The sequence below is a fragment of the Microcaecilia unicolor genome, chromosome 6 (assembly GCF_901765095.1).
Source record: "Microcaecilia unicolor chromosome 6, aMicUni1.1, whole genome shotgun sequence".
In the NCBI taxonomy this organism is placed as follows: Eukaryota; Metazoa; Chordata; class Amphibia; order Gymnophiona; family Siphonopidae; genus Microcaecilia; species Microcaecilia unicolor.
This window is the reverse complement of record NC_044036.1, coordinates 47,485,327-47,627,183: the sequence shown is the minus strand read 5'-3', so window position 1 is coordinate 47,627,183 and position 141,857 is coordinate 47,485,327. Positions and strand designations below refer to the sequence as shown.

Sequence of the window (141,857 nt, the reverse complement as noted above, 5' to 3'; positions counted from 1 at the left end):
CCGATTCATTTTAAATTTACTACATTGTAGCTTCATCGCATGCCCCCTAGTCCTAGTCCTAGTATTTTTGGAAAGCGTAAACAGATGCTTCACATCTACCCATTCAACTCCACTCATTATTTTATAGACCTCTATCATATCTCCCCTCAGCCGCCTTTTCTCCAAGCTGAAGAGCTCTAGCTGCTTTAGTCTTTCCTCATAGGAAAGTCATCCCATCCCCTTTATCATTTTTGTCGCCCTTCTCTGCACCTTTTCTAATTCCACTATATCTTTTTCGAGATGCGGCGACCAGAATTGAACACAATATTCGAGGTGCGGTCGTACCATGGAGCGATACAAAGGCATTATAACATCCTCATTTTTGTTTTCCATTCCTTTCCTAATAATACCTAACATTCTATTTGCTTTCTTAGCCGCAGCAGCACACTGAGCAGAAGGTTTCGACGTATCATCAACGATGACACCTAGACCCCTTTCTTGGTCCGTGACTCCTAAAGTGGAACCTTGTATGATGTGGCTATAATTCAGGTTCCTCTTTCCCACATGCATCACTTTGCACTTGCTCACATTAAACATCATCTGCCATTTAGACGCCCTGTCTCGTAAGGTCCTCTTGTAATTTTTCACAATCCTCCCGCAATTTAACGACTAAACAACTTTGTGTCATCAGCGAATTTAATTACCTCACTATTTACTCCCATCTCTAGGTCATTTACAAATATGTTAAAAAGCAGCGGTCCCAGCACAGACCCCTGGGGAACCCCACTAACCCTTCTCCATTGAGAATACTGTCCATTTAACCCTGCTCTCTGTTTTCTATCTTTTAACCAGTTTTTAATCCACAATAGAACACTACCTCCTATCCCATGACTCTCTCTCTCTCTGGAGTCTTTCATGAGGTACTTTGTCAAATGCCTTTTGAAAACCCAATATCAACCGGCTCACCTTTATCCACATGTTTGTTCACTCCTTCAAAGAAATGTAGTAGATTGGTGAGGCAAGATTTCCCTTCACTAAATCCATGTTGACTTTGTCTCATTATTCCATGCTTTTGAATATGCTCTGTAATTTTGTTCTTTATAATAGTCTCTACCATTTTGCCCGGCACCGACGTCAGATTCACCGGTCTATAATTTCCCGGATCTCCTCTGGAACCTTTTTTAAAAATTGGTGTTACATTGGCCACCCTCCAATCTTCCGGTACCACGCTCGATTTTAAGGATAAATTACATATTACTAAAAATAGTTCCGCAAGCTCATTTTTCAGTTCTATCTGTACTCTGGGATGAATACCATCCGGTCCAGGAGATTTGCTACTCTTCAGTTTGTAGAACTGCCCCATTACATCCTTTAGGTTCATTAAGTTTCTCCGACTCGTCAGCTTCGAATACCATTTCTGGCACCGGTATCCCACCCAAATCTTCCTCGGTGAAGACCGAAGCAAAGAATTCATTTAATCTCTCCGCTACGGCTTTGTCTTCCCTGATCGCCCCTTTTACTCCTCGGTCATCTAGCCAGGGGAAACAAATGATATTTTCCCTTTCTTTACCAGGTGACACTAAAACACAATCAGAGCCCACTTCTGCAGCTTGATGAAATAACTCTTATTGTATGTCCTCACTCCTAAGATTAGGCTCCCCCCACCCCCCAACTAAAGGCTCACAGAAATCACCTCAGGATGGGCATTCTTAACCCTGGAGACAGTCAATGCCAATTCTCTCCAGCTCTCAACTGCTCTGCCCCTCAGCTCTAGTGGGATCAAGCTTAAAAGACATTTTTCCTACTGCTTTTCAGTCTCTTTCTGTTCTTGCAGCTGTGTCAGCACTGTAATGATCTCCTCTTTCCATGTGCATCAGTATCTCATTCAGTTCCCGGACACATCAGAGGGGTTCTATGCATGTGAGCTTGTGCCCCACATAATAACAATAATACTACCACAATTTGTTGACTGCTTGTACCTATTCAGTTCTAAGCGGGTAACCATAAAAGATAACCAGAGCAAATCTGGGAATTACCTAATCTGATAAAACAAACATAAAATAAATTTCAGATCATGTAATCGTTATAACAAATGAATGCATCCTAATCGACGTGTTCCTGGGCTGGGTGAGTCACATACTTATAAAATAAAATCATTTTAATCCTTCTCCTAAAATCCATATAATCTATATAACGTGAGTTATAACATAGTAGATGACAGCAGAAAAAGAGCTGCACGGTCCATCCAGTCTGCCCAACAAGATAACTCATATGTGCTACTTTTTGTGTATACCTTACCTTGATTTGTATCTGTCTTTTTCAGGGCACAGACCGTATAAGTCTGCCCAACACTAGCCCCGCCTCCCAACCACCAGCCCCGCCTCCCACCACCGGCTCTGCCATCCAATCTCCGCTAAGCTCCTGAGGATCCCTTCCTTCTGAACAGGATTCCTTTATGTTTATCCCACGCATGTTTGAATTCCGTTACCGTTTTCATCTCCACCACCTCCCGCGGGAGGGCACTCCAAGCGTCAGTCGTTGTCAGACAGAGGGCAGGAAGGAGGTGCGGTCAGAGGCTCTGAGGAAAGGGAGCCAGGCCTGGTCCCTTCCCCAGCTATGCGGAGGGGGCCTGGGGAGAGAGGCCCAGGAAACTCCCAGGCTATGGGGCCTACAAGGCCGAAGGATCTGAAGGCCCGGCGGAGTAGCTCTCAGCCAGTCCCTCCTCCAGCACGAAGGGAGCGTAGTCCCCTGGACCGTAAAGCGCCCAGGGCCAGGGAGGATTGTGGATCTGATGCCTCCTCCATGACCCAGCGGCGTCCAGGTAAGGAGCCTGAAGATCATGGGGGAGGAAGGAGGAAGGTTGAGGCCCTAAAGGTGCAGACCCAGAAGGAGCAAGGACAAGAAGGAATGGAGGTGGGGCAGGAGGCCCAGTTGGGATTTGAGGCAGCCGGCAGTGAAGAAGAGTGGTCAGAAGAAGGGGAGGAGGCCGGTGAGTGGGAGAATATGGACCCAGGACAGTGTGCCAGAGAAACGGTGGAGCGGGTGAGGCACATCAAGTCTCTGGAGAAGGAAATAGAGGAGCTGGGGAAACGGTTGAAAATGACTAAAGCCATGAGTAGGCTGGCCCCAGCAGAGCATGGTCAAAAGTATAAGACTGAAGAAAAGCGCTTAACAAAGTTGCTGAAACAGAAGGAAAAAAGAATTGCTTGTTTAAAAACAGGCTCTGCAAATCCCTTGAGGGAGGTTTATGAGAATCAAGAGAGGATGCAGGCTGGTACATCTAAAACTATGAGCCAGGAGGTTTTTTCCCCAGCACAGGAATCTACCAGTTTAAGCTCAGGAACATTGTTTCACAAAAGGCAGTTGGTAACAGAGATTGTACAAAGTCCAAACAGTCAAAGTACATTGCAAACTATGAAAGCCCTGATGAGCCCAAGGGAAGAGGGAGTACTCAGGTTGGATACAGCTCCAGGAGAAGGGGGAGGGGCGGATTGTTTGGCCTCAGGTATTCCGGTAGAACAGAAAGGAAAAGACACAAAGTTACAACACTTTCATATTATTGAAACGGATGGAGACAGGTTTTCCACCCAGGACACTTTTTCAGTACCCACTAGTGGGGAAGAAGAACAGGGTGTGGAAAAAAGTATTGAACTTACCTGTGTGGAGAGATTGCAAGAGAAGCAAAAACCAGCAGGCTTCCAACTGCAGGAGCACTCCAAAGGTGCTCTGATTGAGGCAGCAGTTTCTGGTGATCAATTATCATCAGCTGTGCAGCTTGGCTCAGAGCAGGTCTGCCCGCGAGGTCAGGACGGACAGGAGGAAGAATCAGGAGAGATCTCTGTTCAATCTGCAGCCAAGTTTGCAGGGGACCTGCTAGGGTATGGTGCCCAGGACATAGAGAATCAGCAGGAGAAAGAGGAACTGGAACAGGAGTTGCATGGAATGGAGCAGGACATTGGACCAATTGCTCAGACCAGAGTAAGCTCTGAAAGTGCACTAATTTTTAAAGCTCCTGATGTCCCAGTTGAAGGTCTGGGTTTGAACTGGTTGAGGGGGGGCTGTGTGCAAGGGGAGGGTGGGGGGCGGGGGGAGGGTCTTGGTCAAGAGAGGGGTATGCTTTCTTGTCGGAAGGTGGGGGAGGGGGATGTGGGGAGTCGGGATTCGGAGGAAGGGAAGAAGGGTAGGGGAGAAGTGAGGGGGGCGGGGGAGGGGCAGGGTGCTCTTTCCTTTGCGGCGGTGGTGAGGGGTGAGGGGGGAGGGGAGATGGGGGGGCGGCCAGTGTCTGTGGAGGGATCAAGGGGGAAAGGGGGGGAAGGGAGAGGGGCGGGGCAAATCCCCAAACGAAGGAATGTGGTGCAGATTAGATGGGTGGGGGAGGGGGCTATGCCTTCTCGGGAGACGGTTTTGAGGATGGTCATGGGCCTGGGGTTTGTGCCGGAGGACTTCTATGCCTGTATTCACCCAGTTAATTTGCCTGAGTACGATGTTAGTTTTCTAACGCAGAGGGGTATGGAAATCTTTTGGGAGAGGTATGAGGGGGTGAAAGGAAGGGGGGATTGGAGCAATTATGTGGTTATTCCTATTAGTAGACCTGACTTGGTGCAAGTCACTGTATTGGTACGAAACGAGTCCATTTCAGGGGCAGACCTGGCCTACTGGTTACAGCGGCATGCGGATTTGAGAACCCCGTTATCCAAACTCCCGGATCCAAGTAGGGTGTGGGCAGGGGGGTGGGGGGCTTGGGTTAAGCTAAGACAGGAAGGGCAAGTGGTCAAGCACATTCCTTCTGCGGCTTTTATTGGCCGGGACAGGATTCTCTGTTTTTACAAGGGACAGCCACGGCAGTGTTTCCGTTGCGGATCCTTTCGCCATTATAGTATGTCTTGCCCAGTACAACAGTGTGTAAAGTGCGGGAGTAAGGAGCACTATACAGAAAATTGTTCCTCTATCCGTTGCAATTTGTGCGGGGGTCTGGGGCATGCCTTTAGAGACTGCCCGAGGGCGCGTCATAATAGGAGGGATGAGGGCAGGGGGAATATGATTCGGGGAGAGGGGCAGGATCTAGGTCAGGGTTCTGGGGGTCTGGGGGTTGGGAGGGCTTGGGAGGAAGGGGGAGGAGAGGGAGGTTTGGGGGTACAGGGGAGGGGTGGTTTGCAGGGGGAAGAGGAGGGTTTACGGTTAGAGGAGGGCGGGGGTCTAGAGACTAGAGGGGGACAGGAGGAGGAGGGAAAGGGAGAGTGGGTTCAAGTGTCAAAATTAAAGAAACGGAAGGTTTCAAAGGGAAAGGGTCTGACATTACAGGGGTTGCCTGGGGTGGGGCAGGGGGGTAATCGATTTCAGATTTTGGAAGAAGAGGATGGGGGGGCAGAGATACAGGGGAAGGGGGATGATGGGGAGAAGGGACCTCAGGAAGAGGGAGGAGGGGAGAGGAGTCGGGGAAAGGTCAAGGGGGAAAGGAGTCAAGGTAGGAAGGGAAGGGGTACCCATGACGAGGAGGGGGGGATGGAAGTGGAAGATGTTGAGGTTGGGGAGGAGGAGGGGGTTCCGGTAGGGAAGGGAGGGGGGGGTAAGAGGAGGATGGGGCAGGGGGTGGTTAGCCAGGAGCAAGCTCAAGGGGACGGTAATGTAGAGGTAGGAAAGGAGGGGGAGGGGTGCAGAGGGGAGAGGTTCAAGAGGGGAAGGTTGCAGGGGGGGATTCCGTAGGGTTTAAAAAGAAGAAAGGGAGGAAGAAAGGTTTGAGGGAGGGGGGAGGGGAAGGCTGGGATCAGGATACAGGGATACGGGACTGGGCGGCAGAGATAGGGGATAATGGAGAGGAGGATTACATTCTGGGTAGCAGGTTGCCACAGAGAGTAGATAGTATGCAAAGGAAGGAGGAGAGTGAGGAGTTGCATGAGTCCTAATGGGGGGTATGGCAGGGCTTCTTCTGACGTTCGCCACCCTAAATGTGGCGAGTGTGGCTTCCCAGAGAGCTCAGTGTTTGGCCTATGAGTGCTTTTCTCAGGTTAAGGCCGATTGTTTTCTGCTTCAGGAAACGCGTTTGCAGAACCTGGAGCAGCTGAGAAGGGCGCGCAGGGATTGGAGATGGGGACCCTCGGTGTGGGGGCTGGCAGGGGAACGATATGGGGGAGTGGGGATTTTATTTAAGACACATAAGGTGGAAATTCAGCGTGTGATGGAACTCGGGGTGGGGAGGTGTTTAGTGGTAGACGTATTATGGCAGGGTATGGCGTTGCGAATTATTAATCTTTATGGGCCGCAGACTAGGAAGGAGCGCAGTTTGTTATTAGGGAAGATCAGGCCTTACTTGTTTACTGCACGCCAGGTAATTTGGGGGGGAGATTTCAATTTAATTATTAGGAAACAGGATAGTGGGGGTACTAAGGTACAGGTGACATATGATGGGGTGCGCTTGCTCGGGATCATGAAAGAGGGGGGGCTGATAGATGTTCACATAGAACATTTCCCAGATGAGGATGGATTCACGTTTAGCAGGGGGAGATGTAGGAGCCGAATTGATCGGTTTTTGGTTCGTAGAGGGGTATGCCAGCGGGGGCCTCGCCTGCTGGACGTGGATTTTTCCGACCATAAACTGCTTCTTATGGAAGTAGGGGGGTCGGCGGCTCATAGGATAGGTAGGGGGTTGTGGAGGATGAATTTAAGATGGGTCCAGGATGAGGAGGCTCAAAAGAAATATTTGAATTTTTTAGAAGACCAGTTATCCTTACGGGGGATCTTTCCCTCCAGAGGAGAATGGTGGGAGGTGGTGAAAAAACGGACGCGTTTCCTTTTCATGGGACAGGCACGGAGGAGGGGAAGGGAAAGGACACGTTTGGGGATGGCCTTGAAGCAAAGGAAGGATTATTTGATTTCCAAGGGAGGGAGGAAAGAGGATATCCAAGAATTACAGTCTCTGTTAGAGAAGACTCAATACGATCGGTATTCCTCTTTAGTTTATGAGAGGGACTTTGGTAAATTGATTAGCCCAGATCCCTTCGTTTGTTGTAGGGAAAGAAGAGAGCATAGGGTGGTGGAGGGTTTTAGGGATACTAGGGGGGTGATGCAGGATTCCAAAGAGGGAATATTGAAGGTGGTGGAAGAGCACTTCAGGGGTTTTTTTTCGGATCAGCACTTGGATGGGGGGAGGATGGATCAGTATGTGGAAGGGACTCCGGGGGTGGGGAATTGGGGGTCTCATCTCCAGGCCCTTTCGTGCCCCTGGACACTGCAGGAGGTTGAGGAGGCTATAGGGGCCCTGAGAAAGAGGACATCTCCGGGGCCGGACGGGCTGCCGGCAGAATTCTATCATACGTTTCGCAGGCGCCTGGCTCCGATTTTATTGGATCTCTGGGAAGAGGCACGTCAGAGGGGGTCTCTTCCAAAATCCTTGTTGGAGTCTGCATTGATTTTGTTAAGTAAGGGCAAAGATCCGCAGCTGTTAACTAACTGGAGGCCTATTGCGCTACTAAACTGTGATCGTAAGATCTTTGCGCAGATGCTCTTCAAGCGTATGCGGCAATTCTCGGGGGACTTGTTGGCAGCCTCACAGGCTTGTGGGGTGCCGGGTAGAGGGGTGCTGGAGGCTGCGGCATGGGTGAGGGAAGGTTTAGAGCGGAGTCGGGAGGAGGGGTCAGGGTGGCTGATGGTGGCGCTTGACCAAGAAAAAGCCTTTGACAGGGTCCAATGGGGATTCCTCTGGCGGGTTTTAGAGTATTACGGGTTCCCTAGGGATTGGGTGGCACAATTACGGTTGTTATATTCTCATGCACATGCATTTCCATTGATCAATGGGTGGAAAGGGGGGGAATTTGAGCTGACGGCAGGGGTTCGGCAAGGGTGCCCTTTAAGCCCTTTGCTGTATGCATTTTCTATAGACCCTTTTATTAGGCGTCTGGAGCAGGGTGGGGTGGGAGGATTGAGGGGGGTGGAGGTAAGCACGGGAGAACAGTTGCGGGTGGTGGCATACGCAGACGATATTACTGTGTGGGTGGCAAACAAAGCAGAAGGGGATAAACTTTTGGAGTTCATCCACGATTTCGCAGGGGATACAGGGTCACGGGTGAATATCCACAAATGCAACAGTTTGTGGTTAGGGCCAGTAGGGGAGCAGTTTGAATTAGGAGGGGGTTTCCCGGGGGTGGTGGATAGAATGAGGGTTTTGGGGATTTACTTTGAGATAGGAGATTATGCTAAATTCAACTGGGACCGTTGTCTTCAGGAAGCAAAGGGGCGGGTGGACAGGTGGAAGAGGTGGAAAATGTCCATGGAAGATCGGGTGAAACTCATCAAGACCCATTTGGTGCCCCTCTTTTTGTTCATCAGCTACATTTGTTTGGTACCTGAAAAGTGCTATGCCTCGTTGTATAGCATTTTCTTCCAGCTGCTGTGGGGCAATCGGTTGAATCCAGTCAAACGAAACACCACATATCTATCTAGGAAGGAGGGGGGGGTAGGGATGATCAATCCGGTTTTGTTTTTTAGTTCTTTGTTTGTGCACTTTAATCTAGGGAGAGCGGTGGGTCAGGCTCCTCCAGGGTGGGCGAGTAGTGTGCTGGGGTGGTGGGAGAGGGTTTGGGTGGGGTGGAGGAGAGGGGAGAGGGTAGGGGTATTGCGGAAAGGGGCTCCGGAAAGGGTAGGGTACTATAAAACGTTAGTAAAATTAGTTCGGGTCTGGGGGATTCTAGTGGGGGAGATTAGGGATGGGAAGAGAGGAATCTGGGTGGAGAGAGTGCGCTCCCAGATGTTCTCGTCCCCTCTGGTACTTAGGGATGCTCCCGGGGAAGTGCTGAGGCAAGGGCTACGGAATATCAATTCGGAGAGGATTCCGGCTAAATATCGGGACATTGCCTGGCTGTCCCTACACGGCAAATTATATGTCAGAGAGAATCTGAGAGATAGGAAGATCCAGGACAGGAATTGTCCAAGGGGGGAATGTGTGGGGAAGTTAGAAACCATGGACCACTTTTTGAAGGACTGTCCCTTTTCCCGGGGGGTGGGTGACAGGGTTTCTGCTCTCCTCCAGATCCCCACGTTCCGTTCCTATACGTATGCGGACTGGGTGTATGGATATCGATTCAAGAGAGGTCAGCTGGATCCGGGGACGGGGTTCTTGATTTCGCTCATTCTCCGGTTCTGTCTTTGGATGGCTCGTTGCCGGGTATCCCTGCACCAAGAAGATCGATCCATTGAACAGGTCAGTTGGGATGTGGTGCGGGCTGTACAGCAAGTGGCGCAATGGGAAAGAGTGGAGAGGGATTCACAGATGGTGTCCTTGTGGTGGAAGCATGTGAGGTTAAAGGCCTTATGATTATAGTTACTGTGATGTTGTGTTGGTTGTAATTTTAGGGGGGGAATAAGGGGGGGAAAAGGGAGGGGGAGGGGTGTATATATGTATAGGGGCAGAAGGGATTGTTTTGGTGATAGAATGGTTTGTGTTAGGCATGTGAATATTGGTATTTATATGATTTCTGTATTTTTGTTATTCGTTGCTGTAAATAAAGAAATCTCCAAGCATCCACCACTCTCTCCGTGAAAAAATACTTCCTGACATTTTTCTTGAGTCTGCCCCCCTTCAATCTCATTTCATGTCCTCTAGTTCTACCACCTTCCCATCTCCGGAAAAGGTTCGTTTGCGGATTAATACCTTTCAAATATTTGAACGTCTGTATCATATCACCCCTGTTTCTCCTTTCCCCCAGGGTATACATGTTCAGGTCCGCAAGTCTCTCCTCATACATCTTGTAACGCAAATCCCATACCATTCTTGTAGCTTTTCTTTGCACCGCTTCAATTCTTTTTACATCCTTAGCAAGATACGGCCTCCAAAACTGAACACAGGTGGGGCCTCACCAACGTCTTATACAGGGGCATTAAAACTTCTTTTCTTCTGCTGGCACACCTCTCTCTATACAGCCTAGCAACCTTCTAGTTATGGCTACCACCTTGTCACACTGTTTCGTTGCCTTCAGATCCTCAGATACTATCACCCCAAGATCCCTCTCCCCGTCCGTACCTATCAGACTCTCACCGCCTAACACATACGTCTCCCGTGGATTTCTACTCCCTAAGTGCATCACTTTGCATTTCTTCACATTGAATTTTAATTGCCAAACCTTAGACCATTCTGCTAGCTTCCTTAGATCCTTTTTCATGTTTTCCACTCCCTCCCGGGTGTCCACTCTGTTACAGATCTTAGTATCATCCGCAAATAGGCAAACTTTACCTTCTAACCCTTCAGCAATGTCAATCACAAATATATTGAACAGAATCGGCCCCAGCACCGATCCCTGCAGAGTTATCTCTGATTTTATTTTCCATTCCATTGCTGCACATGTAACCAAGGATTTCAGTGTATTATCCACAATGACCCCAAGATCATTTTTCTGGCCACTGATATCTAATATGGAACCCAGTATAATATACCTCTAGTTTGAATTATTATTTCTTATATACATCACATTGCATGTATTCACATTAAAGGACCCTTTTACTAAAGGGTTTCCACACAGTAACGGGCTTGCCGCGCAGTAAATCAGAAGTGCCACAGGCCTAATGTAGCCTTTCTGGTGATACCGGAAATTCCAGAAAAATATTACCTGGTGGTAATCAGGCCGCACCGTGGTTAGTGCAGGAGCCCTTACCGCCACCTCAATGGATGGCGGTAAGTGCTCCCCCTCGAAAAGGCTGCATGGTAAGTGCAAAGTAAACTTACCACATGGCAATTTCTGTTTTCGGGCTTTTTACCCGCTGTAGTAAAAAGAGCCTCAGCGCACGGCAACAATGGCCATCACCGCTAGTACATTGAGAAAATGTCCTATGTTGGAAGGGCTCTCGCGCTAACCCAGTGGTAACTGGGCAGCGTGCGGCACTACCCAATTACCGCTGGGTGCACACTGGTGCTACAAAAATAAAAATATTTTTGTAGCACCGAATGTGACATGTGCTAGGGGTGGGAACTATCGCCGGGCTGCTGCGGTACTTCCCTTTTAGTGAGCAGTAAGCCGGCATTGGGCTTACCACCGCTTTGTAAAAGGGGCCCTAGGTGAGGTGATTTTCAAAGGCACAGTAGGTAGACTTCCAGTTAGAAAACTACTCTCCTTGTTGTAGTTCTGTATGACACTGTGCACAGCTAGAATGTGCAATACAAATGTTGATAACTTATCAAGCTGCATCTAAGTATTGATAAGGTGCATTATCCATTATCTTCGTGTAAAAGGCAGGGTATCATACAGAAAATCAGTCAACCAGAATCTTGTTTTATATATGGATTTCTGATGATTCACATACCATTACTTTTTTGGAATGGAAAGGTATTTTCCTGAGTACCAGTGAGTAACCTGTTCACTGTTCCACTGTTCTCTCATTGCCTAAAGTGCTGACGTTAAATTTGTTTTCCTCCTCCTTCAATGTGATATACAGAATGTACTGTGTTGCACAGTGTGACTAACTATGCCAGCTCATATGAAGTTGAAACCAAAGTGCTAGTACTGATTGCAGTATCTGGAACATTTTAAATGGTTGGGGTATTTTTTTTTTAGTACATTGCTGTTATGGTAACTTTGCAGTATACTGAGTATAGGATGTAAAGATATACCAGTTTCTTTTTCTTTTATGTGATATTTTTTTGTCAAAAATATAAAGAATGCGGGGGGGGGGGGGTAGAATACCACATCTACCTATCAATGAAAAGGAACAGCAGAGACAGCAGGAAGAGCAGAACAATGCCCGAGAGCTGTTCTGCTGACAAACAGTGCATCGAATTCCATTCTGCATTCCTTGATTAGCTTTCGAAGGTTGCCCTTCTTCGTCAGATTGGAAATAAGCAAATGAGGTAGCAGATAGTATATATAAGAGAAACATCAAAGCATTACTTTCACAGTCTGACAGAGTGGGAGGGTGGGGGTATGCATGGGGACATCATGTCCCCATTGCATACCCCCACCCTCCCACTCTGTCAGACTGTCAAAGTAATGCTTTGATGTTTCTCTTATATATACTATCTGCTAACACATTTGCTTATTTCCAATCTGACGAAGAAGGGCAACCTTCGAAAGCTAATCAAGAAATGTATTAAGTTATGTCCAATAAAAAAGGTATCATCTTATTTTCTTTTCCATGTTTTATTTTGCTTGATTTCTATTGATAACCTTTAAGAGTGGACTAACACGGCTACCACACCTCTCTACATTGTGCATTCCAAATTCCAGCACTCCTTTCCTTTTAAATTATGACATCGGGAAGCTCAAAGTTGCTCTGGAGAACATTTGGAATAAGATATCTTCAAAGGATACTGGTTTAACAGGGAAGTTAGAATGTCCTGAAAGAGCAGTAGTGATAAAGGCAGAAGTGGCCCAGGTACATTTAAATATTTATTTATATTATTGATTTAGATTTTGCTCACACATTTTTAAGTAGTAGCTCAAGGGGAGTTACATTCAGGTATACTGGATATTTCTTTGTCCCAGGAGGGCACACAATCTAAGTTTGTACCTGAGGCAATGGAGAATTAAGTGACTTGCCCAAGATCACAAGGAGCAGTAGTGGGATTTGAACTGGCCACAGTGGATTTCAAGACCAGTGCTCTAACCACTAGGCCACTCCTCCACTAATAATCAGAAAAAGGAAACAAAATCTTCCACAAAAAAGCACAGCAACAGCACATGAGTGGAAGACACCACACAGTCTCCACTGAAACAAGCCAAAAGTTTATTGTCCAGAAATACAGGAAGAAGCTGGCAAACCGACCCAACATAGGCAGTGTTTCGACAATCCAGCTTTCAGCAGGGGTCTTTATTAATCAGCTGTTAACAACTTATGCTCTGTTCATTTTATCTTGTTGCATCATATGCCTGGAATAGACTTCCTGAGCCGGTACGTCAAGCTCCATCTCTGGCCGTCTTCAAATCTAAGCTAAAAGTCCACCTTTTTGATGCTGCTTTTAACTCCTGACCCTTATTCACTTGTTCAGAACCCTTATTTTATCATCCTCACTTTAATATTCCCTTATCTCTTATTTGTCCTGTTTGTCTGACCTAATTAGATTGTAAACTCTGTCTAGCAGGGACTGTCTCTTTAAGTGTACAGCGCTGCGTACGTCTACTAGCGCTATAGAAATGATAAGTAGTAGTAGTAAAATCAGGATATGGTTTTAAACAAAACCTAAACATAAAAAATAATACTAGCTGTGATCTGAGATCGCGGTTTCTTGCTAGTATTATTTTTTACATTTAAGTTAAAACACATCCTGATTTTACAGTGTAAGTTAACAGCTGACTAATAAGGACCCCCATGAAAGCTGGATTGATGAAATACGGCCTGCTGCGGTAACGGAGGGCTTTGGCTCTGATGCCACCACAGGGGTCCTCTTATTGCAGCTTGATAAAAGGGCCCCATAATGCATATCTTTAAAAAGGACTCCAGATGGGAGCCAGGAAACTATAAACCAATGAGCCCAACATTGGTGCTGTACAAAAATGTAGAAGCTATTCTGAAGAACCAAAATTACTGCCCATGTCGTCATACACAGATTAAGAGGGCAGAGCCAACTTAGATTTAGCAAAGGAAGTTATTTTGCTTACAAATCTTGTAGATTTTCTGAAAGATTAATAAACATTTGAATAAGACTGACTCGATTGATATGGAGGGGCATAATTGAACGAAAACGCCTATCTCCATGGGCGTTTATCTCCGAGAACGGGTCCGTGAAGGGGCGGACCCAACCGTATTTTTGAAAAAAATAGACGCCCATATGTTATTCGCTAATTTGTGAGCTGGGCGTTTTTGTTATTCAGTGATAATGGAAAATGAAAGCGCCCAGCTCAAAAACGAATACATCCAAGGCATTTGTTCGTGGGAGGGGCCATGATTCGTAGTGCACTAGTCCCCCTCACATGCCAGAACACCAACCGGGCACCCTAGGGGGCACTTTTACAAAACAAAAAAAAAAGGTAAAAGAGCTCCCAGGTGCATAGCACCCTTCCCTTGTGTGTTGAGCCTCCCAAATCCCCCTCAAAACCCACTGCCCACAAGTCTACACCATTACTATAGCCCTAAGGGGTGAAGGGGGGCACCTACATGTGGGTACAGTGGGTTTGGGGGGGTTGGACGACTAACGCATTAAGCAGCACAATTGTAACAGGTAGGGGGGGGATGGGCCTGGGTCCACCTGCCTGAAGTCCACTGCACCCCCTAATAAGTGCTCCAGTAACCTGCATACTGCTGCCAGGGAGGTGGGTATGACATTTGAGGGTGAAAATAAAAAGTTGTGAAACGTCATATTTTGTGCTGGGAGGGGGTTTGTGACCACTGGGGAAGTCAGGGGAGGTCATCCCCGATTCCCTCCAGTAGTCATCTGGTCATTTAGGGCACTTTTTGGGGCCTTATTCGTGGAAAAACAGGGTCCAGGAAAAGTGCCCTAAATTCTCGCTGAAATCGCATATTTTTCTTCCATTATCGGCGAAAGGGCGCCCATCTCTGTTCGCCCGATAACCACGCCCCAGTTCCACCTTCGACACGCCTTCGACACGCCCCCGTCAACTTTGTCCGCATCCGCGACGGAGTGCAGTTGAAAGCGTCCAAATTCGGCTTTTGATTATACCGCATTATTCGTTTTTGTGAGATAAACGCCCATCTCCCGATTTAGGTCGGAACTTGGGCGTTTTTCTCGTTCGATTATAAGCAGGATAGTGAATCTGGATTTTCATAAGGCATTGGACAAAATTCCTCATGAGAGATTTATAAGGACATTTTTAAAAAATCAAGGGATATGAGAAAATGTCCTATTGTGAACTGGTAACTGGCAAAAAGATAGCAAAGTGAGAGGAGTGAATGATCAGATGAGGGCGGGACACAGGGAGGGAAGGAGGCCCAAAGGGAGGCGATCTGCTGACCTGCTGCCTGCAGCACTTTCACACGGAGATAAGAGGCGCTGTGATTTCAATGCAGGGGGCCCGGCCCGGTGGCAGACGGTCGACAACGAAGGGCGGGTGGGACTGCAGCGCCGGGACCCCTTGGAGGCCCGGGCCCAGGGAATTTTGTCCCCCCTCTCAGCGGCTATGTTGAGGGGCCCTTTAACTAAGGGTGGGCATGCGGCAACAGGCTTGTCACGCGCCAATCTGAAACTACCGCAGGAGCCCGGCTGTAGTTCCCACCCTCCCCCAGTGCACGCCATTTCCGGCGCTACAAAATATTTCTATTTTTGTTGCATCGGTGCTTACCTGGTGGTAATCAGGAAGCAAAGCGTGCTGCCCAGTTACCTCTAGTTTAGCGCAGTGGGTGGCGGTAAGTGCTCCCCCCCTGAAATGGCTGCGTGGCAAGTGATTCACTTATGGCATAGCCATTTTTTCCAGCAAATAAGACAGCTTTTTACTTGCTGTGCTAAAAGGGGGGCCTCGGCATGCATCAAAAATAGTGGAGTGGAGGAGTGGCCTAATGGTTGGTGAAGCAGGCTTTGATCCTGACAATGTAGGTTTGATTCCCATTGCAATTACTTGTGACCTTGGGCAAGTTATTTAACCCTCCATTGCCCCAGGTACAAAAACTTAGATTGTGAGCCCTCTAGGGACACAGAAAGTACCTGCATATAATGTGTACAGCACTGTATACATCTAGTAGCATTATAGAAATAATCAGTAGAAAAAACACACACTGATGCTAGCAGAAGTCTCCTTTTACCACAGCTTGGTAAAAGGACCCCTGAAGTTTCTGTCATGGAGGGGGGGGGAGAAGAGAAATGACCGAATATATTTCTATGAGAAAAGCAGGTCCAGCAGCTGCAGTATATATACACTGATTCACTGTAACATAGTGATTAAGAATCACATCTTTCAAACTCCCTTCCAGTTTCATCTCCTCTCAGATCACAGACACACAGAAAGCATGCACATACACACAAGCCAACACACAAGTATACATTCACAGACATACACAAACATGCTCTCACACACCCACCAAATCCCACCACCACCACCACACAAACACGCACGCAAAATACGCCCACACACATTTGCATGAACAGAGGTTGGAAATAACTCCATGAACCATGCTCTGCATGCTTTCCCCTCTTGTTTTTCTGAGCTCTCTACCATCTTGGCAGCTCAAGGACCAGGTAACAATTTTTCAGTGGCCTAGGGCTTTGCCACCCTTTTATCTTTTGGCTACACAATTATACAAAGCCTTCAAGATAGAGGACTAGTGACGTACATTTCCCAGAGCAAAGCAGCTGAATTCTCAACACATTAAATTAAGGATCATGAATATAAATGCCAGGAAATGTATATACCCCAACAGCGCCATCACACTGACGCATTGAAATGAAAAGTTTAGACTTTAATTGCCCTGTTTCATTGTGATTTAGCACACTTATGAGATAAATGAGACATCTGCAATACTGTTCCTTCAAGTAAAAATGTTCCCCTTCAGCCAAGATTCCTGTAGCAAGTTTAGAAGGAAGAATCCACAAGGAAAATTCAAGGAGATAATTTCTAGGTGCAATATCCTACAGCACTTATACTTTATGAAATAATGAGAGAACTTCAGGGGCAAAATGTTATCTTCATACTAATATTAAGTTCTTCTTTGTCCCAGAATAACTTTAAAAATCTACTACAAAGAGACCTTGGGGACATAACAACAGGAATCCACATCTCCTTTTGATGAATGAGTATCCTGGGGAAAACTTAAGACTCTAATGAGCAAGTCAAGAAATTACATTGAAATCGCACCAAATTAATTCCTCTTACGTTCATGCCCTTTTCAGCAAGTTGACTTCATCCATCAGTGAATAGAAACAGTACCACAGAGCACAAGTGGAGGTACAGATCCTAGAGAGAACTGAAATTTATGCAGGGTTTAGTAACATGTAGAAGTACATGATCGCATAGGTCCAATCTTCAGATGTGAATAGAGGCAAATATTTTAGGGCCCTGTTTACAAAGGCACGCTAGCATTTTTAGCATGTGCTAACCATGGAGACGAACATCAAAATATTATTGGCATATATACATTTAGCACACACTAAAATAGCTAGCATGCCTTTGTAAATAGGGTCCTTAATGTACAATCAAAGGGCTCTGTTTACAAAGGCGCACTAGCATTTTTAGCATGCACTAATCGTGTAGATGCGTTAGCGCACCTTTGTAAACAGGGCCCAAAATGTCAAAACTGCTATTAAATTTAGTTGCTCAATGCCAGCTTCAAAATTCTGACTAATTTGGTCAAAAAATATCAAACTACAAGGAGGTGAAATTCAAAAATGTATGTCTTGATTTGGAAAAACTCAAAATTAAAAATACAAACTATCGAAGTGAATTTTTTTTTTAATTTTTAAATTAATCCATTAAAAATTGTTATCTATTTCTTTATTAATTCTTTTATCGTCACAATTTCTTAATTATTCAATTTTAAATTTTTTTAAGTTCAATTCAATGTTTATATATCAAAAATAAATGCACCCATTGTCCATCCCAGCACTTTTTTTTCAATCTCAATCAGCAAATGTCCATCTCCAAAATGACCATATTAATTCAAGCATAGAAAGATGAAAACAGCTGCTTACCTGTCCATGAATTAGTCCATTAACTGGATCTGTTTCAATAGGTTAGACTCCAAAGGCTGTGTGCAGTGCCGAATTTAGGCATAAGCTAAACAAGCTACATCTTAAGGCCTCACAAAATTTCTGAATTTTTTTGGCTTTTAGAATTTTATGTGGCTTTTTATGTGCAGAGCCGACATCCACAGTTCAAAAAAAAAATTTCATGAAATTCATTTTACATACCTTGCTATTAAATAATTAAAAGGCAGCAGGTTCACGAAACAAGTGGCCCTCGTCGGGGTTTTGGACTGCTGGAATTTGTTCATGTTCTGCATCACTTGAAGAGAGTTCCTTTATGCACTGGAATAATAGCAATTTGAGGAGCTGATATTGGGAAAATACACCTCTTCAGTCAAGCTAAGTATTTGTGGGACTTTATTTTGATATGTCGTGAACTAGCAGTGGTGTGTGTTGGAACTTTGGGGATTTGATGCCGATACTTTTGTTTTTTGATGACTAAAACAGACTGTGTGGGCTTTGGCTATTTTTCTCTGGTTTTTTAGTTAGCAACTTTTTTCTCTGTTTTTTGAGGTTTCTTGTTGCTCTCTTTTTTTCTGGAGATAGATAATTTAGTGGAGCCAATGATAATGTAACTCTAGTAGCGCTTTAGAAATGTTAAGTAGTAGTAGTAGTAATATCTGGGAACCCCTTTGAGGATAGACTGACACGTCTGGTCAGACCATTGCTCTTTGAGTTTTGAGGCCTCGTTTGTTTAAATTGTGAGATTTTTCATAGTTCCCCACAGTCTGGGTTAGCCATCCTTTTGGCAAACTGTGGGGCCCTTTTACTAAGCCGCATAAGCGTCTACGCACGCCCAACACGTGCCAAAAGGGAGTTACTGCCCAGCTACCACGTGGCTCTTGCGGTAATTTCATTTTTGACGTGCATCCGATACGCGCATCTGAAAAATAATTTTTATTTTCGGATGCACATGTCGGATGCGCCAAGTGGCATTTGACGCACATAGGTCATTACTACCTGGTTACCGTGTGAGACTTTACCACTAGGTCAATGACTGGCGGTAAGGTCTGAGACCCAAAATGGATGCGTGGCAATTTTCATTTTGCTGCACGTTCATTTTCGGCAAAAATCTTAAAAAGGCGTTTTGTGTAGGTGTGCTGAAAAATGATTCTGCGTGCGCCCAAAACACGCGCCTACACTACCACAGGCCATTTTTCAGTGCACCTTAGTAAAAGGACCCCCTGTATGTTTCATGTTCTTTTTGTGCTATCCCTGAAAGACATTTTCTTTACCTTGTCATGTCCCATGAGGAGGGCAATTTTGTTCTAAAGAAAAACAACGTGTTTGACTGAACCGGCTATGGGAGTTAATTACTAAGCTGCAGTAAAATATTGTATTTTCTCACAGCTTAATTTACCAGAGGAATCACTAACCTTTGGTAACTCAGAACTACAGGTTAGTAATTCCAGCGATAAATGATTAATGCAGCTTCTGATCGACCTTGCACGTTGCATTATGTTTATTTATTTATTAGGATTTATTTACCACCTTTATAAAGGAATTCACTCAAACAGTGAACAGCAAGAAAATGAGGGGTCCTTTACCACCAGCTGATTTTTAACGCACGCTAAAAACGCTAGAGTGGCTTTGCAAAAGGCCCCTATAAGAATTTAGGGAGTCTTTTACTAAAGCTTAGCTCGAGGAATAAAATGGGCCCTGCTGCAGATAACTTGAGCTAAACTTTAGTAAAAGACACCCTTAAAAAGGAATACTGACAAGTCCATCTCCATGTTCAACACCTGAAAGGTCACTGTCTGGAACTTTTTTGTTGTTGTTACATTTGTACCCCAGGCTTTCCCACTCACGGCAGGCTCAATGTGGCTTACATATTGTATACAGGTACTTATTTGTACCTGGGGCAATGGAGGGTTAAGTGACTTGCCCAGAGTCACAAGGAGCTGCCTGTGCCTGAAGTGAGAATTGAACTTAGTTGCCCAGGACCAAAGTCCACCACCCTAACCACTAGGCCACTCCTCCACTAGAGTAGCCTCTGTTCTGTCCTTAGTATCTCCTTCTCTTCATGATGTATGTGGAATGGCCAGGACCAAAAAAAATCTATAATCCTCAAATTTATGTCCAGTTTGAATGGTGCGCTCAACAAGTAGTTTCCCCTTAATCTATTTTATGTCCAATAATCCTCAGGTTGAATCTCCTTTTTGTGTTGCCAATATAGATCAGATTGCAAGGACATATTGCAGCATAAACTACTCCTACAGTCTTACAGTTAGAGAAATATCTGAGTTTCAAAATCTTCTCCAGTAGTTGGATGAGTGAATGTTTTAATTTCCATGTTGACTACACATACAATATGTAACATCCATTTACTGGGCACTCCTGGATTTGGGGTCCAAACTGGTTTGAGCCTCCCGAAGGCAGTCTCCGTCTGTCCCTTACTCGCTCGGCACTCGGTGCCTCCACCTGGGGGAAGAAGCGTTAGCGGGTGGGGTTAACCTCTTCAGGAAACCCAAAAGAAATCTAAAGGGAAACCGCTGTGAACAAGGCTGGCCATCAAATCCCACAGGCTGGGCTGGGGTGGTGCTCTGTGAGTTCAGGAGACACTTTCACTCTCTGAACTCCAAAAATCATGCTGGAGTCAGCAGCTTATGAAAATACTCAAAACTGTTTATCCTTCAACTCTGCAAAAGCAGGAACATCCAACCATATCAACTCTCCAGCATGGAATGCAAGTCTTTTAAAATCCCCATCCTTCTGTTATTCCCCAAGGGAACTCCTGTACTCGCCTCCTTTGAATATATTTGTAGCTGTTTTTCAGCGGGACTATGTACACTTTTTACAGAACTCCTGGCCATGCCTATCCCAGAGAATAGTGTCCCAAAGGCTGTACTTCCCTCAGTTTCACAGGTCCAGACCCCCTGTGGCCTGACCTCCCTCCAGCGGTGACCCCCACTTTGGATTCACCCTGATCTTCGGATGGGCACTCCCTGACTCTGATCCCCAGCTCACGGGCTGGGACTCTCCTCTGCCCACCCATAGCTCCACTCCTCTTCAGTTGCTGCTCTGCAAAGCCACAGCTCCCCTTTACAAGCCAATGATCACACTTCTCCCAGTTGGGATCCCCCTTTCTCTGCTCCAGATCAAAAATTGTGTGTGCAGATTTAGATGTGTTCCCAATTTGAGCACGCAATTGGCCTAGTGGTTAGAGCACTGGTCTTGCAATCCAGAGGTGGCCAGTTCAAACCCCACTGCTGCTCCTTGTGATGTTGGGCAAGTCACTTAAACCTCCATTGCCTCAGGTACAAACTTAGATTGTGAACCCTCCTGGGACAGAGAAATATCCAGAGTACCTGAATGTAACTCACCTTGAGCTACTACTGAAAAAGGTGTGAACAAAGTCTAAATAAATAAATTGAATAACAAGCCAATAATTGGCTTTTTAACAAGCAATTATGCATTAATTGGCATTAATTATATTTAATTGGGACTAACATGTGTAAAGTTAGAAGCGGGATCTGCGCCTAAAATTTACATGTGTTCCAAAAAAGGGGGCACAGAAATGGGAGGGTCATGGGCATTTTGGGACAGATCAGGGCGTGGCTTCAAGTTACATACACGATTACAGAATAATGGTGCTCTGCGTCTAAATTTATGCATGGGCATTTGCATCACATATGTATTTGCTTACATATGTATTCTATAAACCGCACTGAACTTTAGTTGTGGCTTAAAGAATACCACTTCAGCAGGGGGGGTTTCAGTGCCGTTGATAGAATTTGCCCATATAGGACCAGATTCTAGATATGGTGCCATAAAAATTGACGCCTAGGTGTATTCTATAAACTACGCCTAAAATTAAGTACAGTTTGTGGAATATGCCTAGCACCCATCCACACAACTAAATTTAGTCGCAGGTATTTACACCGAAAACTTGATGTAAGCGCCAGCAACTAAATTAGTCATATAGCGGGTGTATTCTACATCAGTGCTCATAGATTTTAGAAATGCCCGTAACCCACCCATTATACACCTATGGCCATGCCCCCTTTTTGGTTCTGCGTCTTAGAATTTACGCACAGAACTTTACAGAATATGCTTAGAAGTTCTGCGCATAAATTCTAATTAATGCCAATTAGTGTCAATAGTTACCTGTGAAGTGGCAATTATCGGCACTGATTGGCTTGTTAAGATAATTCAGTTTTGTCCACCAAATCAGAATATGACCTGATTTGCGCACACAACTCCAGTCGCACTATATAGAATCCAGGGGATAAGATATAAGCAAAGGTGAACCATATAGACAGATAAGAGAGAGTAACAGGGTTAGAAAATAAGGGGATGAACTTAAATAGGATAAGTCCCATTGAGCCCAGTATTCAGCAGCACTATCCAGATGGTGCCACTGAATGTTTCCTATGACCGCCATAGGGCAGTCTATGAACAGAGCTGGGGAGTTGCCGGTTCTTATCTAGATAGCAGTGATTTTCAGCACTAGCATCTGGATAAGAATCTGCACAATTTAAGACAGAAAAGAAATTATTTTACATATATGCAGATAAGCTATCCAGAAAGCCCCAGTACTGCCTGTGAACTCTGGATTTTCAGTGGCAGCCTCTATCCAGGTATTGCAACTGAATATCCAGATTTTTCTATGTGTAGCACATGACACTTACCATCATAGGCTCAATATTACCCCTGTGTTTTCTGAATGTTTACTTATATACTGGGGCAATTTTATAAGCTCCTACTCGAATGTGTAAAATGCTGTTTTAAACACAGGAGTAGCTTATAAGATTACCTCCACACTGTACAGTACAGCACTGACATCGGAACAGACACTGTTCTATTACTCTTACATTATAAATGCCTGAAGATTCTGGGAATATGAGTTCTTCCATTCTATTCTATTGTTGTTGTTTGTTTTGGGTGTTTTGCCTCTGTTGAATAAGAATAATGAGAGAATTAAAATGCATTTTAGTTCCTTCCTTTCATTAAATTTAAAATGAATTGTCATTGTGTCAGACTTGTGTTCTTCATTAAGATTTTTAAAAGCTCTACTGCAGAGCATTGTTAAGAACTATAAGAAATTCACCCAAATCCTTGTGGGCTGATTAAGTTGAACAATGATGGGAAATGTTACTTTATCATCTCCAATTTCTGAAAAAGAGTGACATCTACATCCAACTTTATAAATGTATCTAATGGATAAAAAACTTGATTTTTGATTAGCAGAAGATTAATCAGAGAATGATGACATGAACTTGTGCATGGTCCTTTTACTAAGGTGCGCCAAAAAGTGGCCTGCGCAGGTCCATTTTTCAGCACACCTCCAAAAATGGCCCTTTTTTGGGCCGAAAATGGACATGCGGCAAAATGAAAATTGGTGCTTATCTATTTTGGGCCTCAGACCTTACCACCACCCATTCACTTAGCGGTAAGGTATCACACGTTAACCAGGCAGTAATCATCAGCGAACGTACAATACCAATTACTGCCCGGTTAGCGCCGCATGCCAGAAAATACAATATATTTTCTTGCACTCATAGTGGACGCGTAAAAAATTAAATTACTGCCTGGGCCATGCGGTAGCCGGGAGATAATTCCAAATTGGTGCACGTTGGGTGCACGTGGAGGGGCATAATCGAACACGAATGCCCATCTCCATGGGCGTCTATTTCCGAGAACGGGTACGTGAAGGGGCAGGAAAAAACGTATTTTCAAAAAAAATGGGGCCCATCTTTTTTCCGATAATACGGTTTGTGCCAGTCAAATGCATTGGATTTGTGCGGATTTGAGCTGGGCGGTATCGTTTTTCAGCAATAATGAAAACCGAAGGTGCCCAGCTCAAAAACGAACAAATCCAAGGCATTGGGTCATGGGAGGGGCCAGGATTCATAGTGCACTGGTTTCCCTCACATGCCAGGACACCAACCGGGCACCCTAAGGGGCACTTGTAACAATTAAAAAAAAAGTTAACTACCTCTGAAGTCCATAGCTCCCTTCCCTTGGGTGCTGAGCCCCCCAAATCCCCCCCAAAACCCACTGCCCACAACTCTACACCATTACCATAGCACTTATGGCTGAAGGGGGGCACCTAGATGTGGGTACAGTGGGTTTTGGGGGCGGTTTGGAGGGCTCACATTTACCACCACAAGTGTAACAGGTAGGGGGGGATGGGCCTGGGTCCACCTGGGTGACGTCCACTGCACCCACTAACAACTGCTCCAGGGACCTGCATACTGCTGTGATGGAGCTGGGTATGACATTTGAGGCTGACATACAGGCTGGAAAAAAATGTATTTAAAGTTGTTTTTTTGGGGGGGTGGGAGGGAGTTAGTGTCCACTGGGGGAGTCAGGGATGGTCATCCCCGATTCCCTCCGGTGGTCATCTGGTCATTTAGGGCACTTTTTTGGGACTTGTTCATGAAAAAAAAGGTCCAAAAAAGTGACCCAAATTCGCACTAAAAACGCCTTTCTTTTTCGATTATCGGCCGAGGACGCCCATCTCTCCTCGGCCGATAAACATGCCCCAGTCCCGCCTTCACCACGTCTCTGACACGCCCCGTCAACTTTGGCCGTTTCCGCAACAGATTGCAGTTGAAGATGCACAAAATCAGCTTGCGATTATACCGATTTCGGCGCCCACGGGAGAAAGACGCCCATCTCCCGATTTGGGTCGAAATATGGGCGTCTTTCTCTTTTGAATATAAGCTGGATAGGCACCTACACGGCTTAGTAAAAGGTCCCCTAGGCCTCTAAGATTAGAAACCTTCTCTAGACAAAGCTTTGAAAACAGTTTTTATCAAAGTACATCATTGACAATTCCTCCCAGTCCCAAGCCAGTTCATTTGCAGAATGCAGGACTGCTCACTCATTTCTCCTATATCCAGTGGCATACCGAGGGCGGGGCGGTGGGGGGCAGTCCACCCCGGATGCACGCTGCTGGAGGGGTGCAGAAAGCAGCCGCGTGGCTGTCGGCTTCGTTAGTTCCCTGCTCCCTCTGCCCCAGAACATCCTGTTCTAGGGCAAAGGGAGCAGGGAACCAGCAGAACTGACAGCCATGTGGCTGCTCCCAGCAGGTAAGAATGTACCCGGGTGATACGCCGGGGGGGGGTGTTGATGTGCCGGAGGTGTATGGACGCGCCGGGGGGGGGGGGGGTCGTGCTGCCCCCAATGGAGGGGGTGCACAGCGGCAATCCACCCTGGGTGGCAGCCGACCAAGGATCGCCGCTGCCTATATCAACTCCATTAGGTTTGAAAGAAAAGTCAACAGGCACCACCCAGACACAGCCATTCTCCAACTTTCCTGCCATTGGCAGAACCTGCATCATTTGTTTATTCCAGTTGCTGTGACAGCTACAATTAACTTGTCACTTCCTTTCTTTTGTAACGTATTGACTATGCTCCACTTTTCATTTTTCAGCAAGAAGTAACTTCATAAAAGATTTTGCAGTTGATTTACAACCGCATTTGTACTTATGACACTGCTAGAATATGATGGCTATCTTAGGGGCAGGCAGAACATTACAGATGGGAGACTTTTTTATTTGGTGATTACGACCCAGATTGAGGTAAAAAGTATATAATAAAGGGCCCTATATAGGAGATAAAAATTTCAGTTTTAAAATCTTATTTCAAGAAGAAATCTATGTTGTTCTGTGGTAAAACTATTCAGATATTGCCAGATGTGTCACGTACCACACAACTTAAGAGGAGGGCATTATAGTATTTTTGTTCTTATTCACCATCCCTTTCCTAATAATTTCTAGCATCCTGTTTGTTTGACATTGAAGGATAAACTGTTTCAGTCTTAAGCTGCTGTCTGCTGCGTGGTCATTTAGACTAATAGGTATAGAGTTGCCTCCCCACAGACAGCCAAGTTTAACTGCCAGCCTTGCTTCCCACAGAGAGTTGGACCTTAACTTTGCAGTTCCTGGGGGAGAAGAGGGTCGTCCCACCCACTAAAACTTCTTTTCCCAGGTGAAGGCACTGCACGCCAAGTGAATGAGTGAGTGAGTGAGTGAGGGTCCAACGGAGTCTGCCTTTCATGGGGGATCCAGCCCACTCAGACCCCCGGACCCAGAAGTGCCCAGGCAAAGGGGTGTTAAATTTTCATTGGGAAAAACCTGAAAACCAAACTGGGTTGTGGCCTTTGAGGACCAAGGTTTCCCACCCCTGTGTTTGCCCCTCAAATAAAAGCCTCAATACAAACCAAAGAAAATATTCACATCCGGGTAATTACCTTTCTTTTGTCCCATCCAAAGCAGACCTGAGCTCCTGGGCTTGTCTATAACTGCACTTCATTTCCTTTAAGAAGAGAAGTTGCATCCCTTCCTCTATCCTTCTTCAACTATGAACTTCCTTTATTCCCTTCCTGAAGTATGACTCCACTAGCGAAAGGGTAGAACTCTGTCCTTCCCTGTTAGAGGAAAAAAAAACACTGACTGGCCTTGAACCAAAAAGCTGCTGAGGGTGAGAAGCTGATGCTCTGCCCCTGAATCTCTATGTGCCTGTTCTTTCCAACTCAGACCTATAACCATGCCCTTCAGGAGCCATATTGGTCCTTAGAGATTTTCAAGGGGGGTTGTTTGGAGCAGCACATCATTTTGGGCTATTTGAAGGCTGTGAGCTGTGTTGAAGATTTCAGATGGGAAGATCCACAACCCTGTTTATCTTGTGAAATTCGAACCTGAGTATCTGTGTGCATCTGTATAAGAATAACCTGGAAAAAGCGTGCAGTTGCAAGAAAACTTCCATCAAATTGGATATGATGAGACAATTGTGGCCTTTCTTAAACACCACATGTATTGAAAAAGGTGATCTTATCTGTTCTACCCAACTAGATTACTGTAATGCTCTTATATTGACTTCTAAGGTTCTGTTCTATGAGGATAGCTGCCTCTCTCATTCCAAGGAGACTGACTGTGGTATCAAACCAATTTTCCCACAAGTTCAGCCACAGATGTCCAGGATCTAGACCTCGATCACCTGAGGAGGCAGTTCCACTTCCTATTCTGGTGTTTTGTACCTATTTAAATTTAAGTATCTCTTCAAGTGACAGTCAATCTGTAAGGACTGTACTGTATCAATAACAAAACCAACATCAAACCTCCTGTAACAGCTACACAAGCAAACTCATCACTATCAAATGTTGACACAGTGGTAGCATTCATATCTGTAGCTTTGCACATATTAGGAAAATCCCATCCTTCTCGCAAAATCATGCAAGCCACTACCTGCCAGCGATGCAAGATACCAGCTACCAGCCCACAGTTCTTTTAGATTTCCTCACATATGCACAAATAACCCACTCAGGCACTCAGGACAGCTCAGATAAACGTTTTATTGCATACTTGAATAAGTCAGGCCCTGCAGACAAGTACAGCAAGCTCTTATAGCTGCCCACAATCAGATAGATGTAGAAGAAAGTGGGATGTTTGACCACGGAAATACAAAACCTGGAGAGATGGATCTTAAAAACACTTGTTTATTGATGAAAACAAGACTCGACACAAGTTTTTATCTTATGATATTATTCATTACAAATTGTTTTTAGCTTTTTTAACTTTTGGTTTTTTGATTACATATGTTCTCTTGCTTTTATCTAATGTTTATGTGTATATATGTGTTTTGTAGACTCCTGATGCAGGCCTAACGGCCGAAACACAACGGTTGTGTTGAGTCTTGTTTTCATCAATAAACAAGTGTTTTTAAGATCCATCTCTCCAGGTTTTGTATTTCCGTGGTCAAATATCCCACTTTCTTCTATACCTGTGTTCTCCCGTGGGGCGTTCGAGTTCTCCGCTTGACGGCGGACCTTTTTGAACACAATCAGATAGGTACAGATATAAATGGGCTCCAAACCCACTCTTCATTTTCAGAGGCTTGTTGGAGCGGGCTGAAAAGAAGACACTGTGTAACAAAGTGCATCAAAACTGTAAAGCAACAGTGGCAACAGCCAATGGAAAAGTGTATGGCCATAAAAAAAAAACATGCTTGCCACCAAACGTGCTGAGAGAGCCTGGTGCCTGTCTGTAGATCAAAAAGGTAAGCAAAAGCATGTCATTCACTTGGAATCAAGATGGCGTCAGTAGCGGATGTGTGCTCCCAAAGCTCCTGAGACACATCGTTGTTTTTTTCGAGAGAAGTTCTTTTCCCCGATTTCAATATGGGGAAAAGAAAGGGGAAAACGGCGGTTCCTACCTCCGTGGTTCCGCCGACGACACCAATCTCCCGACAAACAACTTTGGAGATCTTCGGAATTGGGAGCCATGGTGAACAGATGACTGCCTCGACGGGTTCGGCTGTTTTAGAAGCGGACCGCAGCATTGAAGGAGCGACGTTGAGCCCTCCTTCTTACACCGCTCCTCCACAACCCGGAAGCGAAAGACTTCCTGAGGGGCCACGGCAGTTGGAAACGCTATTTGCAACGCCGTTGGGAGGAGGACCTTCAGGCACTTCAACCCCGGGCAAGGAGATAACAACGCAGGAGCAATTGCTGGTCAATGCCCCTGCTCCCCGAGGTTTCGCCGCCGAGAGTAATGGAGGAATACAGAGACCTTCAGTGGTGACTATGAATTCATTATGGGACGCAATTCAAGGGGTTAATAGTACATTACTCCAGATGAATATTACTATTAATGGTGAAATTAAGGAAATTAAACAGACAAGTGAAAATCTGTCCAAAAATTTTCAGGAACAGAAAGAAAAAGTTTTGAAGATGGAAGCTGAAGTTGGAAAACTTCAAAATCTAACGTTTTCCTTAATTAAAGAAAAAGAAATACAGGAAAAGAAACTAGAAAATCTGGAAAACAATGCCCGAAGGAATAATCTAAGGCTAATTAACTTTCCAAAGTCACCCCTTGTTACGGCTATAGATATGCTTAAGAGATATTTTACCCAAATACTGGGAATCTCAATGGAGGGTTATCCCCCTATAACGAGAACCCAGTATATTACGGGTGCTTCTAAAATCCCAAAGGAGCAATTATTAGCTGCCCCAGATTTAAACTTGACAGAATTCCTAGAGAACTCTCTGGAAGTAGTTACAGAGAGAACGACACTTATTGTGACTTTCGCACTGGAAATGGACAGAAACAATATTCTGAGACTTTATTTTCGCCATCTAAATGAAATCTTCTTGGGTCAAAAAATACAAATTTTTCCGGATTTGGCAAGGAGTACGCAAAAAAGAAGAAAAGACTTTTTGATATATAAAACTAGAATCTTAAAGCTGGGTGCTACATTTTTGCTTAAATTTCCTTGCAAATGTTACATTACCTGTGAATCAGTTAATTACATATTTTTTACCCCCTCGAAGTTATTAGATTTTATTGTTTCCAAGGAGAGTGCTGGTATATCTGGTGTCTTGCCTCCCTAATCAGAAATGCTGTTTAGTTGGCTGCAGAAATCTGTTTTGACCCTTCCGTTTAAACAATTTAGTTTATATTAATAATTTCTTGTATAATATTTCCTAGTATCTTGATTCAAACTTATTGAGGACAAATTTGAAATATTATTTTCTATCAGTAATGATAAATGTATATTTCCTTATTTAATTTTCTGATATTGCTGAACTTTATATTTTGATGTAAATGGAAAATTTATAAATAAAGAGTTAAAAAAAAAAAAAAAAAAAGCATGTCATTCTGTCCTAGCTTGGGAGCCTGTCAGGCCAATGCAAACTTAAAAAGACAGTAACTTAGTAATGTTATGCTAATTTCAATAGGCCACACAGTCTGAACTTTCAAATGTATAGTGTGACACTTGTGAGGGGTTAGGCAGATCCAGGAACCGGAACTCCAGAACGGGGCACTGGAGAGGCAGGCGGGGGTGGGAACAATGGAGGGACTACCGATCCCAGCATCCTCGGGAAGGATCACCTGAACCCTCTAGAAAGGCTAACCAGCGCTGCAATGCCCATGACTCCCAGTGGAGGCCACTAGACTCCCTTAGAGAAGGTGAACCAGACTACAACTCCCAGGATCCTAGGGGGGAGGAGGAGGAGGAAGCTTTTGAGCAGGCTCATGATAAAGATTGGGAGCAGCTAGGGAGATAGGAGAGACAGATAGAGCCTATGGAATGGATGCCTGAGGATGTGATTACCAAGGCCAAAGAGGTTGGTGAAAGGAATGCAGGTAGAGCCCATGGATATTTCTGCTTTAGCCCGGGTGGAAAAGGGGCAATCTCAGAGCCTGTTAGCAACCTTGATGAATCGGTTAGTTCAATTCATTGAGAGAAAAGCCCAGAGAAGTATCTGAGCTGGTTCCCTGGGGAAGTAGCTTCCACCTGGCCCTGAGCTCAAGCATGACCCTTAGGAAGGATACTAGGAGTTAATGGCTGGTATGAATGGGAGGGGAGTCCCCTTTCCTCAGGTTGCTCTGAGGTGAGGGTTTGCTAGGGTGAGTGTAAAGTGTGCAGCAGAACCGTTTTGGCTGAATGAACTTTGGAGACCTTTGGGGTGAAAGTACTTTGGAGCTTTTTGCTGAATGGACTTTGGGAACCTTTTTGCTGGGGAAAGTGCTGGAACTTTTGCCCAAGGATTAGTGGACTTGGTGAACTCGGGGAGGAAAGGATTTGGACTGTGGGACTCAGGGCTGGGTTAATACCTGTGGGAAAAGAGCTTGTTTTTCTGTTTTTCTTTTTGCTGCTGAGTTGAAACTACAAGAGTGCTGGAGCTATGTACTAAGCCCGGGGAGGCATATAGCCCCAGGGAAGAGATGGTTCCTAATTAAATACAGGAAATTTCTGACTGGTTTGATATTGTTTGAACTGCTAAGCATCCAGAGTTACAGAGTTACCTAGTAAACCTGGTGTGGAGTTGGGCCTAGGACTGGGAAAGTTGAAGCACAGCCAAGCGGCGGGGGAAGTGTTTACAACAGCTATGGGGTCCTTTTACTAAGGTGCGCCGAAAAACGGCCTGTGCTGTTGTAGGCATATGTATTGGACGTGTACAGGTCCCTTTTTCAGTGCACCTGCAAAAAAGGCCTTTTTTTTTTTTGGCTGAAAATGGACATACGGCATAATACAAATTGGTGCATCCATTTTGGACCTGAGACCTTACCGCCACTCATTGACTTAGCAGTAAGGTCTCACATGTTAACCGGGCGGTAATCATCAGCATGCATACACTGCTGATTACCACCTGGTTAGCGCCACGTGGTCGAAAATAAAAAATATTTTCTGCCGCACATATCGGACACACATAAAAATGGAATAACCGTCCGGGGCATGTGATAGTCGGACAGTAGTTCCAAATTGACATGCGTTGGACACATGTAGGCACCTACGCGCCTTAGTAAAAGGGCCCCTATGTTTGTTGCGGCTCACATCACTAGCAGAGACCTCTAGTGGCTCTACTAGAGTACTAGACTTTGCCTTGTAAATACCCCTACAGTTTCTGCCAAAAAAAGAAGACTCTCTTGACCAGTGAAGTAACGATGGATGAAGACATCTTTTGGAGGGAAACTGTGGCTGGTATAAAACCCCAGCCCTATTTCAATTCTTTGATTTGGCTCCTGTTTCCCCAACATCGTACCATTCATTAAGGGGGAGAAAGTCTTTGGATAGCCCACCCTTTGAAGCGGGAGGAAAACGAGTGAAGAGCAGTAACAGGGTTGCTGAGGCTGCTGCATTAGCCTTCACATGTAAGCTGGAAAGGGGAACCAGCTCACTGCCACTCCTAAAGATTTAAGCTGCAGGAGGAACTGGAGAAGTAACTGAACATCCTGGTCCTGAGAAGCAGGAGTGGACAAGGTAGAAGTCCCTGGGGTCTACAGAGAGAACAAAACATATAGATGAGCTTCCATCTGGGGAAACACTACCACTCAACAGGAGATTAGCCTTAAGAGGATTGTATAGGAGTCTCTAAAGAGTGGCGAGCCCTGCAGCCACAGATAGAAGACTGTATTATTACATGATTTCATTTTTCATGCCTCTACTTGTAATTGGAAATTGTAAGAGTCATCGTACTTTTTTTGCTTAAAGGCATAAACCCAGTTGAATTAGAACCTATAAATGCTGGTCTGCTGCTCACCTGATTTTAGGGAAATCATATACAGTAGGTACAGAGTCACTCCTTTACTCTGGGAACTGTATTATTTGCCCACACATCTAGGGCAAGGTTTTAAGATTTTAGCCTTGTCATTTAAAGCCCCTTGTGAGTCTGGCCCAGAGTATTTGCAGGATAGATTTTCTTTGTACCTGCTGACTTTTATTTATTTATTTATTAGGATTTATTTACCGCCTTTTTGAAGGAATTCACTCAAGGCGGTGTACAGTAAGAATAGGTCAAACATGAGCAATAGGCAATTACAGCAGTAAAAATATTCAAGTAACAATACAAAGTAAGGTATGGTATACTACTTACAATGTTAATACGTAATTAATAGAGCATTATAATTGATAGTGAAGGATAAGGCAAAGATGTAACATATAGATAGGGAAGACAGTAGAAAGTGTTAGAATAACTTGGGACTTAATGAGATTTAGTCAAGGTATGTTGTTGACAGTACCTACTTGTTGAGTGCTTAAGCATACAAAGATAAGAGCCCAAACTTTCTCATCTATTGTGGCAAATTTAAAGAATCAACTTCTCCTTGAGATGAGAGAAGGAAGCTAATTATTTTTATTGTGGCTTTGCATAACCTGCCAGATGCTCTTGGCTGTTTGGCACTCTAAATACTGAATCCTTCCCAACAACCTAGGATATTCAAGATGTATCTGCACAGGATGTGGGCAGTTCTAAGCACTGCAGCCTTCTGTAGTTGACAGATGGTGATTTTGTCAATGCCCAGGGTGTTCAGATGTTCCAGGTCTTTTGATATTGCTGTAAGGACACCAATTACTAGAAGAACCACAATTGTTGGTTTTGACTAGAGTCTCTCAGCTTCAGTCTGCAAGTCTTGATTTTTCCTGATCTTCTCCAACTGTTAGTCTTCAACATAGCTGTCTCCTGATATTGCTACATCTATAATCCACTTCTACTTTTGATGACAACAAAATGTGTTGCAATTGTCATTCTTTTCTTTCAATCCTGCAGATCTAAAGAATCTAGATCAGGAAAACCCAAGTGGGATTAATAGTATTACCCCCAGAAGTTCATAATACCTGATAAATTGTGACCAGGAGGAGTTGGGAGGCAAGTCTATTCAGTTATTCCCCTTGGGTTTGAGGAACCTGAGAGTGAGGAAGAAGTGTGGAGTGTGGAGATGCTATAATATGTCTTGCAGGCCAGAGGAGAAAATTCCTGGATGTGACATGGGAGGGAAATTTTTTAAGTGTCTTGCAGGTCAGAGGAGTGAGTTCCTGCCTTTGGAATTTATTTAAGAACAGGATTCTTATCAGCAGAAGTGGGTAGAATCATGGATCAGAGACTGTGAGGAGGAGGAGCTCAGATGAGAGAAGAAGAAAGAAGGTTTCCAAGTTGTCTAACCATTTTGTCTTGTTCAATTTTTTTTCTGTGAAGCTGACATTTAATCTCCCAGTAAAGACTGGTCCCCTCATTTTATTTAGTACACCAAAAGTTAGGTGTCAATTCCTATGTATCCTCTGTACTACAACAGCAGTTATCTATCAAAACAGGAGTGAAATAGTAGGTATGCTCGTAAGTCCACTTAGGTGCTGTTCTATAACTTGGCGCCTAGTGTTCTAGCACGTAAGCGCAAGGGGAGCATTCGAGTATGAGGGGCATAGGCTGACCATGTGTGTACTGCCAAGTGTCAGGCACAACTTATAGAATGCTGTCAGTTGAAGGCACAGGATGCCACATTTAGCTGCACATTTACACTTTCTATTGGCAGGCATAAATGGGCATGCATAACTATTGACTTATGCTAGTATTCAATAGCTAGCATTCTAGAACAGATTTGGTGTGCTAATCTACCATTAATGCTAAATATAATAAGGAATCACAAATATAGAAAACCCCTAAACAATCCCAAAACAGCCATGAGTTTCAGTACAACATCAATATGACATGCAGATAGTCCCAAAACCACATAAGAACATAAGGCTAGCCATACTGGGTCAGACCAATGGTTCATCTAGCCCAGTCTCCTGTTTCTAACAGTGGCCAATCCAGGTTCCATGCTACCAATCCCAGGGCAAGCAGTGACTTCCCCCATGTCCACCTCAATAATAGACTATGGACTTTTCCTCCAGGAATTTGTCCAAACAGATATGCTAGCTGCTGTTACTTCATCCTCCAGCAATGAGTTCCAGAGCTTAACTATTCTTTGAGAGAAAAAATATTTCCTCCTATTTGTTTTAAAAGTATTTCCATGTAACTTCCTTGAGTGTCCCCTAGTCTTTTGGAACGAGTAAAAAATTGATTTACTCCTACTCGTTCTACATCACTCAGAATTTTGTAGACCTCAATCATTCTCCCCCCTCATCCATCTCTTTTCCAAGCTGAAGAGCCCTAACCTCTTTAGCCTTTCCTCTATTGGAGCAATTCCATCCCCTTTATCATTTTGGTCGCTCTTCTTTGAACCTTTTCTAATTCCCTTGGGTGAATGAAGCATTTATAGAGAGAACGAGAGAGATGTTTACATAAAGCACCATGAAATTTAGGACCTCTAAATGAGTCTTCTTTCCCCCTACTCCACATGAGCCCAAAGGTAAAGAGAGTGTCTTCCCCTTTAACCGAGGGAGTCCCTGGATACCCTATCTACAGAAGATACCAGAGTGTCTCCTACATTAAAGAAAATAGAGCAGAGCTACTGGAGATGTACACAGTATTAGGCATCCTGACAATTCCCTGCCTTTAAGTAAAGAAATCGCTTCTGTTCATTTGAAATCAATTAACCAGAGACAGACTTTCCAATTTCGGGTCATAAATTGAACATAATGGTTAACATGAATGAATACTGAGAACAGAATCATTTTTAACCTTAAGATCTCTTCAGAAAGTATTTGTCAAGAAAACACTAAGAATGATAAGTCCCTCAAGAAAAATAATCATTAGCTGCCCTCTGTTCGCAACACACTCTGAAAACAAATTAACTGAATAGCTGTCTGTATCAAGTGAGAATTCTTCTCAGAGATTGCTTCATCTATTAACCAAGGAATATGTTGGTTAAAGGGTAAGTATTATGAAGTATAACACAGAAAATTAAAATCCTTACCCTTTGTTTTAAGTGTCACAGGCATTTTCAGAATGTTCTGATGCCTTAAGGCCCGATGCACAAAAGTCCCCGGAAAGAACTACTTGCTATTACCACCTTGGTAAAAATTACTGAGGTGGAAATAGCAAGCAATTCTCAAAAAGAAATTGCATGCAAAAGAGCGGTAAGGAAAAAGCCACCCGCTAAGCTGTACAATCACTAAGCATGGCAGCTCTGTGCATGCTTAGGACAGCGTGTTCTATACTCCCTTTCATACTCGCATACAAGCTGCATGTATGAAAGCCGTGTGTATGGCAGTGTAACTAAAGAAAAGAAAAATCAGATCAAAATCCAATAGTCTGCTGATTATTCCATCGCATCATCTTGTCCGATTAGAGGAATTTAGATGCAGGCTTTTTTTACATCGCTGGACCTACACTATGGAACAAGCTACCCATGAGAGTTAGAAATATCACCAACTTCAAAGAATTCAAAAAACAACTTAAAACAATACTATTCCTATGTGCCTACAACTGGGGAGATACCTGAGAATCTGTCACTAAATGTGCAAGGTAAGATACACAGAATCACATCTTGTTCTAACACATTTGTGTAATTTTCCTACAATGTTCATATTCTGTGTTGTGTCTTCTGTTTTATTATGAATGTTCTTATTGTAAACCGCTTGGAATGATGGATAATGCGGTATATAAGTTTTATAATAAATAAATAAATAAAAACAACAAACATAAGGGAATAGATCCACTTCTGCTACTCCTTAGCATTGCCAGCCCAACTGCGGAATGCAAATTGGAGAACTCTAGCGGTGACGTTGGTTCCTAGGGCTGGCAATGATTCAGCGGCAGGAGTTCAATGTGCTCTGACGCGGTTGCATGCACCCCTGAGAACCAGGGACCTGGGCCTGGAGACCCTGGTGGTGCAAAATCTTATCCGCAGCCTGGACAAGGATGTGTTACCAGCAGCGGTGACAGCAGGACCTAAGGCTAGACAGGCTTTAAAATGAAAGTCTTGCTGTGTAGGGAGGGGCAAAAAATTTTTAACAGTTTGCGGTGCAACAGATTGCTGTTTCTGTCCGGGAAACGGGAAGACTTCTTTTCAGGTGGTGTATGCCTCTTCTTCGCTTTGCCTACAACCTCGATTCCTCAGGTTCTTCTCCCTCCAGTGGAAGTTTGAAACATACAATAATACAAAAAGCAAAACCCAAATATACCTGATAGTTTTCCTTTGCTGTTCCCTGCTTCAGGATATCTGGAGTGCGGTTTGCAGCAGCCCCAGGTTCAGCGGACAGCTGGAGGAAAGTGGAGAACATGAGCCACCGTCATGCAATGACAGCACCTGACCTCCCATAAAAATTTCCTCCTGAAAAGTAGGCAGTCCTTCCTGTTTATCACTCAGAAACAGCTGTGCATTCCTCGGAATGCACATTTGAATACTAAACAGGTTGTTCAAATAAAATTTGCCTACGATTCTCATTGTCTGCTGCCACAAACAGTAAAAAGCTTTGTACAAGCTGAAGACCATGCTCACTAAACTGGCTGGAACTGGTCAAAAATGCACATTGCTGGCCTGGTAAGTTTTGTGCATTGGGCCCTTGGTCAGCAAAACATAACCCAGAAATAGCAATAAAATAGTGATAGCCCAGTTCCACAGTGCATTGAATTTAGAAAATGTATACATGAAAGCTAGAAATAAGGAAAGACCACACCTGCCATGCTAATTGATTTGGTTCAATAATGGATATTGAAAAGGGTGAAATTATGAAAAATGAATGTAAGGCAATACTTGTCAAGATTAGAAGTAGTCTGGAAAGCTAGAAAGTACTGTACAACATATGTTGTCAACATATAGTGTGTATATTCCAAGATGTATGCACCATCTGGTATAAGACCTTCCTCACCTCCTGTTGTTGCTTTTCCAGTCCAGTAGCAGCAACAGCAAAACAACCTAAAGCAGTTGCAGGGTTGTAATCTCCATGCACATGCTGTTCGATCTGACAGTCCCCTGCCCCCTCTCACACCAACTTTCTGTTCCACAGCAGGGGACTAACAAAGCAGACAGTGCACGCATGGAGACTACAGAACCCACAACTGCATTAGGTTGTTTTGCCACTGCTGCTGCTGGTCTAGAGAAGCAGTAACAGCAGCTGGGGGAAACAGAAGATGTAAGACATGGGAGGGGAGCAAAAAGACACTGGAGAGAAGAGAAAGACAAAAGAGAGAAGAGAAAGAGGAGGGAAATTCTGGAGGGAAGTGTTTGGAATAAAAGAGGGGAGATGCTGATTGGAAGGAAGGGAGAGAAAGAGGGGAGATGCTGGATGGAAGAATGGAGAGAGAAAGAGGGGAGATGCTGGATGGAAGGGGAAAGAGGATAGGATTCATGAAACACTGGGGAATCAGAGGAATGGGAAGTGTAGTAGTAGTAGTAGTAAATTGGAAACTGGATACTAAGAGTGAATTAAATCTAGACAGAGAAGCAGAAAAACAAATTGACGAAAGCTGAAATGAAAAAGATGAGAGAGAAAAATGATAAGTTATGTACAGTCCTTGCAGAAGTTCTATCTCATACACTTAGCTAGAATATCAGCTAAACCATAGGTTAGAACATCACTGGGAAGACTCAGAACTCTTGAATCAAAACTTCTTTAATGCAAATTGAACAAAGAAAATATGACTTACAGTTTATAATGATGCACAAGAGTCTCTGCCCTGCAGAACTCGGATTCTGTCCTGTATCAGCTTACCCTGTAATCAGGGAAGCCAGGAAATCGCAGCACTGGCTGATGAGTAATGCTGTCAGTACTTTAAATGGTGAAAATTTGATGATGATACAAGGCTTTTGAAAGGCTTAAAACAGCAAGCACAATGTTAGATTCTGTCTATAACAAGCATGCTGCAGACAGATTCCTATTACTAAATGGAGAGAGAACAAGCATGCTACATCCCATCATACCCAAACATGAAACCAGCCAATAGGAAATTCCCACAAGGCATAGGGAACTGCGTATGCCTTGTAGTGCTATAGAAATGCTAAATAGTAGTAGTAGTAGTAGGGACATGTGCTCAGGAAAAACCTATTACAGAGCACTGCAAGAAGGCTGATATTTGTAGTCCAAAGGCACTTCCTGCATTTCTTAAAGGCACAAGCAATGTAACCTGTTACAGGCAATGCAATCTGATATAACAATGTCCAGCATATATATATAAAAAATAAACAACCTGCCGCTATGAATATGGAGTTAAGAGAAAATAGAGGAAAGGAAAGCAGAAACCAGTGCGCAGACCAAAACAATTAGAAAAATAAAATGACCAGAACACAAAGGTAGAAAAAGTAATTTTATTGGCTATTTTGTGATTAGAATATGTCAGTTTTTGGAATGTCCATTTCAAAATCTCTGCTGATTGGAGGTCCATTTAGCCCAGTATCCTGCTTCCAACAGTGGCCAATCACAAGTACCTGGCAGAAACCCAAATAGTAGCAACATTCCATGGTACCAATCCCAGGGCAAGCAGACTATGGATTTTCCCTCCAGGAACTTGTCCAAACCTTTTTTAAACCCAGATACGCTAACCGCTGTTGCTACATCCTCTAGCAAAAGTTCCAGAGCTTGTCTATCCGTTGAGTGAAAAAAATATTTCCTCCTATTTGTATTAAAAGTATTGCCATGTAACTTCATTGAGTGTCCCCTAGTCTTTGTACTTTTTGAAAGAATAAAAAACCAATTCATTTCTACTTGTTCTACACTGCTGAGGATTGTGTAGACCTCAATCATATCTCCTCTCAGCCTGCAGCTCCTTGTGACTCTGGGCAAGTCACTTAATCTTCCATTGCCCCAGGTTCAAAATAAGTACCTGTATATAATATGTAAACCGCTTTGATTGTAACCACAGAAAGGCAGTATATCAAGTCCCCATCCTCTATCCTTATCCCCTATCATATTCATGACAATTGCAATTCATGCTGCCAAAAAGGCTTTCTTTGCCCAGAAAATTCAAGGTTCCTTGAACTGCACTTCTGAGCAGTTTGTACTCACCAAAAGTGTAATTTTATAACAGGGCAGCTACTAGAAGAGCTATTTAAGCCACCTAATTTAAGCCTATCTTATAAAGAACAACAAGTGCCCATTTTTCTTTATTAAATACTATTGCATTTGGCTAAAAACTCATCTTAATTTACGGTACGACCACTTATATCAGCCCTATAGCTGATGTAAATGCCTATGTCTAGATGCTAGCCAGAATGTGCATACATTATAATATTTTATAATTTATATTATATGTGTAGTTGTGCACTCTGCCTACATGCCCTCTGGCAAAGTATGTGCCATCATATTTCACGTACTTTTCCACTAGTCACATAAATTACAAAAATACTGGCATTAATAAATGTCCTTAGTGTCTAGAACTAGGCAGCCCCCTTGTAAAATTACTTCCTAAGAGTCTATTAACTAAGCCTTCCTCCAGAGTATGTCAAATTAAGCCAAGATGCGGGGAAGTAGATGATTTTTGTGACTAAACTTCAGGCAATTTTTGACTCTTTGAAGCTAACTGAAACCCTTAAGCCAGCTGAACCTGCAGCTTCTTGGAAATTAACTTGGAAGACTTTCCAATTAGTTGCTCAAACTAGGGCTGTAAACTACTTGGTGGTGTGCAACAACTCACTGTACCATGAACCTTTGTCCATCATGGATTATAAGAGCACTCAAAAATCAGATGGCAGAAGTTCTCATGGTGGAAGGTAAATTTCTATTGACCTTTATGAGGTTAATTATTCATTTATTTGTTCCATTTTTATCCCACATTTTCCCACCTATTTGCAGACTCAATGTGGCTTACATAGTACCATAAAAACATCCTGCTCACCACAATCCGAGAACAGCCACCAGTGAGCAGGATGTTTTTTGAACACTAAAGTAAGAAATAATATAAAAATATATGTGAGGAGGTTTTTGGCCGATGATGATGTACTGGCCCGATAAGTGCTGTGAAGACGGAAGTGGCAATGTTCGCTTGAGCACCCGGGTGCTTTGAGGTCTTTTCCTCCTCTTTTGCATTTTTACATTGTAAGTGGACCCAGTAGCATTATAATCTACAATTTTTGTTTAAAGAGGTTTGAGATCCTGTAGAAGGGTTTTTTGAGTAGAAACAATCTCAAATTTGCCTTTCCTTGGAAATATGATTGAGCATCCTGTAATGGGACAATTGCAGGACTTTTTTAAAGGGACAGTTCAGTGCTTGACCCTTTCCAGTCAGGTATCCACAAGAGGCACAGCACAAACACCAAGACTGGATAGGAGGGGAGCTATTATGATGTATCTAGACATCTCCTCAGCTACTGACATACTAAGAGGGGCATTTTTGAAAGGGACGTCCATGTTTTGATTTGGACATCCTCGCAAAACATCCCTATCCAGGGGCAGGGAAACCCATATTTTCGAAACAAGATGGGACATCCATCTTTCATTTTGATAATACGGTCAGGGACGTTCCAATCCTGAAATTTGGTCATCCTTAGAGATGGTCGTCCCTAGACATGGTCGTTTCTGATTTTCAGCGATTTTCGAAACCAAGGACGTCCATCTCAGAAACGACCAAATGCAAGCCATTTGGTCGTGGAAGGAGCCAGCATTTGTAGTACACTGGTCCCCCTGACATGCTAGGACACCAACCAGGCACCCTAGGGGGCACTGCAGTGGACTTCATAAATTGCTCCCAGGTACATAGCTCCCTTACTTTGTGTGCTGAGCACCCCAACTGTACGCCACTACCATAGCCCTTACCAGTGAAGGGGGGCACCTAGATGTGGGAACATTAGGTTTCTGGTGGGTTTTGAAGAGCTCACTGTTTCCTCCACAAATGTAACAGGTAGGGGGAATATGGGCCTGGGTCCGCCTGCCTGAAGTGCACTGCACCCACTAAAACTGCTCCTGGGACCTGCATACTGCTGTCATGGAGCTGAGTATGACATCTGAGGCTAGCATAGAGGCTGGCAATCAATATTTTAAATGTTTTTTGAGGGTGGGAGGGGGTTAGTGACCACTGGGGGGTAAGGGGAGGTTATCCCTGATTCTCTCTGGTGGTCATCTGGTCATTTTGGGCACCTTTTTGTGCCTTGGTGGTAAGAAAAACATGATCAGGTAAAGTTGTCCAAGTGTTCATCAGGGACGTCCTTCTTTTTTTCCATTATGGGTCAAGGACGTCCAAGTGTTAGGCACGCCCATGTCCCACCTTCGCTACGCCTCCAACATGCCCCCTTGAACTTTGGCTGTCCCTGCGATGGAAAGCAGTTGGGGACATCCATAATCGGCTTTTGATTATACCGATTTGGATGACTCTGGGAGAAGGACGTCCATCTTCCGATTTATGTCGAAAGATGGGCATCCTTCTCTTTCAAAAATGAGCCCATAAGTCAGTTAGACTTGGTCAATTATCAGCCTTTTGTGAATAAATCGTGTGACATCAAAGTAATTTGAATAATTTCTTACCAGTTGCTATCAACAATACAGGTTGGATTCTAAATATTCAATTTGGAAGCAGGTCATTCAGGTGTTCCACAGGGCACAACCTCTTGGATTTTGTTACATTTGTACCCCACGCTTTCCCACTCATGGCAGCCTCAGTGCGAGCTTGCATATTATATACAGGTACTTATTTGTACCTGGGGCAATGGAGGGTTAAGTGACTCGCCTAGAGTCACAAGGAGCTGCCTGTGCCTGAAGTGGGAATTGAACTCAGTTCTTCAGGACCAGAGTCCACCACCCTAACCACTAGGCCACTCCTGGAGTGGCTTACAAAACCTAGCTTATAACCAGGTAAGACACAGGCTTTATTCTCAATAACTTATCTGCATTAAAGCAATTGGTGATTGACCAACTGCTAAAAAATTAGCTCTCATTCTCAGAAAACAAAGATCTTATGTCAGTCACACACCTTAAACTCTGACTCATGCACCCACCTGTAATTGGGAAATGAAATGTTTCTTTTCCTTAGGTAAGATATAAAGGAGGAAATTCTATAAAAGGTGCCTGATGTGTGCCTGGTAGGATCCTATTCTATAAAGGAAGATACAAAAGCACCTATTTTCCTTTATGAAATAATAGCCTAGCATAGAATTGTGGACAGGGATCTTTCAAAATGGTGATGCCTGATCCCTAGTGATGTGTTCCAATGCATTGCTAAGAGTCAGGCGCCACCATTTTGAAAGATGGTGGGACTAGAGGCAGGAGCAATCAGGCATTGCTCCTGCCTTTAAAAGTGGGTCTGCATCAGCATCAGGAGAGATCCAGGAAGGGGAATAAGAGAAGCTGGACCTGCTGGGGGGTGGAAGGGAGAAGGAAAGATGCTGGAGTGGGTGGGGAAGAGGGAAGGAGAGAAGCTGGACCTGTTTGCTTATGCAGGGGAGGTAGCAAGACTAGTGGCATAAGCCTAGGTAAGGGGGACATATGAGAGACACACAGATTGATTGAGATCGATATTTATTTAGCACACGTTTGTCAGTGCCATGGCCTTACATGGGAAAACATTCATGACCTCTCCTTCAGTAGTTCTGGACCCAAAGCAGCCCCAAATTAAAAATGAGTGATGAGTACTGCAATGGGCGCTATCGTTCGCAAGTTTCAAATTTGCGCTAATTCAAGCTCGTTTTTGTGTCTGTTATGTATCCGATATATGTATGTATATTTTCCTGCAAAACAGAAGGCATGTGAAATAGAATATTTTGTAATAGAGGACATGAAATGAGGTTGAAGGGGGGGGGCAGACTCAAGAAAAATGTCAGCAAGTATTTTTTTCATGGAGAGAGTGGTGGATACTTGGAATACCCTCCCGCGGGAGGTGGTGGAGATGAAAACGGTAACGGAATTCAAAAATGCATGGGATAAACATAAAGGAATCCTGTTCAGAAGGAATGGATCCTCAGAAGCTTAGCAGAGATTGGGTGGCAGCACCGGGGGTTGGGAGGCGGAGCTAGTGATTGGGAGGCGGGGCTAGTACTGGGCAGACTTCTATGGTCTGTGCCCTAAAAATGGCAGGGACAAATCAAGGCAGGGAGTAGGAGTGAAGAGATCACGGAGCACCCTATCTTGAAAGTCAGACACCACGGACCCTGATGAAGGATTCGAAACTTAGGCCAAAGTCATGCCGTGGAGGGTGTCTAATAGACTGTTGAGCTAAAAAGATAAGTGCATGATCCGTTGATTAAATACATAGACGGTTTATTTGCTGAAGTATTTTGAGCAATAGCCATACTTTTAGAATAAAAAGGAGGTTTTTGCCCATGATGATTTAAGAGACCTTCCTAATATTGGTTTACCAATAACGGAGTGTTCCCTTATAATGTGAGGCTTTTTTTCCTCCGTTTAATAATTATTTAGATACATCAGGAATGTGTATGGATATTCTATAAAGCTATATGAGTTCATTATCATACAAATATCCTCTTAAGCTCTTTTTTGAGATTTAGATAGGGACAAATCAAGGTCAGGTATACTAGCACATATGAGTTTATCTTGTTGGGCAGACTGGATGGACTATACAGGTCTTTCTCTGCCGTCATCACGTTACTATTATATTCTAGGTTTCTAGTACTGACCCAGTCTAATAGATTATAAAATATGTTTACTACGGTAGCTCATATTATTATAAAGGTAAAGGATAAAAAGGTCCTTTTACAAAACTGAGGTAGAAAGTGGTCTTAGCGTGCCCTTACGCAAAGTTTAGTAAAAGGGCCCCTATGTTGTATTAAATGGGCCCAGCAGCTGTGTTTCAGCATGACGTGCCGGCAAGAGATAGACATCTTTTCATAATGTGCTTCCAAAAGCTGAAAGAATTTCTCTTCCAATGAAAATAACTGACTATGGGCTGTAGGTCTTACAAATGTTAGTTACCATTATTCTAAACAGATCTTATCATGCAATGGTCATCTGAAAATCCATTCTTATTTACTTTTAATGTCAAATTCTGAAAGGAAGCATTTTATCAAGCCCTCAGTCACTCTGGGGCTCTGCAGGTCTTAACTCAGTTAAAGGATGAGGAAGTGTACATAGAGAGAAAAAAAATCAATAAATAGAAAACAATGAATTCTTCACCTACTGTTTTACTTTGCCCTTGAGTAGCTAAAATATTCTTCTTTTGTTCTAGAAGAGGGAAAACAATATTTTCTATTTCATTCTTATATGTTCTGAAAAATTCCTTTCTAATCCTGATGTTAGTCTTCAGCATATCTCTCTGGAACAACCCGTCCTCAGTCTCACCCATTATTCTCCTGTCCTATGCAGAATGGCTACCAAGGTTACATACAAGCAAGAACATGTTGTTCTATCCATCATCTTAAAATGTTTTTATCCAGACATTACAATCAGAGAAATGCAAAATAATCAAACAGCTCATCTAGGCCGCTACCTGCAAGTGAAGGGTTTCTTTAGTTGTAACCTAATAACTAATATGCAAGAAGGTAGCAGCTGGATTTAAATATGAGTATAAATGCCACAGAGTTGCAAGTGTTAAAAAGAAAATTTTGCTCAACGTTCTAGCCCACATGGAAATACATACAAATATTTATAAATTAAACACGTTAGGGACTAAATTCTATATATGACGCCTAAAAAATGGCGCTTAAAAAAAATACACCTAGGCATATTCTATATAGTACGCCTAAATTTAGGCATACTTTATAGAATACATCTAAATTTTGGCACAGTTGGTAGAATATGCGAGCGCCAATCCACATGACTAAATTTAATCACGGACAGTTACGTCAAGTAAAACTTGGTATAAATGCTGATGCCTAAATTAGGTGCGGACCGGTTGTATTCTATAACAACACACATAGATTTTAGAAAGGCTCATCAGCCACCCATTCCACAACCATGGTCATACCCCCTTTTCAACTATGCATCCATGTCTCCTCTTAAAATAGTCACCATCTCTCCAAGAAGCAAGAGAAGGTTGGAGAGACAGTGAGCATTTTAAAAGGGGACAGTCCTTGAAGAAGCCTCAGGCGAAACATGATTCATGTTGACTAAGAGTCCGCTTACTGACTTGGATTATGAAGTTTTGGACCAGAATAAGCTAAGTGAAAGTTTCTTACTTTTTAAAGTTAATGAATAAGCTAAGTAGTAATTTGGAGTTAATAAAATATTAGATAAGCTTTTATCATTTTTTTTCAGTAAATACTAGACCAGTGATCATGTGGTCGGTGCATAAAGCTTAGGCAGCAATGGGCTTTATTTAAAAGGTAGCACAGCATAAATCTAATGCTGCTAGGGCTCTTTTTACCAAGCTGCGGCAAAAGGGGGTCTGCGCTGGCATCAGCATGTGTTTTTCACTCACGCCAAGGCCCCCTTTTACTGGAGCAGGTAAAAGGTAAGTCTTTCTTTTCTTCAGGAAATGGCCATGCGGCAAGTGAAGTACTTGCCGCGCAGCCATTTTGGGGAGAGACCTTACTGTCACCCATTCTGTATTGGATTTGGCGGACCGACTACCTTGTTGTTTTCTGACTCCTTTTTATTTATTTGCACATAAAATTTAGGCACGGATCCTGCACCTAAATTTACATGCGTAAATTCCAATTAAATATAATTAGTGTCAATAATTGCTTGTTAGAAAGCTCATTATTCAATTAAATTATGCATGCAAATTAGGCATGTACCCAAATTTGAGCATGCAATTTTTGGCAACTTTTATAAAATTAGGGGTTTAATGCATAGTAACGCTGTTTTTTACTATGTGCTAAGCCCAGATTTGAAGCAGCACTCTTGGGGAATTTTTAAAATATATTTTCTTGCAAGTTGCACACCAATGTTGCCATCAGCAAGTGGTATCTGCATAAAGTTAACATGGGAGCACTTACTGCCTCCTATTTAGAAGGTGCTAATTGCTTTTGCATTAGCTCTGTGTTAGCCAGTTAGGCCTAGATTCTATATTGTGAAGACATGGCTTCTCCTCCCGCTCTCCAGCAAGCCTCACTGGCCTCTGGTTCCCGAGCAGGACTCCAGCCGGTCTCTTCCCCAGCATCCTGAACATTCCAACCTCAAGATCCTGGGCCCTTTTTTCACTCAGGGTGAGCTTGCAGGAAATATGCAGATTAGATGCAAATCACTCAAGTCCAACACAGCATATTCACCAAACAGCTCTTTATTCCAGCCCCCTGGGGCACACTTCTTCCAGCTTAAAACATTATCACAAGCTTAAAATTCTTTCACCGATCTTCCCACTGAGCCTCACACCCATAGACACCTGGGCTCAGTGCGAACAGCCTTGTGTCCTCCAGCCCCTGGCTGCTAGTTCCTTGGTCTTCTTACACAGTTCTATATACAATGGATTAACACAACAGTCTCTCTAGAGCCCATCCAGTACCTTCAGGGAATCCTCTTTCCTCAGCTGCCAGCTCTCCAGTTCCTTTCTCTTCTCCTTTCCAAACTCAGGCAGGTATAAAAATGGGTGACTAGTTTCTACACCCCTTTAGGCTCTTCCCCCTAATTCCAAGCAGGACCCAGCCCATAACAACCTTCACCTGTTTCCAACCCAGGACTCTCCCAGGTCCTAGCGACCTCCACCTGGACCTTCCCCTACTGGCTCCCTCTAGTGACTCATCCTAAGCATAAGCATTTCCCCCCATTGCTATGGGAACAGCACCACCTAGTGGCCTACCCTGGATAGGACAGCCCCTTATTCTTCACAATATATCATGCCTAAAAAATTGGCGCTGACAAAAAAATGCCTAAGTGTATTCATGAAACCATGCCTAAATTTAGGCACAGTTTAAACACCTAAATCTAGGCGTAGTTTACAGAATATGCCCAACACCCATTTCCTGTGACTATATTTAGCCGTGGCCAATGCTGATGCCTAAATTACATGTGGTATGGGCATATTATATAACAGTGCACATAAATTCTAGTAATGCCAACGACCCACCCATGGCCACATCCCCTTCTCAGATCCCTGTCTTAGAATTATTCGCATCACTTTATAGAATACACTTAGATATTTGTGTGCATAAATTCTAATTATTGCCAGTTAGTGTCAATAATTGGTTGTTAAGTTCAATTATTGGCACTGATTGGCTTCTTAAGCTAAGTTGCACACGCAAATCCAGAATACAACCGAATTTGCATGCACAACTCAAGTCGCACTACATAGAATCCAGGGGTTAGCGCGTGTTAATAATGATGTGCTAGCTGATTAACACTTCCATGCCCACTCTCTATCCATGACACACCCTCTCCCAAAATATTTTTAAAAAATCAGTAAGACGCGGGTTAGTACACACAAACAGGCAAAAAACTTCAAAATGCTTTAATGCATTTCTGTGATAGCCTATTTGCATGTGCTGACCATGCGTTAAGAGCAGTATAAGAGACCCTTATTTATTTGTGTTCTGAAAGTGAAGTGGTACAGTAAATTTTAATAAACCATAACATAAACAACTTTCAAATGCAAGCAGGGCCGAGTAAAATCACATTGTAAGAAAGGAACAGAAGTTGTACCCAAATATCAATTTTGCTATGAATTGTGTTCAGAAATGAGAGCCTTTCAGGAGCAGCTTTTGTCTCTGTACCTGAGAACACAAGTGTTTCATGTCTCAGTGAAAGAAAAACCAAACATGCTTGACCCATTTTTTTTGGTTGATATTTTCAGTATTGTTAAAATGGACCAGCTTGTCCTTGCTGTAAAATGAAATCCTCTGTTTACCCAGAAAGTAAAATAACTTGAAATTTGCTTCATTGCTTCATTGTAATTTCTCCAACATATTTTGACTGAAAAACTATGGTACCAATTATGAAAATGTGTTCAAATTCACAGACATGTGGAAAGCTAGGAGTCTGCACAATTTTAATATATGTACATTAGCTTTTGTCAATCTGTGAGCAAGAACCTTACTAATGAAATGCAAAGTTATGCAAAACAGGTCATTATCAATTAGTGTAGCAATAAAGGACCCCTTTTAAGCTGCAGCAAAAGGGGGCCTGTGCTGGGGTTGGTGTGTGTTTTTGATGCACGCTGAGGCCCCCTTTTACCGCAGTGGGTAAAAGGCAGGTCTTTGATTTTTTTTTTAAGGAAATGGCTGTGCGGCAAGTGAAGCACTTGCCGCACAGCCATTTTTGGGGGGAGCACTTACTACCACCCACTGAGGTGGCAGTAAGGGCTCCCATATTAACCTGTCAGTAACCAGACAGCACGTGGCACTGACCGATTACCGTCGGGTACACACTGGATATGACGTGCACTGGGGGTGGGAACTAGCGCCGGGCTACCGCGGCAGACCGGCGGTACTTCCCTTTTAGCAAGCGGGAAGCCTGCATTGGGCTTACCGCTGCTTTGTAAAAGGACCCCGAAGTGCACACAAAGTTTTGCAAATGCACTATTGTAAGAAAATGAAATTCATATCAAGAGATGTAGCTAAGATTTTATCATACATTCCATGGGCAAAATATGTCCATACTTCACATCCCTGAACCATTTGCATATAGTAACATAGTAGATGATAGCAGAAAAAGACCTACATGGTCCATCCAGTCTGCCCAACAAGATAAATTCATATGTGTATACCTTACCTTGATTTGTACCTGTCTTTTTCAGGGCAAAGACCGTATAAGTCTGCCCAGCAGGATTCCCCGCCTCCCAACCACCAGTCCCACCTCCCATCACCGGCTCTGGCACAGACCGTATAAGTCTGCCCTCCACTATCCTTGCCTCCCAACCACCAACCCCTCTTCCCCCCACCTGCTCCGCAACCCAATTTCGGCTAAGCTTCTGAGGATCCATTCCTTCTGCACAGGATTCCTTTATGTATATCCCACGCATGTTTGAATTCCGTTACCGTTTTCATCTCCACCACCTCCCGTGGGAGGGCATGCCAAGCATCCACCATCCTCTCTTTGAAAAAATACTTCCTGACATCCCCTTCAATCTCATTTCATGTCCTCTCGTTCTACTGCCTTCCCATCTCCAGAAAAGATTTGTTTGCGGATTAATACCTTTCAAATATTTGAACATCTATATCATATCACCCCTGTTCCTCCTTTCCTCCAGGGTATACATGTTCAGGTCAGCAAGTCTCTCTTCATACATCTTGGAATGCAATTCCCATACCATTCTCGTAGCTTTTCTTTGCACCGCTTCCATTTTTTTAACATCCTTCGCAAGGTACGGCCTCCAAAACTGAACACAATACTCCAGGTGGGGCCTCACCAACAACTTGTACAGAGGCATCAACACTTCCTTTCTTCTGCTGATCACACCTCTCTCTATGCAGCCTAGCAACCTTCTCGCTACGGCCACTGCCTTGTCACACTGTTTCGTCGCCTTCAGATCCTCGGATACTATCACCCCAAGATCCCTCTCCTCCTCAGTACCTATCAGACTCTCACCGCCTAACACATAAGTCTCTCATGGGTTTCTACTCCCTAAGTGCATCACTTTGCATTTCTTCGCATTGAATTTTAATTGCCAAACCTTAGACCATTCTTCTAGCTTCCTCAGATCCTTTTTCATGCTTTCCACTCCCTCCCGGGTGTCCACTCTGTTGCAAACATATTGAACAGAATCGGCCCCAGCACCGATCCCTGAGGCACTCCACTACTCACCTTTCCCTCCTCCAAGCGAACTCCATATCAATACCATCTTCTATTAGAACATGTGTGCTCAGGGATGATTATCCCATTTCAGTACATTAGTTTCTATAGAGTCTCTTTGCTAAGATATAATATGCCTTCATATGCATTATTAGTAAGCATACAAGAGACAACCAAGCCCATGGATGGCAATGCAACTGCAATGGGAGCCATGGTGGTGGTAAGCAAAACACTAATTTTGAGTTGACTGACTCGGTAGTAAAGGCTCTGGATTCTAAGGGGCCCTTTTACAAAGCTGCAATAAGCACTCACTGAGGTGTCCCATGGTAATTTTGTGATGTGTGCACGCTACCCATGTGCAGGGGGCATGACTGGGAGGGCAGAGAGTGGGTGTGTTCTGCGCTAATCAGTTACCATGGCTACATTGACGTGCACTGACCGATTAGCACGTGTGTGCTCAGTGCATGAACCCTTACCACCTACAAAATGGGTAACGGTAAGGGCTCATGCACTAATTTGTTTTAATGGCCATGTGCTAAAGACAAAATTAGCATGTGGCCATTAATACCAAAAATAGGCCACTCTTTACTGCTGTTTGGTAAGAGGGGCCCCTAAATTTGAAAAGTTACAGGAAGTTAGAGTAACGTCTCCTAAGCAATTGGAAAGTTGGCCAAGCGCATGGCCAAAAATGAGTAGTGCATGTGAGGGACAGAAGAGGAGTTCAAGAAGGCTCAGGGAAAAATTAACAGTCTTAAAAGCCTACTTACAGAAAACTTTGAGGATCTAGAAAACAGGTCCCATTGAAGCAATCTATGGTAGAGATCTGACTGGATTTCTAGAGTGCTGGCATCTGGAGGACTTGACCTTGTTGAGCACCTGGGAAAGCTCTGTATTGAACAAGCACATAGGCTGGGCCAGATGAAAGTAGATTTCAACTGCCCAAGGGTGGTTATTGCTAAGTTTTTGAACATGTTGACGAGATGATAATGCTCCCAGCTTTTAAGAGCAAGAAGAGTTGCATTTTGAGAAGGGTCATGACCTTGTCTTCCAGGACTACTCTGCCAATGGAGTGATAGCCAAATGGAGGACATTTTTCATGGTATGCAGCTTTATGGAATGCATTTTGCTTTAATGTTCGGTATCTCATAAGTTTCCATATTCACCATAAAGGCAGATTAGTAATCTGTGAGATTCCCTCCAAGTCTATAGGATTGGTCAATATGGAACAGAGAAAATTTCTTTGGAAGGGGGAATTCTGGGCTGCCCTTAGAGGTCATAATAATCAGGTGGGAAAGGGGGTGTTTGGCACTCCTAGATCTCCAGCATTCCACATATGTTATAATAAAAGTTGGGTCAATGGCACTACATATTATCTCCTCTTTTCTACCCCTCCCCTCCCCCCCAGCCTTTGAACATTCAATAGTTAGTCCTTTGAGTGCCCCCCCAATGGCTGAACCCTGGTGGCTTAGTGCCCCCTAGTCCCCCAGATAGTGACATGGGGGAAAGGAGGTCCAATGAACTTCTAGCCCCCTTGACACCCCTCCCCTAACACGAGGACACAGGGGGGGCTGAAGTCCAGTGGACCTCCAGTCCCCCTAACCCCGAACACAAAAAGTAACTCCCTGGTGGCCCAGTGGGCAACATACCCCCACCACCTGCCCTGGTAATCTAGTGGCCACCTCACCCCCACAGACCTTTTGAAGGGAGGAGGAAGTAGTACTCCAAAATGGCGGCAACCTGCCATGCCCAGTGCATCCTGGGAGAAACTCCATTATATGGTGCATCCTGGGAGAAACTCCCTTATATGGTAGCGAAGCCTCACCCAGCGCATCCCAGGATGCACTGGGCAAGACAGGGCAGGGTGCTGCCATTTTGGAGGCAGTGCTGGAAGGATGAGGGAGTGCTACATGAACTGAGTATGCATGGAGGGTCCTGGTGTCAGCAGCTGGAAGTGCGCCACCAACTTCCCAGCTGCTCAGTCAGCCCAGGGGTTTCTGGCAAAGGACATCTTTAGCTAGTGGGGTTTGGGGCTGAAAGGAAATACATGGGCACACCCAGAAATTCACTTCTCACTACACTTTTCTTTTTTCTGTGCCTATCCACTGATGTTTTGTGCCCAAGGCAACTGTGTGGGTCTATTTTATTTTAAGAAATAAGCTGTTTGATAAAAGGAGCATGTTTTGTCATTTTGGTACACCCTGCTGAAACTCTACAGCTGATAGAATGTTATTTTAGCTTTCTACATAAACAACACATACACAAAACTGTTTCTAATGTGATGTTTCAGAAAATAAAATGGTTGACCTTTTGGTTCACTGTCAACAGCATATCTATTGGCAGATAAATGCACAACAGAGCTCCTCCACCAGTTCAAGAATAACCTTTCTAACAAGATGTTGATTGTGAAATAGGCAAAGAAGATGCTGTGAATTAACAAGTTGAGGTTACAGTCTCAAAGAATTCTTATTTCTTTTCCCTCTATTTTCCAGTGGTTTAGATCTTCTCTCATGCCCTGCATAGTGCATTCACCTTCCTCAGCTATGCATGAGTGCTCAATTTTAAATTATTTTCATATGATCTTTCTAATCTAATTGGTTGTGGCAATGAATTCCATAATGCTGGTGAAAGAAAATAAAAAGCTGACGTACTCGTGGATTCCCATCTCACCCTGGATGGTGGGGGTAGAACCAGTCTGTTATCAATAAGTGAGCGAAGACTGCAAGCAGGTGTATATGAAATAGTTAATGCAGCAAGATAGGATGGAATAGTAGTATGAAGGGCCTTGTGTGTCAAAATTTGGATCTTAAATTTAATTCTGTATTCAATGGGAATCCAGTGAAGGTGTTTCAAAAGAGGTGTAGCCCATGATATCTAGAGGCTCAACAGATAATGCAAGCCGCAGTATTCTGAATAGTTTGTAATTGTTTTAAATTGGCTTTGGTAATAGCGACATAAATAATGTTACAGTAGTCATATCGTATAGTAATGCAGGCATATGATAAAGTGCATAAAGAGTCTAGACCAACTGTATTTCTGATTGAATGCAACTGTTGAAGAAAGTAGAATGTTTCTTTACAACATCAGAGATCTGAGAACTAAATGAAAGAGCAGAATCAATGATTATTCCAAGATATCTAAAAGCAGATACAGGAACAATCTGTCTATCAAATAATGTGGGAATTAAGGGTGGTATTGGACAGAAATTATAAAAGATTGGCTCACATCGGAAACCTTAGATTTACTCTTCATCGGCAAAACCTGGATCCATGACCAAAAAGATCCCATAATAATGGACCTTTGCCCTCCGGGATACAACATTACATACTGGACCAGAATAGGTAAAAGAGGCGGAGGCATTGCCATAAATTACAAATCCCATCTCACTTTAGAAACCACTGCTGAATCAATCACACCTCAACTAGAAATTGCCTCAATCAGATTGCAACATAAAAGTATAGTCGGCAATCTAAATTGCGTGCTAATCTACAGACCGCCAGGCACTTGGAGCGAAACATATATAACCCTAATGGATTTCATATCAGCCACTTGTACATCTACCTCAAACATACTAGTCATTGGGGACATAAGCCTTCATTTAGAAAACCCAAACTAAACTGGTGTCCAAGATTGTAAGGAATTCTTCCAACTATGGGATTTCGAATGGCCACATCCGAATGCCACCCACAGAAAAGGCCACACACTTGACCTGCTAACCCATAAATTCGCATCAGACCAAATCATTAAAGTCATTGACCACAAATGGATGGAAATTCCATGGTCAGATCACTTCAAATTAAATCTGACCCTACATTGGCTGAAGAATGGGCATCTCAAAGCTGATGAAAAAAAATCTTACCAAACCAGAGGTAAAGTGGACACAACTGCATTCTGGTAATCAATTTACGATAACAATTGGTCTATTCCATCTGATTCCATCAACTACTTGCAGATTAGGAATCGAGATGTATCATCGTTCTAAATTAATTAGCTCCTTTACGAACAAAAACCATTCACAAACCAAACAGGACCCCATGGTTCAACGAAAATGTGAAACAATTAAAATCTAGAACCAGACAACTCGAACGAGCCTGGAGAAAAAACAAAAACGATCAAAATCTAAACGCTTGGAAAGAATCACATAGAAAATACAAATATGAAATCAAAAAATCCAAACGGAACTACTATAATGAACAACTAGGTTCTGACTACAAAGACATGAAAAAGTTATACAAGCTACTGGATAAAGCTACTGGATAAATTACTAGACACAAAACCAGTCTCAACAAAATCAGGAATCCCAACAGCAGACGATCTGGCTAACTACTTCAAAGGCAAAATTGTCGATCTACGCAAAAATATGTCACAGGACTATACCAACCTTAATGAACTAGACCCACGCTCAGAAGAATACCCAGCCGACCGAACTTGGACAAATTTCGCCCGGATCACACAAGAAACAATAGCACTAGCAACCAATAAGATCTCTACAGCTTACTGTCAATTGAACACCTGCCCCAATTATCTGATGAACCTCCCCCCCCTGCTCGATTCATCACTGAACTTACCTCCCACCTCAACTTCTTGTTCCAGCATGGCATATTCCCCAAAGACAAAGGTAATATATTACTCACACCATTATCAAAAGACACCAAAAAGAAAACTAACAATATCACCAACTACCGACCTGTGCCATCCATCCCACTTACAACCAAACTGATGGAAAGCATTGTAGCTAAACAACTTACTGAATACATCGACAATTTCTCAGTCCTTCATGAATCACAGTCGGGCTTCAGATCTCTCCACAGTACGGAAACTGTCCTGGTAACTCTCCTAGCCAAGTTCAAAAAGGAAATCGCATTAGGTAAAAACATACTCCTCTTGCAATTCAAGTTGTCAAGCACATTCGATATGGTTGACCACTATATACTATTAAGAATACTCAACAAGATAGGCATAGGAGGGAATATTCTCAAATGGATCAAGGGTTTCCTAACCACGAGATCTTAAAAAGTAAAAGCAATCTCAAACATATCACCATCATGGAGTACCGATTGCGGAGTACCCCAGGGTTCACCTCTCTCACCCATATTATTTAATCTGATGATGATCCCCCTTGTTCATGCCCTATACAAGCATAATCTTAATCCTTTTCTGTATCCGGATGATGTCAACATTTACATACCGTTCAACTCTAATCCAACAGAAATCACTGTTGCAATAAAGACTAGTTTAAGCTTAATGGATGCCTAGGCATCAGCATTCAAACTCAGACTCAACAAGGAAAAAACTCACTGCCTTATTCTCTCTTCTCACCACAAAACAACCTCCCTTCATCCATAAAAACCCCGGAAGATACTCTTCCAATATCAGACAAACTGAAGATCCTTGGAATTACTATGACACCAACCTAACCCTGGAAAGCCAAGCCTCTGCCACCATGAAGAAAATGTTCCATGCAATGTGGAAACTCAAACGGATCAAACAATTCTTCCCAAGGGAAACTTTCCGTAATATAATTCAAACAATGGTACTATCACATGTTGACTACTGTAATGCTGTATATGCAGGATGCAAAGAACAGATCTTAAGGAAACTCTAGACCGCGCAGAACACGGCAGCTAGACTCATTTTTGGAAAGACAAGATTCAAAAGTGCTAAGCCCCTACGCGAAATACTGCACTGGCTACCAATCAAGGAATGAATAGCCTTCAAAATTTGCACTCTGGTCCACAAAATAATCCATGGTGTGGCCCCAACCTACATGACCGAACTTATCGACTTACCAACTAGAAACATCATCGAATCATCAAGGACATTTCTAAAACTGCATTTCCCAAACTGTAAAGGACTAAAATACAAATCAACATATGCATCCAGCTTTTCCTACATTTGCACCCAGCTCTGGAACGCTTTACCTAGAAACATTAGAACTGCGAACACCCATCTAAAATTTCGAGAAGACCTCAAGACTCACCTCTTCTGGAAAGCCTACCCAGCAGACCTGAACTAATTCATGAACAATGCATCACATCTTTCAATCTAAGAAATGAACAATACTCCTTCCACATAACCTATTACTTCAAACTGTACAAATTTTACCACTCCAGTTATAATTAAGTGTACTTCTACCCTTATCCTACTCTGTATTGCTCACTAGAAGCTGTAGTCCCATCCCCGGAGACTTATCAGCCTCATTGGGATTACTTCTCTCTATATGCTACTATACATTCGTCCCAGAGTTGTATTCTCTTTTCCGGAACCTTCTCAGCTTCCTTGCACCTACTGTTACTCTATTTTCCACTCTGTATATATTCCCAGAGTTGGTACTCTCCTCTCTGGAATCTGTAACCCACATTGAACCTACTGCTATGTGGGAAAATGTGGGATACAAATGTAATAAATAAATAAAATTTACAGAGGGGAACCAGACAGGGGTGCCCACTGTCCCCATTGTTGTTTTTCTTAGCCATAGAACCACTTGCATTTAAATTGCGCCAGAGTGATAAGATCTGAGGTCTTCAAGTAGGAGGGCAAGATATCCGTATCAACTTATTCGCCGATGATATTCTGTTCTACCTTGCAGATGCCCCCTCACATCTAGGGGAAGCCCTAAATATAGTTAAGGAATTTGGAGCTATATCCGGCCTAAGAGTTAATTGTGACAAGTCCGAACTCCTTCCCCTGTCGGGTAGCTATCACAACCCTCGATTTGCAAGCTTGCCTATCCCTCCGGTGCAGCACCCAATGCGATACCTAGGTATTTATCTTAGCACAAACCCGGATGTGATGTACAGGCGCAATATACTGGATCAGATAGAAAAGATCAAGCAACTGTGTTTAAGGTGGAAGGATTTACCGATCTCCTTGTTCGGACGGGTAGCGTTGGCTAAAATGATCTTACTCCCTAAATTGTTATATCCTTTGCAGACAATGCCTATTTGGATCAAAAGACAAGATGAATGTTTATTTCGTTCTGTACTGCGGGCTTTTATATGGAGGCAAAAAGGGTCACGTATAGGATACCAAACGTTAATTTTAAGTAGGGAGCGAGGAGGACTTAACTTGCCGGACCTACACCTGTACAATGTGGCAGCATTGAAGAGAATCATTTTTGACGGGATCAGCGGGCTGTCCAAGTTCACCCCGGGTAAATGGTGGGAAAGATGGTGTTCCCCATACTCGTTTATAAATTTAGTACATGCGCACCCCAGTTTGGGCACAAAGTTTAATATGCAATTTAGTTATCTTCGACCTCTGCGTACTGCTTGGAGCTGGTGGCACACTCACCAGGCACGTAGCCCTAACATGTCTCCTTTCCTGCGCTTTGTGAGAAATGTGGATTTTACGGCTGGTGTGGGCCCCTCGGCAATCCAGCAGTGGGCAGGGTGGGAGTGCAGCACATTGGGCCATATGCTTTCCCTGAGTGAAGACAGTTTTATATCTATTTCTCAGGCAAAAGAGCGCTGGAGGATACCAAATACTCACGTTACAATACATGCAGGCAAGGCATTACTGGCAACAGGTAAAAGGTGAAACATGGGGAGGCATGGACATATGGTAGCTTGAACCAGGTGGCCCAGGCCATGCCAGAGGCTGGGAATAGACTCGCCACTTGGTACAGGTTGGTAAAAATGACCAGTGCAGAGGGTGGGATTGAGAGTGTTCTTTATCGGTGGAATGCAGAGTTAGGTACACAGTACTCTAGTCCACAATTTTACACTTTGTTTAAGACACTTTATGAAATGGTTAAGGCTGCAGATTTGCAAGAAACTCAATATAAAATTTTACACAGAACTTATATTACCCGGGAAAGGGGAGTAAAACTGAAGATGTGGGATTTAGACTTGGGTCTTAAATGTCAGGCTGGGATTGGAAATCTTTTGCACTCTTTTCTGGAATGCCCAAAATTAACTATATGGAACAAGGCTTTCCAAGTCCTTAACAGGGTAATGCAGTCAACAGTGGAATGGTCATATGCTATACTGCTGTTGGGGGATCAGTCCGATTTGATTGCTCAAGGTTTTTCCCCGCTGCAAAGAAGATTTCTTTACAAGTCAACTTTGGTGGTTAAAAAAATGATCTTACAGTTCTGGACAAGTGAGGATCTTGTACCAGCTTCATGCTGGGTGGCTAAAATGACAGACATGACTAACTATGAGTGTATGATTCATAGAAAATCCCCTAACGTAGATAATAGGCAATACGCCCTTCTATGGCAAAGATTTTGGGGTGAGATTTTGTCCCCAAATTTCCAGACATTACAAGACTGAGGGGGGGGGGGGGGTTGTATGTATGTATTTAGGTATGTATGGAGTTTTGCTAGTTGGGATGTCACCTGGAATTGGTTGAGTGAGTTACTGGGATCTGCTTAGAGTACATCTATCTATATACAAAATAACAAAAAGTCAGTATGGGAATGTTTTTCAGGACAACTGTTGTATTATGAGATCGTTCCATCTCATGTCCATTTTAGTTGAAGCATTTTGTGTACCACAGGCATACTTGTGTGTAACGTGTTACACTTTGAAATTGTTCCTTCTGTACTGACGTCAATAAACATAAATTAAAAAAAAAGAATAGGTGACAGTGTTGTTCATTGTGAGTGCCCATGGTGGCGATGAGTTGCTGCCAAACATTATGGATTGTTGCCTGTCTGATAGATAAGATCTGACCAAGCAAGTACTGTTCTATTGATACCCGTTTCTGTCAGTCGTGCTAGCATGATATCATGATCCACAGTGTCAAAAGTTGCTGAGAAATCTAGCAGTATTAACACCAAGGCGAATCGAATGTCGCGGATAAATGTAAAGATATTATCAGTGCAATCTGGCCCTGGTCTAATCGGTAAAGTAGTTCACTTAGAAGGGCTGTTATTACTGTCTCTGTACAATAACCTGACCTGAAGCCAGATTGACGAGGATGGAGTGCACTGATAGATTCAGAGAATGATTGAAGTTGAGAGAATACAACCGTTTCCAATATCTTGGTAAGAAACGGAAGATTAAAAACTAACTAGCCGATAATTGTTAGGTGAAAGAGGGTCAAGCAATGATTTTTTTTTTTAATAGGAGTAACCAGCGCTTCCTTCATAAGCACTGGAATAACACCCTCTGTCAAACTGTTTACCACCATAGAATGAAGAAGGGGTAGTAGCTACAAAGAAGGCATTTTTCACCAGTTTGAAGGGACGGGGTCCAAAGGTCTGCAGAACTCAGAGACACATTGTGAGCCAGCGCACTAGAATCTGTGAGACCTCCGGTGTCATTGAAGGGAAATTACACACCAGTGGAGAAGGTTGACAGTAAAATAATATTAAAGATAGGATACAATTAATCCCTGCAGAAGGCCAAAGACCTGGAGATTCTATTAAGGTGAAAAAAGCCCCCTTGGGGATTTGAGGCATACAAGTTGCCCCTCGTCGCTTGCCCCAAGAATATTTCTCTGCAGTAACTGCATGGGACGTGCTGCACATGCCTCCCCCAACAGTTACCACACAGTCTGCACTTACTGTATGTTCATTTTTGTAGTTGCAGCACAGTAAGTGTAAAAACGCATCAATAAACAGGCTCCCAAAGAAAAAAAGACAATTGGTTTGGTTTTCTGGGGCACAAACCCCTATATAAATTCATATGTAAGATACTTAGGTGCCGGCAAGCTTCTTCCTGCCTGCCAGCTTCCAGGTCCCGACTCCAGTCCTGGAACACAAGAACAGGAGGGGACAGCAGCAATCAGAGACAGGAAGGTAAGGCGAAGAGCAGCGATCAAGTATGGGGGCGGCCCGGCGTGGTGGCTGCAGCAGCGGCCTAGGTTGGGGGGGGGCATGGTGGTCTGCTCCTGCCCTGGTCTCTCGGCAGCCCAGGTCATGCTTCTTAAAATAATGTATAAAATGGGTTATTCGAATGCTCCAGCCTGTAGTTGACATTCAATGCCAAGCAGTGTGGTTTTATTCATCCACTCTAAGAAGTTCAAATGCATTCACTCTGAGTGGCAATAAGCAGAAACGCATGGCATCTGTTTGCTTCCTGCGCCCTTAGGATGTTGCTGTGTAGTCTGAGATTGATCTCATCAGAGGCGTCACACCCATCAGCAAGAGCTCTCTTTCCTGAGCAGATTTTGGATTTCTGTCAAGTTGGAAAGAATCAAATGAGCTTAGTTTAAAAAAAAATGAACTAATGGCATCAGCTTACATGGACCCCTAGAGAAATTAACTTTAAAAAAGAGAGGCTAGAACCCCAAGGCTCCTCTCCCCCATTGTATTTTTATTAGATTCTTGATATATTGCCTTTCTATGATACAATTAAAGCAATTTATGTATTACTAGTAAAAAAAAAAAGGCCCGTTTCTGACACAAATGAAACTGGCACTAGCAAGGTTTTCTTCGGCTCCTCTGCAGCCACCCATGTCCAGCGACCTTCCTCTCCTCCTGCAACCACCGATGTCCAGCGACCCTCCTCTCCCCCTACGCCCACTGCAGCCACCCATGTCCAGCGAACCTCCTCTCTCCCCTGCCCCCCTCCAGCCAACCATGTCCAGCGACCCTCCTCTCTCCCCTGCCCCCTCCAGTCACCCATATCCAGGTGCCCTCCTCTCTCCCCTGCCCCCCCTCCAGCCACCCATGTCCAGCGACCCTCCCCTGGACATGGATCAGCTGTGAGGCAAGTTTTTTTTTTACCCGGGTTCTGAAGTTGACATCATAATGGCTGTGGTGATGTCAGCCTGATCTACGGAGCCTAGCAGACCAACTCGGAAGGAGCCACAGTCCCAGGCAGCAAGACAGAACGATGGAGATGAGAATTATTATATAGGATATACAGGCACTTTCTCTGTCCCCAGTGGGCAATGTAAGTTTTGTACCTAGGGCAATGAAAAATTTAGGAGTCCTTATACTAAGCTGTGGTATAAAGACCTGAATGGTGGCATTGGCGCACGGGTTTGACACATGCTGAGGCCCCCTTTTACTGCAGCGGGTAAAAGGATTTTTTTTTAGACAAAAATGGCTGTGTGGTAACATAAGCATTTGCCGCTTGGCCATTTCCTGGGAAAGCCCTTACCGTCTCCTATTTAGGTAAGCCCACGGTGCTAAAAAAAACTAAAATTATTTTTTGAGCGCAGGAAAGAGTGCCCGGCACACACCGGAACTACTGTCAGGCTCCTGCGGTATCTCAGTGGTAGAACCAATTTGCCGTGGACCATTGCAGTGGTAGCCATACCGTGGCTTTGTAAAAGGCCTATTACTAAGCCATGTAAGCATCTACGCGCACCCAACGTGCACCAAAATGGAGTTACCGCATGGCTACCATGTGGCTTTTGCAGTAATTTCATTTTTGCCGCAAGTCCGATATGCACAGCCAAAAAATAATTTTTATTTTCTGCCACACATATCGGATGTACACCAAGTGGCATTTGGCATGCGTAGGTCATTACTGCCCATTTACCGCATGAGACTTTACCGCTAGCTCAATGGCTGGTGGAAAGGTCTCAGACCCAAAATGGACGTGTGGCAATTTTCATTTTGCCGCAAGTCCACTTTCGGCAAAAAAAATTTTAAAAGGCCTTTTTTTACAGGTGCGCTGAAAATTAGTTCTGCATGCGCCCAAAACCCGCGCCTACACTACCACAGGCCATTTTTCAGTGCACCTTAGTAAAAGGATCCCTTATTGACTTGCCCAGGATCACAAGGAGCTACAGCACAGTGCCCTAACCATTAGGCTACTCCTCTACTTTCTTTGTGTGGTAAAGGAGGGGGGGTGAGAAGTTTAGTAAATCAGCCCTGGACTCTGTGAACCAGTGGAGCAGTCCCAAAAGGAACTTTATAATAGTGAATTAAAGCACAGATAAGATGTTTATTGAAAAAGTGACATAAGGTATTCTGCCTGTTGCTGATCCAAACACATTTATTATTCAAAAGCTGTAAGTTATGGAAGTGGCAGCCTGTCCTTGTCTGATATTAAGCAGGAACTGTTAGAGGTGTTCTTCACTGCACTTTTTCTGGTGTTTCTTGTACAGCAGCTCTGCAAAAATATCTTGCTCAGGTTCCAAGACAGCAACAAAGCAGAAATATCCATTTCACACGGTTTGATCTACCTGATCTACAAGGTCATTTGTAAAACAATTGATAAAATAAAAAGAAAATTTTTTACTGAGGGGTCCTTTTACAAAGGCGCACTGAAAAATGGCTTGCGGTAGTGTAGGCACGGGTTTTGGGAGCGTGCTGATCCATTTTTCAGTGCACCTTTAAAAAAGGCCTTTTCTCTAATTACCTCTATTTTTAATCTTAGTATCTTGATTCCAACCTGATATTGTGGACAAAATTAATAGAATATTTCAATAACATATTTACAATATGTAAAATATTTTATTTATAGATTTCTTTATAGATTTGCTGGATTACCAATGCATTTATGTTTTGTATATATAAATGTAAAATTAATAAATATTAAAATTTAAAAAAAGGCTTTTTCTAAATTTTTGCCAAAAAATTGATGTGTGGCAAAATCAAAATTGCCGTGCGTCCATTTTGGGTCTTAGACCATACCGCCAGCCATTGACCTAGCAGTAAAGACTCATGTGGTAACCAAGTGGTAATGACCTACGCGTGTCAAATGCCACTTGGTGCGCGTCCGAAACGTGCATCTGAAAATAAAAAATATTTTTTGGACGCGCGTATTGGACGGCTGCTTGAAAAATTCTTATTTAAATTACCGCAGCTGCGACTTAAACTACCCCTTTTAACATCCCTAAACATCGCTATTCCAACTACAAAATTACCCAAGATCCCAATCCCAGCCCTCACTCTTCTAAATTTTGGGAGGGATTAGGTGGGATGACATTTCTTGCTTCAGTTCCTTCAACTAGCTTTCCTCCTTGCTGCCCATCAATTATCCTCAGCCCGGAGCCCACCAATTTTCCTGACGTTCTCGTGCTTTTTTCCTCTGCCTCCAACCTTAAAAAAAAAAGAAACCAAAATTTACATACCCTTTGAAGTCACCATTCTTTCTGCTCTAATTTGGATTCCTTACTAATCATCTCTTCCCAATAATCCCTTCTTATTTTGTTTACCCCTTTTTGCTAATTAATTTAATTAATTTCATAAATCAAAATTTCATTAATTTTAATTCCTGTCTTTATAAGACTCCCATTGCATAATAATTAAATTATCTTCTTATCGAGTCAATATCTCCCCTGGCACCACCCATTTTTCTTTTATCCCCTCACCATAACAATGGAAGGAGACAGAGAGTAGTGGTAGATGGAGGTTGCTCCGAGGAAAGAGATGTTTATCAGTGGTGTACCGCAGGGATCAGTCCTCAGGCCCGCTCTTTTTTGTGAGTGATATTGTGGAAGGATTATCTGGTAAAGTTTGTCTCTTTGCGGATGATACCAAACGCTGTAATAGGGTGGACACCCCAGAGGGTGTGGATGGCATGAGGAAGGATCTAAGCAACTAAGATTTAATACTAAGAAATATAGGGTTGAAATGATATAAGGAAATATATACATATATTTGGGGAACTGCATTAACCTGCACTGTATAATATTTAAGGAAATGTGCTCAGAACATAAGAACTAAACAAATAACATTTATTTACAATACAGGTAATGCAATAATTTAGAAGGCAGTTTTAGGGATTTTATACAAGGAAAATGTACCACAAGAAAAATATTGTTAGAAAGACCAAATTATTAATTGGCTGGATTAATAGTAATTCACTTTGATTGAGGCTCAGATGTATTCTTTCTGTTGCTGGCTGGAGTTGTGAAGGAGGTCTTAGCTGGATGGTGGATTCTTTGTTGGGGAAAGAAGTCTTCTTGATTGAGGCTCAGATATATTCTTTCTGCTGCTGGCTAGAGTGATGAAGGAGCTTTGATGGTGATCCTTGCTGGAAAAGAAGTCTTTTTTGCAGATTTGTTAGTAGTGGAATCTGGGAAAAGTCTTATCTGGGAGTTTAACCGAGATTGGATAGCAGAGCCGGTAGTGGGAGGCGGGGCTGGAGGTTGGGAGGCGGGGATAGTGCGGGGCAGACTTATACGGTCTGTGCCAGAGCCAGTGGTGGGAGGCGGGGATAGTGCTGGGCAGACTTATACGGTCTGTGCCAGAGCCGGTGGTTGGGAGGCGGGGCTGGTGGTTGGGAGGCGGGGATAGTGCTGGGCAGACTTATATGGTCTGTGCCCTGAAGAGCATAGGTACAAATCAAAGTAGGTTATACACAAAAAGTAGCACACATGAGTTGTCTTGTTGGGCAGACTGGATGGACCATGCAGGTCTTTTTCTGCCGTCATCTACTATGTTACTATGTGTGTGTGGCACCCAGCAAAGTCCAGAGATTCAGTGAAGGTCCAGAGAAAGGTGCAGGTCCAGAATCCAGAGAGGAGAGAGAGGGGCAGACTGTGTTCCAGTTTTTTATGATTTCTAATTGGGCCATAGGCTGAAGTTAGATGGGGTATATTGATCCAATGAAAACTCAGGGACAGGTGACACTAGTTCTATATAGTTTTTGAAATGGAGCATAGTAGCTGGTCACATGTTTCCTGGCTAACCAATTACAGTGATATACACCTGTACTTGACAAGATTAGGTGGGTCATTGTCTGTGAGTTTCAGGCAGATGGGCTGTCTTTTGTTATCCAGCCTTTTTGATTGCTGGCAATATACAGACTCTGTTCTTTGGAGATGTGGTGATTAACTTTTTAGTATCCACTCAACCAGTTCTATTACTGGTTGGGTGGGCCAGGGATGGGGCCAGTTTCTGAAAACAGGGGGGTGGGGCCAGTTTCTGAAAATCCATCCTATCATGCTACAGGGTCAGCTCCAGTCTGTTCCAGCATTGCCTGTCTACAGCTTCAGCTCCAATCCTGTCTATTCCAGCATCACCTGCCTACAGCTTCAGCTCAAGTCCTGTTGTTCCAGTCCTGTCTGTTCCAGCACTGCCTGCCTCCAGCTTCAGCTCCATTCTTGCTTGTTAGTCCAGTCCTGGTTGTGGGGGGTTTGCCTCCTGCTGCCATTCAACGACAGTAGGCCAAGGGCTCATGTTGTTCCAGAGTCCGTGACTGTTTGTTTAGAGCCTGAGACCGTGACAGCATAAGGACACAGGAAGATGGTGGACCTGGTGAGTGAAAAAATATCAAATGGAAAGAAGACACCGCATAAAACAGAAGACACTGGAACCAAAGTGAATAGAAAAATGAAATAATCAGACAACAAAGGTAGAAAAAAGTATTTTATTCAGAATTTATTAATTGGAATATGTCAGCTTTTGGAAATGTGCATCTGTGATATTTTGTATGTAAGTTTCAATTTTTCTAGTATTGCTGCATGCCGAGTCTGACTTCTTGATGTAACTTTCCAGTTCAGTATTTTGCCTTCATATTTTTTATTTCTAGTTCCTTGTGTCATATCTGTCATGTCATGTGTTTTTCATGTGTGATCAAGATACAGTATTCTGCTAGTGTGTAGTATTTGCAGCCCTTTTTGTTTTGTTTTTTTTGCCACTAGGTAGTGTACTGGTGTTTTAGAGCCCGGTGTAATTACAGTGCTGCTTTTCCACACATAAGGTTGTAGCTCATCCTGTCCTTGGAATTAGTGCTGTTATGGTTTGGTAAGGTTATGAGTGTGTTTTTGCACAAGTTTGTGTATAGTATTTTGCAGTGGAGAGATTGTGTGTTGGCCTTACTGAGGTGGCACCAAAACATCAGAAAGGGTTTTAGAGCCTAAATCATGACACACTACCTCTTGAAGGATCTACATATAGAGCCTGTGTATTTCTAAGGTCTACACTGGCATGGTGTGGGAAAGGGGGTGGGGAAATACTACTGGAGAGGAAAAAGGAGTGCTTGGTAAGGATGAAAGAAGGAAGGAAGGGAGGGAGGGAGAAAGAGCTGACTTTTTTGGGATCAACCATAATGTACATGTATGAGATATCTCATACATATTCGTTATGGTTATTCCCAAAAAAGCCAGCTCTTTCTTTCTTTCTTTCTTCCTTCCTTCCTTCCTCCATATTAGCCCATGTCTGTCTCTTTTCCAAGCTGAAAAGCCCTAACCTCTTTAGCCTTTCCTCATATGAGAGGAGTCCCATCCCCTTTATCATTTTGGTTGCTCTTCTTTGAATCTTTTCTAATTCCACTATATCTTTTTTGAGATATGGCGACCAGAACTGAATGCAATATTCGAGGTGCAGATACACCATGGAGCAATACAAAGGCATTATAGCATTTTCGGTCTTATTCACTATCCCTTTCCTAATAATTCCTAGCATCCTGTTTGCTTTTTTGGCCACCACCGCACACTGAACAGAAGATTTCAGCGTATTTACAACGACACCTAGATCTTTTTCTTGAGTGCTGACCTCCAAGGTGGACTCTAGCATCAGGTAACTATGATTCGGATTATTCTTTCCGATGTGCATCATCTTGCATTTGTCCACATTAAATTTCATCTACCATTTGGATGCCCAGTCTTCCACACCTAGATGAGAACAGAACATCTACACCAGGGATTCTCAGTTAGGACACACCTGATGGACAATGCTCACATACATGACACACTGTATACATGACCTCACGGACCTTTGATCTGACACATTATAGTAATTCATATGAATTAAATATAAACTTGTTTTGCAGCTACAAATACCCTAACACCCCCAAACTAGGACATCTCAGTAGAAGTCACCATACAAAATATATTCTGATTCTCATGTCATCTGAGCAACAGCAACATAAATCTCTCCATTACCAGGCACATTGTGAAATAATACAAAACCTGAAAAAAAAAATCCGAACTCAATATACTGTACTTGTAGCAAACCTGCCATACAACAGTAGCACTAATTCCTATCCTTCAAATGCAAGAACCCTACCTATGAATAGGCAGCACTGCAAATATTATAAAACGGAACAAGTGCAATTGCTACAGATTTCTACACAGAAATTACACGCAAAAGGAACACAGCACCTCTGTCACATGCAAAACACCAACAAACCCTCCCCAAATATAGAACAAGGGATATAAATAGAAATATGAAGACAATAATTGACTGGGAATCCCAATAAGTCAAACTTGGAATGTACTGCAACACTGGAGAATTTTTTTTTAATGCATTTCCTTATGTAGTAAACAAAATACAAAGACATCATTGATGCACATTTCCCAAAGCAGACATATTCCAGTTAATACATTCAAAACAAATGCAACTTTTCCAACTTTTCTTATCCGGGCATTTTATTTTTCAAATAGCAAACCAAAAACCAGGAAATACACAAAATAATCCTACAACAAAAATTTCTTTGTGCAGAACAAGATAATAGAAGATGTATTAAAACACTATATTCCTATAGAGTACAAAAAATAAGAAAGGGAAAAAGCCTCAGCACCCATGCCTCCACCCAACAAACATTACTACTACTACTACTTATCATTTCTATAGCGCTACTAGATTAAAAGTGTAAATTTAAATTTATGCATTTTTTTCAACTATATTGTTATTCATTGTTGATTTTTGGATCTTTTAATTTTCACTTATATTATATATATTTTTTTTTATATTTGCTCACTTGAAGTTTCTGCATTTAGTTTTATTTCACTTTTTCTGTAGATTGGTTGGTCATGCCTTGAGACTGCTGATCGTAGTGAACTTTGGCCACAGTTGGTGCGATTGACTTAGAGGCACTTTTGAATCTTCAATTAAGTCAAAAGCTAAGTGTTTGCTTTTTTCTTTTGTTTGCCACGATTTGGGGTGGATGCATTAAAATTAAACATTCCTTGGAGTTTATCCTTTAATGATACCACATGTTCAGAAATCATAGCCATAAGTATAGGCAGTTCACATGCACACACCAGAACAGGCATCCATCACATTGCAAAAGTAAACAATAACTTCTATAGAGTACATCCAAAATTTAATTTTTATTTCCTTATTTCCATCTTCCAAAATTCCAGACAGCAGATGTACAGATCAGTAGGATCCAAAGCACTCCAAAACAAGTAAAGTCAGAAACACAGTTTATACGTAATTGTTCAACCACCCTTAGGATTCACCTTTGGATTTAAAAAGCAAAACAATGTGCATGTAAGGACTGGATAAATGAATTAAAACAAAGTTTAAAGCAAATGCCCTTAATATGTAATACTTGGTAGCAATAATGAAACAGTGATGAAATATTCACATAGCAAGCAGCCTGAGGCAACAGATTTATTTTCTACTGAACATAATTAACTTTGTATGAACTTGGCAGCTAATAGTGTGCTGAACTGGACAATGTTCAAACTACTACAGCGGGAAGTCTTTTGGACGTATTAGCTTATGTCAGTGGAACCCACGGAACTAAATACCCACTTACACTGGGGATGTTATTTATAAACAAATGACAGTAGATATCCGGGAACGGAGCTGTTAAAAGGTATGAGCACCATGTTGAACAGTTATGGCTAGTGTACAAGGAGAGAAAGACGCGAGTAAGCGCCAGAGCATGATTTATGGTTATATATATCACTTAGCTAAGAGGCTGAAATAATCTATTGTCCTTATAATTCAGACCTGCAGATAAATCCAGACCCCTCGACGAAGCCGAGGCGAAACAGGCACATTCATGCCGACTTCCACCCTATTCTATAATGGCAATTTCACATGCATTATGGAATTGGCACTTTGTGCCCATATTTCTGGCACCTAATTTTTGGTGCCCTTTGTAGAATCAACCCCATGTCACAGCACGATTCGAGCCTTATTTTGTCTAATTCTCAGTCCATTGCTGTAACCACAAGGACATGCCCCCCCATCCCATGAAGGATGCACTCATCAAGGATTGATATCCTTTACCCTTGCACTAGACTGATCTCTGCCCATTACTTCCAGTAGTATTGAGTTACGGTTAGTTCTAGCTTGTGTTCTGAATTTAGCTTTCAACAAATAGTTTTTATGAGCCCATATATTTTTATGTAAGATTGTAGCGTTCAAGTTTGTACATTTCAAATGTGCATGCGTTACAGAAGAAACAGATGTGTTAACAGCCAAAGAGACTCATTTTGTATCTAACCTGGCTCAGTGCTAAGTATTCTGCCCCCCCCCCTCCAGAAACAGAGTGTAGAAGCTTCCCAAACCATGGGTATGAACCTTAAATGGAGTCACAAAACCCACATTTTAAGGTCATGACCTGGGTGGGTTCTGTACAGGTACAGTCAGTCACAAACAGAAGGTGCATCATTATTCTGCATCTCTGGGGGGGGGGGGGGGGGGGGTCACAGAATGTTATTTGGGTGCTATCATGGAGTCACAGCCACAAAAACATTGACCAGCACTCACTAACTTCTAAAACATGACAGGCCTACAATCAGTTTTGAGCAGATTTTTGTATAGATTAGTTCAACTATTATTTTGAGTCATTCAGAACTTTAATAACAGGAAAAATCTGCTGATTGCATCTGTAGTAGCTGGAATAGTTAAGATTTTACTGTATGCTTGGAAAAAGAAAGAAGACACTGAAGAGGAACAATATATTTACGTTACATTTTTGCAACATCATACCCAAGTGGTGGTAATTAATGGCGTGAATTCCTAGCTTTTTGGAAATATGCAAAAACACCCACTAATGGTAATTAATTTTTTTTACGACCTACCAATAAGGTCTGAAGTAGTGTACGGTTTCATTTTCTCAACTCATAGCTAATAGTTTATTTGGATAACCTTTTTCCCAAGACTCTAGAGGAGAAACTCAGTTACTTGAACTGTAATGACAAGTACAGTGACTTGCAAAAGTCTTCACACCCTTGTACATTTTTTCATATTCTGCTGTCTACAAAATACAATTCACTACATCTTTATACACAGGAGCTTGTTTTACTGATCTACACAACATAGCAATCTACCCTTTCAACATGAAAGAACAATTATAGCAATGTTCAAAAACTAAGAATAGGAAACCAAAATGTCTTGATTGCATAAGTCTCCCCACCCCTGAATTCAATATTTGGTGAAAACTCCTTTTTGCAGCAATAACAGCCATGAGTCATTTGGGATAAGTGTCAACCAAATTTCCACAGAAGAACAGGGTCATCTGTGCCCATTCTTCTTGGCAGAATAGCTCAAGCTCGATGCAGAAAATTCATTAAAAAGTCAAACAGGGAAACAACTAAAGCAAACAAGAGCAGTTTAACTGATTTGGAATAAGAACGTAGAATTCTTCAGAAGCTGAAGACCAGGAACTGGTACTAGTTGGGAAACCAGAATCAAGAAATGGAAATGGAAGGAAGACTCCCTCAGAAGACATAATGGAGAAGTACCTTATCTAAATTACTCTACCTAAAGCTGTCAGTTTTCTAAGAAGATGCCACCTATCACCAGTTTGTTAGATTTGCTCTCTCTGAGGATCATAGTGTCAGAGAGGGCTAATAAAATGGCATCCAAGGTGGAGATGTATCATTATGAACCTGCATAAATAAAGGTTTGGATAGCGCATCTATAAGTTATGCACCTGTTCAGGACATTGACTTGTCCCTACTGTTACTACCATACAGCGGTGTAGCTACAGGGGGCCTTGGGGGCCTGGGATCCCAAATTGGATCTGGAGCCCCTGGTTTGGCTGGTGGGGGTCCCAAACCCCCGCCACCTGTAACCTTTCTCCAGCGCTGATATCAGTACATTGCCTGCCCTGCTTCCTCTCACGTCCCGTGCTTGCTTAGTTTTACTCTAATTCATTCCCTTCCCCACCCAGGAACAGTCCTGACTCCTGGCTGTTGCAGGAATACAGAGACATCTAACAGGTAATGTTATCAAGGTACTCATGGGTAAATGATCAAATTCCCTGTGCTGTTCTGAACAGTACTCTAAAAGACGCACCAGAACAGCGTGGAGAAATAAAGCCCCGATCAAAACTAATAGCGCACATAAATTTGCATAGTATTAGTTTTGATCATTGGGGAACTTCTGCAGGAGGATTATTATTTGACAGGTTTGGGACCGGTGGACCTCCAAACCCCCTTACCCACCCCCGCACACAAGGTGCTGGAGGTCCAATGAACCTCCACCTGGATATAAGAGGCTGGGAGTCTGGTGGACCTCCAGCCCCCAACCATCCAATGCAAAATAGTTTCCCTGGTGGCCCAGTGGGCACCACCCCCACCCTACCCCAATGGTCTAGTGCCTCCCAAGCACTGGTGGCTTAGTGCTCCCCCAAACCCTCCTGCTGTACCTTTTGAAGCAGGAGAAGAAGTAACACTCCCTCCTGTGAGTGCCACCTTCAAAATGGTGTCGCCCTGCCCGGTGCATCCTGGGATGCACCAGGCAGGGCAGGGTGCCGCCATTTTGAAGACAGTGCTCACAGGAGGGAGTGCTACTCCCTCCTCCTGCTTCAAAGAGTATGTGGGAGACTGGGGGGGGGGGGCACTAGGCCACCTTTTCTGAGGGGGGAAGCCTGTAAGCATGCAAATGTATGCTGGACAGGACTCTGCATTCCTTCCCAATGCTCCACAAAACAAAATGCCAGCTCTCATAGGGTTTGCTGCAGGACCAGCACCAATGTTTGGCTTGATATACTGCTTTTCTGTAGTTTCAAAGCAGTTTACATAGTATATGCAACTACTTATTTGTACTTGGGGCAATGGAGGGTTAAATGACTCCCCAGTCACAAGGAGCTGCAGTGGGAATTGAACCCAGTTCCCCAGTATCAAAGTCTGCTGCAGTAACCACTAAGCTACTCCTCCACTCCTACTGCCCTGTTTCGCATACATTTGCATGCTACTTGCGCTCAGAGCCAGCAAGTTTGTTTTACACGCGCTTGCAGGCTCTGATCATACGGCAAAGGCAAACATGAGCACTAGTCTGGCGCTAATGGCCTCTAGCACCCGCGTTTGTCTTTGATCGTCGGCCCATCGGTCAGCCTGAAAAATCTATAGCATCGTGCACACACAATGAATGTTATAAAGTTTATTCATAATTGGCATTTTGTTTCAGTAAAATAAAATTTTATGGGAAATATTATAGCCACTAAGTGAAATGCTCCCTTAGATTTCATTACATTAGCCACATTTCATCCCATAAAACCTTTAACAGCACAATTAAAGATCTAACTAACTAATCAAAACATAGAAATGTGTTCATTCTGTAGCACAGTCATGTCAATAACTGTCCCTGCAGATGACTGGCCATAAGAATTACAAAAAAAAAAAATTTTCATTTCTGTTTATGGTACTACTAAACAAATGAGTAAGGGAAGGAAACCAGCAGATTTTGCCCTCAGATGTCAACGTGGCCAGATTAGTTACTGAAAAAGAGAACTACTTAGATAAAGGGAAGCTAATTTAAATAGACTTCCCAGTGTCATAGCGACACAAAAAGTTCATTCTTAGCATTAAGTTCCTGGTGGCTTCATCATGGTCCATCCTTTGAAAAGATAGTCTTCTCAGATAGCAGCAGTGTTCATCAGTGTCACATCTCAGGATTCTAGTTACGAGCTGTAAACTCTGGGTGCTGTGTTAAAAGAGACATGAAAGCGAATGGGGAGGGGTTAAAAAAAAAAAAAAGAGAAGGTAAATGATACTGATTTAACAGTTAAGGGAAAGGGAAATGGGACTTGATATACTGTCTTTCTGTGGTATTTTGCAACTACATTCAAAGCGGTTTATATATATACAGGTACTTATTTTGTACCTGGGGCAATGGAGGGTTAAGTGACTTACCCACAGTCACAAGGAGCTGCAGTGGGAATCGAACCCAGTTCCCCAGGATCATAGTCCACTGCACTAACCACTATGCTACTCCTCCAGTAGCAACAGTGCATGTAGAAGCCTGCCCTTGCAGATCAGCAATGTGGCTGCGCAGGCTTCTGTTTCTGTGAGTCTGCATACGTGCAGGACATCAGACTCACAGAAACAGAAGCCTGCACAGCCGCGTTGCTGATCTGCAAGGGCAGGCTTCTACATGGAATGTTGCTAGTAGAATAGTAACATTCCATGTAGAATCTCAAATAGGGAAATGGAAATGGGACTTGATATACTACTGCCTTTCTGAGGTTTTTTGCAACTACATTCAAAGCAGTTTACATACATTCAGGTACTTATTTTGTACCTGGGGCAATGGAGGGTTAAGTGACTTACCCACAGTCACAAGGAGCTGCAGTGGGAATCGAACCCAGTTCCCCAGGATCAAAGTCCACTGCACTAACCACTAGGCTACTCCTTAAGTTGCTGTTATCCTGTTTATTACGGTAAAGAGAATAGCAAACTTGGAAAACTGTTCAATACACATTGTTAAGATTTTAACAAATTATAAACATAATTGGAAAAAAATGAGGCATGTAAACATAACTAGGATTATATGTGTTTTCCAATTCCAGCTCACTATTTCAAATCCTGCCATCTACAGGTCATAAAGATGGCAAATCTATAATGGGGTGCTTACATTTACATGTGCATTCCGCACATAAACATACAGAATACTGACCATGACACGTGCATGTGCATATTTATACATGTAAATGTCAATATTCCCAATGTAAGAAATAAGCATCACCACACTGGGACAGACCAAAGGTCCATCTTGCCCAGCACCCTGTCTCCAACAGTGGCCCATCCAGGTCACAATCACCCGACAAGATCCATGGAGCAAAGCATTTTGTACTGCTTTTCCCAGGAATAGTGGATTTTTCCCTACGTCCATTTAATAACATTCTATGGCCTTTTCCTTCAGGAAGCCGTCCAAACCTTTCTTAAATTCTGCTAAGCTAACCGCCTTAACCACATTCTCCGGCAACGAATTCCAGAGTCGAATTACGCGCTGAGTAAAGAACATTTTTCTCTTATTTGTTTTAAACTTACTGCACTCCAGCTTCATCGCATGCCCTTGTCCTAGTATTTTTGGAAAGCGTAAACAGACGCTCCACATCTATCTGTTCCACTCCACTCATTATTTTATATACCTCTATCATATCACCCCTCAGCCACCTTTTCTCCAAGCTGAAGAGCCCCAGCCGCTTTAGCCTTTCCTCATAAGAAAGTCATCCCATCCCCTTAATCATCTTTGTCGCCCTTCTCTGCACCTTTTCTAATTCCACTATATCTTTGTTGAGGTGCGGCGACCAGAATTGTAAAATGAGTTTATCTTGTTGGGAAGACTGGATGGACCATTCAGATCTTTATCTGCCGTCATTTACTATGCTATGATATGCTACAAGAGGAGCATACACAAGGGCAGGGTTGCCACTTACAGAATATTATAAGTTACATGTGTACTTGCCACATCTATGTTTATGGCTGGTGTAACTACAGATGTCTAGAGTTTAGGCACACCAATGCCAGGTTACTCAAAGCTGGGCACATAGATAGGCTCTCAGTGCATGGCATCAGGGCACCTAAAGTGAGGTGTCCACTTAAAGAATTACCTCCAAAATGCAGTAAACAAAAATAAATAAATAAATAAAAGTGGCAATGGTGCTCCTAGAGATGGCAGGAGCCACCCTCAAGGTAAGTCATTTCTTGACCTGATTGGGAATGGAGGAAGAAGTTGGAGACGAATCTGATATTTTCTAGTAGTCTTTGCATCCGGTCTTTATACATGTTTTTTTTTTGGGGGGGGGGGGGAGGGGGTTGTCTGTTTTTCATTCAAACTATTTTTAACAAAGTTTAAGAAGAATCTTTGTAGATTTGTGTGTTTTATTAATCAAGAAAGACATGATGAAGGGAATTCTATAAACGGCACCCAAAACTTGTTGCTGGAAAAATCAGCACTAAGCGCAATTCTATAAAGAGCACATGCTCATTATAGAATCGTGCTTAGTGTCGATTCCTATGCCTAACTTTAGGCGCCAGATTTACACCTGCTGAAACCTGGTATAAATGCTGGTGTCCAAGGGCCTCTTTTATCAAGCCACGCTAGTGGTTCCCGGTGCACTAATGCCAACAAAACCCATTCACTTTCAACAGAATCAGTCAGCATCGCTGCACGGGAACCAGTTTGATAAAAGAGGCCTCAAGTTAGGTGTGCTGAGGCTTACGTGCGCAACTTTTCAGAAAGCGCCTGACACTCCCATGGCCACACCCTGTTTTGAGGTACATGCTAGTAGAGTTAAGCAGGGGCATAGCTACGTGGGGCCACGGGGGCATGGGCCCCCTTAGATTTGGCCTCCTAGTGCCAACCCTCCCCCGCCGCCGCCCCAGTTGGGTACCTTTTCTGGAGGGGGTCCCCAACCCCCGCCAGCTGAAGTCCTCTTCTGCGGCGAGGCCGTGTTGCTGATCTGCAAGGGCAGGCTTCTGTTTCTGTGAGTGACTGACATAAACAGAAGCCTGCCCTTGCAGATCAGCAACACGGCCGCGCCGCAGAAGAGGACTTCGGCTGGCGGGGGTTGGGGACCCCGGCCAGAAAAGGTACCTGACTGCGGCAGCGGGGGAGGGTTGGCGGCGGTGGGAAGAGGGGGTCTAAAGGGTTGGCACTGGGAGGGTCAAAGGTGGTGGTAGCAGCGGGGAGGTAAAAAATGGCGGGGGGTCGGCAGCACCAAGGGGGGGGGGGGGGGCTAAAATGTGCCCCCTCACCTCAGGCTCTGGAACCCCCTCCCGCCAAAGTCTGGCTATGCCCCTGGAGTTAAGCACCCTGCCTCATAGAATAGCACATAGACAGATGTGTGTGCAAATTTTAAAAAAGTGCCAATTAACTTCAATAACTGATTGTTACCACCTGATTACTGATAGTTAAGGGCTTGTTACTTGTTACTCAATTAATTTGCGCGCGTATCTTGGGTGCGTGCAAAAATCTGGGCACCATATATAGAATCTGGGGGGACGTGTGCAGAACAGACACTCCTCCTCCCCAAATATATAAACGCAACTTACTGCAGCTTTCAGAGCTTGATCGAGGTCTTCAATGATGTCGTCTATATCCTCCAGACCAATAGACAGGCGGATGAGGGTGTCACTGATACCCAGGACTTTTCTGTCCTCCTCCGGAACAGACGCATGGGTCATGATACCCCTGACAGGAGAGAAAGATTAGATTTTGCTTTAGAAATAATGAAAACAAAATATGAAGAAAACAATGACATGAAAGAAATTTCTCTGGCCCAACAATGGCAATTACTAGTTATCAACACTATGCAAAGAAATGAAAACTGAGAGTTGTAACACTGCTCAGTTACCTTCATATAAAAAATGCATCACAAATCTCCCTTCCACATTAATTGAAGTGAATTGGATTGAATTTTGCTTGGGTCATGACTTTTTATAGTAGAACTTGTACTCGTGTGTGTTATTTAATAATAATAAACAATAATAATAACAGAATTTGTTGTCCACCATGCCTATTCAGTTCTAAATGGGATACAACAAAAGAGGCCAGAACATATCTGAAAGTTATATAAGTAACAGTAACAAGATGATAAGCAGACAACATAAATTACCCTTGGGAAAAGACCAGCCATCAATCCTGTTCCTATTCTGACTGAATCATATATTTATAAAGTAAAAACGTTTTAATCCTTCTTCTAAAGTCCCTATAATTGACTGAAAGACATATGGCTTGACAAATGTTCTTATCTAGTCTCGCCATATTAAAAGATAGTAAGAGTTCCAAGATTTTTGTCCTCTTTCTTCCTTGCAGTGTTGGGTAACCAAAAGGATTATACGTGATCATCCTGTGCACCCTAATTTTATCCATAAACATAACATGTCCAAAGATCAGGGCTTTTTTTGAGGGGGTACTGAGTACCGGCACCTTTTCCATTGTCTGCTAAAATTGACCCATGGAACCCAAGTTTTAATGATAGAACCCAGGCTCTCAACACCAATTCTGCCTTGTCATAGATTCTGTGACTGGTTGCAGGGGGCCTGGCTATTATGGGGTGGGTCCCTCAGTGATCACCCCACTCCTGAAAGGTGGCTTACCATTTGAGTACCTGCACCTTTTTTGCTAGAAAAACACACTGCCAAAGATATAACCTGGGGCTAGACCAAATAGGATTTTATAAAGGATACAGTAGAATTTAATTTGTACCCCAGCATCCATAAGTAGCCAGTATAATAATTTATAATAATCAGAATTGCTGTCATATTTTTTTAGTAAAAAAAAATCAATCTGAGAGCAGTGTTCTCTATCGACTGCAATTTCTTCAACATCTGCTTAGAACAACCGAGATACAATTAGATTATTGTAATATTGTGTGATAGAAAAAGCACCTGGACCAATAATCTAAATTGAGCCATAGTAAAAAAAAAAAAAAAAGTTTTTTTACTCGTCTACATTTTCTCATTAGAAAACATTTTTCGTAATCAAACTATTAACCTGGGAGTGAAAAGTTAGCGATTGAGCGATAATAATCCCCAGAATTTTTATTTTGTTAGCTCATATGCGTGTTGATTAATTGTAAAAGATGTCAGCAGTAGATCTGGATTGCAATCAAACAATAGAAATTTTGTTTTTTTCAGTATTTAGTTTTAACTTAAATTTTAGCATCCATGATTCAATAAGATTTATACACTATTCATAGTTCCAATTTCTATAAGCAATGAAAAGCGAAGTGGGATAAGAACAGTAATGTCATCATATAAATATAGGTTTGAAAGCCAGCCCCATTTAATTTGTGACCCAATAAATGCAGAAACGCATTGAACAGTACAGGTGATAATAGGGAGCCCTGTGGAACTCCACAAGGGTTCCGCCAACATTCAGACAAACTATCATGTAATCTGACTCTATACATAAGTACATAAGTAATGCCACACTAGGAAAAGACCAAGGGTCCATCGAGCCCAGCATCCTGTCCATGACAGCGGCCAATCCAGGCCAAGGGCACCTGGCAAGCTTCCCAAACGTACAAACATTCTATACATGTTATTCCTGGAATTGTGGATTTTTCCCAAGTCCATTTAGTAGTGGTTTATGGACTTGTCCTTTAGGAAACCGTCTAACCCATTTTTAAACTCTGCCAAGCTAACCGCCTTCACCACGTTCTCTGGCAACGAATTCCAGAGTTTAATTATGCGTTGGGTGAAGAAACATTTTCTCCAATTTGTTTTAAATTTACTACACTGTAGTTTCATCACATGCCCCCTAGTCCTAGTATTTTTGGAAAGCATGAACAGACGCTTCACATCCACCTGTTCCACTCCACTCATTATTTTATATACCTCTATCATGTCTCCCCTCAGCCGTCTCTTATCCAAGCTGAAAAGCCCTAGCCTCCTTAGTCTTTCTTCATAGGGAAGTCGTCCTATCCCCGCTATCATTTTAGTTGCCCTTCGCTGTACCTTTTCCAATTCTACTATATCTTTCTTGAGATGCGGCGACCAGAATTGAACACAATACTCAAGGTGTGGTCGCACCATGGAGCGATACAACGGCATTATAACATCCTCACACCTGTTTTCCATACCTTTCCTAATAATACCCTACATTCTATTTGCTTTCCTAGCCGCAGCAGCACACTGAGCAGAAGGTTTCAGTAAAGTATCGACAACGACACCCAGATCCCTTTCTTGGTCCATAACTCCTAACGTGGAACCTTGCATGACGTAGCTATAATTCGGGTTCTTTTTTCCCCACATGCATCACCTTGCACTTGCTCACATTAAACATCATCTGCCATTTAGCCGCCCAGTCTTCCAGTCTCGTAAGGTCCTTCTGTAATTTTTCACAATCCTGTCGTGAGTTAACGACTTTGGATAACTTTGTGTCATCAGCAAATTTAATTACCTCGCTAGTTACTCCCATCTCTAAATCATTTATAAATATATTAAAAAGCAGTGGTCCTAGCACAGACCCCTGAGGAACCCCACTAGCTACCCTTCTCCATTGTGAATACTGCCCATTTAATCCCACTCTCTGTTTCCTATCCTTCAGCCTGTTTTTCATCCACAATAGGACATTTCCTCCTATCCCATTACCCTCCAATTTCCTCTATAGCCTTTCATGAGGTACCTTGTCAAACGCCTTTTTGAAAATCCAGATACACAATATCAACCGGCTCCCCTTTGTCCACATGTTTGTTTACTCCTTCAAAGAATTGAAGTAAATTGGTCAGACAAGATTTCCCCACACAAAAACCATGCTGACTTGGTCTCAGTAATCCATGTCCTTGGATGTGCTCTGTAATTTTGTTTTTAATAATAGCCTCTACCACTTTCCCCAGCACCGACGTCAGACTCACCAGTCTATAATTTCCCGGATCTCCCCTAGTACCTTTTTTGAAAACTGGCGTTACATTGGCCACCCTCCAATCTTCCGGTACCATGCTCGATTTTAAGGATAAATTGCATATCACTAACAGTAGCTCCGCAAGCTCATTTTTCAGTTCTATCAGTTCTCTAGGATGAATACCATCCAGTCCAGGAGATTTGCTACGCTTCAGTTTGCTGAACTGCCCCATTACTTCCTCCAGGTTTACCGTGAAGTCAGTAAGTTTCTCTGACTCGTCCGCTTGAAATACCATTTCCGACACCGTTATCCTACCCAAATCTTCCTCGGTGAAGACTGAAGCAAAGAATTCATTCAATCTCTCCGCTACGTATTTGTCTTCCTTGATTGCCCCTCGGTCATCCAGCAGCCCAACCGATTCTTTTGCCAGGTTCCTGCTTTTAATATACCAAAAAAAATGTTTACTACGTTTCTTTGCCTCTAATGCTATCTTTTTTCGTAATCCCTCTTGGCCTTCTTTATCTGCGCCTTGCATTTGCTTTGACACTCCTTATGCTTCTTCTTGTTATTTTCAGACGGTTCCTTCTTCCATTTTCTGAAGGCGTTTCTTTTAGCCCTAATAGCTTCCTTCACCTCACTTTTCAACCACGCTGGCTGTCTTTTGGACTTCCGTCTTTCTTTTCTAATTCACGGAATATGTTTGGCCTGGGCCTCCAGGATGGTATTTTTGAACAGCGTCCATGCCTGTTGTACAGTTTTTACCCTCTCAGTTGCCCCCCTAAGTTTTTTTTTTCACCGTTCTTCTCATTTTATCATAGTCTCCTTTTTTAAAGTTAAACGCTAACGTATTTGACTTCCTGTGTATAGTTACTTCAAGGATGATATCAAAACTGATCATATTATGATCACTGTTATCAAGCGGCCCCAGTACCATAACGTCCCTCACCAGATTATGCGCTCCACTAAGGACCAAGTCTAGAATTTTTCCTTCTCTCGTCGGCTCCTGCACCAGCAGCTCCATAAAGCTGTCCTTGATTTCATCAAGGAATTGTACCTCTCTAGCGTGTCCTGATGTTACATTTACCCAGTCTATATTTGGATAATTTAAGTCACCCATTATTATCACATTGCCCATTTTGTTTGCGTCTCTGATTTCTTTTATCATTTCTGCATCTACCTGCTCATCCTGGCGAGGTGGACGGTAGTACACTCCTATCACCGTCCTTTTCCCTTTTATACATGGAATTTCAACCCACAATGATTCAAAGGTGTGATTTGTGTCCTGCTGAATTTGTAATCTATGTGAGTCAAGGCTCTCGTTAATATACAATGCTACCCCCTCCACCAGTCCGGTCCACCCTATCACTACGATATACTTTGTACCCCGATATGACAGTGTCCCAATGGTTATCCTCCTTCCACCAGGTCTCAGTAATGCCTATTATATCCAATTTTTCGTTTAGTGCAATATATTCCAACTCTCCCATCTTATTTCTTAGACTCCTAGCATTTGCATATAGACATTTCAGAGTATGTTTGTTGTTCTTATTTGCATGATGCTTAGTACCTGACACTATTGATTTGACATCTTTTGTCTGATCTTTAGTTGTATTTAAGGGCACCTTGTCTACCACGGTCTGTTGTGCAACCTCACTATCCAGAAACCCTATCTTCCCTGTTTGTGAGGTATCTTTGCAAGATACCTTATCCCGAACCATGCGCTTTTGAGCGACTGTCGGCCTTTCCCCCATTTCTAGTTTAAAAGCTGCTCTATCTCCTTTTTAAATGCCGACGCCAGCAGCCTGGTCCCACCCTGGTTAAGTTGGAGCCCATCCTTTCGGAATAGGCTCCCCCTTCCCTAGAATGTTGCCCAGTTCCTAACAAATCTAAAACCCTCCTCCCTGCACCATCGTCTCATCCACGCATTGAGACTCCGAAGCTCTGCCTGTCTCTTGGGCCCTGCGCATGGAACAGGTAGCATTTCAGAAAATGCTACCCTAGAGGATCTGGATTTGAGCTTACTACCTAAGAGCCTAAATTTGGCTTCCAGAACCTCTCTCCCACATTTTCCTATGTCATTGGTACCCACATGTACCAAGACAGCCGATTCCTCCCAGCACTATCTAAAATCCTATCTAGGTGACGTCAAAGTCAAATAGACAGGAGATACTGGAAAGCATTAGATGGATGGGGATGGGGGTTGGGAACAGAGAGAGGAGAGAGGGGGAAATGCTGGAATGCGTTATGCAAAAAGGAGAGATGGGGCACAGACTGGATGGAAGGGAAAGAAGGGGCAGGCTGCAGATGGAAGGGGCAGAGAAAGCGGGCAGACACCATATGAAAAGTGGGAGAGGGCAGACACAGGATAGAAGAGAGAAAGGGCAGTCAGTGGATGGAAGGGGCAGAGAAAGCATTCAGACGCTGGATAGAAGGGAGAGAGTGAAGAAAAGATAAGGAAAGCAGAAACCACAGACAACAAAGGTAGAAAAATTGTTTATTTACTTGCTTTAGGATAAAGTAGTATTGTAGCTGTGGTGATAAGCAGAAAATTAAAATAGATATCTTTTTATTGGACTAATTTTAATACATTTTTTACTAACTTTCAGAGACCAAAATCCTCATCCTCGGGTCAGGACAGGATATCATAACAATTAGCCTCAAGCTAATGTATTAAATAAATCAAATTAGTTAGGTGCAAATGATTAATGTGTCTGTATGCCATGTGTTTGATAGTGCAGAAAATGAGCCATACTGTGGCTGCAGATCATCCCAACTGCTCAAAGAAATGGCTCACAGCATGGACAAAAAAGTAAGCATTTATATTTGAAAACAGCTGCTTTTACATACATGGGGCCCTGTTTACTAAGGTGCGCTAGCGTTTTTAAGAATTTTGGTTACCTGTGTGTAGATGCAGGAGGTATTTCTCTACACTTAATAAATATCCTTATAAAAATGGCCTTTGTAGCAATGGCCATATGGTGTCCATATGGTACATCACCAGTTCTCACTGTCAGCCATTTTTATGGCAAAACGTGACAGGAACTTATTGGGCAAAGGGTGTATGCTTATTAGTTTTATGATTTTGTACTTTTTATCACCAGGCAATGAGAAAAATCTGGAGTCTATGGCTAAACTGACAGTGTCAGGGCAAGCGAAACCTCAACATCCTAATATCAAACCTAGAGACAAATCTTGAAAACTGTTCTAGTCACACCCCCATGAAAAGAGGGAGAAAGAGGATGTACAAAGACATCTATTCAGCAAACGACTCTTCAAATGTGGACACCACTGGTAACAAGTGATATTGTATGCAAAGGTGATTTGGGGCAAACTTTGAGGCAGAAAGGAGGCCATGTGTAAAACTTTTAATCTCTTTTCAAGCCATGAAAGATACACTTTAGATCACAGAGAATGCTGATATTGGGACCAAGACATGTAATAACTAAGATTAGAAAAAAGGAGAGTCCAACCCTTGACTATATTGGAACTGATCCCATGTTATATCAAGCTTGCTACAAACCGAAAAAGTACAAGGAGACTTCCAAGTTTCTTTATTATTTACTACCCTGCCCTACGGAGGCCGTCAAAGCAGTTTACAAACTAAAAAAGGAAGAGACAGAGAGAAAGGGAAGACAAAAATTCAAGGACGATGACATGACATGAAAGGAAGGGGAGAAATACAATGCTGATAGTAAAAAGGATGGGGTAAAACAGAAGGAGTGCTCTGTGTTAATGGACTGCCCGGACCAGGCAATCTGAAAGAGTCAATGAAAAACTTCAACAAAGAGATGAGTTTTAAGTTCCGCTTTAAAATTTGATAGTATGGGTTGTAACCGTAATGATCTTGGGAGAGTATTCCAGAGAAGGGCCTTGCACTGAGAAAATAGAGTTTCTAGTGTGTTCATGAAAGAGAACATGATGGCTCAGAATGGCAAGTTGATTCTGCAGTGCAGCTCTAAGTGTTCTATTAGGGCAATATGGAATTAGAAGCTGAGAGAGGTACTGTGGTTCATGATCGGATAACGTCTTGAATACCAGAAGCAAAATTTTAAATTTAATAGGGTAAGCAATAGGGCAACCAGTGAGCTTCCTTAAGGTGTGATGTAATGTGATCATATTTCCTAAGCTTGTTGGCCAGCCTAATTGCAATATTCTGTATAATCTGAAGGCAGTGAATTTCTTTGACCTTGATTCATTGGTAGAGGGAGTTACTGTAGTGTAATTGGAATATGACTACAGAATGAGCTAAAATGTTAAGAGCTGAAGAAGACAATAAAGATTGTATTAGTGAATCGTATGAAGTTTGTAAAAGCAACTATGAAATACTCGAGAGATCTGTTGATGGAATGAGAGGTCAGAGTCCAGTAGGCCTCCAAGAATACAGGATTTATCTGCCTGAGGTACTGTAATTCCTGAAAGAAGAATCGGTATGGACAATTATAGATTAGCTCTTTTGGAGAACAGAACTACTATGGATTTTTCAGGGTTCAATACTAATTTGTTGTTATGGAGCCTGACTGTAATGGCAATAAGCTTGGTACTTAACCTTGTAATTTCAGTAGTATCACAGGTGTCTAAGGGATAAAGGATCTGTATGTCGTCTGCACAGACATACATCGTCAGATTAAAAGTTTGTCCTAGGGTTAAGAGAGGAGTCAAAAATATATTGAAAAGAGTTGATGAGAGGAGGGATCCTTGAAGACAGGGCCGTGCCAATGCGGTAAGCGGGGTAAGCACGGCAGGGGGGCGCCTGCCTTCGAGGGGTGCCGCTGTCCTGCCGTCCCCTGCCTTCCGCTCACTTGCAAAATCATTTACCTGAAGTTGTGATTCTCCTATCTCCCCTGCCCTCCTTTTCATGGCAAACCGGAAGTGAAAGCAACGCAGCAGTATTCATTGAGGCAGGCAGGCTCTTCAAGTTATTTGACAGAATGCAACCAGATTGCTATATATGTCTTTGGTTTGGGGATAACTCCTCACTCAGGGTGAGCTTCAGAGCTTGACCAGCATTCAAATTAAAGAGAACCTGAAATTTTAAAAGTGCTAAAAATAAGTTTTAAAAGTATTTGCATTAAATCTAATTGTAGAATTCAGGTGCTGAGTGTCTGTACTTGGTTGTCATATGCTCAGATTTGTTTAAATCATATGCAAATTAGTCCATTTTGGGGAGGTTCTCATTTGCATATTTATGGATAAAAAATGATGGAAATGTTTACAGCCTTAATGTTAGGTCATGGCTCTGATCAAAAATTTGAAGTTTGATCCAAAAACGAAGGGTTTATCTAGTGTTTTTGACTAAAAATTCCCATTACAGTGTCTGTATGTTAATCTGCATTCAAATAGAGCTCTCTGATTGGATGATCAGCTTCTGTTAGAAATCTGCCAGGAAGGGAACAAAGTGAGACAGCAACTGACCGTCGGTTTGGCCAAGAGAGACATGCAGCTGTAAGTTCCTGTGTGCGTTGACTGAAATTATAAAAGAGTGCCTGATTATGTGGTAAATGAGAAAATATGAGTGAAAAGAGGTTGGTGGAGATTGAAGTTTGAGGTTTCTCTAGTGAGAAAAGGATCTGAATATTTCAGGATTACTTGAAGTTTATGAAGAATAGAAAAGGGTGAATTTCAGTTTGAGTGTTTAAATCCTATAAGCTATATAAAGGCTAGGTAGATTTAAGTGACTGTAAGCAAGAAAACCTTAATATTTGATCTGAAATAAATATTTGATCTGAGATAGTTGATCAGAGATAAATGTTTGATCTGAATTATATCCTTTGGTGCAAAGGAGATTAGAAAAAGAATCTTTGGAAACTAAGAGGACTTTGCTCACATTTTGAATTAGCATTCCTATTTTGAGTTGGAAATCTTTGAAGTGTTATGAAAATACATTTTGCTTTAATGAAATTGTTAAACTTTAGAGTCAGAGACTTATCAATGAGGGATACATACAGTGCTATTTTTTCCTGAGGTCCGGCTTACTTGCCTGCTCCCTTTTGTTCCTGCTCTGCTAGACGGAGGGGGGGGGGGGCGCCAACTGATAGTCTGCAGGGGGGCACCAGAGACCCTAGGCATGGCCCTGCTTGAAGAACCCCCACTCCTGGCTTAAAAGGTGTAGATGTGAATCCGTTTAAAGTTACAGAATATGTGTGATTGGTGAGATATGATGTGAACCAATCCAGTAATACCTAGCATATGAGAATGATGTAGTAGAATGGCATGATCGACTATATTGAAAACCACTGAAATATCTAATGAGAGAAGTATTGATTTACATTGGGTCTAGTGTATAATGAAGAAATGTACTAATGTCTAGCAATGAAATTTCAGTACTGTGATGTTTCCTGAAGGCGGTTTGATTAGGATGAAGAGCCAAGGTTTTTGAAACAAAATCAAGGAGCTGTGAGTATACTACTGCCTCCACTATCTTAGATATAAATGGAAGGTTAGCAACTGACTGGTAATTGAGAGGTCATCGATTAATCCCGAGGAATCCTTAAGTTTAAGTCTGATAGCTGCAAACATCCAGAAGTCAGGGACCAACTCCAAAGATAGACTGTTAACAACCATAGTATAGATAACTGGAAGTAATGAGTCTAGTGAACGTTTTAGCAGAGTAGACGGAATTGGGTCAGTGGGAGCTGTGGTAGTTTTCACAGAAGTAATAAGGCAACCCAATTCAGGGGTTAAGGTATTCAATACATAGATGCAACGTTGCTCTTTATAATTTAACATTTTTTCTACATGATGTAGAAAAACCCTGGTGGGTTAAACAATGAGTTGGATTGGAATTCTTTGATGTAACTGGGGTTGGCTTTGGGTTCTGTCTGATTGGGTGGGGGTTTGGTGACTTAAGATATTTAAATACATGGTGCACGCCGCCATTGTAAACATGAAAGGTCTATGGTGCTCAAAGTTTGGTGAGTGCTATACAGAATGAGAGTAATAGTAATCGTACAGAAAAAGATTTTTTTTTTATTATTTTAATTGTGGACCAGTCCCTGACCCTGACACAGCTGATGCGAAACATGATGCATGTCAGATGATGGTTCCTCAGTTTACTAATTTAAGTCCTTAGCTTTAAGGTGTTTTATGAAAAATGCAAAAAAATGGGTTTATAAAAACTATATATATATATATATATATAAATTATAAGGTTTTCACTAAGTGTCAGTAGTCTATACAGGCCAGGGAGGAGGCTAGGCGAGCCAAGAGCAGTTTGCCCTTGTGAAACGAGTCGCCACTGAGGTCTGTGACTTACTCATTATGAAGGGAGTTTTTGCTTCTATGTAGCGTGAAAGTTTGGAGATGATGGGGTCATTATCTATTTGCAAGAATCAAAACAAATACGCAAAATTTCACTATTCAGCATCCAAAAGCCAAAAAGTGTATGTGCAAGTCAAACTAATGCAGCATAATTTACAGCAAGAGCTCTCACCTCTAGCCCTTTAGGACCATCAACAAGCCTAATTTTAAAAGTAGCCAAGCTCTGCAAATCACACTTGTTGTTCAATCATATATAGAGAAACAGCACCATTCACTTAAGCTTACTGCCTTTCTCACCCAAAAGAGACCTAAGACAGTTACAGCAATAATACAAGGACAATAACAAGCATAAAATACCATCATTTTGCAAATTAGGAACCACAGAATACATATACTAAACTCACTATCTGTATTCTAAATCTGCTATTCATGTGCATGGCCATGAGATGTGAAAACAGCATGTGTACATTTGGAAATGTAAAATATGCATGCTTTTACCTCCCGATAACAAAGAATACCTCTTTTCAACACAGCTAAGTAGTATGCATGCTGTGAAAACAACTTTAAAAATGTTATTTGAATTTGCTCACACCTTTTTCAGTAGTAGCTCAAGTTGAGATATTCAAGTATGGTGGGTATTTCCTTGTCCCTGAAGGGCTCACAATCTATTGTTGTACCAGAGGCAATGGGAGATTAAGCAGGGCTGCTGAGAGATAGAGCTGGGCCTGGGGCAGGGTCGCTGCAGCCTCCGCCACTCCCCCCACACTCCTCCCTCCACTAAGACAGCTGCTGCCCCTGCCCGCTTACTTTCCTGTATTTGCTTCTCCCTCAGTCTGTCACTTTCCTGTTCCTGTGTGCCAGAACCCGGATAGTCACCCAGGAGCACACACAGGAGCAGGAGACAGACCCAAGCACTGGGCCAACCTTGGAGGCCGGGCCTGGGGAACCTTGCGCCCCCCCCCCCCCCCCCCCTCGGCAGCCCTGAGGTTATGTGGTTTGCCCATGAACACAAAGTGAAACAGTGAGATTTGAACTGGCTGCATATGGGAATCGCTGCCACTGCCAGGTTTGGAACGTGATGAAACAGGTAAATGCCACGAAGAGGGAGATGCTGCACCTGAAGAGTGCCGCCTGAGGCCCCCACCTCAGGTAGTCTAATGCAGGGGCGTATCTGGACTCCGGCGGTAGGGGGGGCCAGAGCCAGAGGGAGGGGGCACATTTTAGCCCCCCACCCCGCCGCCGAGCCCCCGCCGCCGAGCCCCCACCGCCACCAATGACTCCACCCCCCTCCCGCCGCCAACCCTCCCCCGCTGCCGTTCTTACTTTTGCTGGCGGGGGACCCCAACCCCCGCCAGCCGAGGTCTGCTTCCACCCGCCGCAAAAACTTCTTCTTCAGCCGGCGGGGGACCCCAAACCCCCGCCAGCCGCCCCGCGGTGTTTAAAATTCATCTTCGGCCTCCGTGGCCATGCTGCTGTGATAGGCGCTGTTGAAATCCACTTCGGAGTCTGACGTCGTTGTACGTTGTACGTGCTGCGACGTCAGACTCCGAAGTGGATTTCAGCAGCGCCTATCACAGCAGCACGGCCACGGAGGCCGAAGATGAATTTTAAACACCGCGGGGCGGCTGGCGGGGGTTTGGGGTCCCCCGCCGGCTGAAGAAGAAGTTTTTACGGCAGCGGCAGGTGGAAGCAGACCTCGGCTGGCGGGGGTTGGGGTCCCCCGCCAGCAAAAGTAAGAACGGCAGCGGGGGAGGGTTGATGGCGGTAGGGGGGTCCAGGGCAAAATCTGCGGGGGCCCAGGCCCCTGAGGCCCCACGCAGATACGCCCCTGGTCTAATGGTCAAGGCCGCCCCTGACTGCACACATTTTAAGGGAACGCCCCTGACCTGCCCATGCACTTCCCATGGTCACATCCCCTTTGCAGATCCGCATGGAAACACGTATGCACTATTCCATAAATGGGCACGTAAATGTGTTTTCATGCGGATCTGCCATTTCTGCCCCAGTCAGCACCTTTCATCCATTAGCACACTTTTCCGTGCCGACAGTTCAGTGCAAAAATAGCACCTAATGTTCGGCACCATATATAGAATTCCCCTGTTTACATATAAAGTCAATCCCTTTCCCCTCTTTCTGTGTTAATTTTTTTTTCATATTTCTAGATATTAACATTCTATTGAACTGAACAAAAATCTTACAACCTGTAGTAATTCATCTATCAAGGTTTTTGCTGCCCTCTATTGGCCAGTTGAATATTAAAGCTCTTACACATAACAGATAAACATGTTCTGTAGGGAGAGAGGAATTCTGCAGATTTAGGAACTATTTACTGACCTGTACTAAGAGTTTCTGTTTAATGCGTGTGAACAGCTAACATTAATGCGCACTAAGGGGTCATTTTACTAAGCTGCGGTACAAGGGGGCCTACGCTAGTGTCAGTGCATGTTTTGACGCACATTGAGGCCCCCTTGTACCGCAGCGGGTAAAAGGCTGTCTCTTTTTAGCAAACCACTTGCCACAAAGCCGTTTTTTTGGGGTGGGAGGAACACTAACCAACACCCATTGAGATGGTGGTGATAAGGGCTCCCGCGCTAACCCGGCAGTAACCGAACAGTGCACGGCGATGCCCAAGTACCACCGGGTAGGCACCAGAAATGGTGAACGCTGGGGGAAATATTTCTTCACTCAACATGTAATTAAACTCTGGAATTCTTTCCCAGAGAATGTGGTAAAGGCGGTTAGCTTAGCAAATTTTTTAAAAGTTTTGGACGGCTTCCTAAAGGAAAAGTCCATAGACCATTATTAAATGGACTTGGGGAAAATCCACTATTTCTGGGATAAGCAGTATAAAATGTTTTGTACTTTTTTGGGATCTTGCCAGGTATTTGTGACCTGGATTGCCCACTGTTGGAAACAGGATACTGGGCTTGATGGACCTTTGGTCTTTCCCAGTATGGCAATACTTATGTACTTATGAGGTGCGGTTGCACCATGGAGCGATATAAAGGCATTATAATGTCCTCATTTTTGTTTTCCATTCCTTTCCTAATAATACCTAACATTCTATTTGCTTTCTTAGCTGCCGCCACACACTGAGCAAAGGGTTTCAATGTATCATCAACAATGACGTCTAGATCCTTTTCCGGATCGGTGACTCCTAATGTGGAACCTTGCATGACGTAGCTATAATTCGGATTCCTCTTTCCCACATGCATCACTTACTTGCTCACATTAAACGTCATCTGCCATTTGGATGGCCAGTCTCCCAGTCTCGTAAGGTCCTCTTGTAATTTTTCACAATCCTCTTTCGATTTAACAACTCTGAATAACTTTGTGTTGTCAGCAAATTTAATTACCTAACTAGTTACTCCCATCTCTAGATAATTTATAAATATGTTAAAAAGCAGCAGTCCCAGCACAAACCTCTGGGGAACCCCCACTATCTACCCTTCTCCATTGAGAATACTGACCATTTAACCCTACTCTCTGTTTTCTATCTTTTAATTGGTTTTTAATCCGAAATAGAACACTACCTCCTATCCCATGACTCTCAATTTCCTCTGGTGTCTTTCATGAGGTACTTTGTCAATGCCTTTTGAAAATCCAGATACACATCTTTATCATGTTTGTTCACCCCTTCAAAGAAATGTAGAGATTGGTGAGGCAAGATTTCCCTTCACTAAATGCATGTCGGCTTTGTCTCATTAATCCATGCTTTTAAATATGCTCTGTAATTTCAGGGATCAGTAACTCGCCCAAATCTTCCTCAGTGAAGACTGAAGCAAAGAATTAATTTAATCTCTCCGCTATGGCTTTGCCTTCCCTGAGTTCCCCTTTTACCCCTCAGTCATCTAGCAGTCCAACTGATTCTTTTGCCAGCTTCTTGCTTTTAATATACCTAAAAAAGTTTTTACTGTGTGTTTTTGCCTCCAACACAATCTTTGCCTTCCTTATCAGTGCTTTGCATTTGACCTGCCATTCCTTATGCTTTTTATTATTTTATGAATAAATCATCCTTGCACTGTATTTGTCTATAAAAAATCTTCAATGAGTAGTCCGATTTTGAAAATTTTTATTGAAACATTTTCAACTAATCACTAGAAAATCTTAAAACATCTTCACTCATATGATTTTCATTGTTTCAACATATATCAGACCCACACCCTTAAATGGCACTAATTTGGATTTACATGCACATCTGCCTATGTTGCTATTCTATAACAGTCCATGCCCAAAATGTCTCACATGCAGCCCAAAAGAGGATATTCCATATATTTAGGTGCAGTGCTATAGAATACCAGGGTTATGCACTCAACTTGCACGCCAGGATTTACACTAGGTTTCAGCTGGCATAAGTCCTCACACCCAAAGTTGGTGCACAGGAATCTGCTCTAAACGCTGTTCTATCAAGGGTGATCAACCCATAGTGTCCTTTATAGAAGAGTGTAGCTTGATTAATAAAGGGGAGGCACTTTCAAAATGAGAGATTTTGTATATGAACCTGGCTGCAGTGTTTTGAGCTGCTTGGAGTTTTTTCGACAGTACTTTAGAACTGACTCTACATCAGCAGCTCCTGTTCTAAAACATTGTGGAAACTGACACATCCTGACCTGGACATCTCGGTTCTTATATCTATATTGCATCTAAAATGAAGCTTCACATGCTTTTTTTTTTTAATCACTTTCTATGGTTTCTTGTCAAGAAAATCTTATGTCAGCTACGCTTATTCTGACTTCTCACCAGCTTCCAGCTAATAATATCCTGCTGTTACTGAAGACTGGACTGGTGTTTGTGTGAGTGAAAAGCACTGCTGGCTGGGGTGCCTCACTAAATACCTCCTTCACACGCTACAGGAGGCCAGCCAAGAATGCTAAACTAGAAGGAACTTAAAAATCACTTGCATGCCAAATGACACATCCACTCCAAGCCCCTCGATGCAATCAGTTTTTGATGAGTCATGCTAACACTTGCTTCAGTTACTCCAGTGCAATCACCCTAACCTTAGCCCCATGAGTTTTGGAGCCATAAATTAAACTATTCACAGGGTGACCACCAGGTTCTAGAACAGCCACTATTTGCCACAGAGCTGTGATGTATTCAACTTTCATTCAGTATATATCATGAACAAGAGAATTTTTTTAAACCCCTCAAAGTTTATAAATCCAATTTCAGATAATATGGGCAGGCTCTGATATACCTACTGTAAAACAAGATTCACACTGTACACTTAGAAGCAAGCATTAGAAAAGACATTAAAAATTCACTCTAGTCACTACCTTGACTATAGTGCAGGAATTCCTAAACTTGTCCTGGGGAGGGGAACCCCCAGCCTGTTGGCTTTTCAGGATATCCACAACGAATATAAATAAATGAAATTTGCAAGTGATAGAGGCAGAGTATGCAAACATATCTCAAGCAGTGGCATAGCTATGGGGGGTCACGGAGGCCTGGGCCTCCCCAAAATGGATCCAGTGCCCCAGGTTTGGCTGGCAGGGGTCCCCAACCCCCGCCAGCTGAAGCGTGTCTCCAGTGCTGCTCTCCTTACGTTGCCTGCCCTGCTTCCCTCTCATCGTGTGCATAATTGGTTTTAGTGAAACTGAGCATGTACAACACTTGCTCAATTTCATTAAAATCAAGCATGGACAACATGAGGGGAAGAATGGCAGGCAATGTAAGGAGAGCAGAGCTGGAGAAATGGGAGGGGAGCAGTGGGTAAGCAGGCCAAAATGTCCCGTCCCCCCCACACACACACTTTGGGCTATGCCTCCCCCCCCCCCCCCCCCCCCCCCCCCCCCCCCCCCCCCCCCCCTAATTTGAAGTCTGGCTATGCCCCTGATCTCAAGAATATTCATTGTGGATACCCTGTAAAGCTGACTAGCTGGGGTCCCACAGGACAAGTTTGGAAAATACTGGTATAAAAAGGTATGATAAATGAACAAGTGGATTAGTTAGAGTAGCCATTAACTCACGGATGTTCTGCGAGACTCTCATATCCTCCAAGGCTCTCAGCCAAAACAAAAAGCTGCAAAAAAAATTTCAAAACCCAGAATACAGATGTTAAAATACGTATTATTTTGAGAATAAAACAAAGATCTAAATAAAACTATGGTTTGTTATCCTATATTAGGCTTCTGTTTTTTTTTTTTTTTTAAGAGTTTTACTCATTCAATCTATAACAGCTTCCCATCAATCATAGAATCACATTCAACATTTTCATGTTAGCTTACAAGGTTCATTATTCAGGTCATCCATTATATCTTTCTAGATCGTTAATTCCTTATATCCCCTCCAGATCTTTAAAGGTCCTCCCAGCAGAACTGTCTTGTACCCTCCTCCCGTATTATCTGATATGGCATTACAACAAAAATATTTAGTGCAACTGAACCCACACTCTGGAATGCCTTTCCATTATTCTTATGATTAGAACTTTTGCTAAAAGACTTCAAGAAAAATGTACAGACATTCTGTTTCAAGATGCTTTTGCCTGATCTCAATATTTATTCTTGCCTCCAGTGGGCCACCACAGAATTCTTTGTTTCTGGTATCATCACATTCGATCTTAAATAAGATACATATGGAGGGGCATTTTCGAAAGAAACGTCTAAGTCGGAATTTGGACATTTTACAAAGACGTCCAAATTCGGAGGCGGGGAGAAGGTCATTTTCAAAAAAAGATGGACGTCCATCTTTCGTTTCGAAAATACCAAGGACGTCCTGTGATTTGGACGTCCTTATTTTTGGTCCATTTTCGAACAAAAAACATCCAAAACAGAGGAGGAGTGGCTTAATGGTTAGTACAGTGGGCTTTGATCCTGGCAACATGGGTTCAATTCCCACTGCTGCTCCTTGAGACTTTGGGCAAGTCAAATACAGAAAGGGCATTTTTGGATATGACATCTAAATCCAGTGGACACCCAGAACCCAGAACCCTGCATGCAAATAAAAACAACCACCCTGGTGGTCCAGTGGGACCCCTGTTCTCACTCCCTCCCAGCCACCGCTTCAGGTCCAGTGTGACCTGGGACAGGGGGCCTGACCTGACCCGCCCCCCCTCCTCCCCGGAAAGCTTTCCCTGGTAGGCTAATGGTGGAGGAGTCCCGCCAACCCCCTCCCCAGTACCTTGAAAACTGAAGGAGGAGGGACTAGCACTCCCTCCTCCTCAATGGGTGCCACCTCAAAATGCTGGCACCCTGCCCTGCCCAGTGCATCCCGGGATGCATGGGGTGGGGCTTAACTTCCATATCATAAAGAGTAAGGACAGGGGTCCCACTGGACCACCAGGGTGATTGTGTTTATTTGCATGCAGGGGTCTAGGGGGGTCTTACCAATGGGGAGGTGTGGGGTCCAGGGGTCCACTGAACCCCCAGGGCACACACTGACAGCCCGGACTGCCTTGCCAGAGCAGGGGGGAAAACTCTCCTCTTAACCCTAATGCCAGCTCCAAGCTGGCGTAGGGTTAAGGTGGAAGGAGTGTTGGAGGATCAGAGCGCAGTTCTCTGATTATGAGGGGAGAATACCAAAGAGCTTATTTAAATGTAATTTAAATGAGCTTTGCGGTATTTCCTGGCATGCTCGTTGTTTACCATGCTAGAACCCTCTGATCATTCTGCAAAGGTAAATTCAGGCACTAGTGTGGTGCTAGTGGCCTCTAGCACCCACATTTACCCTTGATCATCTGGCTGCCAGGCCTTTAATGGAAGAAGTAACTAACTTGTTAGTCACACTCACACAAGGTATGACACTGTCTGCACACACTGTAACAGGTCAGATTTATCCACTCCTACCCTAGCTGAGATTATATTCATGTATTTTTCTGACTTTGCGTTCAACTTTCTTTGAATTAGTCCCCTTATTTTCTAACTTCTGTTACTCTTATTTTATCTACATTATATTACGCTGAGTGCTTATATCCCACAATAGTCTCATGAGTTCAGTGCAGGCTATTCCCGGGACATTACATCTATATACATTTCCATAAGACATCATCTAAAAGTTTTGAAACAAGAAAGTCTTTAGCAGGCCCGTGCCAAGGGTCTATGCCGCCGAAATGTTGGCGCCCTCCCCCCGCAGAAGAACAGTTGGCGCGCGCGCGCGCCCCTCTCCCCCCCTTCCCCCCGTGAAGATGATCGCTGCGCGCCCTGGGGGCCTTTAAATCTTTTACTTGCAGTCGCAGCAGCGTCTGTGAAAACGGAGCGCTGCCGACGTCTCCCTTCCCTTGCACTCGTTGGTTCCCTCAGTGTCCCGCCTTCTTCTGACGTCAGAAGAAGGCGGGACACTGAGGGAACCAAGAGCACGAAGGGAAGGGAGACGTCGGCAGCGCTCTGTTTTCACAGACGCTGCTGCGACTGCAAGTAAAAGATTTAAAGGCCTCGGCGTCGCGGGGCGAGGGTAAGCACTGCGGCGGCGCCCTCCAGAGGTGGGCGCCCTCCTGCGGTGCTTACCCCGCTTACCGCATCGGCACGGGCCTGGTCTTTAGACATTTTTGAAGTAATTTATAGTTGGTTGATCATCTTATATAATTAGGTAAGGAGTTCCACCATCTTGCTGACTGATATGAAAACAGTCTTGATAAACTAGACTTACACACAATCTAGGGAATTCTATAAATGGCACTAAGTTAGGCGCTAATTCTACGCCCAACTTTCAACCCAGAAACATGTTCTAATGAATGCAAGGCACCGAAACGGGGCTGAAACAGCAGATCAGCCGCGGAAATACACTTACACGGCCAGTTATAGGATAGCACCCAAGTGTATCCATGCACAACTGCAAAGGGGGCATTCCCATGGGAGGAGCATGGGCAGGTCAGGGGCATTCCAGAAAACTGCACACAGTATTATAGAATAGTGCAAGTGTGCGCCCAACTTGTGTGCCAGGATTTACATCTGGTTTCAGTTGGTGTAAATCTTTGGGCGCAGAATAAATCACCCAATGCTATTCTATAAAGAGTGTTCATCCCAGAGAACCTTTTATAGAATAGCATTAGATGTCAATTTTTTCAGCGCCCATTTACTGAATCCAGCCCTAAATTTTTAACAGTGGGGTAATAAAAGGTCAAATAATGTCTGGACATATTATACTACTACCATTACTACTACCACTACTACTTATCATTTCTATAGCACTACTAGACATACACAGAACTGTACAATTGAACATGTAAGAGACAGTCCCTGTTCAAAAGAGCTTACAATCTAATCAAGACAGAAAACAGGACAAATTAGGGATAAGGGAATTACTTACAGACATGGGTACTGAACTAGTGAATAAGGTTTAGGAGTTAACAGCAGCCTCAAAAAGGTGGGTTTTTAACCTAGATTTGAAGATGGCCAGAGAAGGAGCTTGATGTACTGACTCAGGAAGTCTATTCCAGGCGTATGGTGCAGCAAGATCAAAAGTGTCTGGAGTTAGCAGTGGAAGAGAAGGGTACAGATAAGAGAGGAGTGTAGGGAGAGAAAAGAGTGGAAAGGTACTGAGGAGCTGCAGACTGAATGCACTTGTAGGTCAATAAGAGGAATTTGAACTGTATGTGGAAATGGATAGGGAGCTAATGAAGTGACTTGAGGACAGGGCTAATATGAGCATAGCAACACTTGCAGAATATAAGTCATGCAGCAGAATTTTGAACAGATTGAAGAGGAGAGAAATGGTTTAGGGAAAAACCTGTGAGAAGCAAGTTGCAGTAGTCTAAGCAAGAGATAAGAGTGTGGATGAGGGTTTTAGTAGTATGCTCAGAAAGGAATGGACAAATTTTGGTGATATTAAAGAGAAAGAAACAACGGGCTTTAGCAGTTGTTGGATATTTGCAGAGAAAGAGAGAGAGGAGTCAAAAATAACACCAAGGTTATGAGCTGAAGAGACAGGGAGGATGAGAGTGTTATCCACAGAGACAGAGAATGGGGGAAGGGAAGAGGTGGGTTTAGAGGAAAAGATAAGAAGCAGATGGCGGTGAGACATCCAGGCAGCAATGTCAGACAGGCAGGCTGATACTCTGGCCTAGATTCCTGCTGAAATTTCTGGTGTGGAGAGGTAGATTTGGGAGTCATCAGCATAAAGGTGATACTGAAAACCATGGGATGAGATCAGAGCACCAAAAGAAGTAATTAATGGAGAAAAGAGGAGGCCAAAAGACAGAGCTCTGAGGTATATACCAACTAATAGTGGGATAGAAGTGGAGGAGGATCCACCAGAGTATACACTAAAAATGCAATGGGAGAGATAAGAAGAAACCCAGGAAAGAACAAAGCCCTGAAATCCAAGTGAGGATAGCATATCAAGGAGTAGGCGGTGATCAACAGTGTCAAAAGCAGCAGATAGATCGAGAAGGATGAAGACAGAATACAGACTTTTGAATCTGACCAGGAACAGGTTATTGGAGACTTTAGCAAGGGCTGTTTCCGTTGAATGAAGAGGGCAAAACCCAGACTGAAGTGGATCAAAAATAGCTTGAGATTAAAGAAAGTCAAGACAACAGAGGTGAATAGCATGTTCAAGTAGCTTGGATAGGACACGTTGGGTCCAATGAAGCTTTTTTGAGGAGTGGTGTAACTACGGCATGTTTGAAGGCATCAGAAATAGTTGCAGTGTAAAGTGGAAGATTGAGAATTTGACAGATAGAAGGGATGGCAATAGGATACTTAGTGCTGAGTAGATGGGTGGGAATAGGGTCAGAGGAACTGGATGAGGAAAGAAAATGTGCACAGTTTCCTCTTCAGTGATTTCAGAAAAGGAGGCAGGATGGAAGGAGGGTTGACAGAATAAACTAGGGGAAGGAGAGGTGAAGGTGACTTGGTTGAGAACTCAAGTTAATCTTGTGAACCTTATCATGAAAGTACTCAGCCAGAGTCTGGGAAGAAAGTGAAGCAGGGGTTTGAGGAGAGACTTCAGTGTGGCAAAGAGATGTCGAGGGTTTGAGCCACGATTTTGCCAACTGGATGTAGTAGTCCTGTTTCGCAAGTGAAAGAGCAGACTGGAAGGAGGTCAGCAAGAATTTGAAATGTACGGTCAAGCATTGACATGGGATTTCAGCCAAAGGCATTCAGCAGATCAGGCACAGGAAAGTAGGTAGCAGATTCTAGAGGTCAGCCAATGCTGGGATTTCGTACACCTTACAGAACAGGGAATGGGAGGTGCAAGAATATCCAGAGCAGAGGAGAGAATAGTATTATAGGAAGAGACAGTGTCATTGACAGACTTAGATAACATAGTGGTTGAGAAGAGGTTTGAAACACTGGTGGAGAGAGTGCAAGAGCCAATAGCCTGAAGATTCCTAAATGTATTTGTGGAGATTGCATGAGACTGGGGAGGAGGGTGTTTAAGTATGAAAGTTATCAGATGATGGTCAGAGAGGGGAAAAGCTGAGGCACAGAAACTGGAGAGTGAGCAACTGGAGAAAACAAGATCAAGACAGTGGCCATTCTGGTGAGTAGGAGTAGTGGAGCACAGGTGAGGATTAAAAGAGGATGTTAAAGCGAATAGCTGAGAAGCATAATAGAGGGATCATTAGCATGAATGTTAAAATCCCCAGGAATGAGGGAAGGAGATGAAGATTCAAGAAAAAGGAAAGCAAGGAGTCAAAGTCAGAGAGAAATGAAGAAAGGTACTTATCAGGGGGGTTGATAAATGACTGATACTCGGAGAGGTAGAGGAGTGAATAGACGGATGGAGTGGACTTTTAAGGAAGAAAAGCAGTGAGACTGAGGTGGAAGAAGAGGCTGAAATCTACAAGATGGTGAAAGTAGTAACCCAACACAACTTCGACAGCCAATCGGGGGAGGAGTACGGGAGAAAAAGTAACCTCCATGACACAGGACCGCAGCTGAAGCAGAGTCTTCAGGGCAAAGCCAAGTCTCGGTTAGGGCAAGCAGATGGAGAATACGAGAGAAAAAGAGGTCGTGGATGTAGGAAAGTTTGTTGGAGACACAGCGAGCATTCAACAGAGCACGTGAAAAAGGCAGAGAAGAAGGGGAGAGGAGTGGGATAGAAATTAGATTTGAGACATTGCGGTGTGCCCTGCACAAATAAGATGAGAGCTGATGTGGAAGACCAGGATTGGAATTGATATCTCCAGCAGAGAGCAGAAGGAGCAAGAGAGTACAGAGAAGAGTAGGAGAGGCATGGCAACAAAGACAAAGATGAGATGTACTCAGACAGAATGGAGATGGTTGAATGAAAGCAAGAAAATGTTGAAACTTGAAAGCTGAGAAGGGAGAAGACAAAAGGGATGATAAGATGATGAAAGCTGAAGGTGGGCAATGTCTTCCTGAGGTATACAGTGGTTTCAGATGGAAAAAGTGATTAGGGAGGGACAGTACCAAGAACTGTACTGAAGCCATTGGGAATAGCACACAAAAAGAAAATACAAACTGAAGCGATAAAATGTGGCGCACAGCACCTAGAGCAGAGGCCCTGGGTGGATCGGGCTGGACCTGGGAGTCACACCGGAGAAGGATGAGAGGATATGCAGACAGGCTGCAAGTCCTCCACAGTACCTTGCAGGCAACCGGAGGAAGTGCGCAGCACCTGCAGCGGAGGCCCTGAGTGGATCAGAGTGGACTTGGAAGTCACACTGGAGAAGGTTGGGAGGATATGAAGATGGGCTGCAGGTCTTCCACAGCACCTGGCAGGCATCTGGAGGGAGTGTGCGGCACCTGGAGCAGAGGCCTTGGGCTTGTCCGTGAAGAATATAAAATACTAAAGAACATAATTTGTTGGACCATGGCTCTATTGGAAGCCAATGTAGCTTCAAATATAATGGTGTCAAAATTAGAAGTCCAACAACAGAAGAGAGGGATTCCAAAACATACTGCACAAGGTGAAATAGCAAAAAAAAAAGCACCAAGAACCTCCAAGGTTGGGATAGCAAAACATTTCTTTAATGAGAGACCTGACAGGGGCTGTGTTTCAACATGAATGTCTGCGTCAGGTGTCAATTGTTGAAATCCACTGTGTCAATAAATACTATCCAATAAGCTGAAAGCTTAGTCAACAGTTCGCCCCACTAGCGCTACTTCCCAGAAGCCACCACAGCAAACTCCTTCAGGTTTGAAAGAAAGAAAGTTGTCCACAATAACTCCCAAAATCCTGAGTTGCAATTCAAATGAATAAACAGTACCATGAATTTCCAACTCTTTAATGAAAATTGAATTGAATGGGCTGCTAAAAACCAAGAATTTAGGTATTTTTCTGTTTAGTTTTAATTTAAATGCTGCTGCACAAGTTTCCATAAAGTTTAATCCTTTCTTAGTATCACTGTCTGAAGATCATCCATAAAAGGAATATAAATCATAATGTCATCTTCATAAATGAAAGGCTGGAAGCCCATCTTATAAAGATTTTTCCTAATAGTGTTATAAGTATGTTGAAAAGAATTGGTGAAATGGGTGAACCCTGAGGCAATCCACAAGATTCCCAAGAAGAGGACATTTCACTAGACATCTTTATAAGATTTGGTTTGCCAAGAAGCCCTTAAATCAATTGTTCCACCTATTGCATAATAGTAAAGCAAGTTGCAGTAGTCTAAGCTACCAGATAAAACACTTGACATGTCAAATTGCATCAAAGGAATCCTTCTTCCTAAAATTGTTTCCCACCTAACATTAGATACTTATGCCCCCAAAACTGTTTCAAAGCTAAAATTGCTTTGGAATCCTGATTGTGATGCATGGGGAATACTTTGATTGTTCACATATTCCATTAATTGGGTTGTCACTTTCCCTCCATAATTTTTGTTAATAATGGTATAGATGCTACTGGTCTATAAGTAGTTAGCTCTTGGGATGACAGTAAGTATGGTGTTACCAATTTCCTTTGAAAAGCTACCCGCAATAAGAATTTTCTTTAGACAATCTGTTAGGTAGATTATAAATTCAGTTGATGCATTTCTCATCAGATACGTTGGAAAATTGTCCAAAACATTGTGAGATAAATCTTGTCTACAAAAGTATGCACTATCATTTTGTTGGCATTTTAAATTGAAACCATGTCCTATTAACTCCAATTCCCATGTCATTTGGAGATAAATAATAATCTAAATCTACAGATGCTGATTGTTGGGAGGGTAAGAATTTTCAAATTGTGTCAAATTTCCCCTTAAAGTATTGAGATAGGGAAGATTCAGTGTTGCTAGTTCTAATGGATGTACTTACTTTGTCCATGAGTCTATATAGTTTTATGACATAAAGGACATCCTGCCTGACATAATAAGAATAGTATGAAAAGTTAACTTGCTTAATCTTAGACTTATATTCATTCAATGCATCTCTCCATACCTTTTTATTTTCTGCTGTTTGTTTTTACCTCCAGTTTCTTTCATACTTTCTACAGATTCTCTTAGCAGTAATAATATCTTCATTAAACCAAGGAGATGTCTTTCTAACTAAACACTTTTTCTGAATCACTGGAGCTATCTCATCCAATACATTTTTGCTTATCTTATTCCAAGTATTCATAGTACCTTCTGTAATTATAGGAAGTTGCTTCAAAATCTTCCTTGTATTATTAATATTTCAATTGACAATTTTTCTTATTTTTTAATTAACTCTGTATATGTTCCATCTTTATTTACACCCTATGCTGTCTATTAAAATGTTTTATTGCATATTGTGTTGACACTAATGTGGCGTACTATGCCATACCTTTTATTATTATTAAATATTTTCACTACTGTAATTGTCTACTGCCTATGTTTGACTTACTTCTGCAGTATATCACCTTGTGTTAATTCCTTGAAAAAGGCAGTAAATAAATCAGAAACAGAAGGGGCATAGGTGGTGCAAAGTGGTGCCAAATCAGAGAGAGAGAGAGGAAACAGGATGAGTGAAGCATGGAAGCTGAAGAAGTCATAGATTATAAGAACAGATGTAGTAATACAGAGGTACACCCCATGCTTCTTTAACAGGAGCAGGAGCTTAAGTGGATCGTTAGAAAATGGGGATGGGTTTTGATATACCGCCTTTCTGGAGTTATAATCACAGCGGTTTACATTTTATCCGCAGGTACTTATTTTGTACCCAGGGCAACGGAGAGTTAACAAGGAGTTGCAGCGGGAATCGAAAATGAACAGGAGAACTCTCTGGTAGAGGATGAAGAGAATGGGGAAGGCCAAGAGCAAGCCAAGAACATGAGGGCAAAGGAAGGGCACTCAGGACTTCCTTTAACAAATGTAGTTTGGAGTTTGGTGCAAGAATGAATAAATGCAGTTACCTTTAGGGATTTGAGAAATATCTTTGCATGTTCGAGATTGCCTTTAATGTAAAAGCTGATCATGCCAGAGCAGCCACTGCACTGCCGCTTCATCAGCTCATACTGAGGATGTGAAGGCAGACCTGCAATTCATTCAAAACCACAGGAAAAAATCAAACCAGTACATTGGGCAACAAGCTGCATAAACACAAAGACATTCTGTGCCGGTGTCATCTCAAGGAGGAACTCATGCACAATAGCAGCTTTGTGTAATCTTCATGCTGATGCAGTTGAAAAGTTATCATGCACAGAGGGTGCAGTTTTCTTTTAAATGACCTTCCATGTAGCTTCCAAGTTACACATGAAATCTCATCTGTAACTATATACAATATGCTAGAAAGAAGCCAGTCCTGCTCCGCCCAGCCTGCAAAATACATGCACAAAAGCAAGTGAAGGACTAGAGTCGGAGGCTGCTCATCTGAGCCATAAGCACTCACCTGGAAACAGGACTGTTTCAATACGTGGGTCTGATTCAAGAAACTGCGCTACCGCCATTGCATTCTGGAAATGCTGCTTCATTCTGAGAGCCAATGTCTTCAACCCCCGATTACAAAGGAAACAGTCAAAAGGCGATGGTACGGATCCCAGAGCTGCCAAAAATGTGAAGAAAGTGAGATATTAACAAAGAACAGAAAAGGCTACCAAAACCAATGTTATTTATTTGTAACATTTGTATCCCACCTTTTCCCACCCACTAGCAGGCTCAATGTGGCTTACATATTACTGTAGGGGTATTTCCCTGTGATCTAGCCTATGCTGGTCTGGGCCTATACAAGCCTATGACATCTTGGTATAATAAGATGGCTGCTGCAACATCTCTGTGTCAGCAAGATCCAGCTTCAACTTGTGGAAAATCACTGACAGGCTTGCTAAAGCCAAGGACAGTCTGTGTTCTAAACACCCCCTTCTATCACCCTGAGAACGGAGTAGGGAGGCAGACATGGCTCCAGAAGTTACCATTCTCCAAGGTCACAAAACAAAGAACTCTTCTTGCCCATGTACTGAACTGGACATGATCATGATTGGTTTCTACCGTCACCTGACCGAGAGGGACGGGGAAAGCGGGAACAGAAGTGAGTCGGAGACCCTTGGAAGGGGGGCAACTGGTAAGAGGACCTGAGAAATCCAGCAAGGCTCGGGGGGAGCCAGAGACTTTGTATGATACCAACATCGTGACCTGCATCCTGGTGCAAATACCTGTGGCAGAGATATTGGCTCTGATAACCAAAGGAGTGACGGGAACCTACGTGGGCTAATAAAGACCTGCACTACCTAAGACACCGACAGCTAAAATAGCGTCTGGGGAGATTCTGCTCCGGTCTTATCTGAAGCCGTCATCACGACAGCGTGGTAAGATCACAGTGATATATTTCCTGGTCTGGGGTTAGGCAGTGGTTTTATCTAAGTACGACTGGTTTATGTCAGCTCTTGGTCAGAGAAAGCAGCTAATGTGTATTTTGCATAAGGTGTGATAAGTTTCATAAGGATTATTAGGTTATCATTTGTACTGTTCTAATCATTACCGTACTTAGTCTCAGGATAATCAGAGTGTAGTTTAGACAATATATTTTCGGTAGTGCTCATATCAGTAAGGGATATTTTTATTGCATAAGCTAGCGCAGAGTATTTCTATTTTCTTATCCATAATAAAGCTAATATATATATCTATCAGCTGTGTCTTTCTTTTTCACTCTACACACCAAAACACCTGGAGAGGTGCCAGAAGCAAGATTCCTGTATCTCACCCTAGACAGAGCTAGTGAGTCTGTTAGGCAGACTTATGCATCAGGGAATCTTGGTATAAGTAATCTGTGGGTACTTGTTGCCCTAGGTATTATTTATCTCACCCTACAAATGGGAGCTCGTGGCGGGATCTCAAAGAGCTGAGGAAAGAATCCGTTTGTTTTTTTCTGTAGAAAGAAAGAAATCCTAGCTGTATAGTTCTGAACTTTAAATTTCTCTCTCTGTGTGTGCACTGGAAAGTGTCTGTGAAGCGTGCTATAGACACTGGTAGTCGTAAATCTGCTGCTTCTGCCAGCTTTACGACCTAGCAGTGAGATAAGGTTTTTTTTTCAGTACTAGTTGTGTTACTTGCTAGCAGCTTTCAGTTCTTCAGTATGACGTCACCTAGCAATATGCTCTCCGCGCTAGAAGTCACTGTTTTTGAAGTTTTAATTAGTGCAAGACAGTCTAATAAGGCAGTACCGGAGTATTCTATAAACTCTCTGTTGAAATTGTTTAGGAAAAACTCGCCTGAAAGTCACAAGGCATATGATTTTGTATTGCATGCAGTGTTGAAGGTTAAAAATAGATTGACTGTGGCAGCACTAGTGGAGCTCGGCTGTACCCTACTAGCTAAGAACGAAAGTGCAGCTTGTAGTACCTTTGACCTCCAAACTGAACTCCAACAACTGCGTGATGAAGTTAATGCTCTGAAAACAGAACGATTGGATTTACAATTGAGGTTAGAGAGCATCACTTCTCAGGCAACGGCTGGAGGAGGGGAGGGTGCTTCAGGTCCACAGGGCAATGTTCCATGTTCCGCTTGTGCAGTGTTGAAAGAAAAGTGTGCAGCCCTAGAGAAAGATAAAGAGCATTGGAAACTGACTGCCCAGTCCTTGGAGAAGGATATGAGGCAGAAAAACGATTCCCTTGCTTCTAAATCTTATCAATTGGAGGAGATGATGCAGACTTTAAGTTTGCGAAAGAAAGAAGCTGATCACTTTCACTCCCGGCAAGAGCAAGTGAGAGAAACATATGAGGATAGGATTACGGCCTTGAGTAGGGAGTTGAAACAGGAAAAAGGGAGTGTCAGCTCTGCCCGGCAGGCTTGGCACAAGGCAGAAGAAGGACGGGTGGAGTTATGGGAGAAGAATAATATGCTTTCACTACAGTTGTCACAGGCTCGGCAGGACAGAGAGATGTGTGTAAAGGCATTAACTCAGTATAGGACAGAACTAGATACGGTCCAGCAGGAGGTATATGACTCTATGGAAGAGGCTACTGCTACACCCATGGAATCACAGAATAGGGCTGACTCTAGGTCGCCCAGTCCTATGCTAGAACAGTTCAAACTGCCTGAATGGTCCCCGAGAAATGAAGTAGAGCTGGAGCCTAACCCTTGTCAGTTGACAGCCCCACCCCGGTACAGTAGCCTAGTTCCTGAGACCTTAGACAGCATGCAGGAGCCTAGGCTCCGCCCAGTGAGGCCACAGAACACTGTGCAAATTGATGATGTTAACAGGACAGTTGCACCTAGGCCCCACCCAGGAAGGTCACAGCTTATTGTGACACCTGAGGAGGGCACCGGTACAATTGGGCCTATGCTCCGCCCAGGAAGGGCGCAGCTCACGGCACCTCTTGATGACATCAGCAGCACCACAGCACCACTGTTTACGTCCCCTACTGGAGAGCAGCGGAACTCCACTCAGAGACACAAAGTCATTCCTTTATCTAGGGACCAATATTCACAAGTAATGAAAACACTTCGGGCGATGATTACACCTTTTAAAGAGTCTTCTGAGGTGACAATCTACGCACATCTGGATAGCGTGCATGACCTTTTCAATTTCTTACAGGTTCAGGCCGACTCAGATAAAAGAGCTTTACTGCAGTGGACGTTTGCGACTGAGTGCCAAACGTATTTAAAGGCAATTTTGGCTGAGAGTAATGATCTCTCCACCGTGGAACAAGCGTTGAAAAAGCGGTATGGACTGTTTGCGGACCCCACCGAGGCCAAAAGGGCAGCATATAATATGCGCTGCGGGCCGAATGAGAGTCCACATGAATGGTCCTATCGCCTGAGGCGCACATTTTTCGATGGGGGGGCGGACCCAGAGGCCAAAGAGCTTGAGTTTGGGGAATTTAGGAATCTTTTTGTGAAAGGTCTGCCCAATCAAGTGAAAATGTCTCTAGCAGGAAAGAAAAGTGAACCTTTTTCCCTTCTGCTAAAGCGGGCGGAGGAGCTTTTTGATATGTGTCGCGAGCAGCCTGATGCGGCGACCACACAAGTAGTTCCTAAGAATCGCAGCAAAGTGGCTCCACCTAGTGTTTGTGCTGTTACATCCACGCTTTCTCTGGAAAACAAGATGTCAAGTCCTTCTACACCCGCCCGGGTTGGCAATACCCAATCTTACCAGCAAAAGGGCACCACGCCTCCGACTGCGCCGGAGGGCCAACAACAGGACCCGAAAAGGAAGCGTTTTAACAAGAGACAGTGGGCAGCGGAAAAGATCCGGACCCAACAAGCACAGATTGAGCAACTGATGGCGCAACTTCAACGAACAAATCCTGCAGCCGCACCCCACCCATCCTCGTCACCGAACAAAGGAGGCAACTTTCAGAAGCCCAAAGAGAAATCTTCCGGGCCAATTACAGGGCCTAGGCCGAGTGTCAAGTCCGTTGAATTACTGGAAGATCCGGTTTCTTGTGAGGAAGACCTGGCATGACTAGACTCGGACCCTCCTTCACCAACCATCATGTCCACAGTTCATGTGAATGCGTTGTCGTCCAACAGTGAGGAGTCCTCCGTGACCGATGCTGATGCCCAGCCCTCTAACCCGAGAGGGCCTCTCTTACAGGACTCGAATGAGGAAAACAGGTATTTTCTTGGTAAACTTATTCCTAAAGGGTACAGATATACCTTAGCTCTGTTGATTCAACAGAAATTTTCCTGTCAGGGTCTACTGGATACCGCCTCAGAGGTGACGTTGATCACCCAGGGCATGTTTCAGAAACTTGAGGCTTTTCTGGGGGGAGGTGGGGAGGCGCTGCGTGTCACCCCGTGTGACTTGTCACTGGTGGCCTATGGCAATCAAAGCATCGGTACTGTGGGACGGGTTTGGCTTTCCTTGCAGTTCGGCGAGTTGTTTGTCAAACACCCTGCTATCATTACTACTGGTGCTGGTGAAGAATTCTTAATTGGGAACGATCTTCTGAAGAGATTGCAGACTGATCTGGATTATCGCCATGAAGTCATCTGGGCCCAAGTCGCAAGTCCCCTCCCATATGGGAAAGTAAAGCATATGAGCAGAGTCAGTGGTTCCAGCTCCGTGGGGCTTAGGGATTCCCCAATTCTAATGAATTTCCGGAAGTCAGAAGACCCTCACACCTGGGAGCTCCAGTTGTGTGGTGCACCAGGGGGGGATGAACAGCGTGGTGAAGTTATCCGCGTCCAAACGGACCGGATAGCTGACATTGTTCTCCAGGATGACAATTTGGAAATTGTTTTGACTGACTCGACTCATACCGGTGACTCCCCAGATGCTGCTGCCGAGATAGCCCACGAGGCCTCTGTTTCCACTTCCAGTCCAGACTCACCGCATCCTCGCAAGTTGATGGACATTCAACAGAAGGATGATGCTTACACCATTCCTGTCCAGATAGCTGACATCCAAACACTCCAGTCCACGTTGCTGTTGCCTAGTGACGTTTCCTTCATCAGTGACACTCTGTTTTATTGTCTTCGCAAGTCTGTGCAACTTCACTTCAGTAAGTGTTCGCCCACTTCTGTGCAGGTACCTGGACAAGGTGCCAAGACGCTCGTGGGACTGTGTAGCCTTCCTTTGACTGTGGGACAGAAGTCGTTCACCCACCACTTCTCTGTTGTGAGAGGCCTACCACAGCCCTTATATCTGGGCTCCGATTGCCTTGTGCGACTGGGAGTTTATGTGGATCTGGTGAACCTGGTCTTGTGGAGTAGACTTGATGGCAGCCCAGTGGAATCTGAAGTAACGCCTGTTAGCTTGAAGTCTGGACAGACCATACCCCAGGTCTGTGAAGTAGTCTGTGATACAAATGTGACCATTCCAGCTAGAGTGAGGGACTTTTCCATCAAGCTCTGTCTTGCCCAGGGACAGCGTCTGTTGGACAAAGTGGTGTTCTTCAACACTCATGCTCATTTTCGTGACCTAGGGCTGTCCACCGGTGTTCTGCCATGGTTAGAGGTAATTGGTGAGACTTTTCACCTGTTAGTCACCAATCCACAGTTTGATGAAGTAGAAGTGTCTGCAGGAGACCCTTTTGGATTTCTAGTGGGAGACTCTTTTCCTGATGTCGAGGTAAGTTTGCCCATTGTTGGCAGGCTGCCTTCCTCTTGGAACACCTGCCAGGGGGGGGAGACACCTGAATGTCTGTTCACCTCTCCCAGAGGCCTCATCTCGCTGGAGTTTGTTTGGCCATATGATGCAACGGGTTCGCAAGTGCAGATGGAAGACGACTACTTGATTTTGTCCAGAAAGATGTCTTTACCCCAGAAGTCTAGAGTGGTGAATGCGGTTGAAACTTCATCTCTGCAGGAGGACATTGAAGAGCAGGTGGAAATTCCAACCAACCAGCCTTTCTCAGAGTTTGACGCTATGGTGAAAGACCAAGTGGAAAGAGCTAATCGGACCATCATCACCATTCTGAAGAAGTACGTGTCATCCTCAGGTAAGGATTGGAACATGAAGTTACCATTGGTCCTCATGGCCATACGTGCCACACCCCATCGGTCTACAGGAGTGTCACCTTTTGAGATGATGACAGGTAGGGAAATGATGTTACCAATTCATTTGCTTTACAGGACTAATGATGTGAACTTGTCCAGTGCTACTTCCTCTCATGAGTATGTCACCCATTTGCATCAACATTTGCAAAGTGCCTTTGCCTTTGCCCAGAAGAACTTGGAAAGTAGCGCTAGAGGTAGAAAAGCCTACTATGATCAAGGGACTACCTCCAAAGAGTACCAAATTGGCGACAAGGTATTCTATTTCAATTTTGCCAGAAACAAGGTTAAAGAAAAGAAGTTTCTACCCAGTTGGCATGGTCCTTTCCCTATAGTGGAAAAAGCTTCACCTGTGGCTTACCAAATTCGCCTCAGGAAAAATTCTCAAGGTGAAGATAACCTTAAGTGGGTCCACATCAATCAGTTGAGACCATGTCATCCCAGTCACTTGGTTCCAGATACATGCATTGTTGAAATGACACAAACTAACCATGAAGCAGAATAGCTTCGTCTTCTTTTGTTTTTCAGCTACAAAGAAAAAAAACAAAACCTTGAAGATCCGGTGCAGTTGCCTAACAGATTGATCCTGTTTCCGTTCTTGATGTCGTTCTTCAAGATGTTCCTGACGCCCTGCTTCCTAATCCATTGGTGGTTTTCAACATCCCTTCCCCTTGTTCCTCATGATTTCCATTGTTTAGTCATGACTGTTGGAGTTTTTCTTTTCCCAAGAATCATTCTTCTTGTTGGGGGGGAATTTGTTTGGTTTTATTTTTATTTCAACCGATCCAGTGTTCCTGACAGTGAAGTTTTGGATGTGTGTTTGTTTGTTTTTGGGACATTTCATTGACTTTCTTTTTGAACTGTGTCCAATGCTTATGTTTGAAGACTTTCTTCATCATCACCATTACGTGGACCATTTTGTTCCTGTTTGATGTCTTCTTGATGTGAGAAGTTGTCCATTCACACCTCATTATTCATCACGGTCCACCCTATTGACTATGGTTTGGACATTATGTCGTTTTACAGTCTAAAGACTCTCATATCATTGACTTTGTTAGACTTTGTGGAGGTCACCCATGAGTAATTCTCCACGATGCAACAGTTTTAGTCTACTATCATATTAAGGACTGATTTGCTTATGCTTTGCCATGCATTTTATAATAGTATGATAATTGATTTTTGATTATGTTTTCATGTGGTAGGACATAACTGCTAACACCCTATGTTTGTTCTAGTATCAGTGATTTGCTATTTAGTTTTGCTATACTTTTGAACATTGCTATGATTTCATAAAGTATTTGAATTATTTGCTTCCAGTTATCATTACCAGAGTGTTAGTTTTGAGTTACTGACATTTACAGTTCTTAATTTTTGGTCCTGACCATGAGTCTTGATGTCAACCCGTCTAGCTGTATTATTAGTTAGGTTGGAGAAGGCTTTTACTCCTTTGTAGTAAATTCCATCTCCAAGGGGGGGAATCTGTAGGGGTATTTCCCTGTGATCTAGCCTATGCTGGTCTGGGCCTATACAAGCCTATGACATCTTGGTATAATAAGATGGCTGCTGCAACATCTCTGTGTCAGCAAGATCCAGCTTCAACTTGTGGAAAATCACTGACAGGCTTGCTAAAGCCAAGGACAGTCTGTGTTCTAAACACCCCCTTCTATCACCCTGAGAACGGAGTAGGGAGGCAGACATGGCTCCAGAAGTTACCATTCTCCAAGGTCACAAAACAAAGAACTCTTCTTGCCCATGTACTGAACTGGACATGATCATGATTGGTTTCTACCGTCACCTGACCGAGAGGGACGGGGAAAGCGGGAACAGAAGTGAGTCGGAGACCCTTGGAAGGGGGGCAACTGGTAAGAGGACCTGAGAAATCCAGCAAGGCTCGGGGGGAGCCAGAGACTTTGTATGATACCAACATCGTGACCTGCATCCTGGTGCAAATACCTGTGGCAGAGATATTGGCTCTGATAACCAAAGGAGTGACGGGAACCTACGTGGGCTAATAAAGACCTGCACTACCTAAGACACCGACAGCTAAAATAGCGTCTGGGGAGATTCTGCTCCGGTCTTATCTGAAGCCGTCATCACGACAGCGTGGTAAGATCACAGTGATATATTTCCTGGTCTGGGGTTAGGCAGTGGTTTTATCTAAGTACGACTGGTTTATGTCAGCTCTTGGTCAGAGAAAGCAGCTAATGTGTATTTTGCATAAGGTGTGATAAGTTTCATAAGGATTATTAGGTTATCATTTGTACTGTTCTAATCATTACCGTACTTAGTCTCAGGATAATCAGAGTGTAGTTTAGACAATATATTTTCGGTAGTGCTCATATCAGTAAGGGATATTTTTATTGCATAAGCTAGCGCAGAGTATTTCTATTTTCTTATCCATAATAAAGCTAATATATATATCTATCAGCTGTGTCTTTCTTTTTCACTCTACACACCAAAACACCTGGAGAGGTGCCAGAAGCAAGATTCCTGTATCTCACCCTAGACAGAGCTAGTGAGTCTGTTAGGCAGACTTATGCATCAGGGAATCTTGGTATAAGTAATCTGTGGGTACTTGTTGCCCTAGGTATTATTTATCTCACCCTACATTACCGTAAAGGCGATCGCCAATTTTGGTGAGGAGGAGGTGAAAGTTTTGAAAAGTATTGCCCCCTTCCTTCATTGAAAATACTGAGATATATGTTATTGATTGAGAAATAGGGATGCACATTCTTCTTGAATTATGAACCGCCTTGATGCCCCAAGTGGGAGGCAGTATATCAAAATGTAATATATGAAATTACCATGGGGCAGACTGAGAGTGGTCTGGAGGCAATGAGGACCATTGGGCCCTATTCTCCATACCTAAATCTCCACTACCCAAGCAACAAAGGGCTCAAATACAGATCCACCTATGCATCCAGCTTTTCCTACTTAAGCGCACAACTGTGGAACGCACTGCCAAAAGCAGTAAAACTACTCTCGACCACCTAAATTCTGGAAAGCACTAAAGACAGAACTGTTCAGAAGAGCATACCCCACCGACCCAACATAAAATACCTGGACACTTGCGACACAATGTAACCAAAGACCGTAATGGACATTACCTGACTCTTCCTCCCCTCTCCCTCTCTAAGTTACTACTACTTAACATTTCTAGAGCGCTACTAGGGTTACGTAGCGCTGTACAGTTTAACAAAGAAGGACAGTCCCTGCTCAAAGTTCCCCCAATTGTACATACCATACATGCACCTCATGCTTTCACAATATCACTTTGTATTCATTCAAACCATGTATTTGTTCAGACAGGAATCGGCTAACACTGGTAACGGTAATATGTAAGCCACATTGAGCCTGCAAAAAGGTGGGAAAATGTGGGATACAAATGTAGCAAATAAATAAATAACTAAATAAAATAAATTGAGTGTCCTCGGTATGGGACTTAGAGTAACTGATTGGGTTAAAAATTGGTTGAATGGTAGGAGACAGAGGTAGTGGTAAATGGAGCTTGCTCTGAAGAAAAGGATGTCATCAGTGGAGTACCGCAGGGATTGGTCCTAGGGCAGGGTCATGCACTTGGGTCGCAAGAATCCGAGGGAACGGTACAGTATAGGGGGTGAAGTGCTTCAGTGTAAGAAGGAAGAGCGGAACTTGGGGGTGATTGTGTCTGATGACCTTAAAGCTTCCAAACAGGTAGAAAAAGCAACGGTCAAAGCCAGAAGGATGCTTGGGTGTGCATAAAGAGAGGCATGACCAGCAGGAAAAAGAAGGTGATAGTGCCATTGTATAAGGCCCCATTTGGAATATGTGTGCAGTTCTGGAGACCGCACCTACGGAAAGATATAAACAGGATGGAGTCGGTCCAGAGGGCGGCTACAAAATTAGTAAGCGGTCTTGAATGCAAAAATTATAGGGACAGGCTTATGAACCTCAACATGTATACGGTGGAAGAGAGGATAGAGAGAGGAAACATGATAGAGACGTTTAAATATCTCAAGGGCATTTATGTACAGGAAGAGAACCTTTTTCAAATGAAGGAGAGCTCTGGAATGAGGGGGCAAATGACAAAGTTAGAGGGAATAGGCTTAGAAGTAATCTAAGGAAGTACTATTTCACAAAAAGGGTGGTGGAGGAGTGGAATGGCCTCTCGGAGGAGACTGTGGAGTTGAGGACTGTTCCAGAATTTTAAAAGGCATAGGATAAGCATGTGGGATCGCTTAGGAAAAGGAAGAGTTAAGGGTTACAGAGGATGGGCAGACTGGATGGGTCATATGGCCCTTATCTGCCGTCATATTTCTATGTTTCTACTTCATCCACATAACTTTAGGATTTTGGCTCAAGCAATTTTCTTTCCACTGTTGGATTATTGTAATTTTTTTGTATGGGGGCATCTCAGCTAGACTGCAGCAAAGGCTAAAATTGCTGCATAATGCAGCAGTTAGATTGATATACTGCAAAGGTCGTTTCGATTCTGTGACTATCTTTATGAAGGATCTTCACTGGTTATCTATTAAACAGCGGATCAAATTTAAGTTAGCTTGTATGGTTTACAAATCACTTTTTGTTCTAGGTTCTGAGGATGTAATTGACCTTTTGGTTTTTCCAGTTTCAGGACGCAGTCACTGGTTTGTTTGTTTTTTGCGTACTCTACAAATGGGTTACCCTATACCCAAAAACATATGCTTAAAACTATTCATGAGAGTTCATTCTCTTTTCATGCAGTCAAGATCTGGAATGATCTTCCTCGTTGTATCAGACTTATACCATCATTTTCCCTTTCAGAAAGGTTTTTAAAACGTTCCTGTTCGAGTTGTAATTTGTCAAAAAATGTCTTGCAATAATTTAATGATTCTAGCCTGAATTATTCTTATATGTTAGGTTATATTATAATTGTAAACTGCTTTTAATCCTTTGGGACAGCTGGTAGTATATAAAACATGAATAGCAAAACACTGTCTACACAATATGCTTGGTTATTTGGGCTAATGCAAAGCACTGCAATTTTTACATATTGGAGAAAAAAAAGAAATATTCCAATATTGAATGGTCAACCCCAATCAAGAGAGAAGAGGCAAAGGAACCAGGTAAAATATATATTTAATACTACTGAAGAACCTCCTTCATTATATTTAAACTCTGTAGAACTATGTAATAGCACTAGGTCCCACATTGTATAACAGGGCACTTACACGTTAGCAAATTTGCACACTTGTATATCTGTAGAATGTCAGCACGCATGTGTACACACCTAAATGCCTTGCACTCACTGGGATGGCGTGGCCAACATTTCCACATATTACTTACAGAATATTGGGGCATTTAAGGATGCCCATTTACACTCATATTTACATGTGCGGATGCTGACTTGCATTAATATTCTATCATGGAATCTGGGTGCCTTATCTGCAGGGACAGCTTGCTTAAATTGAGCAGGCTGAGTTTTAACAGGTTTCAGATTTAAATGGACCACCCTATTGAAAAAAGAAGCCAACCCACCTCTGTCAAATTTTGCACTTACAAACTCGTTTTGATCTAAATGGAGCAGAGCATCTATTCTGATGGCATTTCTAAACCCACCACAAGCACTGACACTGGAGAAGACGCCATCTTCACAGCTAGCACATTCACTTCCCTTTCTTACTATACACTGTAGTATTTGATGTCACAGCGGCAGGCAAGATAAAGGGATACTTTTACAAAGCTGCAGCAAAAGGGGGAGTGCGCTGGCATAGGTGCATGGTTTTGACGTGCTCCAAGGCCCCTTTTTTACCTCACCGGGTAAAAGGCAGATCTTTCTTTTTTTTAAGAAATGGCCATGCGGCAAGTGAAGCATTGCCACACGCCCATTTTTGGTGGAGGGAGCATTTACTGCCACTCACTGAGGTGGCGGTAAGGGCTTCCGCACTATCCAGCGGTAACTGGGCAGCGCGCGGCACTGCACGATTACTACCGGGTGCACATCAGCGCTATAAAAATTAACATTTTTTGTAGCGCCAGAAATGGTGTACGCTGGGAGTGGCAACTACTGCCAGGCTGCTGTGGTAGACCAGCGGTACTTCTGTTTTAGCAAGCGGTAAGCCCGCGTTGAGCTTACCACCGCTTTGGAAAAGGGCCTCAAAGTAACCAAAACCCCACGCATGTAATTTCACTCCCAGTTAATGAAACTTATCTAGTCGCGTAATCACAGTCTGATCACATTACACAGATGCTGAAACAATTTCACTGGTTGCGGTGAAACAGAGAGTACAGTACAAAGTTCTGACTCTTATTTCACAAGTAGGTCGTGGCAGTATGCCATGGTACTTTGATCAGGTCTTTATTTTGTTATCTTCTGGTAGGTCGTTCAGATCTGACTTTTGAAAACGTCTGGATCTAAGATTGGTGCCTTCAGTGCATTATGCTATTATTACTCGAGCAGCAGCATTCTCAGTTGCAGGAAGGTTATTGCGGAACACCTTGCCTGGTCAATTGCGTATTATCTCTACTATACAGCAATTTAAGAATATGTTGAAAAACACAGCTTCTTGTGCAGGCTTTCTTTTGATAGTTAGCATGTGGTTGGCATTTTGTGACAGCAGTATTTGTTATGTATGTATTTCAAATTTTTAATATGTATGTTTTTATGGAAACCGCTTAGGGTATAAGCAGGATAAAGGTGGTTAAAATAAATTTAAAATAAATAAATTGTATTAAACACCAGCCACGGCGTTTTGAAAAATACATATATTGAGCACTGCTATACGAATAGATAATGGTGCTGAAGATAAGTAAAATGAGATGACCACCAGAAGATATCCCCCTAAGTTACAGAATACTGGTACTCATGCGTGTACGTGCTAGGCACTATTCCATAACTTATGCGCACAAATTGCTTACCTCCGGATTCTATATATGGCACCCAGATTTGGGCACCTAAATTGCGTGTGATCCCGACACCTACATGAAACTTAAGGCCCTGTTTACTAAGGTGCGCTAGCATTTTTAGCGCACGCTAATGCTAGAGACACACATAGGAATATATGGGTGTTTCTAGTGTTAACGCATGCTCATTTTTAGCGCATGCTAAAAATGCCAGCGCGCCTACAGCGTGGCTTAGAGGCATATTTTCAAAGTACTTTGGGAGGCTAAGTTCCATAGGTTTCTATGGAACTTTGGGAGGCTAAGTGCTTTGAAAATGAGCCTCTTAGTAAACAGGGCCCTTAATTGGCTAACAAGCTTTGAATGAGCAATAAATTGGCCACTACCAACAAATTGTTGATGTTAACAGCCACCAGTTGGGATTTGCGCGCTCATCTAGCTGTACGCTATTCTATAATGCATGGCGTATTCAGCACTTGAACTTAGGCCAGCTCTATGGCTGGTGTAACTGTGGGTAGCTAAATGTAAGGTTATGCTGCTATTCTTTAATAGAAACTGGGTGCCCAGATGCTGTTATAGAATAGGGTCTCACCATGTGTGCTTGGGGCACCTAAATAGAGAGGCACCCGGTTATAGAATTACCTCCATACTGGTACAGTATGATAAAATAATCAGGGACCAGGGGACTTATACATTTACTGGAAGCCAGTAACCCCCTAAGTCTAGAAAGTTGCATGCCCAAATTTCTGACAAGTGCACAAATTTGTGCACGTAACTTGTAGAATAAGGTCATAAGAACATAAGAATAGCCACACCGGGTCAGACCAATGGTCCATCTAGCTCAGTATCCTGCTTCCAACAGTGGTCAATAGTAGGAACATTCCATGCTACCAATGCCAGGGCAAGCAGACATTGTCTCAGGAGTCTCTCATGAGGGACTTTGTCAAAAATCTGAAAATCTAGATACATCAACTGGCTCACCTTTATCAACATGTTTATTCACACACTCAAAGAAATGAAGCAAATTGGTGACACAAAACTTCGTTGGCTGAATTCAGGCTGACTCTGTTCCATTAAACCATGTTTATCTATGTGCTCCGTAATTTTATTCTTTATAATAGTTTCCACTATTTTGCCCAGCACTGACGTTGCATGTGTAACTTAACCATTGTGTTTTCACTAGTAAAAAAAGGAGCCAGTACTCAAATGCTAGGCCACCCTTCAGGGGCAAGGTGATCACTGATGGACCCACCACACAATAGCCAGGCCACCCACAGAATCTATGACAAGGCAGAATTGGTGTGTAGAGCCTGAATTCTTTCATTAAAACTTGGGGTCCATGGGTCAATTTTAGCAGACAATGGAACAGGTGCCAGTACTCAGTATCCCCAAGTACCCCCTCAAGAAAGGCCCTGAACTTAATAAACTAATTAGATTCTAATTCACCTTTACAACCAATTATTGGCTATAATAGGTATTAATTTGCACTAATTGGCAGTTATGCATATAACTTCCCTTAGTCGGTATTCTATAATTTGCATGCTCAAATTCCTGAGTGCGCAATTACAAGGGGGATGTGAAACTGGGAGGGGCTTGGGCAGGTCAGGGGCGTGTCAGGCAATTACACATGCAGGTTATAGAATACTAGCATTTGCGCGCCTCAAAGCCTACATTTAGGCGTGAGCACTTTAGCAGGCTAAGCGCTCACACCTAAAGTTAGGTGTGTAAATGCGGACTTATGCTAGCATTCTATATCAGCAGCTGCACAACTGCCATTACAGAATCCGTGCTTAGCATGCATCATCCTGGTGCTTAACTTTAGACAATTTATTGAGAATTACCCCTAAATGTATCATTCCTAATGAATATTAGACCCAAACTTCCTAACATGGCCGAGCATATTGTTATGCATAGGAATAAGCAGCTAAAGTCGATGCTACTGGCTGCCGACAACTGATTAGCAGGAACAAGATTCAATTCTCTTTCGTGTGGCACTTACAGTTTTGTAAAAACTTGAGCCTTTCATACAGCTCATCACAGTTTGTAGATATCAGTCCCATTACAACATCGGTGTGCCCTAGGAGAAAAAGGCAGAAAGGTATTCAGCAACTTATTTAATCTACTCCGTGAATCAAGTCTTCAACGTTTTTGTAAGGGTATCTGGGAACCCAGATGCCATTATAGAATTAGCATTCATTGTGCTGCCTCTAGGCACCAAATTTGTGTCACCCAGTTAAAGAAAGCCCCCTATATGTAGGTGGAATGGCGCACCTATGTGAGACATTGGAAGTGCTGGAGGAATGGCTCTGAAATTGCTTTGTGTTGCCAATTTTCACCAGCTAAGTCAGCTAATTTTTCTTGTCTGCCTGTGTTGCTCTATGCCAAATTGATGAAAGGGTGATGCAGGCTTTTTGAAAGAAGTGATGGTCAGCATTCTAAATATTTCTATCAGCTTCTAACAGTTTCCCATAGGAGGCAATGATAATTTTTGGGAGTTCTATTCTCCAGACGCAGACCCAATGTTTCTCATTTTGAGCTCCTATGAGATATTTACATTTTCCTGCTGCAGGCCAAATTTGGTGAATTTCTGTCCATACTGGAGAGTTATTATATTTATGGACAGCCAGTGATTCCTTTTAGTTAGTTTAAAAATGTTATAACCCACATTATCTATAAATCTAGGTGGTTTACAAAGTTGCATAATATAATTTAAAAGATATGAAATACTGGAAAAGTGTATGTGATATGTTTAGCACATAACAATGACCAAATCTGTAAGGTTTGTAATTTTGGTCAGGCTGCCTAAACAATTGTCTTCTGGTTTTCCCTCCTAGCTGGTAGTATAAAGCGCAGGCCGCAGCTCAATCACACTTCTTTTCCAGCTCCGTTAGGCTGTTCATTTCAGAAGGTACCATGATTGCTGGGCAGGAAAGGCTTCAAAATTCAGAAAGGTCCCTCCTACTCCCCAACATGCTCTAAAGTTTGGAAGAAGACCTCCCTCTCCCAACAGTATCTGGCAACGTATTAGGTGTAGCACCGACCCCAGAAAAACATTTACTGCCAGTCCTGACGATCAGTAAAAAGTTGATTTGTCAGTACAAATTTGGCAAACTGTCGTAAAAATATTTCTGGAGTTGGCCTCCCTGCTTCTAAGCCTCACTACCTCACACATATTCCCAAGTATGACCAAAAAGGAGGCATTATTGACTGCAGGAATAGTCAGAGACTTACCATTCATGTATTTTGTTGCTGAACACATACAGATATCTGCCCCCAGAGCCAAAGGACGCTAAATGAAAAGAAACAAACAAGGTGGAGATATGCAAAGACTTAGGGAGGAAGTTAAGAAGTGTTATTTTACTGTTAACCCCAGTTATTAGTAATTAGGTCTCATTGTATAAAATGGGACTTGTGCTAAAGCAGCATGAGCTACTGGTAAATAACATGTCTTAACGGTAAACCCATGTTGATAACGTCCCCCCTTAGAGTGAAGCATTTCATTCTCTGATAACCAGAGCTGATATTGTGATGTCATAATGCCTCATTCCACCAATGCCTAAGAGTCAACCTCATCAGTGATGTCACAATGGCTTGATTGCCCTATACTTTCCTCATAGGGGGTGCTTTGAATGGGCTGTGTCAGAATTGCCGTGTGGCTTAGGAAAGAGGGAGGTAGGTCTCATTGCATAAAACGACATGTCTTAACACTGATATCTAGATTCCTTAATTGTAGTAGATATTAACTTTGTCTGCCTTTCATTTTTATCACCTGGAGACCACTGATGTTGCCACAAAAGAGATGAGGATTATAAAAAAGAAAACAAATTCTTCCTTTTATGGCTTTAAATGTTAATGAATGGCAGCAAGCAGGACCATTTGGTCTAGGTTTCACACATAAAAGGGCCTCTGTTTGGAAAAAGTATTTTACATTTTTTTAACTGAAAGTGAAATTAATTTGGTTGCAGGATTTTTCCTTAATTATAAGAAGTTTGAATACTTCTGCAGATAAAAATCTGCCTCAGCTGCTTCTATAACTGTTTTGTTTAAATTAAATTATGATTCCAAGATTCTGAGGTGTCCTAATTTGCCCTGGCCCAGGGCTCTGTGCGTCTCTGAAAAGTCCTGACAGCCAGGTCAGAATTTTATTTTTATCAACTCCCTAATGGATCAGTTGTGTCATGAGACCACAGCTCTGCATGAACATGCCAACCTTTCAAGTGCTCCAATTTCTTGTTAAAATGTAAGCAGTGTTTTTACTGGGTGTAAGATTTGTGTAGGTTAAAATTAATCCATAAATACATTGGCTTCTGCAAGAACAAAAACATGATGGGTCTGCAGCTGCTGTGGATCAGCTGGATTTTCATCTTTAGAAAGGTGTATATACTTTCACAATCGGGGCAAGCGAGCCCGGCAAAACACCCAGGGCTGCCTAAAATTACACCCTCCCTTCACCGCCTGGGTCCAGCACCTCCTCACCTCAGCATCTGTCTACCATCAACCGCTGCTCCTGTCATTGGAGCCGACTCTGTGGGTGCTGTGGGTGCTTGAGCACCCCCAATATTGAGAAAATTCCTTGTATGTGTCCAGAGAGGGGTTATTTCCATTGGGCTTAGCACCCCCAATAATTTTGAAAAGTTGGCTCCTATGGCTCCTGTAAACAGTGCAGTGGGTCACAGCAGAGGCAGAGCCAAAAGCTGCTCTCTGTCTGGTGGAGCCTTTCCTCTTCCATGTCCCACCTCTTTGATGTAACTTCCTGTGTGGGACATTGCTTATAACGTATATAGGACCATCTAACGGTGTCTGCATAATTTCTCTTGTACCCCATAGAACTTCAGTGAAATTTATACATTTCTGCAGTAAGCTAAATAAAACTGAATTCTTCCCCATTTCTCCACTATTTGCAGATCTGAGCATATTTTTCTCCAGTGGCAAATGTTCCACACATTTATGATCACCTTACCTGAAAGTAGGCAGACACGAAGGTGTTGTCCACCGCTAATAGGATCTCACCATGTTTATGAACAATATCCGCACAGGATTTGATGTCAATGACGGTCATCATGGGGTTTGTAGGCGTTTCAAGCCAGACAAGCTAGAAATATTTTAAAGAATTTTTTTTTATTTTGATACATGTTAAGGAAAAAATAACCTTGACAAACAAATGACCGATAAAGAAACAAAATTATAATAAAAGAAACAATTCAATAATAGTCTTCACTACATTTCTTCAGTATAATAATACACCACAAGTTTACTGACGTGGGGGAGGCGGGACCTACAGTGGGGAGACCAGTCAGGAAAATATTCCCAAACCTTATATTTATATTAATATATGTCTACAATTCCTAAGCCACATTTTCAGTCACAGATCTAACAGCCCCTTTAGCCTCCAGAAAAAAAAAAAAAAGATAAGTTGGGAAAGATTAACAGAAAACAAATTACGCATTCTGATACCAAATTTTACATTTGTAGTGCAAGCATAGCCCCCAGTAAGGCAACATCCAGGCGCATAAAATTGGTTAGGTACAATGTAATTTACAACACATTACATACATAAATTCACAAAATAACAGCATTCCAATTTGATTTCCAGGCCCAACTTCTGCCCTTCAGTAATGCAGCGACTAAGGCTGTTGTGGGGGTAGTGTTTATAGCCCCTGGGGTTGGGGTGGTGGGGAGGAACAGGAATTCAAATTTTCATATGACACACACAAGTGATATTTTCAGTCTGTACATACTAATGTGCAACAGAAGCTCAGCTCTGTGGCTCTCCAAGGGCTTTTACTTACAGCTTATTACAGAGAGATGGGGGTGCAAATCAATAACTGTTTCACCTCTATGTCATATTCTGCTTTTGTCTATCTAGGACCAGTCTTGTGTTTTTGTAACTGTTCCAAACTGTGTTACGGATAGATTATCTTTACACTGGCCCTAACTAACATGGATGCTCCTGCACAACACTATGGATGGATCTAAAACTACAGTTTGCCATTCAGCCTGTGTGTGAAGGCTCAGGGACAGCATGTTTATTTCCATGCTGTTTACTGGAACACCCTTGTTGCCTGAAAATAGACTTTATCTATGGAGAACTGCATTTCTTAACTCTGTCATATTGCATCAGAAATACTGCACATTGTACCCATGTAAGAGTGCCTGCCTGATTGGTTCTGCCAGCACTGGTGAGTTCCAATACATCCAATCACAGAGACTGTTTTCAGAATTCATGCACACAGCAGTGGCGTAGCCAAGGGTGGGCCCAGCCCACCCACTCTGAGCTCAGGCCCACTCAGAAGCAGCACACCTATGTTGTGGCTGGCAAGGATCCCAAGCCCCACCAGCTGAAAACTCTCAACAACTGCGTACCTTGTAAATAGCAGATCTTCACCTGCAGCGAGCAGCAACTGATACATGCTGTGGGGCCAACATGAGCAGTGTGTACTAGTTGCTGCTCACTGCCAATGAAAATCTACTATTTAAAAGGTATGCGGGGGGGGAGGGGGGGGATGTTTGAGAGACCATATGGCATGCAGGTGAGGGAAACTGGTAGTGGGAGGCAGGGCTGGAGGTTGGGAGGTGGGGATAGTGCGGGGCAGACTTATACGGTCTGTGCCAGAGCCAGTGGTGGGAGGCGGGACTGGAGGTTGGGAGGCAGGGATAGTGCTGGGCAGACTTATACGGTCTGTGCCCTGAAGAGCATAGGTACAAATCAAAGTAGGGTATACACAAAAAGTAGCACACATGAGTTGTCTTGTTGGGCAGACTGGATGGACCGTGCAGGTCTTTTTCTGCCGTCATCTACTATGTTACTATGAGGCATATTTTCAAAGCACTTTGGGAGGCTAAGTTCCATAGGTTTCTATGGAACTTTGGGAGGCTAAGTGCTTTGAAAATGAGCCTCTATGTTACATATCACTTGTGGGACAAGGCACAGTTCTTCTGCCCACGCATCTTGTGCCCAGGCCCACCCAAAATTGGGTGTCTGGCTACGCCCCTGGCACACAGCATTAATAATAACTAAAAACGTATTAATTGTTTGACAGAGAAAAGACATGCTTTTGCCATTCTCTTAAGCATTTTGCTTTGCCTGATATTTTGCACTGCTGCTTTGGCACTCAGCCTCTGATATTCCTTCATTTGCTCAGAACATTAAAGGGCATATTACCTGTCAGCTGCCATGCATTGTGACACACCTGTGATTCACCAATTTCACTGGACATTCTATTTCCCTGATTATCTACCCTTTGCTTCTGTGACTCTACTCCAGGGTTCACACAAGCTTCTTTCCACCCAGAAGAGTGAGCTGCTGCTGGAAGAAAAAATACTGCCTCACCAAGGAATAGCTACTATTTCCTGGGACAAGACTCAGAGTTGGTCAGCTACCCTGTGCAGAAGCCTCCAGTGATGGTGTTGTCTGCCAGAAAAGGTTGTATGGCTGTATAATTTATTTTTATTCTCAGTACATGGGGTTAGATAGATAAGAAGGAAAGAAGGTCATTTTTGAAAAAAGGAAAACGTCTATCTTTTTTTTTTTCAAAAATCAAGCCATCGGGATGTAGGAGGGGCCAGACACTCCACGAGAGCAATGGAGCACCCTAGGGAGCTCTGCTGTGGACTTCAAATAAATGCTCCCAGGTGCACATCTCAACATTGCTCCCTTATCTTGACTACCAAGATCCCCAAAACCCACTACCCCCAATTGTAAAGCACTACAATAGCCCTTATGGGGCACCTATATGTGGGTGGGTACAGTGGGCTTCTGGTGAGTTTGGGAGGGCTCACAATTTCCACCACAAGTGTAACAGGCAGGGAGAGGTATGGGCCTGGGTCCACCTATCTGCAGTGCACTGCACCCACCACTAGACTACTCCAGGGACCTGCATGCTGCTCTACTGTACCCGAGTATAACATCTGAGGCCGGCATAGAGGCTGGTAAGTAATGTTTTCATTCACATTTTTAGGGGGTGGGAGGGAGTCAGTGACCACTGGGGGAGTAAAGGGAGGTCATCCCTGATTCCCTCTAGTGGTCATCTGGTCATTTAGGGCACCTTTTTCTGCCTTATTCGTTTTAAAACCAGGTCTAGCTCAAAACGTCATAGTATTAGTCCTGGACAGTTTTGTTTTGTTCCATTAAGACTAAAAAATGTCCAAGTCTTAGGAACACCCACATCCCGCCCTTAACACATGCCCAACAAGCCCCCTTGAGTATCTGGACACAGTATAGAAAAACATCTGAAAAATAGGTTTTGAAAATACTGATTTGGACGTTTTTGTGAGAAAAACAGTCAAATGCTGCTTTATGCCACTTACAGACATTTTGCGGTTTTGAAAATGAGCCCTATAGTCAGGTAGAAGACCAAATAAAATTTGATAAACAATTACACATTGTTTAAAGGTAACTCTTGCATTTATTAGAAGTCAATGCAGTTTGATTAAAAGAGGAGCTGATTTGGTGAATTGAGGGATTTTACATACAAGACGAGCCGCAGTATTCTGAGCTGTTAAGTTTTTTGATAAGAGAGACTTTTAGGCCTGAGTAAACAGCACTACAGTAATCAAATTTGGATAGCACTAAAGATTAAACTAAAGAGCGAAAAGGCGAGTTAGAAAACAGAGGCCTCAGTTTTTTCAATCTCCAAAGAGACTTAAACATACTAGAAATCACCACAGAAACCTGAGGTTCAAATAATAGGTATTGGTCAATAATTATTCCCAAGATTTCCATGGTGGTAGAAAAAGGGTAGGACACACTGTCAATAGTTAAGTATTTACTAATCAGAATTGATTAGGATTAGGAACTTGGTTTTATCCTTATTAGGTTTTAATTTAAAATTGGCAGCCCAAGATTCCATCAGATCCAAGCTGGACCTAATTCTAGGCAATATTTACATAAGAACAAGAGTAGCCATACATCTAGCCCAGTATCATGTTTCCAACAGTGGCCAACCCAAGTCACAAGTATTTTCCAAAAACCCAAACCATGGCGACATTCTATACTACAAATCTCAGGGCAAGCAGTTTTTTTTTTTTGTTGTTGTTACATTTGTACCCCACGCTTTCCCACTCATGGCAGGCTCAATGCGGTGGGCAATGGAGGGTTAAGTGACTTGCCCAGAGTCACAAGGAGCTGCCTGTGCCAGGAATGGAACTCAGTTCCTGAGGACCAAAGTCCACCACCCTAACCACTAGGCCACTCCTCCACTCCCCATCTCTGTCTCAACAGCAGACTATAAGCTTTTCCTCCAGAAACTTGTCCAAAACTTTTTTAAATCCCGATATGCTAACAGCTGTTACCACATCCTCCGGCAAAGACTTCCAGAGCTTAACTATTTGTTGAGTGAAAAAATGTTTCCTCCAATTTATTTTAAAAGTATTTCTATGTAATTTCCTTGAGTGTCCCCTGGTCTTTGTACTTTTAGAATGAGTAAAAAATCAATTTACTTCTATTCATTCTATACCGCTCAGGATTTTGTAGACCTCAATCATATCCCCCCCCCCCCCCCCCCCCCCCCCCCCCCCGCCACAGCTGTCTCTTTTCCAAGCTGAAGAGCCCTAACCTCTTTAGCCTTTCCTCATATGAGAGGAGTTACATTCCCTTTATCATTTTGGTTGCTCTTCTTTGAAGCTTTTTCTAATTCTGCTATATCTTTTTTGAGATACAGTGACCAGAACTGAACGCAATACTCTAGGTGAAGTCGCACCATGCAGTGATAGAGGCATTATGGTATTTTCAGTCTTATTCACCATCCCTTTCCTAATAATTCCCAGCATCATCCTGTTTGCTGTTCTGTCTGCTGCCGCACACTGAACAGAAGATTTCAGCGTATTATCTATAACGACACCTAGATCTTTTTTTTTTGAGTACTGACCCCAAGATGGTCCCTAGAATCAGATAACTATGATTTGGATTATTCTTTCCAATGTGCATTACCTTGCATTTGTCCACATTAAATTTCATCTGACGTTTGGATGCCAGTCCTTGTGTATATTTTACAAAAGACTTCATGCTCAGCAGAGCTCTTCATAAAATACCAGTGAAGTGTAAATGTCCCAATCTGGACATTTGATTTCCTATATAGAACCCCTGCCGGAGAATGTAGTGACAGCAGCTGGCCTTACGGAATTTAAAGGGGGTTTGGACAGATTCCTGAGGAAAAAGTCCATTGAACATTTTTTTTTTTGGGGGGGGTGGGGTTGCCTGGTTCTTGAAGCCTGGATTGGCTGCTGTTGGAGACAGGATGCTGGGCTTGATGGACCCTTGGTCTTTTCCCAGTATGACGGTGCTTATGTACTTATGCAAAATGGGGGTTATAATGTTTTGATTTATCAGTCCATAACTGTTTTTCTAGTCAGGATTCCTGCAAGAGTTATGACCAAAATCCCATAAAAATGAAATCCAGACCAGTTACAATTGTAGGGTCGGAGGTCCAGCCTATCCTTGGAGTTTTATACATATCCCACATCAGATGACACTGCATTTAATCAGTGAATCCCAGTCCTCGCCTGGAAATGCACATATCTACTACTACTAATAGCATTTATATAGCACTACCAGACGCACGCAGCGCTGAACATTTGACATAGAGAGACAGTCCCTGCTCAAAGAGCTTACAATCTAGGTATATCTAGTCAAGTTTTCCAGATTCTAATAATGAATATGAATGAGCTAGATTTGCATACATTGGAAAGCCAGTATATGCATATCTAAAGCATCTCATTCATATTTACTACAGATATTATGAAAACCAGACCAGTAAGTTGTGCTTTCAGAACAGGATGGAAAACATTGATTGAAAGCAAAGGTTTTCAACCCAGTCCCTGGGACACACCTAGCCAGTCAGGTTTTCGGGATACCCACAATGAATATGCATAAGACAAATTTGCATACAGTGAAGGCAGTGCATGCAAACTTCTCATGCATATTCATTGTGGGTATCCTGACAACCTAACAGGCTAGGTGTGTCCTGAGGACTGTTTTGAGAATCCTGAATTGAAGCAATCTTTCTTACAAATTCTAATATTCAGCTTTTTATCTCTCCAAGTGGTTTACATTATTGATCCAAATTCAAAGATTACCAAGGTTGAATTCATTCAAGACAAAAAACAAAAATTGAATACAAAACTCAAAAAGATCCCCAAGAAACTGGTTGGTTACCTTGGTTTTGGGGGTTATTGCAGCCTCTAGCAGTTCCAGATCAGTACAATCAACAAAAGAAACATTCAGACCAATTTCGTTGGCAATTCTTCTGAAATATCTATTTGTACCTGACAGAAAAAACAGCACCATGTCAGAAAGCTTAATTTAAAAGGCAAACTTCAACAGCATTCAAATAGAAAAATAGGTTAAATATTCAGCCGGCAGTGGTAAGCGTGTTGCTGACCACCATCGGCGTTATTCCCAAATATTAAATGCCGGACCACGTCCAGGCTTCAGCACAGAAAACCTGGTTTATGTGGCGCTGCCTAACACATGGCTGCTTAACTTGATATTCAGAACTTAAGTGGCTGTGGGTTGACATATAAAAATAGGGCTGTGTTTTATGAAGTCCCATTTATGCCATTACCCTGGCCAGTAAGTGCCAACTCAGCCCCTGAACACCCCCAAAATAGCTGCCTTTCACTTAGGTGCTAATTGCTAATTTTCAGCGGTGATGACCGATTAAGTGCCACTGAAAGTTAGCGGATAACCCCAAACAAGGAACTGGTCAGCGGCCATTTTTGGCCGGTTAAATCGTTTTGAATACCGACCAGGTAATCTTTTGGGGCTGGCCTGAAGGCTTAGAGGGAACAGGATCTGATTCTCAGTTCTGACCTTCCACTCCCCTGTCAACCAGGGCGGGGATGATACAAAGGCAGAATTCATAGTTCCCGGGCAGGTGGAGCAAAAGGCCATACAGGGCAATTATTGGTGCCTCAGTCCAGGAGTCCCAATGTCAAGTGCTTAGCGCCAATTCTATAACAGTATCTTCACGCCAAAATTTCATTATAGAATACTAGCGTGTCCGTAGTGGCTCGCCCATGTTTGGGTGCACCTTCTTATGCCATGTCAATGGTAGGCATAAGTTGGCACACCTCGTGATGTACATAATTTGTAGTGTTCTATAAACTGCATGCATAACTAGATGACATGCCTACGGCCCACCCATGCTGCACCCACATGTATGCCCCCTTGCAGTTGGGTGCTAGGGTACTTAGGTGCTACCTTACAGAATAGCACCTAATGCACATAGTTGGTGCTTTTGATGCACACAAGTGGCACATACTTTCAGGTGCCAGCTTATAGAATTGCTCTGATAATTATCGTACAAGGTTGAAATCTAGTGGTCGTTTGAGTCCTCGATTGCAGGGTTCCACAAGGACTCTTGCAGCAACAACTGGACTAAAAGTAAGTACGGCACGGAGGAGAGATAAAATAGGAAAGAAATGAGCTGCACCCGCTATAGGGGGAGAGGGAATGAACTCCTTCCCATGAACATGCAGTCTAGATAATTCATCTACCGTAGGTTAAGAAAAGAATTGTTCAGATAGGAACTAATTCTACAACTGCTTGCCTATTCTATACAGGAGAGTTAGGTGCCTATACCCATTTATGGAATATTAGCGTAACTAGGTATATAAGCGTGTAAAGCACCACACAGCAGGTGTATGTGCACCTAAAAGCTGGAGATATGCACATTGGGGGGGGGAGGAAATTCAATAAATGGTGTCCAAAGGTAGGTGCCGGGATGATCCATGCTAAGCTGGAATTCAGCAAAGGGTGCTCAGGGCAAGATTCTATATATGGCACCAAAAATATCGCCACTATTCTATAAGCCATGCTTAAAGTTAAGTGCGGTTTATAGAATAGCGCTTATGCCTTGGAATCGCACCTAACGTTAGGCACAGCCATTTGCACCAACTGGTGCAAATGTACGCGCCTACATTAGGCGCATATCCCTATTATTCTATAACAATGCGTGTTAATTTTAGGAACACCCCCATTCCACCCATGACCCTCCCATTTCGGTGTCCCCTTTTTCAAATCGATTGTAAAATTTAGGTGCAGATCCTGCACCAAAATTTGCACATGTAAAGTTTGATTAAATTTAATTAATGCCAATAATTGCTTGTTAAAAAGCCAAGTACTGGTGCTAATTAGCTTATTATTCTATTAAATTACATGCACAAATTTGGCATGTGCCCTAATTTGCACGCACAATTCTTGGTGACTTTTACAGAATTAGGGGGTCTGTGTGGAATGACCCTTTATAGAATATTAGCTTAGCATTTATGCCTGCCAAAGGCTGGTGTAAATGTTGGCGCCCAACTAATGGCGGTTTGGTGCGCAAATGCAGGCATTCTATAGCATTGCGCCTAAGTTCTGGGAATGCCCATATCCTTCCTGTGGTCATGCTCCCTTTGAAGTTGTGTGCTATGAAATTTAGGAGCACATGATATTGAACAGGGCATAGGGCAGATCTGTGTGTAACTCCTAATTACTGCCAATTAAGTGCTTTTCAACACCAATTAGTGATTGTTAACATCTAATTAATTAGCTTATGTATGGATCAGAGATGCACACTCAAATTTGTGAGCCCAACTTTGGGCAACCTAAACAGAATGCGACAGAGGAAAAGTCCATAGTCTTATTGAGTCAGGCATGGGGAAGCCACTGCTTGCCCTGGGATTGGTAGCATGGAATGTTGCTACTCCTTGGGATTCCGGAATCTTGCTACTCTTTGGGGTTCTGGAATGTTGCCACTATTTGGGTTTCTGCCAGGTACTTGTGACCTGGATTGGCCACTGTTGGAAAAAGGATACTTGGCTGGATGGATCATTGGTCTGACCCAGTAAAGCTATTCTTATGTTCATAAGTTACACACGTATGTGAGTCTCGCCAAGACTCCCTTTACGTGTACATCTGTAAAATAGGCAATATGTAAAAGTTACACATGTATGACCTTCTTCTAATCATTTATTTGCTTTATAGAATTACCCCCTTAAAGCCTATGAATGCATCCTGACTGTCACTAGACTAGCAACTGCAAGGGAGTAATGAGATTTGACATACTTCTTTTCTGTGGTGCCATCAATATACAGGTATGTTCTCTGTCCCTAGTGGGCTCACAATCCAAGTTTTAAAGTTGGGGCAATGGAGGGTGATGTGACTTGCCCAGAATCACAAGGAGTTGCAGTGGGATTTGAACCCAGTTCCCGAGGTTCTCAGCCCACTGTACTAACCATTAGGCTACTCCTCCACGCCGTTCTTTCTATGATGTTTTAAGGCTGCAAATACGTCAAGGTCCAACCTAAACAATTTTTTGAACCACTCACCTCCGTATACATCACTTGTACAGATGATATGGTCTCCTGCTTTCAAAAGATGTGCAATGTTCACAGTAGCAGCTAACCCAGAAGCATAAGCCAAACCTTTAAAGAAATAAAATTTAAAAACCACGTTGTGTTAAAAAGAGCAGAATTTCCCTTTTTATTTAATTATTTGTTGCATTTGTATCCCACATTTTCCCACCTCTTTGCAGGCTCAATATAATATATCACATATAAGCCCCTGGTCCAAGCAAGCAGTACTGGCTGTCATTAATGAAAGACTTTGCTGTGCTCAATCAGATACGGTACTGCGTTTAAGGCCTAAAAACAGCCATTTCACTGCTCATTTTATCAAGATACAAGAAAAGTATATTGCTGTCAAAAACAGAGATCACACGTGTGTAGTTAATTTGTCATTTGTTTCAGCTTCTACAAATGTGGCTCTTTGGATGTAGGCAGATACTGCACAAAATGCCATGATTTTGTGATGATTTGAAATTCAGGGTTTACTGTTTCCTGCCTACATCAAACTCATACAGATAGAAGCTGCATGCTCTTCAATCTCAGTATCATTTATAGCTTAGATTGTAAGCTCTTCTGAGCAGGGACCATCCTTAGTTATTAATTTGTACAGCGCTGCATAACCCTAGTAGCACTCTAGAAATGTTAAGTAGTAGTAGTAGTATCATTTATACACACAATCAGCATGTAACTGGTAATTCTAAAGTCAATGTATGCTGGCAAATGCATGCATCCCGGGAGGTCAGCGCTCATCAGACCAAAACCAACCCGGGTTCACCTGGCCACTGTAGTGGCTCTAGATAACCTCGGGCCAATCGATTGCCCCCATGATGGCGATAGTACATTCGGATGTCTGCTCTATCAGCTTTCAATGGTATTTTCTGCACCTACCATGAGGACTACGGGTAACAGGAAATCAGGGTTTGATTCAGGAGAGGGAGCCTGAGAAACAGCTACCACATCCAAGGGAGGCAGCAGGCATGCATATTACCCACTCCCAACTCAGGAAGGTAGTGACAAAAAACAACGATATGAGACTCTTTCAACATTAAATAAAATGTAACCCAACCTGTTTCAAATAATTCTATCAAAAACTGTGTCAAGGATGCATTTCTTTTCTGGCAGTTTCCTTTGGATTCTGCTAGTTCAATCATAATCTGCTTGTTGGGATATTTTATTCACAGATACCTGAATATTTTTTATTCCTCTTTTTATATCCTCTCCCAGCTCACTTAACCTGGCCATCGCCAAAGACAATACTCAACAGGGGCTCCTTCTGGAGTTCTGCAATCATGCATCCTGGTCAATAGGAGTCGCTGTGGAGTGACAACTAGGAGCTCTGAATCAAGCCCAGTGCACACTGCTGCCACTGAACCAGACCAGTGTACAAGTTCTACATTTAAGTGACTCAATGTATACAGTCTCAGGAAACTCGTCTTCTAGCTAGCTCTAAAGGTCTTTGTATTCTGCAAAAATAAAAATTGCCTTACAGTGAGAAGCATAACAAAGTTTAACGGCTCATAAAAGATTTATTATGCCAGTTCGAACTATGCACAGAGCCTCCATTTGCTCATTGTATTGAGCAGGTCATAGAGCATTGTTTCTCACAGTTAAAACATAGGTGCATGCTGGCCTAGGCAAACTGTGTGCCAAAGCTTCTTTGAAATCAGATATTGCATTACATACCGCTTTTCATATCAATCTTCATGCTTGAAATTTTGTTTACACAAAAACACTGACAACTTACTATATTTAGCACCATCGAGTGCTGCTACAGCCTTCTCTAGACAGTCCCTCGTAGGATTTCCACTGCGACTGTATTCATAGCCCTAAAAAGTAAATAAGAGGTTACAGGTACAGTAAGGCTGAAAATATTCGTAGAAATGCAGTGCTGTAATTTTAGTTTGAGGTGTACTGCCTATAACATACCAAAGATTAAAAAAGAAATCACAACTGAACTTTTAAGATTCTATCAAAAAGAAGCAATCTGACAGAGCATAGCTTATGTCATTACTACAGGCTCTGCTTAAATCTGGAAACAACCAGTCAGCTTGGCAAGTTAGGCCTTATGCAACCGTAATTAAGCAACCACCTAACTATTGCTGACTAAGGCCTTATATCTTAGAGAAAGTTACAGTGCTGTTATGTTCTCATGCCAGCTGGCTTATCAGCTTAAGAATCATTTCAAAATAACTTATCTAGTGAACTTTGCCATTTGACGCACCTGGAGATCCATGCACGCGACCCAGCTCACCAAACTGGCCACACTGAGAAGCTCTTTCACAGCAACACTATACAGTGACTTTGATGGGAACATTAATAATGATGATTAAGTTTTTTTATAAACAAAGACAGACTCAGGAAAGGGAAATGAAGAAAGGGGGGAGATGCCTGACCACAGCCGGTGGGGGGGGGGGGGGGGATATGCCACTCCAGGAAGAGTGCTGCCTGAGGCCCCCACCTCAGGTGGCCTAATAGTAGGGCCACCACTACAGTTACATGTGTAACTGATAGCAGTTAGGTGTGAGCATTTACACCAGTCTTTCACATGGCTTAAATGCTCACAACTAAAGTTAAATGCTAAAATGCAGCTTGATGCTAGGATTCTACAATAGTAATTACAAGTGTAATTGCTGATAGAGAATTTGCACTTAATGCCCAGCATTTTAGCCCCTAACTTTAGGCAACCTTTTGAGAATAACCCCCTGTGTGTGCCTAGTAACATGCAGGTGCTGTGTATCTCAGTGGGGGAAGTGAAGACATCTTTAAAGTGGAATTTATTTATTTATTTATTTATTTTATTTGTTACATTTGTATCCCACATTTTCCCACCTATTTGCAGGCTCAATGTGGCTTACATATTACCGGAGAGGCGTTTGCATACTCCAGTGTAAACAAATGCAAAGTGATGTTGTGGTAAGATAAAGTTCATGTGGTACAGCCACATTAGGGAGTCGTTCAATGGAAGAGTTGTGTTATTTCCATTTCGTACGTTAGGTATGTTGTGTTGCAGAGACCAGACGTGTATGATGGATTGGTCGAGTAAGCCTTCTCAAACAGGTTAGTTTTTAGTTTTTTCCGGAAGTGTAGGTGGTCGAAAGTGGCTTTCAAGGCTTTTGGTAATGCGTTCCACAATTGTGTGCTTATGTAGGAGAAATTGGAAGCGTACGTTGATTTGTATTTAAGTCCTTTGCAGCTTGGGTAGTGCAGATTTAGATACGTTCATGTAGATTCGGATGTATTTCTGGTTGGGAGGTCGATCAGGTTTGTCATGTATTCCCGGGGCTTCACCGTAGATAATTTTGTGGACCAAGGTGCAGATTTTGAAAGCAATGCGTTTAGCGAGTAAAATGTTGCTAGTTAGTAATACTGTTGGATTGTTGGTTCAATCATAAACTGATAATGAATGTGACTGTTGTACCACTTACTATATTACAAGACAATGATGTCATTAATTCTGCTGAAATGCAGTTTTCCAATATGTTGATATAAGCATGACATGCCAATAAGGTAATGCAGCACCCCTACACGCTGAGACCCCACCCTGAAATGCAGATAATTTTTTACCTGTATTTGTAAAATATCATAGTGTCCCTTTACCCATCATCCACTTTTGATTTGGTTGTTCATACACTTCTGCTTTGTTGTCTTGCCTCAATAGGAATTTCTGGGACTGTTCTGACATGGTTTAATAGCATCTCTCCAATTGTACCTACCAACTTTCCTTCAACAGTTCTTTCACAGCTTCATTCCCTCTCTCCTCGGGTGTTCCCCAGAGTTCCATTCTTTCTCCAGCCATTTTTATTATCTTTCTTTCACCATTACCGACAATTATTAAAGATCATGGGTGCACTCCTTTCTGTTATGAAGACAACATTCAAATCGTCTGCAGAACTTCCAGCGCCACCTCAATCACTCAGCTCAACACTTGTCTATCTCGGGTATCCTTATGGCTTAAAGCCAATCTTCTTTTCTTGAATGAAACAAAATGTGAATCTATTCTTTTCCTATGCTCTCGTACAATACATGTTCCTCCCCCCTTATCAGGTGATCTTTCTCTTCCTTTTAAAAGCACTATTAAAATTCTCGGTGTTATCTTTGACTCTGAGCTCTCGTTCAAACCTCAGATTGACGCAGTTCTCTAGTCTTCCTTGTTTACTCTTGAGTTTGTGCCGTTCATCCTTTCCTTCCATCCACCTCTCTCCGTCCTTTGGTTTTGGCCCTAGTTATCTCACATCTAGACTACTGTAATTCCCTTATGCTGGGCTTCCTCTACACTCTCTCAAGCGTTTACACTTAGTCAAATCAACAGCTATTAAATTCTTTTATAATGCACATAGATTTGACCATGCAACACCTCTTCTTTGTTCTGAACACTGACTTCCTTTGTCAGTGCATACAGTTCAAAATTCTTACTCTTGTGTTCCAAATGCAAGCTTTTCTCCACCCCTTTCTATCTCCATAATCTTCTCATTCCATAAACACCTTTACATTTCCTTTGCTCTGCAGACCACAACCATATCACCCTCCTCTCCCCTACACAGATCTGCTTAACAACCACTCGAGCCACTGCTTTCAGCTACCTTGGTCCCAAACTATGGAATAACCTCCCGTCCAACATCCGTAACCAACCCTGTCTGCCGGCCTTTAAATGAGCCCCAAAAACCCATCTGTTCTCCTTGACCTTCCCTTCCTCCTCCTGATGATTGTTCTTTTTTTTTTTTTTTAAGCTTTATGTTTGGATTATGATTGTTTTTTTTTAACAAAAGAAGGAAGTGGAAAACACAACTTCAAGAGATCAATCCGAGACACAGGGTGAGATGCTCCAGGAAAGCTTTATTAGCACCCTACACGGTCCGTGTTTCGGCTTTTAAAAAAGCCTTCATCAGGGGTCGATCAGTGGATGCACAAAGTGTATACTGATTGACAATGGAGCACATGAAATATCGTCTCTGAGTAAAATAAAATGTACTGCCTCGTACCAACAGATTCGATTTGAAATAGTTTGAAAAGGTTTGGCGCCAAACTTTTTCAAATTGAATCTGTTGGTACGAGGCAGTACATTTTATTTTACTCAGAGACGATATTTCATGTGCTCCATTGTCAATCAGTATACACTTTGTGCATCCACTGATCGACCCCCTGAAGAAGGCTTTTTTAAAAGCCGAAACACGGACCGTGTAGGGTCCTAATAAAGCTTTCCTGGAGCATCTCACCCTGTGTCTCGGATTGATCTCTTGAAGTTGTGTTTTCCACTTCCTTCTTTTGTTGAGTTTTTGTGGAAACTGTGAACCCCTTTTGTTTCTGTGTTTTTTTTTAACTCCATTTTATATTGTACATTTCTTTATGTTTTGTTAATGTTAACTGTTTTTATGTAGATTTTATATTTTATAAACTGCTTTATACCTTTTTGTTAGGCCATAGCGGGATATGAAGTCCATAAAATAAATAAATAAATAAATCATATAGCCGAATTTGAATCTATGATATGGGATTAAGTCAGTTTTCTTTCGGTTTACACACCTAGGAAAACTGGATGTGAAAGAAAATTTGTTTTGTCTAACAATTTGGAATGCTTAACCAAATTTAATTTTCATGTCATGTTTCAATGCCAACAGCAGGAATTTTTTTTTACAGCATAAAGATAGGGTTAGTAATAGTTTGGGGGGGAGGAGTGAAAGGAGTGAAACACGGGCAAAAAATGGAAAATGAAGGGTTACATATGGATGGCCAAACATTTTTATTTTTTGCCCCTAATTTACTTAAATTACTTTCAGCTTTTTGGCTTTAACCATTTTTAAAACTTAAATTTTAAATACCTTAGGAACCTGTCCTGGGGTATCCCCTGCTAGGTGGGTTTTCAGGACATCCTCAATGAATATGCATTAAAGATTTCCATGCACTGCCTCCACTTCATGCACATTCCTTACGGATATCTTGTCATGGGAAACCATGAAGCAGTTTGGGAACCTCTGATTTAGGATAATGTCTTCCCCCCCCCCCCCTGAAAAAAGTGTCACTCTTTCCTTAAAATGGCAGCCTCCTGCACCAAAATCTAATGAAGGTAAATGTGATTATACCTCTGCAACAAATTTGCCAATTCAGATTGTCAGTGGCGTTCCTAGGGGGGGGGGCGGTGGGTGCGGTCCACCCCGGGTGCACGCCGCTGGGGGGGTGCCACGCGCCTGTCGGCTCCGCTCATTCCGTGCTCCCTCTGCCACAGAACAGGTTACTTCCTGTTCCGGGGCAGAGGGAGCATAGAACGAGCGAAGCCAACAAGCGCGCGGCACCCCCCCAGCAGGTAAAAATGCACCCGGGGGGGTGTCCTTTCGCCGGGAGGGGGGGCGCATCGGTGATCCGCCCCGGGTGTCAGCCACCCTAGGAACGCCACTGCAGATTGTTTTATTCTGACCTTATCCTGACCTCTGGCAGTAGTATAAGTACATAGCTTTCATCAAACTAGGGAGGTAATTAAATTTGCTGATGACACAAAGTTATTCAAAGTTGTTAAATCACAAGAGAATTGTTAAAAATTACAAGAGGACCTTATGAGACTGGGAGACTGGGCATCTAAATGGTAGATGTTTAATGTGAGCAAGTGCAAAGTGATGCATGTGGGAAAGAGGAATCCGTACTATAGCTATGTAATAATGCAAGGTTCCACATTACGAGTCACCAAGCAGGAAAGGGATCTAGGTGTCATCGTTGATGATACGTTGAAACCCTCTGCTCAGTGTAAGAAAGCAAATAGAATGTTAGGTATTATTAGGAAAGGAATGGAAAACAAAAATGAGGATGTTATAATGCCTTTGTATGCATGGTGCGACCGCACCTCGAATATTGTGTTCAATGCTGGTCACCGCATCTCAAAAAAAGAAATAGTGGAATTAGAAAAAGGGCAACAAATATGATAAAGGGAATGGGACGACTTCCCTATGAGGAAAGGCTAAAGCGGCTAGGGCTCTTCAGCTTGGAGAAAAGACAGCTGAGAGGAGATATCATAAAGGTCTATAAAATAATGAGTGGAGTGGAATGGGTAGACATTAATCACTTATTTACTCTTTCCAAAAATACTAGGACTGGGTGGCATGAAATTAAGTTACAAAGTAGTAAATTTAAAACGAATCTGAGAAAATATTTCTTAACTCAACGTGTAATTAAACACTAAAATTCGTTGTCAGAGAATGTAGTAAAAGTGGTTGGCTTAGTGGGGCTTACAAAAGGTTTGGATGGCTTCCTAAAGGTCTGTCCTGCATCTCTGGCACGTCTGTCCTCCTGTCTCGGAACACCTCCTTGCACCATACCTTAATGTGCATCCACATTTCATTACAGAGCAGCAGGCAGCGATTTTCATATCCTGTCAGCTGCCGAGCCCAGAGCCTCCTCGCTGCTGCGTCCCACCCCCTTTTCATGTCACTTCCTGCTTCTGTGAGAACAGGATGCAGTAGCGAGGAGGCTCTGGGCTTGGCAGCTGATGGGATATGAAAATCACTGCCGCTCTCTACTGGAACATAGTGGATGCACATCAAGGTATGGGGTGAGGTGGGGTTCTGAGAACGCGAAACCTCCTTTTAAACTCTGATAAATTATGGTTTATGGTGGGGGGGGCCTGGTGGGAGCAGAGGGCCCCACTGAACTGGTCTGCACAGGGCCCCACAATTGGTAAGACCGGCCCTGCCAATTAGTGCTGATAATTGAAATTTATGCATGCATTTGTAGGCGCAAGAATCCATGTGTAAATTTTACACATAGACCCAAAAGGGGGCACACAGCCATGGAAAGATCAGGGGCATTCATCCAATTTATGTGCGCTGTTACAGAATAAAGGGGATTCATGCCTAATTTAGGTGGGAGAATTAATTTACACCTGGGTTTAGTTGATGTAAATCCTCATGTCTACAGTTAGGCTCTGATCCAGGTACTACTCGATATTCTATAAATGGTGCCTAAAATTGAGTACCATTTATAGAATAGCACAGCATGGTTTTTTCTCAGCACCAGTTTTTCGGCACCATTTATAGAATTTGGAATTTGTAGTATGGCATGTTGCCACAATTTGGGTTTCTGCCAGGTACTTGTGGCCTAGCTTGGTCACTGTTTTGAAAACAGGATACTGGTCTAGATGGACCACTGGTCTGACCCAGTACGGCTACTCTTATGTTCTTAAGTGCATGATGTGCATAAGTCCCTATGTTAGGATGAGGAGGAGGTGGAATTTCATGACAATACTCTACTGAACTTGTTAAAGATTGTTACCCTATTAAATATTAATTTGCTTATTGAGCAAATAAAGATTTTTATACTGTCAGGTCACCAACTTTACCACAGAACTTTGACCGTTAGTATTCCAGTGGGAAATAAGCAGCTAAACAAGCACAAATACTTCAGGGGGGGGGGGGAGAGAGAGAACAGAAGCCTCACAAAATTACATTTCACTACATACAATGATTCCCTACCTGGAAACTAAGATTTGAGGGAGGATGTATACACAGTGTAACATTATGTCACAGGAAATGTAATTGTGCAGGGTAGGAGAGTATGAATGCAGGTATTGGTTCCAGGACACCAGAGACCCATGGAAGACTACTGGTGTTCAGCTCCACCGGACAACTTCACAGAGAGTTGTCGGTTCTCCAATAGAACAGGAAGGTGTGTACATGAATCTAAAAAAAAAAAAAAAGGCACCTTAAAACAGAGCCACAAGACCAGGGCCGGCATTAGGAGGGGTAGGGCACTTGCCGTGGGTCCCCTTGTCTCAAGCTGAAGGAAATACAGCCTGTTGGTGGACTTTGGGGTTCCTTTTACATTTCTGCCCTTGGTCCCAGGAAAGAGACTTCAGGATGATAAGAGTCTGAGGATCTCAAGGTGGCAAAATAATGCGATACGGTGGTGGCCAAAGCCAGAAGGAAGGATGCTTGACTACACTGAGAGGGGCACAAGCAGCAGAAAAAAAAAAGAGGTGATAATGCCTCCATACGTCATTCTTGAGACCACATTTGGAGTGCTGTGTTCAGGTTTGGAGGCTGTATTTTGCCAAGAATGTAAAAAGACCTAAAGTTGATCAGAGGAAAGCAATCAAAATCGTATGGGATTTGCACCAGATGTATGAGAAGAGACTTGAAGACTTGAATTCATAGGCGCCCGGTATAAGAGGCTAGCCACAAGTTACAAACAGCAGCAGGATGGCTCTTGGATCCGCAGTTTCTCATTCTCCGACCATCGCTGTCTTTGTTCTTTTCCGTTCTTGCTGCTTGCGCCCCGCCACGGTTTCTCCTCTTTCCCTACCCCGCGCAAACGCGCCACTCTCACACTCACTTCAGCTTTCAGGGATGCGCTGCATGATCGAGTCCTGCTGAGTGCTCCCGAGTCCCGCCTTAATTGCTAGCGGTACTGTAGTGAATAGCGATCATCGTCATCTGCTTTGCCTCAGCCAGTCAGAGCCAGCCTTCCCTACCAGGGCTCCCGACCCGTCATGATGCAACTTCCTGCAAAGGCGGGAACACACGGGCGGGGCCATTACTGAGTAGGGAAGGCTCAAAGCTGGCTAAGAATGGCTGTCTGAGGTGTTCCCACTTCCTTCCCAAACCAGAAAAGGAAATTGTGGCACGATTTCAGGAGAGGTAGGTGCTGACTCTGAAGGAGCTCATTGTTGTGAATACTAATCCACCCAGTGTGGCTGTTGAGCTTGAATACTAGTGTTCCCAGACCTAAATTGTGGCATGCTGCACATTGGATTTCAGGAGAGGTGCTGACTCTGAGGCAGGTTTTATATTATAAGTCAAAATAAAAAAATAAATATTTTGTTTCATGCAGGTCACTTTTGTTTAAACATAACTAAATGGGCTCTAAGCCTCTAATGCTTTTGGTTTTCTTATATTTTGTTTGTGATGACTTATTCTGTGCCAAAATTGAAATTTGAAAATTATCTCTATCTGGTCGTTAATAAAAGGAGCTCATTGTGAATACTATCCACCCTAAAAGGATGTTTTGTGGCCGTACATGAGAATTGTGATATGATCCCTTGTTTCATATTGTTGACGGTCTGTGATGTTGTCCGTTTGGGTGGTATATTGGTGTATTAGGGTCTGCACAGTGTAATATTTATGGTACAATAAGGTTCTGAGTGTGTTTTTGCACAAAGTTGTGTTTTCCAGTTGAGCGATTGTGGTTTGTATGTGCTTTGAGCAACCACTTTATTCTTTGACATATGATACATATCTAATATCTAAATTTAATAAAAGGTATTAATTGTGACTATTTTATTTTTACCTTTTTTTTCTGTGTTAGACAATTATGAATGTAAGCTCCGCCCCTGACCCTGGAAGAGAGGAGGGACGGGGAGACTTGATACAGGCATTTAATTTCTTGAAAGATATTAAGGAACAAAATAATCTTTTCCAAAAACAGTGAGGCTATAGAACTTGAGGACATGAAATGAAGTTACAAGGAGGAAAACTTTAAAGCACCAACAGGAAATTCAGTTACAACCCTAAAAATAATGAGGGTAACCTGTACAGAATCACAGGTACAACCCTGGCCACCTTTGTGGGCAGACTGGATGTACCATGCTGATCTGCTGATGTTTCTGTCTAACATTAGCCCTGCGCAGGACTACAGGGAGATGAAAATCAGGTACAAAGGGAACAAAGAAAGACTGCTCAGGTAGGGCAGACAAGGAGGAACCAGAATTTCAAGTGGGGTCTGAGCCTAGGGTGGGTGGCAAGAGTGCCTGGGGCAGAGTCACTAGGGTCATAAAAGGTTAGAAGCGATCCATAAAAAGTATTCAAGAAAATATTTCCAGGTGTCTGGGGATGTTTTTCACCATAGCAAATATAGATATAACATAGAAAATGTAGGCAGATAAAGACCATATGGCCTATCCAGTCTGCTCATCTATGCCACTTACTCTCCCTATCACTCCCCTAGAGACCTTATGTGCTAGTCCCAAGCTCTCTTGAATTCAGATACTGTTTTTGTCTCCACCACTTCCACAGGGAGGCCATTCCAGAATTCATCACTCTTTCCATGAAGAAGTATTTCCTCAGGTCATCACCCTTTCCGAGAAGCAGCATTTCCTCTTGTTATTTCTGAGTCTATCTCCTTTCGCCTTCATCCTATGCCCCCTCAATCCAGAGCTTCCTTTCAGTTGAAAGAGAATGCCTCCTATGCATTTATGCTGCCTAGGTATTTAAATGTCTCTATCATATCTGCTGCACATACTGCAGCAGGACATGTTTATCTACTCCTACCCTGAGATAATATTTAATCACCTCTCTGACCTCATATGCAACTTTCTTTAAATGAGTCCCCTTATTTTCTAACTCCTCTTTCTTACCTATAGAGGTCTTTTAATAAGCCATAGTAGCGGTTTTACTGCACGCTAATGATTAGCACGCGCTAAACGCTAGAGATGCCCATATATTCCTGTGGGCATCTCTAGCATTTAGCACCCGCTAATCATTACTGTGCACTAAAAATGCTACCACAGCTTAGTGAAACAAAAACCCTATATGTTCCTTCTTTGCTTATACCTTACACTATTAAAATGTTTTATTTGGTAATGTGTTGACATTGTAAGCTGTATACTATACTGCTGTAATTGTCTGTTGCTTATGTTTGATTTATTCATACTATACCACAGCCTTGAGTGAATTCCTTCAAAAAGGGGGGAAATAAATCCTAATAAATAAATATCTCCCCTTGCCTATAGCTCCTGCATAGGAGAAACTTGTCAAAAAGACTTGGGCGCATTGAAAAAGTTTACTCAGTATTAAGGGTTCTCAAATACCCACTCAGCTGACATCTATGGGCTCCAGTAATGTTTTTGTGCAGACAGAAAAATGAAGAAAATACTCCTTAACCGGGAATTAAAATGAATAACTTAAAAATGATATATATTGCCGTTTAATGTAGAGTTTTAGAATGGCATGTTATGCCCCCACAAATATTTCACATTACTTTTATTTAATTGAGAATGATAAACGGGGTTTATTTGTGATCTTTGCGTTATACGATCGCCGCCGATCGCGCTTTTAACCCGCATCGCCCCCGGTTCCACCTACCACATGTTCTCCGGGTCCGCATTGCTTAAAGGTGGTGGAGAGGGAGATAGGCGGCACCACGGCCATGGATCGCCATTGCTCCGGCTCCTGCCCGGCGTGGATCGCCTGGGTGGCAAAATGCTTAAAGTTGTGGCGAAAAATAGTGCTCGTGTCCTTTGAGTCCATGTTGCGCTCGGTGCGTGTGTAAGTCCTGCTAGCTCTACTAGTGCGTGCGCTAACCTGTTATCCCCATTGCATCAGTCCGGGGCCTCCCATATATGGGTAACCGCCCGGCGGTCCTTCGCTCTGATTGGCTGCCGCTGGAGGCGTTGTCTCCGACCAGGAAGCATCGCAATACTGCTGATGAGTCTCCACCTCTTCTGCAGAGTTCATACCTTCAGGCAAGTGTGTTGGCAAGGTACAGCAGAGAGGCTCAGATACCCGCCCAAATCAGTCTCCAGCAGATCATGCGCACATCTTTGGAGTACTTCTCAGATCCTACAAAGAATGCAGCCCAATGTAGATTTTTGTTTTCAGAAAAAAAAAATAATAAATTGTTGACGATTTGTTGATGTATTTTATATGTATATTAAAGAGCTAGTCAATAGTTGAGGTGAAAATATAGAAACGGCCAGAAACTCAAGATATGGGATGATCTAGACTACCCCAACTTGACATTTCGTCCTTTAGATTATCAATAGAAATCAAACAAAATAAAACATGGAAAAGAAAATAAGATGATACCTTTTTTTATTGGACATAACTTAATACATTTCTTGATTAGCTTTCGAAGGTTGCCCTTCTTCGTCAGATCGGAAATAAGCAAATGTGCTAGCTGACAGTGTATATAAGTGAAAACATTCAAGCATTACTATGACAGTCTGACAGGGTGGGAGGATGGGGGTGGGTCGGAGGTATGCATGGGGACATCAAAGCATATCATTGATATTCTAACAGGATGGGTGTGGATAGGTGAGGGGTGGGGTGATCAACAGAGACATACAGCTTTATGGTTTATAATGGGCTAGGAACCCCAGGTCCTTGTTAAGTCCTTTCTGTTGGGTGTTAAAATATTCAATCATTCTGACTTCAAAGGTCTTACGTTCTTGTATGGTTTTAAAGTTACCTTTCAGTATTCTCACTGTGAAATCACTGGTACAGTGTCCTGGTTCTGTGAAGTGCTGTCCCACCGGGGTGGGAGCTCTACTGGCTGTATTGTTCATATGATGTCTATGTAAATTGAATCTTGTCTTAAGCATCTGGCCTGTTTCTCCAATATACCATCCTTCATTA

At 43.0% G+C, this 141,857-nt stretch overlaps 1 protein-coding gene across 1 annotated transcript; it reads right to left on the bottom strand.

Moving 5' to 3' along the window:
- Positions 1 to 71,150: 71,150 nt before the first annotated feature.
- CTH (cystathionine gamma-lyase) lies at positions 71,151 to 140,843 on the bottom strand. Its single transcript, XM_030206024.1, has 12 exons — positions 140,586 to 140,843; positions 130,271 to 130,352; positions 128,509 to 128,604; positions 125,351 to 125,460; positions 119,159 to 119,290; positions 117,430 to 117,487; positions 116,198 to 116,275; positions 101,294 to 101,446; positions 100,818 to 100,939; positions 91,583 to 91,635; positions 75,062 to 75,200; positions 71,151 to 71,708 (listed from the first exon to the last, which is right to left on the bottom strand). Exons 1-12 carry the CDS (start codon positions 140,748 to 140,750, stop codon positions 71,682 to 71,684), a joined length of 1,215 nt encoding a protein of 404 aa, XP_030061884.1. The 5' UTR covers positions 140,751 to 140,843; the 3' UTR covers positions 71,151 to 71,681.
- Between the last annotated feature and the right edge of the window lie 1,014 nt (positions 140,844 to 141,857).

Excerpts from the sequence above, each read along its gene's own strand:
- CTH (XM_030206024.1), bottom strand. The coding sequence starts at position 140,750 with ATGGACTCAAAGGACACGAGCACTATTTTTCGCCACAACTTTAAGCAT. Across the intron at positions 130,353-140,585 it reads GCGGACCCGGAGAACATGTG|GGCTATGAATACAGTCGCAG; the intron begins GTAGGTGGAACC and ends TTTACTTTTTAG. Across the intron at positions 101,447-116,197 it reads GCTCAAGTTTTTACAAAACT|CTCTGGGATCCGTACCATCG; the intron begins GTAAGTGCCACA and ends CATTTTTGGCAG.